This window comes from Stenella coeruleoalba (genome assembly GCF_951394435.1).
Source record: "Stenella coeruleoalba genome assembly, chromosome: 6".
In the NCBI taxonomy this organism is placed as follows: domain Eukaryota; kingdom Metazoa; phylum Chordata; class Mammalia; order Artiodactyla; family Delphinidae; genus Stenella; species Stenella coeruleoalba.
Window position 1 is genome coordinate 18,971,019 of NC_137151.1, and position 144,179 is coordinate 19,115,197.

Here is a 144,179-nt window from a genome sequence, read left to right on the forward strand (position 1 = left end):
TCACTGGCCCCGCTGGCAGCCCTGGGGTGTTGTTGTCTGAGTGAGATTCCCCTGGTGCCCCTGCTCTCCTTCCCTCCTCCTGCTGGTTGGGGAGGGAACTGCTTGCTGTGTGGTCTCTACTCCTGAGGCATGAAGGACCCTGCAGCATGGACCTGCAGAGTGTGGGTGTGGGCCCAAGAGCATGGGACCCACATAGGACACAGCATTGGGGTATGACAAGTGCTAGGGCTGCCTCATCACTGACAGGGAATGTTGCCAAGATCCTGCTCGGGAGGGCGTGGTGGGTGGCCTGGGACCCCAGAGGCCCATTCCTATCCTGGAGCTCGGACAGTACATCCCCATGGGCTCCAGATTCACCCCATATCTCAGCCATATCCCTCTGTCCTGTCTTTGAACTCAGGAAAACGACCTCTACTGATCATTGTCCACAACATAGGCCTGGTCCTGTCGGTATTAAGATTCGTTAATTTAGGCGTCCTGCGATAGCAGCTCTTTTTAGGCCTAAGAAGGAACAGCTCAGGAGTGTACAACAATTTCAGATGAAACTAATATTCAGTGACTATCTCTATACTGCTGGGTTGTTGACTTCTATTAGTCATTCTTCTGGTTTTAGCTGTGATGTGGGGATTACAGAGGATTCAACATTTAAGTCTTCATAATCTGTATTTGTAGCTTCAGTATCATTACTGACCCATAGTTTTTATGGTTTGGGAAGAGTTATTGATTTCATGTATCATGTAAAGGATTCACAATGACGATAGAGCAGCTAGGATTACAATAATGGCTGGTAAATTGTTCACATTTTCTCTACCTGTGCATCTATTGTACATATACGAGTTAGTTTAATTGTCAATATTAGTGAAATAATATAGAGGACTAGAGAACTTCTTTTAAAAACACTATTAATGTGTGTGATGAAAATGTAAAAGTTCTTCCATAATGGGTGATATTGTATCTTGAGAGCCTAGATGAAATTGATATGCCTTCGTGATATACACTATTTTAGCCTATAATTTAACTTTGAAAAATTTACATCAATTTTTACTTTTATCTCATTTATTGAGAAAGGCATAATTGTTATGCTTTTGGCTTCAAACTGCTTGAAAAGTCCTTCCTTATTTTACATTTACCTAAGTAGGATCTTGAAACATAGGATATGTGGAGGGCATCCGTGCAACCATTCTAGGTGAGGAGTAGCAGTTTCTACTGCTGAGACTTCTGGTTTGGACATAAATGTTTTTCACAGTATGAAGATTATTAGCATTACCGCTGCTACTGAGACGAATGAGCCTAAAGACAAAATATTTCATGTTATGTGTGCCTCAGGGTTCTCAGAGTAATGTAGTAACCTCCCTGAGAGGCCAAGGAATTGCTGCAGGAAGTCATATTTACTACTACAAATATACCTGTGAAGTGAGTTTTTGCTACTGCTGAGTTAACTGTATAACCTGAGAATAGTGGGAATCAGTGTAGGAAGCCTCCTCTAATAGTGAAGCCTGCTCCCATGGACGTTACGTCATGGAAGTGTGCTACTACATAGTATGTATCCTGGAGGACAATGTCTGGGGATAAGTTGGTTAAGATGACTCCTGTCAAACCACCTACTGTAAAAAGGAAAATAAAACCTAAAACTCATAATAGAGTGGGAGATCATATAATATTACCTCCGTGAAGAGTTGCTAATCAGGGACTTCCCTGGTGACGCAGTGGTTAAGAATTCGCCTGCAAATGCAGGGGAGATGGGTTCGATCCCCGGTCCCAGAAGATTCCACATGCCGCGGAGCAAAAAGCCCGTGTGCCACAACTATTGAGCCTGCCCTCTAGAGCCCGCGAGCCACAACTACTGAGCCCGTGTGCCAGAGCCTGTGCTCTGCAACAAGAGAAGCCACTGCAATGAAAAGGCCGTGCACTGCAACGAAGAGTAGCTGCCGCTCACCGCAAGCAGAGAAAGCCCACAACATGCAGCAACCGAGACACAACACAGCCAAAAAAAAAAAAAAAAAAAGAAAAGAAAAAGAAAAATTAAAGAGAGAGTTGCTAATCAGCTAGATACTTTTACTCCTGTAGGGATAGAAGTAATTACGGTAGCTGATGCAAAGTATGCTCCTGAGTTGACAGCTATCCCTATGGTAAACATATGATGGGCCCACAAGAGAAATCCTAAAAAGCCAGTGGACATGACTCACTATTCCCAAATAGCTGAAAGGCACTTTTCGTCCTACATAGTATGTAATGATATGTGAGTTTATAACAAACCCTGGTAGGCCATGAATACTGACTTCAGGGTGACCAAAGAATCAAAACAGGTGTTGGTATAGGATTCGGTCTCCTCCTGCAGGGTCAAAGAAAGTAGTGTTGAGATTTCTGTCTCTTAACAGTATGGCAATTCTGGCTGCTCGGACTGACATTGGTAATTATATTAAGATGGCTATAGTTGGGGAAGATTAAACAAATAGTGGTGTTTGGTATTGGGATGTGACTGCTGGTTTTGTATGAAAGACTATAGTAATAAAAGTAATAGCACCAAGAATTGAAGAGACACCTGCTAAATGTAAGGAGGAAATGGTTAGGTCGACAGAGGCTCCTGCGTGGGCCAGATCGCAAGCTAGAGCTGAATACACAGTTCCACTGGTACCAGAACCAGCTTCTACTATTGGTGATATGAGTAGAAGTAAGAATGATGGGGGAAGTAGTCAAAAGTTTATATGATTTATTCGGGGAAATGCTACCTCAGGTGTCCGAGTTATTAGCGGCCCAAGTCAGTTTTCAAACCCTGCAATCATAATGGGTACAACTATAAAGAAAATTATTACAAGTGCAGGGACTGTTATGACTACCTTGCAGATTTGGGCATCTCCAAGTAGCGCTCCAGGTTAGCATAGCTCAGCCTGGATTAATATACTTAAGGTGCTGCCTGCTACTCCAGGTCAAGCACCAAATAGTAAATATAAAATGCTGATGACTTTGTGATTTGTTGAAGTAATCAGCAGTGTATGAACAGAGATAAAAAGACTGAGCTAGCATTAGACTGTAAATGTAAAGACAGAGATTGAGCCCTCTTTCTCGCAAACTCTGTGGTGAATCAACAAATTGAATTGTAATTTCAAAGAAGCAGCTTCAATTCTGCCAGAGATTTTCCTGTGTTTCTCTCTTTTTTTCTTTCTCAAATGAAGGAGAAGCAGACTGAAGCCAGTTGACTAGAGGATTTGCCTGTTAACTAAAGTTTCCTGGGGTTAAAACTCATCAGTCTCGTAAAGATTTGGCTTAATTACAATGTTTGCTTTACATTCAATTGATGTAGGATGAAGTCTTGCAATCCTTATTTTTAGGAATTAAGTAAATTGTACTTGTTTAGGGTTATGAAAGCTCTTGGTCTGAACTAACCTAAATTCCTAGTGCAGCGCCGACAGAATGGGTGTTGTGTGTAGTAATCGTGTGGATATTATGATTGGTAATGATAGGAAGGTTATTTCTTTGTATGTTCAGATTGTTTTATTTTTGTGTTGTTTAATGAAGGGAACATAGTTAGTGATGTGGGGTATGTTAGCTGCAAGTAGAAATATATGCTGAGGACTGCTATGATGGCTATTAGTGTTGGTAGAATGATGTTATCATTTTTGTTATCTCTTGGATAATTACTCATTTGGGTAAAAACCCTGATAGTGATGGGTGATGTCCTAATGATACTATAATGGTGAGGAGAAGGATTGTGATGGGAGGTGTTTTATCTCATGTGTGTGATAATGATACTCTTGTAGTACAAGATCTGGGCATAAATAAGAAGAAGAGAGTGTTGTTATGATATAAATTAGTATGTTTAGGATTGTTATAATTGGAATATACTTTATAATAGCTGTTATTCATCCTATATGGGCAATTGAGGAGGAGGGTGTAATTTTTTCCAGGTGAGTATGGCTAAGTCTGCCTCAGCCTCCCACTATGATTTATAATATCACTATGATTAATAGTATATTTAGCTTGATGGATGGTGACATGTGATATTAAACTGATAGAGGAGCAATTTTGTCAGGCTGATAGCATCAGGCCTGTTGTTCATGGGATGCCTTGTGTGACTTCAGGCACTCAGAAGTGAAATGGGGAAAGTCCTACTTTTGTGTCAAGGGTGATTGTCATGAGGGTGGCTGCTGCTGGATTAAAGATTTTTATTATTCTTTGTGTTCTTTGACCAGAGTATATTAGATTAATGATAATAGCCATTATAAATAGTATTGATGTGGTGGATTGTTTTAGGAAATATTTGTTGGATGCTTCTGTAGCTTATGGGTTCGTGTTTTTTATTAGAATGGAGATACCATTAACCAGTGTGAGCGTGTTGTATAATTATATTTCCTGAGATAAGGGTCAGTAGAATGATAGTAAAAACAATGAGAGTTTATTAGTACAGGAAGGATATACGACAACATTTTGGGGGTATGGGCTTAAAGCTTACTTAGAGAACCTTACTATATAGCACGTGGTGTAAAGTGGTAGCATGGGGAATGTAAAATTCTTAGGAAGAATTCAATTCCAGGAATAAGAGCATTGAAACCTCTATGATTTACTCTATCAAAGTAACTCTTTTGTCAGACATATTTCTTAAGTTTGTGGTGGGTTGCCTGGTATGATGACAGGTAGTGAAAACTCTCATATACATAGGGCTAATGTTAGTACTAAAAAACTTTTTATAAGAGATGTATATGTTAATCATATCAAACTTCTGGGTAGGATGCTCAAATTCATAGAAAGGAGGTTGTTAGATGTGTTTTAATGATGACTTGGGCTGTATATAATTCTGGCACCTAGGGATTGTCCAATGCTCCTAAAAATAGATTGTTGTGGAAATGTTTATTATAAGGAAATTGACATATTCTCTAGGAAGGACTGGGTGAATGGGCCTGCTACATTTTCTACATTGAAGACATATACAGGCGTTGATCCTACTTCTGTTAAATCAAGTGGGGCTTCATTGGATTTCTGCTACTGTGGAGATAATCAAATTCTGGCTAGGGGTCAGGAGAAAATTAGTCATATGTGTTCTCGTGTAATAATTACTGTTGAAAGTGTAAATGATCCATTTATCAGTAAGACTGAGAATGGAATAACTGCTACATTACTTCATATGAGATTGTGTGCTACTGTCCCTAGGGCTCCAGTGAGCGAGTATTTTGAATGTGAAGCCCATCCAGATCTGAAGATGGAATAAATGGCTAGGTGTGATATGGCTAATATAAATAGTATGCCTACATTTATATTAATTAGTGTATAAGATATGGGAAGAGAAATTCATGTTGTGAGAGCCAGGGTTAAGGCTAGCATTGGGGCAATAATATATAAATTGATGATGTTGATGGACATAGTGGTTCTTTAATAAGTAATTTGAATGCCTCAGCAATGGGTTGTAATAATCCATGGGGGCTGATGATTTTTGGCCCTTTCTGGATTTGTATATAGCCTAGGATTTTCCACTTAGTTAATATGAGGAATGCTCTGGTCAATTAAATTGTGTAATTTGTGCAAGAATGTTGATTATAAACATATTCTTAGGAAGAGGACTTGAACCCATGCAGATAAAGGTTTCAGTTTTACATAATTACCGGGCTCTGCCACCGTAACAAACCCGGTTCTACAGTAGGGTATGTATAAATTAATTGAATGTAGATTATATCATCATTTAGTTTGAAGACATTTTGTAAAGTAAGCCGTATTGCTCTTGTCCTTTCATACTGGGAGAAATCTGCAATAGACAGAAACCAAGCAGGATGACTCCAGTCTGAACTCAGATCACGTGAGACTTTAATCGTTGCACAAACAGACAGTATATAGCAGTTATACCATTGAAATGTCCTGATCCAGCATCAACGTCATAAACCATACTGCCGATATGAACTCCAGAATACAATTACACTGTTATCCCTAGTAAAACTTGTTCCGTTGATCAGTGTTTTAGAAGAACAGGTGATAAAGCATTTTGACTAGCTGGTCTAAATTTTAATCACTCAGAGGTGGTTTTATTCTCCAAAAAATAAATGGCGCACGGACTCAAGGCACACCGGCTTCAGTAGTTGTGGTGCACAGGCTCAGTAGTTGTGGTCCCCTGGCTTAGTTGCTCCGTGGCACGTGGGATCTTCCCGGACCGGGGATCGAACCCGTGTCCCCTGCATTGGCAGGCAAATTCTTAACCACTGCATCACCAGGGAAGTCCCAGAATCGTAGTCTCCCTTTTAATATACCTTAAGCCCAAAGAATCCATGGAAAATTGTTACAGAAAATAAGACAATAAAATATTGTAAGGACAATAACAGAAGCAAATAGTACACAGTTCATATAGACACATCGCAAGCAGTTACAAAGTATATTAAAAGGGAGGCTGCAATTTTATTTTTTTTATTATTTTTTTAACATCTTTATTGGAGTATAATTGCTTTACAATGATGTGTTATTTTCTGCTTTATAACAAAGTGAATCAGTTATACATATGCATATGTTCCCATATTTCTTCTCTCTTGCATCTCCCTCCCTCCCACCCTCCCTATCCCACCCCTCTAGGTGGTCACAAAGCACCGAGCTGCTCTCCCTGTGCTATGCGGCTGAGGGAGGCTGCAATTTTAAAAGGATAAGATAAATTATACCCACAAACTCCCAATATTTCCTGAAACGCTGCAACCTGAAACCCTATTGTAGGAAGCAGAAGATTCCAGGAGACATTCTACAAATGAAGGACTCTAAACTCTGTGGTTGGATAAGGAATTCTGGAAGGAAGGTATCCTCACCCAAGGAGAGCAGATTCCTATACTTGTCTGACATCACATCCCTGCACAATTCCCACTGATCTTGGTCCAGGCATTCCCAGTCCTCTTGAGAGAAATCTATGGGCACATCCTGGAATGTCAGCAGTCCCTGAAATTAAAGGTACACATGCCATGTGGCCATGGGAAGAGTTCATAATGTGACCCAAGAAGAAACAGCAAGTTAAGAGAACTGGTTTTAATTTAGAAGAGTGTCTTGAAGTATCCACTAATATATATATATATATTATACATACATACATACACTAATATATATATATATTATATATACAAAGTAACTTTCTCTACCTTATTTCTAACTACAAGAAAAGAGTGTGGCATGTGATCCACAAAACCAGTATAGAGACTGTACTTATCTGGAAAAGAAATGATAAAATGATGGTTTCAACACAGGCATATGCATTTTTGAGTGTTTTATTTGTATCAAACTGGATAAAAATGTGTGTATTTCTCAGACAGAAAAGACATGTCGACGTAGAACTGAACCTTTCAACTATTCATGGGTACACAAGTACACTGGGGAGATTTTAAAAGTGCAGATTCTGATTCAGTAGTTCTGGGGGGCTTGAATTCCATTTTTTTAACAACCTCATTTTTTTTTGTTGTTGTTTTTTTGTTTTTGTTTTTTTGACAAGCTCATTTTTAACTAGTGATGCCACAGTCTATGATTCATTAACCACAGTTGGGAATAGCAGAGACAAAATAAGGACAGGTAAAAATTCATAGTTAACTTTGAACTTAAAGTGTTTTATGGATTTTACACGTTCCATAGAATAGTAAGCACAGCAGCAACAATCGTTTGTGAATATTTTCTATAGACCGTTCATCTTTTACCGTCTTTGTGTAGGATTCCAGGAAAAAGGCCTGGGCTGCGGTCATAGTGGGTGGGGCTCCCAGGCCGGACCGCCCCTCCAGGACCCCCGACGGGGCCCTGCGCACCTGGCGGCTCCCTCCCCCGGCGCCCCCCTCCCTCCCGGAAGGCCTCGGGGCAGAGCGGTCCCACCCACTAAGCCCAGAACGGAGCCCGCGTTTCCGCAGAGCTGGGACTCCCGCAGCTCGGGGTTTCTTCCCTCCGCCGTTACGGAAGTGCCCCGGATCCCGAGGAGAGGGCGGCCTCACTGAGGCTGCCGGCTCTGGAGGGGCCCCGGCGGCCGAAGCCGCGACAGTCGTGCGGACGGCGGGCCGGGTAAGTGGGCGCCGACGCTCCGCCTGGTCCGGTGCCCGGGCGGCAGCGCAAGACCAGCTTCTGAGGGGCAGGGGTTCGCTGCCACCCGCCGCAGCTGTGCAGAAAGAGCGGCCCCCAGCGCCTGGTCCCGGGGAACTGCGGTCCCTCCTCTCCCCCCTGCCCTTGGCCTGGCTCGCGGGGCCTGGGGGGCGTGGGGAGCGGGTGGGCCAGAGCGTCCTGAGGGGAAACGGGGCAAGGGAGGAACAGGGTCCGGCTGCAGCGTCAGCGCCCCTCCTCCCGACTGCGGGGAAAGCGGCTGAAAACTCCTCCCGAGGCTCGCAGGCCCCTTATTCAGCCGAGTCCCTCTGCGCTCCTTCCTCCCTGAGCTAAAGTACCGGGGGGAGGGGACAGGGCAGGCGACTGGCGCAGGTGATGGGGAACATTAAAAGGTGATTGTTAACTAAGGAAAACCAGCTCTCCCAAAGTGAGGAATGTAGCGCTTTTCTTTGTATACGAAGATGCTAGAGTTTGGGCTCACTGAAATCCGTCCTTTCATATGCACCTCAGCTCTCTGGGGCCTGCATTCTGTATTTGCATATCCTGAATTCCTCAGGGCCCGCGGCTCACACTGGAGGGCTGCAAGTGCTGAAGACTGTGACATCCTTTGTTTACTGAGCTGTCAAGAAATATTCCATTTCTCACAGGCTTGAGGGGCACAGAGTGAAAAGAGTAGGAGAATCTCACTCGGCATGTAATTTAGCATATATATATATATATAATATTTATATTTAACTGTGCTAATAGAGGCGCTCAAGTCCAATCAACTTGTACTACTGCCCCCTATGTATTCATTTCATCAATATCATGATAAATGCCTATAAAACTGACTTAATCCATTTAAACAGGATAATAATTTTTAAAGGAAACATAATAGAAATATAACAACAAAACGCTTACCACTAAAGGCTGTGTGCGGAACAACCTGAATAAATGTTCCGTTTTTAAAATATTGAAAGATGTATTCAGTACAAATATCAACAAAAATGAAAAATAGTAAGGGCAGCGGAATGCTGAAATGTTCTCTTTATCATTAAAGTGGCAGAAAATCATGTATTAGTAGGCACTGGGGGCAGAGGATGCCTGATATTATATCTTTTTCATATTTGTGCAGTTGTTTCAACAAGTAACGTAAAGACAAAATGGAAAAACGAGGTTTGTGCCTGAGATCATGTTGATGCGAAACCAGGGATGGCCACCTTGTGCCAGGTGAGTTAAGTTTACCTGGCAGGTAGATCGCAGAGCTCCTGAGAAGCAAGGGTTGGAATTTTTCTGCTGGGTGCCCCTTAGGTTCTGGGACTTGATTGATTGTGAGTCATGTTGGGGGAAAGACCTGATCGCAGGAAATGGGTGGAAATAGAGTGATTTGGGGAGCAGCTAACGACATTCATCACAGCTAACGGCCTGAATGAATTTTAAAGAAACAGGAAAACAGATGCTTCTTACGGAATCAGAGAATGTGAGGGCTGAACAATCCCACAAAATGAGAAACACCCGTCCCATTTTCCAGATGAGAAAACAGAGACCCAGCAAGGTGATATCCCTCACCCAAGTTGCACCCGTCTCTCCTCCCCACTACATGCTTCATGAAAGCTGGACTCTTCCTATCTTGATCACTGCTGAACCCCAAAAAGGACCAGGCATCTAGCAGCTGCTCCAAAAATTTTGGTTGACTGTAGGAACAATGCTAGTTCTTTCTTTCTCACTCTTATTCAGGATTATGCCAAGAAATCACCAGGTTGCAATGTAATTCGATAAATGTAAATATTGAGTTTTGTTGTGATGAGGGCTTAGGCTTTGAAGGTAACAGACTTGTTTCAGATCCTGGTTCTGCCACTCAATAGCTGTTTGGCTTTGGGAAAATTACTAAACCTCTCTGAGCTTATTTCCTCCTTTGTAAAAGTGGGGATAAAACTATCTGAGCCAGCAGAGCACCTGCCTCAGGGATGTGCACTAAGTTTTGGTCTTTCTCACTCTCCCACTCCTCCTCTCTGTTCTTCGCAGAGAACATGTACAGAAGGATATAGTACTTTTTTAAAAAATTAATTTATTTTTGGCTGCGTTTGTCTTCGTTGCTGCGCGTGGGCTTTCTCTAGTTGCAGCGAGCGGGGGCTACTCTTTGTTGCGGTGCGCGCGCGGGCTTCTCATTGCGGTGGCTTCTCCTGCTGTGCTTGTTGTGGAGCACAGGCTCTAGGTGCTCGGGCTTCAGTAGTTGTGGCCTGCAGGCTCAGTAGTTGTGGCGCATGGGCTTAGCTGATCCGTGGCATATGGGATCTTCCCTGACCAGGGCTCGAACCCATGTCCTCTGCATTGGCAGGCAGATTCTTAACCACTGCGCCACCAGGGATGTCCGATATAGTACTTTTTAAAAAGGCGTTTTAATTTATTTCAGAAAATATACATTTTTCTTGTAGAAAAGGTTATTCCACTATAGAAACATAAACACACAAAACCACTACAAATGCAGTATTCTATGGGTTAGATATTATCAGTCACATTTTTTAAGTAACTGGGCAAATGACAAAGCACTAGCAACTGGGGAGTAAGAAGACTCAAATCTGGGGTGCCCCCCACCCCAATTTCAAGAGCAGGATGTGTTTTTCAAATCCATGTTTCATATGGTCTTTGTTTCTCATCCATCCTCTGTGTCTGCCTTTCTCAAGAAGGCTCAGATCCTCCGCTTTCACACCCTCTCAGCTGGCTGTGCCCCAGCTCCCGCCCTGGAACCTCTGCATGCCTGGGTGTGCCTGCTCTCCCTGTGCCTCACCAGCTTCGCTAGGGAGCTGCTGTATCGTGCACTGCTAGCTGTACCCCAGAGTGCCTAGACCCTTCTGGCACATGAGGTACATCCTCATCACCATGTGTGCACGCCCATCCCCTTACCTTATATCCTGCCTCTAAGCCAGGCTTGGGGGTGACTACAGTGTGTATTCAGCTATGTTAGGTGCTGGGATCAAAGTGAAGTTCCCAACTTTTGAAGTTGCAGGCTTGAGGGGCACACAGTGATTTAAAGTCGGGTCACCTGACTTAAAGGGGGGCTGATTGATTTAAAGCCAGGACAGCTGACTTAAAGCCTGCGTCCCTCAGCTGCAGGACGAGACCAACTTTGGGGGTGCACGGGTTCGCTCCAAGCCAGCACTGCTGTTCAGGAAGAGCTTCCAGTAGCGCCTTAGTGCAGGGGGACTTGGTGAGTTGTCTTGCCGCTGCCCTCAGAGGGGGGCCGCCTGCTCTTCTGGAGGAGAATCAGGGAGGGGGAAGTGCAGAGTCCCGGCTGGAGTTGCGGCACCCCTTGTCTGATGGCAGGCAAGGAGGGGCGGGGCTGTGTGGTGTCCTGGGGCTGGACTCACCAGGTCGACTCAGCCTCTCAGCCTCCTAACCTCCCCACACACACCCCAGAAGAGTTTCCAATAATATGTAATCGCGCCTTAGGTTCTCGGTCTTCAAACTCATACCCAGGCTCCCAGGTCCCTTGATTCATGCAATTCCTCTGTGCTCTTTCTTCTATTAGATACAGTCCCAGAGGGAGGGGCTGGGGGATGGGACTGGAGGGACCCCGGCAGCACTGGCCTCAGCTGATTAAAGTGATCCGGGGCCTGTGCTCTCACATATGTCCGAGGACCCTTAAGGCGGAATCGAGGGGGCCAGTTAGAGGCAGTCCTTGCTGCCTCAAGTGAGTATGGATCACCGTCTGGTAGGGAGCACGCTGACCCCTGGGAAGTACTGTTAGGAGGATGTGTTCCACCCTCAGCTTCAAGGACGTGGTTGGGCTTCAGGGCTCCAGTACCCCTCCAGGCCTCCAGGTCCGACTGCTCCCCAGCGGCCTTGCAGACCTGCCTTCCTGTCCCAGAACTTGCCAGGCTCCAGGAAGAATGCAGACTGCAGAGATGGTGCCTGAGGGCTCCCGCTTAAGAAGTGCTGTCCCTGGGGACCCAACAGTGGAGGGAGGAAGGGTGAAGGGAGTAGGGGGGTAGAGTAGGGAGGGGTGGCTGCCCTGGGAGTTGTTGAGAGAGAAATATCGCCCCCCACACCCCCTGCCCCCTGCAACTGACCCATTGCTGCCATAGGATCTCAGGGCCTTTTAGTCAGAGATGCCTCTGCTTCTTTACTCCTGTGTTCACAACTATGCAAAACCAACTCTTCATCCTCTTGCTGCCTTGCCAGGACTTTTAAAGCACTGTTCTTTTGAAGCACTCGTTCCCTAAACCGCAGTTTGGAGCTGCCCAAGCTATTTAAAAGTGTTCTCCTTAAACTGAGACTAAATCCTACTCTTTTGGAGAAACAACCTTCACTTCAGAGGAGATAGTCTTTTCTGCCCATTCCTTCCTTCTACTGCCCTCTTAAGCCCTGTGCACAAAGAGCTTGGTGATTTATTTTTTGCTTCATGTCAAAAAAATAAATAAAACTTCTCCATGTACCTCAAAAAGCTTTCCTTGAACATAGGTGTTTCAAAACCATGACAGTGTTTTGCAGTTAGTATACACTGGGTAGACTGCCTAGCAATCCCTCCAAGAGCCAGAGGTGAGCGACACCTTTACTTATTTGATTGGATGCCCTTCAGATTTAGGAAGGTCGCATTCTTATGCCCCAGCAGATAAGACAGAGCCCTGGATGGCTGTGGCTGTGATTAGATAACTTCTGATGATTTTATTTCCCTTACTGAGCTGCTGCTTCTAGGTTAAATTCATTTTATTATCTGTCTATTTTTAAAGAAAGAGTGAAAACGTCACTCTAATAAGTCAGGGGTCTGAGCTCAGGGTTGGTCAAAGGTACTCACAGGGAGGAAGGTGGATAAAAATAGATGGGTAAAATAGGAGGGTTGGCAAGTACAGCCAGGACACCTGTGTTCATCGTGCATACTAATAAAGGCCAGGATCTCCTCATTTATCTCTGGTGGGAAGTTCTGATAGTTTCACAGGATCAAACTCAAATCATATTCAAACTAGGAGATATCCCCTGAGCATAAAAGGAAGTATCCACCCCTCACAGGAGTCGCTGCTGAGGAGTAAAGACGCAGACGTAGAGACTGGACTTGAGGACACTGGGAGGGGGAAGGGTAAGCTGGGGCGAAGTGAGAGAGTGGCATGGACATATATACACTACCAAATGTAAAATCGATAGCCAGTGGGAAGCAGCTGCATATAGCACAGGGAGATCAGCTCGGTGCTTTGTGAGCACCTAGAGGGGTGGGAGGGAGACACAAGAGGGAGGAGATATGGGGACATATGTATACGAATAGCTGATTCACTTTGTTATACAGCAGAAGCTAACACAACATGGTAAAGCAATTATACTCCAATAAAGATGTTAACAACAACAACGAAAAAAACTAGGTCAACCGTGCCAACGGAGACATTGTATGTGTTTACAGTTCAAGAAACCCAGAAGACAATCCTTTACTCTGTATGCAATGAATCGTCCATTCGAAAAGAAAAAAACTTTCTAAAATGTTGTTTTTCCATTTATTGTACAGAACATCATTTTTATACCTCTCCATTTCTTACTATTCAAAGCCAAGTCACGTGAGTTACAGGGAAGCAGCTGATTGATTTAAAGTTGGGTCATGTGATTTAAAAACCAGTGGCAGGGCTTCCCTGGTGGCGCAGTGGTTGAGAGTCCGCCTGCCGATGCAGGGGACACAGGTTCATGCCCCGGTCCGGGAAGATCCCACATGCTGCGGAGCGGCTGGGCCTGTGAGCCATGGCCGCTGAGCCTGTGTGTCCGGAGCCTGTGCTCTAAAATGGGAGAGGCCACAACAGTGAGAGGCCCGCCTACCGCAAAAAAAAACAAAAACAAAAAACAGTGGCAGCTGATTGATTTAAATCCAGTCATATGCCATGAGGAGGGGGTGCTAAAAACTGCTTTTTCATCTCTGGCTCAGAATATCATATTTACCTTGGTTTTTCTTATGATTTAGAAAACTTGAGCTGTCTCCCCTTGGAATCATCAGGACAAAAATACAGCATTTCTGGTTCATTCTTGAAAACAGCTTCTCACGGTTAAGGTGTATTGACTAAAAGATCTTCCTTCAAGAGATTCCAAACCTCTGTAGGACACTTCATTGTAATTGGAGAAAAAAGAAGAATGAAATCAGGCCAGCAGCTGCAGAGGGCAAGGCAGCCCCCAGGACTAGGGAAGGAGGAGGAGGAAGGGCTGAGAGTTGCCATTAGAGCAGACAGCCTCCAGAGGGCGCTGAAGCCCCGGCAGAGCCCACCTGCCACTCCCACTTTGGCACTCCAGGATCACAGTTGGGTTTGGAGATGGGGTTGTTGTAACCCCAAGGAGGTGAGCAGAGAGGAGGAGTTGATTACCGGTCTCCTCTGACTCTCTGGGCCAAATGGCCTGGCTTCACAGGGGGGACAGAGTTTTGCTTTCAGCAACTGATGGGGCACTTCCAGGCTGGTGGGGTTGCCCAGTGGCCCGACAGACTGACAGGCTGACTGCGGTGTGACCGCCCGTTGTTCCTCCAGAATCTGTACATCAGGAGGTGCATGGCTGCGGGAGCCCATTCACCGCCCCCCCCCAAGGGGGATGGCACCTTCCCTGGCTGTACCCTGTGATCACCAGGTACTTGAAATGAATGCAAGTTTTTTGACTTCAAGGAAAAGCTCACATAACCCCTTCTGCCTCATAATGTGTGGGATTTACTATAATGGAAGGACATTATAAAGAACAGGTAGAAAACTCATCTGTTGGTCTCCATGTAGGAGTTTATTTTGCATGAATCCCTCCTACATGAGTAGATAGCAGAGGTTTATTTTTGTTCCCGTGTGTGTAGTTGTGGCAGAGGATGTAGGTATGGTGATTTGAAGCCCTGAAAGAAATAGTCTCAGAACTCTCAAGACTTCTCTTGATTGGAACCGAAAAGACCTGGAAAAGGAGGAAAAGAAAAGGAAGGGGGAGAAAGAATGACTGTTTCTCAGTAAATTCACCTTCTTGGTTGATTGTTCTCTCTTCTCATTTCTTTTAACTTCTATGTATGTCTAATGGAATAATGTAGAAAGGCTGATTTTTATGCTGTAAAAGATTTTACATCGCAAAGAGACTAGAAGTGGCTAACAGAACTTATTCAACGTTGACAGAACTTATTCAAATCAATTTTAGATAGAGTCTTTGGTATTAAATTTCTACACTAAAATTGGTTAATCCAAGTTTTCTCTCTTTTTGAGTGAATATTTTTAACATATTTTTGTAGATAATAATTTACCCTAGATATACAAAATTGTGAGAATGAGTAACATTTATTACCACTTAAATGATTTCTTTTAAATGAATAGATTGTACACTTTAAGTGCCAATGTTATTTCTTACATGTTGTTTTTTATTTTCTTGATTTCCAAAACTTGTGTTTATTTAATTGATTTCTATCTAATAATCTCCTCTTTATTGTTTCTTACTTTATATTTTATTGATCTATACTTAATTTACATTATTATATCAGTTTCAGAGGTACAACATAGTGATTCATAAATGTTTAGGTTGTTCTCCATTTATACTTATTATAAAAGAGTGGCTCTATTCCCCATGCTATACAGTACGTCAATGTAGATTATTGGTTTTATACATAGTGGATTCTTCCTCAGAATCTCCTACCACTATTTTGCTCCTCCACCCTGTCTCTCCCTGCTGGTAACCACTAATCTGTTCTTTAATCTGTGAGTCTGTTTTGTTGTTGTTGTTGTTGTATTCAGTTGTTTAGATGTCACGTGTAAATGATATCATACCAGGCTTATTTTCTCTGTGACTTACTTTACTAAGCATGATACCCTCCAAGTCCATCCATGTTCTTGCAAATGGCAAAATTTCATTTTTTGTTGAAGTCATCATAATAAAACTTCTTTTATCCAGTAACATATTGACGAACATTTAGTTTCATTCTATATCTTGGCTATGGCAAATAACACTGTTATGAACATTGGTGTGCAGTTATTTCTTTTGAAATAGTGTTTTTGTTTTCTTCTGATACACCCGAGAGTGAAATTGCTGGATATTACGGTAGTTCTGTTTTTAGTTTTTTGTGGAACCTCCATTCTGCTTTCCACAGTAGCTGCACTAATTCACATTCACATCAAGAGTGTACAAGAGTTTCCCTTTCTCCACATCCTCACTAACCTTTGTTATTTGTGACCTTTTTGATGACAGCCATTCTGACAAGAGTGAGGTAATATATCTCACAGTTCTGATTTGCATTTTACTGTCAATTAGGTATGTTCAGCATCTTTGTGAGTTCTGGCTGCCTATCTGTATTTTTTCCTTGGGAAACATCTATTTAGGTCTTCTCACTTTTTTAAAAAAGATTTTGGGTGTTTATTTGATACTGAGTTGTATGTGCTGTTTCTATATTTTAGATATTAACCCTTGATTGGTCCTCTTTTTGTGTTAACTTCTTATCATGTGCAAATACTTTTGCTCTTTCAGCACGTTATCTTTTCATATTGTCTTTGGTTTCCTTTGCTGTGCAAAATCTTTTAAGTTTAGTGAAGTCCCATTTGTTTATTTTTGGCTTTGTTTCATTTGCCTTAATAGACTGAACCTAAAACTGTTGCTATCATGTATGTTAAAGAATGTTCTGTATTTTCCTCTAGGGGTTTTATGGTTTCTGTCTTACATTTAGGTCTTTATTCACTTTTGAGTTTATTTTATATATGGTGTGCTAAAATATTGTAATTTTATTCTTTTCCATGTAGCTGACCCATTTTCCCAGTACCACTTATTGAAGAGACAGTTTTTTCTCCATATTGCCTGCTTTGTCATAAATCAATTAAATATAAGTGTGTGGGTTTGTTTCTGAGATCTCTATTCTATTCCAGTGATCTTTATGTCTATTTTTGCTCCAGTACTATTCCCTTTGATTACTGTAGCTTTGTAGCATAGTCTGAAGTCAAGGTGCGTGACGCCTCCAGCTCTGTTCTTTCTCAAGATTGTTTTGGCTATTTAGGGTCTTTGTGCTTCTATACAAATTTTAAAATTACTTTTTCAAGTTCTGTGAAAATGCTTTGGTATTCTGATAGGGACTGCATTAAATCTGTAGATTGTCTTTGGTAGTATGGTTATTTTAACAGTATTAACTCTTCCAGTCCATGCACCTGCTATATTTTCCCATCTTTTTCTGTTGCCTTCAATTTCTTTCACCAATGGCTGATAGATTTCTGAGTACATGTCTTTTACCTGCTTAGGTGTGTTTGTTCCTAGGTATCTTATTCTTTTTGGTGTAATTGCATATGGTATTGTTTTCTTAATTTTTCTTTCTGACAGCTTTGAGTTTTGGTTTTTCTTCTTCTTCTAATTCCTTCAGGTGTAATGTTAGGTTGTTTAGTTGATATTTTTCTTGTTTCCTAAGAATAAGCTTGTATCACTATAACTTCCCCCTGTGAACTGCACTGGCTGTGTCCTATAGGTTTTGGATCATTGTGTGTTCATTTTTATTTCTCTCTGGGTATTTTTAGAATCCCTAATTAATTTCTTCAGTGTTCCTTTTTTCCCCTTTTATTCCCTTCATCTGTGATGTGAGGACTATCTTTAATATTATGTTTGGATTTCTTTCAGATTGTGTGTGTGTGTGTGTGTGTGTGTGAGATTATTTTAAGTTGCTGAGCTCTTAATTTCAAATGGACATTAACAACCCTGCATTTTTACTCTCCTCCCCCACAGTTGCTGAATTTGACCTTGTATTTTACATCCACTTGTTTTGTGTGTCCCTTAATTTCTTATTATGAATATAGGTTATTTTATTAATGTTTTCTTTCATCCTTCCCATTAGCTGTGTACACGGTTGATTTACTACCTTTATTGAATATTTGCCTTAACCAATGAGGTTTTTCCTTTAGTAAGTTTCCTTTCGTAATGATTATGATTCAGTCGAGGCCTTTTCTTTTTCACTGAGAATAGCCCCTTTAAGATTTCTCATAAAGCTGGTTTGGCAATGCTGAACTCTTAGTTTTGCTTTAGAAACTTTAGATCTCTCCATCAAATCTGAAGGAGAGCCTTTCTGGGTAGAGTATTTTTGGTTATACGATTTTCCCTTTCATGACTTTAAATATACCATGCCACTCCCTTCTGGCATGCAGAGGTATCCTGAGAAGTCAGCTGATAACTTTATGCAAGTTCCCATGTTTGTAACTTGTTGCTTTTCCTTTGCTCCTTTTAATATTGTCTTTTTATCTTTATTTCTTTGCCATTTTAATTACAGTGAGTCTTGGTGTGGTCCTCTTTGGGTTGATCCTGTTTTGGCCTTACTGTGTTTACTGGACATGGCTGTCTGTTTTCTTTCCCAGGTTATGGAAGTTTTCAGCTCTTATGTCTTCAGGTATGTTCTACACTGCTTTCTCTTTCCTTTTTCCTTCTGGGACCAGTATAATGCAAATGTTAGTACACTTGATGTTGTTCACAGGTCTGTTGAACTTTCCTCGTTTCATTTTATTCTATAGTTTTACCGTTCATCTTCAGTGATTGCCTGTACTCTGTCCTTCAGTTTTCTGATCCATTCCTCTGTATCATTGAGTCTACAGTAGTTTCCTTTTAGTGTAATTTTCATTTCATTTATTGTATTCCTCATCTCTGTTTGGTTGTTCTTAGGAGTCTAACTCTTTTAAAAAATTCTCATTTCTTGCTCTGGTCGTCCATTCTTCTCCTGAGTTCTTTGATCATCCTTATAGTCATTCCCTTGAACTCTTTGTTGAGGAGATTGGCTATCTCCACTTCACTTAGATCTTCTTCTGAGTTCTTATCTCGTTCTTTCCTTTGGATCGTGTTTCTGTGTCACCTCATTTTTCTTAAATTGCTGGTTTTATTGCGATGTATGTAGTAGGCTCGTTACATTTCCTGACCTTGGAGAAGTGGCCTTTGTAGGAGAGGTCCTATGTGTCCCAGCAGCCCACTGTCCCCTGGTCACTAGAACTATATGTTCTAGGTGTACCCCCTATGTGGGCTGCTTGGGCTCTTCTGTTGTGGTGGGCTGACTACTGTGGGTGGTCTGGTAGGCCTGGCTGCCCACAGACTGCTGGTTTTCCAGGCTCTGCCGTGTATGGAGGCTGTCTGTGCTGCTTGCTGGGACTAAATCATAAGGCAGCTGGCTGCACAACTCTGGGGGACACCAAATCTAGTGCTGGATCACTTATGGGTAGAATTGCAGTCCAAGTGATATCAGGGCCAGTGCCCAGTCGCTGGTCCTGGGGCTATGCTGGCTACTGGGAGGAAGACACAGGTCCTGAGCTCTGGCTGCAGGGCCCAGGAGTCGCAGAGTTGGTGTTGGATCACTGTCCCTGACACAGCTATCTGCAGGGTCTGGGGTATCCCTAATCTTGTGTTGGCATTCTGATGGGCAGGGTCAGGACCCAGCTGAGTCCATGGCTGCTTCTGGCCTGCAGGTGAGTGTTCTGGTCACACACCCTGCTGGACGGTGGTATTCCTGGAGCTGGTGTGTGCCTGTTGGTGTATGAGGCTGATCCCACTGCTAGAGCAGGTTTGCTGTTGGGTAGGTCCAAGCTCCATCCAGTCCCTGTGCAGTAATCACCTGCTGACAGGTGAGGCTGATTCCAAGGCCAGAGCAGGCTCACTTGTCGGAGTGGCCAGGGATTCTGAGGCTGGTGCCTGCCCACTGGTGGGTGGAGTTGGGATCCAGGGTCTCTGTGTGAGGGGTCCGGGGGCTCTTGGATTTAGTGCCTGTGCACTGACATGTGGAGGCTGGTCCTGGGGCTTCTGGTGGCTGGGCCACGTCCAGGGGCAGCTGTGTGTTGAGAGGGTCTGAAGGCACCTGTTGGCTGGTGGGTGTGGCTGTGCCCCTGCTCAGTTAGCTGCTTGGACTGAAGCCCCCTGGTGCTTGTGTCTGTAGTCTGGTGGAAATTGGTGGGGCTCGGTCCTGAGGCTGATAAGCTAGAGGGAGGATTCTGAAATTATGTTTGCTGGTACCTGTGGCCACGAGGTAGAAGGAGCTCCCCCAAATGGCTGCTGCCAGTGTCTGTGTCCCTGAGGCTGTGCTGTAGTTGCCTCTTGCCTCTCTGGGAGATTCTCCAAGATCAGGAGGTAGGTGTGACCCAGGATCCTTTCAAATTCCTGCTTGTGTTCTGATTCTCGGATCATGTGGGATTTTGTGAGCATCTATTTAGAGTGGAATCTCTATTTCCCGCAACCCTCTGGCTCTCTGGAAAATAAGCACTACTGGTCTTCAGAGCCCAACTTTCTAGGGACTGTTCTTCCCAGCACAGGATCCCTGGGCTTGGGAGCCTGATGTTCTGTTCATACCCCTTGCTACCCGGCAGCACCTCAGAAATTGTAATTATTCTCCCATTTGTGGGCCACGCACGTGGTGGTATGGGTCTTGAGTATATTGAGACTTTTCGCCTTCCTTCCTGTCTTGTCGTGGTACCTTCCTTATGTCTTTAGCTGTAAAACATCTTTTATGGTAGGTCCCGGCCTTTTTCATCAATTGCTGTTCTGTAAATATTTGTGACTCTGGTGTGCCCATGAGAGGCGTCAAGCTCTGGGTCTCTGAATGCTACCATCTAGGACCATCTCTCCACTTCATTCTTAAATCATATTATTTAACTCTTCTTAGTATCTTATTTGATTTGTGGCAGTTTGAAATTTATTTCACTCATGTTCACTTCGCCTGTTTTAAAAACTTAAATGTTTCATTCATTCATTTTGAAATGGAGATAGTGACCTGTGAATTTGCATACCTCAAAAATCAAGGAAAGGACAAAAGCCTTTTCTACCTATGTTCCCCTCAAACTCTGCTCCCCACCCCAGCCTGGGGATTAACCTCTTGCACCCACGCTCACCTTCTGTTTTGGGACCGTTAACCATCATTCCATCTGTATGTGTGTTGACAAGGTGAGCTACAGTCTTTCCAGTTTTTGTTTTATGGTTTTTTGTTTATGGAACAGTCCTACTATGAATATACATTTACTGGTCTGCTGAAGTTCATATATAAACCTGTCAAGCACATTACCAGAATTGGAATTGCTTGTATATACACTTTGATAAATTTTAGAGACAATGGTAGAACAGAAGTAAATTGTATTTCACATCCCACCATATTCTCACACCATGAAAACCCTTCCCTTTTTAATATATTTGTGTGTAGTTTATCTTTATGCCCATACTGTATTTCCCAGAGATGGGTAAGTGTTATGTTTCTTGCTAAAAATTTACTGTATCGTTCACTCAGGTTTTTAGTGGTTTTAGCATGATCAGATTTCCCTTAACTCGCAAATACAAGATCTTCTTTCACACTGTCTTTTACTCCCTACTTGTTTATATTGCCCTACTAATTCTCAGTCCTGGTTTTTCTTTATGTTCTTCATCAACCTGGATATGTTATACTATTTCCTCCCTTATTCAAGATCAATAGAATAGAATAGAGCACCCACAAATAAACCCTGATATATGGCCAAATGATTTTTGACAAGTTGCCAAGACTTTTCAAAGTAGGAAGGATAGTATATTCAACAAATGGTGCTGAGACGTCTCGTTGTCAACATGCAAAAGAAGGAAGATGGACCCTTACCTAACATCAGAGGCAAAAATTAATGAAAATGTATTAAGAAACTAAATATATGGCCTAATAAAATAAAAAGTCTTTGAAGAAGACACACGACCAGAGCTTCATGACATTGGAGTTGGCAGTGTTTCCTCAATATGAAACGAAGGAATAACAAAGGCACAGCTAACAAAAAAATAAACAATTTTCAGTACATAATTTTTTAAAAAACATGTGTTTCAAAGAAATGGAAACAGAGTAAAATGGCAACCCACAAGATGGGAGAAAATATTTGAAAGCCATCTATCTGACAAGAGATTTCTATTCAGCATATACAGAGAACTCCTACAACTCAACAAAAGCAAACACCCTGATTCAAAAATCGATAAAAGACTTGAATAGATGGTTCTTCAAAAATATGTACAAATGACTAAGCACTTGAATAGATGCTCCGTATCACTAAATGCATGTTTATATATTTGTGTGCATGCATACACACACAAGCACACACACACATACACAAGCAGAAAACAAGTATTGGTGAGGATGTGAGGGAGTTGGAAGCATTGTGCTATGTCAGTGGGAATGTAGAATGATACAGCTGCTTTGCAAAAGAGTATGGCAATGTTTCAGATATTGACAAATAGAATTACTACATGATCCAGGAATTTTACTATGAGGTATACCCAAAGGAATTGAAATCAGGGTCTTAAAGAAGTATTTGTACTCCAGTGTTTAGAGCAGTAATAATCACAGTAGCTAAAATATGAAAGGAACCTAAGTGATCATCCACTAGTTCCTGGATAAGCGAAGTGTGGTATACCCATATAATACAATATTATTCAGTGTTACGAAGGAAAAGATCTAGGAATATGCTACAACATGGAGGGATCTTGAGGAAATTTAGCTACCAAAATGCCATTTTTGTGACGTTTAATGAGTCATAACAATAGAACTACTTATTTCAATTATATGGGGTACTTAGTATAGTCAAAACCATAGAAATTGGGAGGGTAATGATGCTTTTCAGGGGGTTATGGAACAAAAAGGAAAGTTATATTTAAAGGATATACAGTTACAGTTTTAAAACGTAGAAAAGAATTAGAAAGTAAATGGTGATATTGGTTGCCCAATAATACGAATGTATTTAATATCACTGAACGGTGTACTTTATAATAATTAACATGTTATATTTTATGTTATTTGATTTTACCGACATAAAAAATTGAGAAAGAATGTAATATCAGGAAGGGGAGTGGCCTGGGATACAGCAGAGAGTAGTCAGAAGGGTGAGACACTGGATATTTTGAAGAAGAGGTGAGAGTGTTCATTGGCCAGAAGAGACTTTATAAAAAAATTAAAAATTACTCTGAGGGTGTATTAAATAGATATCTATGGGTGTACTCCTATCTCCCGTGAGTTATCTTAAAGAGTCTTTAATAAAGTCCAAAAGGTTTGCTGAGGCTTTTTTAAAACCTAGATTCCGTATGAGATAATTAGGGGCTGGTACTTAAGTCTATGTCTAGGTTGAGATTTTGGAGGGAAGATGAACCTGAGAACAGTGGAGGTCCAGAGAGTGTAAGTATGTGGAAATTAGAAAAAAAATAATACAGGGACTTAGGAAAACTTTGGACTCTGAAGGTCATGGATTACTGAGTCAGACCTGAGGTTTCTAAGGAGTTATATACACAGTTGCTCTTTGGATTACTTGTTGATAAAGATAAGTGGAAAAACTAGAGTCGTTTCCAAGTGTAGGTAAGATATATGAGAGGATGGAGGTGGACAGTAGGGAGACCTAGAGAAAAGTGGGAAGGTCATATTGGGCCACGATGGTGGTAATATCCCGCAGAACAGATGGTAGGGCAGACTATGGATTCATCTTTCTTATTTCGGCTCCCCACCTCATCCTTAATAATTCTTTGGGAATATTTCATTGCTCTGTGATGCAGGTACAGAATTCGAGTGAGGAGCCTACACCCTCAGTGTCCAGCTGTCTGAGTCCTCAGTGTGCTTCAAATGATGGAGAACTATTGCTTCTTTATGAGAAGAGTTAGTACCTCGTAGCTAAGCTTAAGCTGCAGCTTATGCAATATTGATTCCATTTTATATATACTGGTGTCATGGAGGTTCCTCCTCCTCTTTCCTTGACCATTATGAAATGAATCTATATTTCTCAATATTTGGGTATATCAGATAAATACATTAAGTAAAGGAATCTTATATATTGCTCCCTGCATAGTTTGCTCTTTCTTGTTTCTCTCTTACCTTTAGTAAATTAGCACAGGAGGAGACCTTGAAATGTTCTAATCAGGAGAGATTAGAACATCATATTTCTAGACAGGTTGGTTGGACAGAGCAGGGGTCCCAGTGAGAATCAAAGCTTCTGTTTCTACTTGGAAGTGTACCTGCATAGGGTAGATGGCTCCAGGAAACATCCTAGAATGTTCCAGTGTCCCTGCGGGAGATCATTAAGAGAGGCAGGATCTGGTACCAGATCAGTGTACTATGACATGTGTGTCAGTCATCTGATGTGAGATTCTCAGAACCAATCCCAGATGGTAGGGCTGCCTGAAGAGTGATGCAGAACCTGTGAAAGCCTTTGGTTGCATGTTAAAGATGAAGCTATGATTTCAGGGAGAATTTTCTTACCTGACTGAATGTCATCCTTCTGTGGGGTTGAGATTCTGTGCTTTTCCTCTCTTGATGACCACTGACTGAAAATCATTAGAGGATCATGTCTAGAAAGCATTCTTTATTTAATTTCTTAAAGAAGCAAACATAGAAAACTTTCAAATTGAGGATCAAGAGGAATGACATCAGTGAAAATGTCAGAGTAGGGAGCTCTGGCTTGTGTCCATACCCAGAAACACTGACATACGTCGTAAAACCTGTCAAAATGATCTTATCAACACATGTAAGTTTTCTTTTCTTTTTGTCATGTAGATTTATCTTCATTGAAACTTTACTTGCTGCAGGATGTGGAGAATAAACAGGGAAGTAGAAACTGTTTCCTGATGAGAGAATCACTAAGTCACATTAGCTGTTTTGAGCTAGGTCTTACTCACCATGACCGTAATTAAACAAACAAACAAACAAAACACTTTGTTTTTTTTGTAAGTCAGTTCCGACATTTCATAGTTAAAGACAAGGTAACAGATCCAGACTTAGATTTACCAGAATTGAGTATAATTTTGATTGTACCTGTGTTGAATATAAGAGCATGACCTGCTACAAAACTTCATTATACTTATTGCCACAGCTGACAAATTCCCTTTTTCCTCTCCTGATATGTTGCATGTAAGGAATGCATAGGTCACTAACCCCAGCTGGTCACAGGTAAACTCTGCCACATGGATTACTGCATGTTTTCCTGTTGAAAGACCCTACATTCTCGAGTATCATGCCTGCAGAGTATACGTGCTCTTCTGTTTTCTGGCTAAAGGTTTGATAATCACCTAATTTTATGAGAAATATACAAATTGTATTTGCGTATTCTTCAGGTTTTTATTTATCCATTCTCTTTCAAGTCCTAAGTGCAAATATTAAAGTGATTTCCAAGAGGGTGGTAAATAAGACAGCTACGTCTATGCTCCAAAGTTAGCAATAAAGCATAATACAATTGTAAGTGCACTAATGTGTGATTAATTTGTAGATACTTATGTAAATGTAATTTTAGTAATGCTTTGTGGAGAGCTTCAGAATGTAGGTGTTAGAAAAAAAAGAAGGAGTTCCTGAAACAATCAGGGAATTATAGAGAAGTCTTTGTGTCTATAATTATCTATCTGAAATAATGCATTTTCTCAGAAATAAACTAGGTATAAAATTGTAGGAAAAACTACATGAAATGAAACAACATGTGAGATGGCCATACAAGAAAAAGAATATTCTCAGAGAATAATGAACAGTGTGGAGTTCAGCAGAAGGGTAATACAGATTCAGAGAGTAAATCTTTGGAGAGCCTAATTATGAGTTCCTCATATTTCATCTTTGGAGAGACGGTAGTCATTTGAAATATGATGTTATATGGTGACATTAACATACTCAAATACTTTCGTTTAGAATGACCACTTAGAACCAGAATAAATGAAAGGGAACACAAAATTATGTTTTTGTTGATTTTTAAAGACCTCAGGTGAGTGTTGATAATTTAAAAATACATGATATCTTGAGTAAAGTTGCCTGGAATTTGAGATCTGTAAAAAAACATTTCTTTTCTGTAATGCTGGGATGCTAATTGGACATTTTTGCAAGAAAGAGATTTCAGGATGCAAATCTCACGTCTCTAAGGTGGGAAGTCAGTTCATGGCGGAACATTCTGTTAAACCTGTGTGAGCGGAGAAATATTTCTTTGGAAGGAAGAGGTCACGAATCCGTTTTTAATAAAGTTAGTGGTTTACAGTATACAGAATGAGCAAAATGACTACTTCTGAACTTTACGAAAAAAATAATATAGTTTTTCTGCATTTATATTATGAAGCTGATGTAAAATATCAAAAATGCTTTATTTTGAAAAACAATGTAATCGATTTGACATAATTTATATATTGAACCTGTGGTACACACACACAATAAAATTAATTTTAAACATATTTTGCATTTAAAAAATATTTTCAAGTGTAGTTGATTTACAATGTTGTGGGTTTTTTAAATACATGTTTATTGGAGTATAATTGCTTTATAACATTGTGTTAGTTTCTGCTTTAAAGCAAAGTGAATCAGCTCTATGTATACATATATTCCCCATATCCCCCACTGTTGAGCCTCCCTCCAGCTTCCCTATCCCACCCCTCTAGGGGGACACAAAGCACCGAGCTGATCTCCCCGTGCTATGCGGCAGCTTACCACTAGCTATTTTACGTTTGGCAGTGTATATATGTCAGTGCTACTCTCTCACTACGTCCCCGTCTCCCCTTGCCCCCCGTGTCCTTAAGTCCGTTCTCTACATCTGTGTCTTTATTCCTGCCCTGTCACTAGGTTCGTCAGTACCATTTTTCTAGATTCCATATATATGTGTTAGCATACAGTATTTGTTTTTCTCTTTCTGACTTACTTCACTCTGTATGACAGACTCTAGGTCCAACCACCTCATTACAAATAACTCAATTTTGTTCCTTTTTATGGCTGAGTAATACTCCATTGTATATATGTGCCACATCTTCTTTATATATTCATCTGTCGATGGACATTTAGGTTGCTTCTCTGTCCTGGCTATTGTAAATAGTGCTACAGTGAACATTGTGGTACATGTATCTTTTTGAATTATGGTTTTCTCAGGGTATATGCCCAGTAGTGCGATTGCTGTGTCATATGGTAGTTCTATTTGTAGATTTTAAGGAACCCCCATACTGTTCTCCATAGTGGTTGTGTCAGTTTACATTCCCTTCAACAGTGCAGGAGGGTTCCCTTTTCTCCACACCCCCTCCAGCATTTGTTAATTGTAGGTTTTTTTAATGATGGCCATTCTGATCTGTGTGAAGTGGTACCTCATTGTAATTTGGATTTGCATTTCTCTAATAATTAGTGATGATGAACATCTTTTCATGTGCCTATTGGCTAACTGTATGTCTTCTTTGGAGAAATGTTTATTTAGGTTTTCTACCCATTCTCCATTGAGTTATTTGTTATTTTGTTATTGAGTTGTATGAGCTGTTTGTATATTTTGGAAATTCAGCCCTTGTCAGTCTCATCATTTGCTAATATTTTCTCCCAGTCCATAGGTTGTATTTTCATTTTGATTATGGTTTCCTTTGCTGTGCAAATCTTATAAGTTTGATTGGCTCCTGTTTCTTTTTTGCTTTTACAGTAAGTCCCCTACATATGAACAAGTTCTGTTCCAAGAGCACATTTCTAAGTCCAATTTGTTTGTAAGTCCAACAAAGTTAGCCTAGGTACCCAACTTACACAGTCGGCTATATGTTACTGTACCGTAGTAGGTTCAGAATACTCTTCAAACAAACAATACATAAAAAACAAACACAAAAAGAAAGAAATCATTTTTAATCTTACAGTACAGTAGCTTGAAAAGTACAGTAATACAGTACAACAGCTGGGATACTCGGGCTGGCTCGAGGGAACAGGCGAGAAAAGTTGCTGATTGGAGGAGGGAGAGGACGTGGGAGATGGTAGAGGTGAAGGATTATCAGCAGTAGGAGACAGAGGGCAAGCTGCCATTTCACTCATGCCTGACGCTGATGGCACAGGTTCTGGTTCCTTGCTGGATTTAATTCTATCTACCCTCTTAAAAAAATGATCCATTGATGTCTGGGTCGTAGCTCTTTTTTTCTCATCATAGATGACAAGGTAGCACTGGATTTCATTCTGAATGGCTGCTGCAACTTTGGGTACAATTCTAGGTTCGGCTCCTTTACCTTAAAAACTAACAGTGCCTCCTCAAATAAAGAAAATCCCCTTGCCATTTTCTGTGTCGTGAATCTCTTCAGTTCTTCAGTTACTTCTTCTTCCTCCTGTCCCTCTTCATCCTTTCTCTGAGCCTCCAATTCCATCACGTCTTCATTAGTAAGCTCCTCATGTTGCACAGCAAGGAGTTCAATGAAATGGTCCTCTTGCAGATTTAACTCCAGCTTCTCGCTGAGGATCACTGTGTTGGGGAAGACCTCTTCGGACTTCTCATCTACCTTCTCAAATCCATAAAAATCATGAACAAACTGTGGGCAAGGTTCTTCCAAGCCCCATTCATGGTGACTGCCACACCCTCACACCAAGCAGTGTCAATGTTTTTTATGGCCTTGTAGATGTTATAGTTCTTCCAAAATTGTCCCTAGGTTGTTCCTGATTTGTCACTTACCTTTAGTGCCTGACAAAAAGTGTGACATAAATAATATTTCTTGAAAGTCGCTATAACTCCCTGGTCCATAGGTTGCACGAGCAACGTAGTATTCGGTGGCAGATGCACTACTTTGAAGTTGGGATGAAAGTCATCCTTGAATGGGGTGTGACCCAGAGCATTGTCGAGCAGCAAAAGAATGTTTTGATGGGACGTCCTTCTCCAAGCAGTATTTCTCTACCTCTGGGATAAAGTGGTGGAAAAACCAGTCCTGGGAAATGGCCTGTGTATTCCAGGCTTTGGGGTTACGCTTCCACACAACAGGAAGAGCGCCCTTGGCTATGTTTTTAAGGGTTCTTGGGTTCTCTGAATTATAAACTAAGAAAGGCTTCAGCTTCATATCATCAGAAGCATTGCCACCAAACAACAGTTAGCCTATCCTTTGCTGCTTTATAGCCCAGCATCAACTTTTCCTCCTTACTGATGTAACTTCGGTCCGGTATCCTCTTCCAGTACAGTTGTGTCTCATCGACATTAAAATCCTGCATTGGTAAATACACGCCACCATCAATAATTTCTCAAAGTGTTTCATGAAGTTCCCGGACAGCTACCCTATCTGCACTTGCTGCCTCTCCACTTACTTTTACATTGTGAAGGTTGGCTCTAGCCTTGAACCGATGAAATCAGCCATGGCTGGCATTAAAAGATGTGCCTTCTGATTCTTTGCCGTGTTTCTTCAAGTCTTCATGAAGGATTTTAGCTTTCTCTTGAATCAGCATTAAGCTGAGCAGGATGTTGATCCTACATCCATACACTGAGAAGTTTCTGCATCTCCATCACTTTTCCATGCTTCTTCAATATTTTGTCAACATCATCGGCACAGCAGACTTCACATGTTCCATGATCTTGTCCTTGTTCTTTAGAATCGTGCCAGTGGTCGAATGGTTCATGTTATAAGAATGAGCGATGTCTAACATCTTTTTGCCTCGCTCCACTCTCTCAATTATTTTCACTTTTGTTTCCATCATTATCGCTTGGCGCTTCTTAACAGTACCAGCTACATCACCACTGCTTTTACGCTTGCCTCCAGACATCTTGGGCTTGAAATAAAGGTACTGTACTACTGCACTCTATACAGTACTGTAAACTACACAAAAGCACAACCACTTATAGAGGATGCACACACATGACAATGTACGCCAGTCAGACACGTGAACTAACTTACATGATTGGACATGCGAATGGACGTTTGCCTCTTTGAACGTTTGCAACTTGAAGGTTCATATGTAGGTGACTTACTGTGTTTGTACTGCCCTAGGAGATCTACCTAGGAAAACTTTGGTATGATTTATGTCAGAGAATGTTTTGCTTATGTTCTCTTCTAGGAGTTTTAAGGTTTCCTATCTTATATTTAAGTATATAAGCCGTTTTGAGTTTATTGTTTTGTATGGTGTGAGGGTGTGTTCTGATTTCACTGATTTGCATACGGCTGTCCAACTTTTAAAACACCACTTGCTGAAGAGACTGTCTTTTCCCCATTGTATATTCTTGCCTCCTTTGTCGAACGGTAATCGACCATAGGTGTGTGGTTTTATTTCTGGGCTCTCTATTCTAGTCCATTGATCCATATATCTCCTTCTGTTCCAATACCTTACGGTTTTGCTTACTGTAACTTTGTAGTATTGTCTGAAATCAGGGAGGGTTATGCCTCCTGCTTTGTTCTTTTTCCTCAGGACTGTGTTGACAATTCTGGCTTTTCATGGTTCCATATACATTTTAGGATTATTTGTTCTAGTTCTGGGGAAAATGTCATGGGTAATTTGATAAGGATCACATTAAACCTGTAGATTGCCCTGGGTAGTATGGCCATTTTAACACTATTATATCTTACCATCCGAGAATGTGGGATGTCTTTCCATTTCTTTGAATCATCTTCAATTTCCTTTACTAATGTTTTGTAGTTCTCAGCATATAAGTCTTTCACCTCCTTGGTGAGGTTTACTCCTAAGTATTTTATTTTTTTGATGCCATTTTAAAAGAGATTGCTTGTTTACATTCGCTTCCTGATATTTCATTGTTAGCATAAAGAAATGCAACCAGGGACTTCCCTGGTGGCTCCATGGTTGAGAATCCGCCTGCCAATACGGGGGACATGGGTTCGAGCCCTGGTCCAGGAAGATTCCACATGCTGTGGAGCAACTAAACCTGTGCACCACAACTACTTAGCCTGCACTCTAGAGCCCGTGAGCCACAACTACTGAGCCCGTGTGTCACAACTACTGAAGCCCACCTGCCTAGAGCCTGTGCTCTGCAGCAAGAGAAGCCACTGCAATGAGAAGCCTGCGCACCACAAGGAAGAGTAACCCCCACTGGCCACAACTAGAGAAAGCCCGTGCACAGCAATGAAGACCCAATGCAGCCAAAATAAATTAAAAAAAAAAAAAAAGAAATGCAACCTATTTATGTGTGTTAATCTTGTATCCTGCTACTTTGCTGAATTTGTTTATCAGTTCTAGTTGTTTTTGTGTGGAATTCTTAGGGTTACCTTTATATGCATTATCATGTCATCTGCATGTAGTGTCAATTTTACCTCTTCCCTTTCAATTTGGTTAGAATTTATTTCTTTTTGTTGTCTGACTGTTGTGGCTAGGACTTCCAATGCTATGTTGAAGAGAAGAGGTGAGAGTGGGCATCCTGTCTCTTTCCAGATTTTAGCAGGATGGCTTTCAACTTATGAACATTGAGTATTATATTGGCTGTGGGTTTGTCATAAATAGCTTTTATTATATTGAGATATGTTTCCTCTATACCCCCTTTGGTAAGTGTTTTTATCATGAATGGCTGTTGAAGTTTTTCAAATGCTTTTCTCGGCATCTATTGAGATGATCATTTGTTTTTTGTTTTTCCTTTGTTGATGGGGTGTATCATGTTGATTGATTTGCATATGTTGAAACAACTTTGTGACTCTGGGGTGAATCAAATTTGCTCATGGTGTATGATCTTGTTATGTGTTGTCAGACTCAGTTTTCTAATATTCTGTTGAGAATTTTTGCATCTATATTTATCAAAGATATTGGCCTGTACTTTTCTTTTTTGGTAGTGTCTTTCTCTGTTTTTTTTTTAAGTCTTTATTGAATTTGTTACAATATTGCTTCTGTTTTATGTTTTGGATTCTTGTTTGTGAGGTATATAGGATCTTAGCTCCCCGACCAGGGATTGAACCCACACCCTCTGCACTGGAAGGTGAAATCTTAACTGCTGGACTGCCAGAAAAGTCCCCATCTTTTTTTGTTTGTTTGTTTGCTTGCTTTTTAATAAATTAATTAATTAATTTATTTTTGGCTGCATTGGGTGTTCATTGCTGTGCACAGTCTTTCTCTAGTTGCGGCGAGCGAGGGCTACTCTTCGTTGTGCATGGGCTTCTCATTTTGGTGGCTTCTCTTGTTGAAGAGCATGGGCTCTAGGCACATGGGCTTCAGAAGTTGTGGCTCTCAGGCTCAGTATTTGTGGCTCCTGACCTCAAGAGCATGGGCTCAGTAGTTGTGGTGCACAGGCTTCGTTGCTAACCAGCATATGGGATCTTCACAGACCAGGGCTCGAACACGTGTATTCTGCATTGGCAGGCAGATTCTTAACCACTGTGCCATCAGGGAAGTCCCCCCCCCCCAATATGGTTTTGATAGCAGGGTAATGGTGACTTCATAGAATGTCTTTGGAAGTATTCCTTACTCTTCAATCTTTTGGAAGAGTTTGAGAAGAATCAGTGTAAGTTCTCCTTTGTATATTTGGTAGAATTTGCCTGTGAAACCATCTGATCCCGGACTTTTGTTGGTAGGGAGTTTTTTAAAATTACAGATTCTGTTTCACTTTTAGTGATCAGTCTGTTCAAGTTATCTATTTCTTCTTGATTCAGTTTTTGTCGGCTGTAAAAAAAACAACATACATTTTGAGATTATGTTAGCACCTAAATATTTGCCATGTATTATACCACAAGAAAGCAAAGAAAAAAGTATTAAAATATTTTTTATCTAGAAAAAGTATTGAAATATTATTTAAGAAATTGGGATAATAATAATAATTATAATAATGACAAACTGTTCTGAACTTAAAGACTACTTTATCTAAGATGCATACTATATACTAATTGTTTTATTGTTTTTAAATCCATTGAATGTATTCTCCTTTTCAATTTAATTCTTTTATTTTACCTGTATATTGTTAAAAACAATTTAGTTGCACATAATATAAAAAATTACACTTTAACAGGAGATATTAATCCATTTACATTTAGTATAGTACTAAAATACTTAGGTTTAGAGTTACCATGTTATTGTGTGCTCTCTTTTATTTATTTATTTTTTAAAATGATTTAATTTTGGTTTTTTGAATAAATTATTTATTTATCTACTTTTAATGTCTTTATTGGAGTATAATTGCTTTACAACGGTGTGTTAGTTTCTGTTTTATAATAAAGTGAATCAGCTATACATATACAAATATCCTCATATCTCCTCCCTCTTGTGTCTCCCTCCCACCCTCCCTGGCCCATATCTGTAGGTGGTGACAAAGCACCAAGCTGATCTCCCTGTGCTATGCGGCTGTTTCCCACTAGCTATCTATTTTACATTTGGTAGTGTATATAAGTCCATGCCACTCTCTCACTTCATCGCAGCTTACCCTTCCCCCTCCCCGTGTCCTCAAGTCCATTCTCTACATCTGCGTCTTTATTCCTGTCCTGCCCCTAGGTTCTTCACAACCATTTTCTTTTCATTTTTTTTAGATTCTATAGATATGTGTTAGCATACAGTATTTGTTTTTCTCTTTCTGACTTAATTCACTCTGTATGACAGACTCTGGGTCCATCCACCTCACTACAAATAACTCAATTTAATTTCTTTTTATGGCTAAGTAATGTTCCATTGTATATTGAAGATGTGCAAGATCTTCTTTATCCATTCATCAGTTGATGGACACTTAGGTGGCTTCCATGTCTGGGCTATCGTAAATAGAGCTGCAATGAACATTGTGGAACATGACTCTTTTTGAATTATGGTTTCTCAACATATATGCCCAGTAGCGGGATTGCTGGGTCATATGGTAGTTCTATTTTTAGATTTCAGGGAACCTCCATACTGTTCTCCATAGTGGCTGTATCAATATACATTCCCACCAACAGTGCAAGAGGGTTCCCTTTTCTCCACACCTCTGCAGCATTTAGAGTTTGTAGATTTTTTTTGATGATAGCAATTCTTATCTGTGTAAGTTGATACCTCATTGTAGTTTTGATTTGCATTTCTCTAATGATTTGTGATGTTGAGCATTCTTTCATGCGTTTGTTGGCAATCTGTATATCTTCTTTGGAGAAACGTCTATTTAGTTCTTCTGCCCATTTATGGATTGAGTTGTTTTTTTTTTTTGATATTGAGCTGCATAAGCTGCTTGTAAAGTTTGGGGATTAATCCTTTGTCAGTTGCTTCATTGGCAAATACTTTCTCCTATTCTGAGTGTTGTCTTTCTGTCTTGTTTATGTTTTCCTTTTGCTGTGCAAAAGCTTTTAAGTTTCATTAGGTCCCATGTTTTTATTTTTGTTTTTCTTTCCATTTCTCTAGGAGGTGAGTCAAAAAGGATCTTGCTGTGATTGATGTCATAGAGTTTTCTGCTTATGTTTTCCTCTAAGACTTTTATAGTGTCTGGCCTTACATTTAGGTTTTAGTCTATTCTGTGTTTATATTTGTGTATGGTGTTACGGCACCTTCTAATTTCATTCTTTTTGTAGCTGCCCAGTTTTCCCAGTACCACTTATTGAAGAGGCTGTCTTTTCTCCATTGTATATTCTTGCCTCCTTTATCAAAAATAAGGTGACCATGTGTGCGTGGGTTTATCTCTGGGCTTTCTCTTCTGTTCCATTGATCTATATTTCTGTTTTTGTGCCAGTACCATACTGTCTTGATTACTACAGCTTTGTAGTATAGTCTGAAGTCGGGGAGCCTGATTCCTCCAGCTCTGTTTTTCTTCTCAAGATTGCTCTGTCTATTCGAGGTCTTCTGTGTTTCCATACAAATTGTGAAATTTTTTGTTCTATTTCTCTGAAAAATGCCATTGATTGTTTGATAGGGATTGCATTGAATCTGTAGATTGCTTTGTGTAGTATAGTCATTTTCACAATGTTGATTCTTCCAATCCAAGAACATGGTATATCTCTCCAGCTTTTTGTGTCATCTTTGATTTCTTCCATCAGTGTCTTATAGTTTTCTGAGTACAGGTCTTTTGTCTCCTTAGGTACGTTTATTCCTAGGTGTTTTATTCTTTTTGTTGCAGTGGTAAGTGGGAGTGTTTCTGTAATTTCTGTTTCAAAATTTTCTTCTTTAGTGTATAGGAATGAAAGAGATATGTGTGCATCAATGTTGTATCCTGCTACTTTACCAAATTCATTGATTAGCTCTAGTAGTTTTCTGGTAGCCTCTTCAGGATTCTATATATCTAGTATCATGTCATCTGCAAACAGTGAGAGCTTAACTTCTTCTTTTCCGATTTGGATTCCTTTTATTTCTTTTTCTTCTCTGATTCCTGTGGCTAAAACTTCCAAAACTGTGTTGAATAATAGTGGTGAGAGTGGGCAACCTTGTCTTCTTTCTGATCTTGGTGGAAATGGTTTCAGATTTTCACCATTGAGAATGATGTTGGCTGTGCATTTGTCATATATGGCCTGTATTGTATTGAGGAAAGTTCCCTCTATGCCTACTTTCTGGAGGGTTCTTATCATAAATGGGTGTTTAATTTTGTCAAAAGCTTTTTGTCAAGAACATTTAATCCAGTTACATTTAAGGTAATTATCGATATGTATATTCCTATTATCATTTTCTTAATTGTTTTGGGTTTGTTATTGTAGGTATTCTCCTTCTCTTGTGTTTTCTGCCTAGAGAAGCTCCTTTAGTATTTGTTGTATAACTGGTTTGTTGGTGCTGAATTCTCTTAGCTTTTGCTTGTCTGTAAAGTTTTTAATTTCTCCTTCAAATCTGAATGAGATCCTTGCTTGGTAGAGTAATCCTGATTGTAGCTTTTTCCCTTTCATCACTTTAAATATGTCCCGCCAGTCCCTTCTGGCTTGCAGAGTTTCTGCTGAAAGATCAACTGTTAGCCTTATGGGGATTCCCTTGTATGTTATTTGTTGTTTTTCCCTTGCTGCTTTTAATATTTTTTCTTTGTATGTAATTTTTGATAGTTTGATTAATATGTGTCTTGGCATGTTTCTCCTTGGATTTATCCTCTATGCGACTCCCTGAGTTTCCTGGACTTGATTAACTCTTTCCTTTCCCATATTAGGGAAGTTTTGAACTATAATCTCTTCAAATACTTTCTCAGTCCCTTTCTTATTCTTTTCTTCTTCTGGGACCCTATAATTCGAATGTTGTTGCATTTAATATTGTCCCAGAGGTGTCTCAGATTGTCCTCAATTCTCTTCATTCTTTTTTCTTCATTCTGCTCTGTGATAGTTATTTCCACTATTTTATCTTCTGGGTCATTTATCCATTCTTCTGCCTCAGTTATTCTGGTATTATTTCCTTCTGGAAAATTTTTAGTTCCACTTATTGTGTTGTTCATCATTGTTTGCTCTTTCGTTCTTCTAGGTCCTTGTTAAACGTTTCTTGTATCTTCTCCATTCTAGTTCCAAGATTTGGGATCATCTTTACTATCATTACTCCAAATTCTTTTTCAGGTAGACTGCCTATTTCCTCTTCATTTGTTTGCTATGGTGGGTTTTTACCGTGCTTCTTCATCTGCTGTGTGTTTCTCTGTCTTCCCATTTTGCTTAACTTACTGTGTTTGGGGCCTCCTTTTTGCAGGCTGCTGGTTCGTAGTGTCCCGTTGTTTTTGGTGTCTGCCCCCAGTGGCAAAGTTCAGTTCAGTGGGTTGCATAAGCTTCCTGGTGGAGGGTACTAGTGCCTGTGTTCTGGTGGGTTGGGCTGGATCTTGTCTTTCTGGTGGGCAGGTCCGCATCTGGTTGTGTGTTTTGGTGTGTCTGTGACCTTATTATGATTTTAGGCAGCCTCTCTGAGAATGAGTGGGGCTGTGTTCCTGTCTTGCTAGTTATTTGCTGTAGGGTGTCCACCACAGGAGCTTGCTGGTCTTTGAGGGGAGCTGGGTTTTAGCATTGAGATGGAGATCTCTGGGAGAACTTTTGGCTTTTGATATTTCATGGCACCGGAGGTCTCTAGTACACCAATGTCCTGAACTTGGTTCTCCCACCTCAGAGAAACAGGCCTGACCCCTGCCTGGAGCACCAAGACCCTTCAGCCACACAGCTGGAGGTGAGAGCAAGACGTAATTTTCTCACATCTCAAAGACCACCAATGGGATTCACTGACCATTTTCTCTCCAGATGTGAAGAAAACAAAATTCAGTCTTCGGCTAGTCAGCCACTTTGGTAGCCAGCCTCCAAGATGGCCCTAATCATCCCCTTATTATCTCCCAATCTTCATGCACTAGTGTGGCCCCTCGAACTTGAAAAGGGTTGAGTGTTTAACTATTAAGACATTGCAGAAATGACAAAGTGCAGCTTCCAAAGGTGGGTCATAAAAGACATTGCAGCTTCTGATTTGTTTTCTGCTAGATCACTGATCCTGGTGTAAGCCAGCTGCCATGTCATGAGGACACTCAAGCAGCCCTAAGGAGAGATCCATGTGGCAAGAAACTGAGGCCTCCAACTGCAGCCACGTTAGTAAGTCATCTCATAAGTCAAAGTATTTAATTTCATTTATTTTTGATTGTGTTGGGTCTTCGTTGCTGCACAATGTTTCCTCTAGTTGTGACAAATGGGGTCTATGCATCATTGTGGTACACGGGCTTCTCCTTGCGGTGGTTTCTCTTCTTGTGGAGTATGGGCTCTAGGTGCATGGGCTAGAGCTAGAGTATGGGCTCTAGGTGCATGGGCTAGAGCTAGAGCTCTAGTTGTGTCATACAGGCTCAGTAGTTGGGGCTCGCGGGCTCTAGAGCACAGGGTTAGTAGTTGTGGCACACAGGCTTAGTTGCTCCGCGGCATGTGGGATCTTCCCAGACCAGGGTTTGAACCCCTGTCCCCTGCATTGGCAGGCAAACTCTTATCCGCTGTGCCACCAGGGAAGTCCAGTGTGCTCCTTTTTAAACCTAGTCTGTTTTCTTTATTTTCTATCTTAACTATTCTGTATTAAATTTAAAAAAATACTCCTTTCTACCCCTCCTCTTTGAGTATTATATATGAAGTATGTCTTATTTATTAATCTCAAATTTTCAGCATACTTTTAAGAAGTAATCACAATGTCAAATGTTTAATATCTTTCACTTCCACCTTGAAAAGCATGGATATTAAAGCATGGATATTCCCTAGTCTATATTTTTTATTTTTTGTTATGTATAAAAAACAACTAAAAACATGCACAGTTTGTATGAAAATGACAAATTTCAGAAAATTCAGAATCTGAGTACACTCTATGCCTAGTTTCTAGATAAAGACACAGAAAATTTCCAGACACTCAGAGGCCCCCTGGTCCCATTCTAGTGGCTCCCCTTAAGGTTTACAATTGTTCTGGCATGTAACAAAAAGATCACTTTACCTGTATTTTGTATTTTATATAAATGTTATGACACAGTATAACCACTTTTGGACAGGGGTTTTTTATTCCTTATGTTGTTTGTGAATATACCTATATGGTTGCCTGTTGTGATCATGTATTGACACTGTTGCATAGGATTCCATAGTGTAAACATTTAACTACTAAGTAATTTTTTCCAATGTGTATTAAAATATGAGTGATTTTTAGTTTGTGTCTGTTGAGAATAGTACTGGCATATAAATTCTAGAACTTGAGCTTTGGTGGTGTGTGTATAAATTATTGTTCAGTATACATGTAGTAGTAAAATTTTTGAGTCATAGCTTTCATGTCTTTATCTGTTTAGATACTTCTAAATATTTTCAAAACATTTGTATGAATTTTCATGCTCAGCAGCAGTGAATGAGATTCAAGGATTACACACATTCTTATCAAACTTGATAATACCTGTCGTTTTCATTTGAACTTTGTGGTTCGTGAGTGATAATTCCAAGGATTGCTTTTGTTTCATTTAATTGACTACTGAGAAGCCAAGCATCTTTTGATATGTTTACTTAACATTCTGTACTCTCTTTTTTGAAATATCTTTTGGTATATTTTCCCCATTTTTGCTATTACATTATCTTCTTATTGAAGACTTTGTTTTTTTTAAACATCTGAAGACTTCTTATTTAGGAGTTTTTTATATATGCTTGATATGAGTTCTTCTCTCTTTCTGTCACTCCTTCTCTTTCTTTAGACGATTGTCAGTTTTTAATGTTAATAACATCTAATTTGTTATTTTCCTCTTTATTTACTTATTTAGTCATATTTCTTTTTTTTTTTTTTTTTTGCGGTACGCGGGCCTCTCATTGTTGTGGCCTCTCCCGCTGTGGAGCACAGGCTCCGGACACGCAGGCTCAATGGCCATGGCTCACGGGCCCAGCCGCTCTGCGGCATGTGGGATCCTCCCGGACCGGGGCACGAACCCGTGTCCCCTGCATCAGCAGGTGGACTCTCAACCACTGCGCCACCAGGGAAGCCCCTATTTAGTCATATTTCTATTTATTTATGTAGTCTTCTTATCTGTAGTAGAGCACATTATTTATTCTAAACCACAAAGATGTTTTGGTTTCCTCAATAAATCTAATTATTAAGCTTTAAATTTAAGTTAACTTTCTAAACTAAGTATGTTGTATCATAGTGAAAATTAATTTCTTCTAGGACAGCTGAAAGGTTACATTTATTCATAAAATGTTGTATTCAACTTTCTTTTCATTTGCTCCTACCTGTCATTGATTCACAGAGGTAAACATCACTTCATCTATGGATCTGACTTTTCTCTGATTTCTCATGGTCATTCTCACTAATTCGTCTGGCCTCCTGAAATCTTTAGCAATCCCATTACTCCACAAAAGCAAAAACCTTCCTTGGGCCTTTTTCCTCAGAAGATTGATTATTCCCACATTTTAAATGGGAGATTGCAATAAATTAGGAGAAAATGCCACAAGGGTCTCTCTCTTTTTTTTTTCACATCTTTGGTCAGCCTCTGCTTGCACTCTCTGTTCAAAGATTTTTGTACAACACATTGATGAAAGATGCCAGTTGTTTCTCTCCTTGGGGCAAAAGACAGATTAATTACCTGACAAAATAAAGACAGTGTCTTGCTCTGCTCAAATGTTGGACAGGATTGCTTGCATCCTAATTTAAAAGTTTCAGGTGACTGAAGCTTAAGATTCCTAAGCTTTAATCCATACTTGCACCAAGCACAGCACCCAACAGGACTGCTTTACATAACCCCATGAGAGTTTTGTGTGCAAGTGGAACAGATAAAAATATAAAACTATTGCTGTCTGTGTCATAAAAATGATTTTTTGTCTCATTTAAAATATATTTTTGTAAAATCAAAAAACGTGTCAGGCTAAAATACTGGAATTTCAAATATGGTAAAATCTAAGACCCTTCAAATTTCTTTCCAGTTTTGATGATGGGAGGCTGTCAGAGATATGACTTCATTAAACACAATAGGTAAGATTCCTTCATAGGCCTGATTGGGGAATATGAAAATAATCCCCGGAAAAATCTGCACATTTTCTAGTTCTCAAGTATTGGTTAAGATGGTAGAAAGGGCCCTTCATTGTCCTATATGTGAATGCAGATCAATTGAGAGAGGTGGGGATAAAACAAGCAGCCTAAATATCCTTTATGTTTGCTGTACTACTAGTAGAAAGAGGAGGGGTCAACATGTCACCATGGTTGATACAACACATAAGCTGCTTGAAACTACACAGAAACGTACCTGCTTGTATTTTCTGTGCAGTTACCCTCCCTTTTGGTGTGCCCTGATACCTCCCTCAACTTATGTACCAACTCCAGCAGTATTAAGCAGAAATCCAAAGAAATCTATTCTTTGGAATTATGAGGAAGGGAAGACTCGAAAATTTTATAGCATGCTCTATACAAGTATACACGTCACCATCCTTATCTACGTCATGCCATGCATGGAGGGTCAGTAGGTTCAGGGGATTCTGGCAGCAGCAAGGTCTGTGGGGTTCATCACGGGTGCATTCATGGGCAGTAAAAGAGAAGGGCCTTATCTTGGTCACTTTCTCAATGCTAGTAGCTACAAAAAGAAGCGGACAGCAGACATCTTAGGGAGAAGAGCCAACATAAGTAAAATGTCCTAATTACTCTAGGCAACCTCTCATGATAGCCTCCCATAACTCCTCGAATCCCTACATACTTGCACAAGGGATAGTGTTATATTAATGGAGCGTGTAACTGCAGATTAACATTATTTTTGTTGAGAAAAATAAAAACAGGTTCAAGTGACAGGGTTTGAAATGGGAGGGAAACTAATGTAACAATGTAGAGAGAACCCTTTGGATGGATTCATCATGGTTTTTCTTTTTGTTTTTTTGCTGCTTCAGAATCTGTAGTAGAGATTGGTGTGTTCCATGATGCATTCCCCTTCTTATAAATTTTAGGTGGAATACCCCATTAGGAAGAAGTGCACGTAAGGAAGGTTAGTGATTCAAACTCCTCTGCCCTCCGTCAGCAGTGAGTACAAAACGATAGAGACCAAGTGCTGTCATCCTTTGATGTACAAAGTTTTCACTATATGAATGATGTTTTTTTTGTTGTTTGCAGGTCAGGAGACTTGGTCTCAATATCCCTGTTTAAAAAGTGTTATCACAGGGCTTCCCTGGTGGCGCAGTGGTTGGGGGTCCGCCTGCTGATGCAGGGGACGCGGGTTCGTGCCCCGGTCTGGGAGGATCCCACATGCCGCAGAGAGGCTGGACCCATGAGCCATGGCCACTGGGCCTGCGCGTCCGGATCCTGTGCTCCGCAACGGGAGAGGCCACAGAGGTGAGAGGCCCGCGTACCGCAAAAAAAAAAAAAAAAAAAAAAAGTGTTATCACATATCTGCCAGAAATAATTGCTGATGACACTGGAAAAAATTGAAGGTTATCCTTAACAATTAAGGGTTTCTCAGCAACACGGATGGACTTAGAGATTGTTATACTGAGTGACGCAAGTCAGACACAGAAAGACAGATATCATATGATATTGCTGACATGAGGAATCTTAAAAAAAAAACGGTAGAAAAGAACTTATTTACAAAACAGAAATAGAGTCATTGATATAGAAAATAAACTTATGGTTACCAGGGGATAAGTGGGGGAGGGATAAATTGGGAGAATGGGACTGACATATACACACTACTGTATATAAAATAGATAAGTATTGGTATGGACCTGCTGTATAGGACAGGGAACTCTACTCAGTGCTCTGTACTGGCCTATATGGGAAAAGAATCTTAAAAAAAAACACAAGGCTTTCAGGATTATATAATAAATATATATGTGCAAAACATTTAACATGAAAGGAAAAATAAATTAACCATGTGGTCCCTGTTATAGTATCAACATTTTGTGCCTCTAGTTTTCAGATTTTGAAAACCAACTCCCTTGTTGATGGTATTAGGAGGTGGGGCTTTTGGGAGGTGATTAGGTCATGAGGCTAGAAACCTCAAATATGGGATTAGTGACCTAATAAATGTAGCACACAAAAGATCTTATGCCCATTACATCATTTAATTGCAGAACCAGAAGACCCACATTATGAACCAGAAATTTGGCCCTCACCAGGCACTAAGTCAGACGGCAACTTGTTTTCTTAAATTAATTAATTAATTAATTATTTGGCTGCGTTGGGTCTTGGTTGCGGTGCACAGGCTACTCATTGGGTGGCTTCTCTTGTTGCAGAACATGGGCGCCGGCATGCGGGCTTCAGTAGTTGTGGCACGTGGGCTCAGTAGTTGTGACTTGCCAGCTCGAGAATGCTGGCTCAGTATTTGTGGTGCACGGGCGTAGTGGCTCCGCGGCATGTGGGTTCTTTTCGGACCAGGGCTCGAACCTGTTTCCCCTGATCGGCTGGTGAATTCTTAACCACTGCGCCACCAGGGAAGCCCTAAATGTATGACTCCATTTCTCTTCTTAAATTAGTTTATGTGTAGCCATTTTTAGATTCCACCTCTAAGTGATATCTTATGATAAGCCTCTTTTTCTGTCTGACTTATGTCACTTAGAATGATCGTCCCTAAGTCCACCTGAGTTGCTGCAACTGGCCTTATTTCATTGATTTCATGGCTGATTAACATTCCACTGTACATAATTACCACATCTTCTTTATCCATTTTTCCTTCCAAGTACATTTAGGTTGTATCCAAGTCGAGGCTCTTGTAAACAGAGATGCACTAAAAGTTGGGTTCGCTGTGTCGTGTCGAATTTTGTTTTTACCAAGACATACGCCCCATGAGTGGAAGTGCCGTGTGCTCTGTAGCTCTGTTTTTTAGATTTTTTAGGAAACACAATACATTTCTCCAGAGTTGCCGTTGGCAATTTACGTTCCTAGCGTTAGCGAAACAGGGCTCCCTTTTCTCCACGCCCTGTCCTGCTTTTCTGGTTTTTACACTTTGTGATGAGGGCCGATCTGGCTGATGCGAAGTGTTGATATTCATTGCCCTGTTTGGTTGGCAAAAAAGGGAGTATGCATTTTTCCTGAATATATTCAGAAAAAAACGCATACGCCCTTTTTGGCCAAATGGATCATTGGCGTAGTTCAGCCGCTTTTCACGTGCTTTAACTGCGAGTCCAGTCTACCTCTTGAAATCCCTCTGTGCAATTCTGCCTTGCTTTCAAGTCCTTTTCGATGACTTACCTCACGACATTTTGCGATGATAGATATCCTTTACAACCCTGAAGGTTTGAAAATTGCAGGGCCCTGAGGTGGATTTTTCATATTTTGTGGGGAACACGCCACAAAACAGCAGCATTGCTTGAAACCCTATTCTGATTCCGGGGGCAAGGTAAGCCTTTGGTCAAATCCTCTTCCTTATTGGAAATTAGAGTGGCATGTGCCTGTTGAAAAACCTAGGGCTTGTCTCTTATTGGTTCCCCCCATTCGGCTTCATTCTCTGGACAAATTCCAAACTGTGCGAAACAGGATGCTGAAGGTGCTAATTTCCCCAAGTGGGGAGATTGTTAGGAAAGAGGCTCGAGGCGGGAAGCCGACCACCAAGAGATGAGGAGATGAGGTGACTTTTCCAAACTCTTCCCGGTCACACAGTGTACCATACTCTGGGTGTCCAACGCATCTTTTAGCTGTAGGACGAGTCCCCTGCCCCTGGAGATTTGGGACCTATGGAAGGGGGAACAAGCATATTACTGTAAAGGGGCTGCATTTGCTGACCCATCCTCACCAAGCCTCACAGCCCCACGAGTGTCTAGCCTTAGGTCCCATCAACTCTAGGTCTAGATGTGTTCAACTGAGGTTGCATCACAGCCCCTGAACGAATTCTGTAAAAATTTGTCTCTCACTCACTGTTTTTGTTTTTGGTTTTTTTTTTTTTTGAATTTATTTTTATAATGGGGTGTAGGTGATTTTCAGTGCTATGTTTCTTGCTGCTGTACATCCACTTGATTCACTTACAGAGAGACATCGATAAATTCTTTTTCTGATTCTGACCATTCGTATATAATCTTTTCCGGTGTGTAGTGTGCTGAGTCCAGTCCTTTGAGCTTTAGAGTAAGCCTTGTTGATTCCCTATTTGGTCTATGGAATGGTATCTGTGCTCATTTCAAACTCCTGGTTTATGCCTCACCTCAACCGACTTTTGCACTCTAGCAGTCATGAGTGTGTTTTCTAAATGTGGGATTCTGTGTCTCTTTTGACATTTAGTTCATGTGTCACTATTTTGATATTCCACCTATAACTGATACCTGATGATGTCTCATTTTTCTGTCTGACTTATGTCACTGAGAATGATCGTACCTAAGTACACCTGAGTTGCTGCAACTGGCCTTATTTCATTGACTTCATGGCTGAGTTATATTCCATTGTACATAAGTATCACATCTTCTTTATCCATGTTTTCCTTCCAAGGAGATTTCGGTTGTATCCAAGTCGTTGAAGAAGTTCTGCCCCCTTCCATGTGCTTTCGAGGTGAGACCAAACTCCCTCTTGAAATCCCATTCCTGCAATTCTGCCTTGCTTTCAAGTCCTTTTTCGTGACTTACCTCAAGGCATTTTTCCACATTAGGAATCTTTTACAGTGCTGCAGGATTGTGAATTGCAGTGCCCCTGAGCTCCATTTTTCAACTTGTTTCTTTGGGAACTGGCCACCAAACAGCAGGATTGCTTCAAGCCCTATTCTGGTTCTGAGGGCAAGCTGAGCCTTTGGTCAATTCCTCTTCCTCATTGGAAATCAGAGTGGCATGTGCCTGTCCAAACAGGCGTTGTCTGTCATTGTTCCCCCCATTCCAGTTCATCCTCCGGACAAATTCCAAAGTGTGCGAAAGAGGGTGTTGAAGGTGCTGACTTCCCCAAGTGGGTCGATTGCCAGGAAAGAGGCTGGAGGTGGGAACCTGACCGCTAGGAGATGAGGAGATGAGGTGGTTTTCTCAAACTCTTCCCTATCCGATGGTGTACCATCCTCTGGGTGTCCCATGCATGTTTTAGCTGTAGGAAGGGTGGCCTGCATCTGGAGATTTGGGACCCGTGGAATCAGGACCAGGCAGTATTACTCTAAAGGGGCTGCATTTGCTGACTCATGCTCACAAGCCTCTCAGCCCCACGAGTGTCCAGCCTTAGGTCCCATCCAGCTGTGTGTTTAGATATGCTCAATCCAGCTTGCATCCCAGCCCGTGAACGAATTCTGTAGGAATTTATCTCTTACTCAGTGTCTTTTTTTAAAATTTATTTTTATAAGGCGGTGTAGGTGATTTTCAGTGCTGTGTTTCTTGCTACTGTACATCCACTTGATTCACTTACAGAGAGACATGGATAAATTCTTTTTCAGATTCTTACCAGTCGTACATAATATTTTCCGGTGTGTAGATTGTGCTGAGTCCAGTCCTTTGAGCTTTAGAATAAGTCTTGTTGATTCCCTATTTGGTCTATGGAATGGTATCTGCTCATTTCAAACTCCTGGTTTATGCCTCACCTCAATTGATCTTTGCACTCTAGCAATCATAAGTGTGTTTTCTATATGTGTGACTCTGTGTCTCTTTTGTCATTTAGTTCATGTGTAGCAATGTTGATATTCCACCTATAACTGATATCTTATGATAAGTCTCTTTTTCTGTCTGACTTATGTCACTGAGAATGATCGTACCTAAGTACACCTGAGTTGCTGCAACTGGCCTTATTTCATTGATTTCATGGCTGAGTTATATTCCATTGTACATAAATATCACATCTTCTTTATCCACGTTTTCCTTCCAAGGAGATTTCGGTTGTATCCACGTCGAGGCTCTTGTAAACAGACCAGCACTAAACATTGTGGTGCCTGTGTCCTGTCGAGTGTTGCTTTTCCCAAGATAAACGCCCATGAGTGGAAGTGCAGTATGCTCTGTAGCTTTGTTTCTGAGATTTTTTTGGGAAACACAATACACTTCTCCAGAGTGCCATTGGCAATTTACCGTCCCACAATCACCGTGAAAAGGCTCCCTTTTCTCCATGCCCTACGCTGCATTTCCGGTTTTTACACTTTGTGAGGATGGCCTTTGGAGTGATGTGAAGTGATATCTCTTTGTAGTGTTGATTTGCACTGCGCGCCTCTTTGGTTGTCGAAAAGGCACATATGCGTTTTTCCTGAATATGTTCAGGAAAAATGTATACGCCCTTTTTGGCCAATGGCATCGTTGAAGAAGTTCTATCCCTTTCCATTTGCTTTCATGGCGAGTGCAATCTACCTCTTGAAAACCCCTTCCTACAATCCTGCCTTGTTTTCTTGTCCTTTTTCGTGACTTACCTCAAGGCATTTTTCCAGGATTGCTTCCTGCCCTATTCTGGTTTCGGTGGGGAGCTGAGCCTTTGGTCAATTCCTCTTCCTGATTGGAAATTAGAGTGGCATGTCCCTGTTCAGACACCTCGGGCTTGTCTCTCATGGTTCCCCCTCTTCCCCTTAATCCTCCAGACAAATTCCAAACTGTGCGAAACAGGGTGTTGAAGGTGCTGACTTCCCCTGGTGAGTAGATTGTTAGAAAAGAGGCTGGAGCACCCGAGCACCAGGAGATTAGGAGAGGAGGTGCCTTTTCCAAACTCTTCCCGATCAGACGGTGTACCATCCTCTGTGTGTCCCATGCATATTTCAGCTCTAGGAAGGTTCCCCTGCACCTGGAGATTTGGGACGCTTGGAATGGGACCAGGCAGTATTATTCTATAGGTGCTGCATTTGTTGGCCCATCCTCACCAATTTTCTCACTCCACGAGTATCCATCCTTAAGTCCCATCTATCTGTGGGTCTAGATGTGGTGAATCCAGGTTGCATCAGAGACCCTGAAGGAATTCTGTAGGAATTTCTCTCTCACTGTCTTTTTAAAATTATTTTTTGTAATTTATTTTTATAATGGGGTACAGCTGGTTTTCAATGTTGTGTTTCTTGCTGCTGTACATCTTCTTGATCCACTTACTGAGAGACCTCAATAAACTCATTTTTAGATCCTTACCAGTCGTATATATTCTTTTCTGGTGACTAGAGTGTTGTGAGTCCAGTTCTTTGAGCTATAGAGTAGGTCTTGTCGATTAGCTATTTGGTTTGGAACCGTATCTGTGCTAATTTCAACCTCATGGTTTGTGCCTCACCCCACCTCACCTTTCACCTTTAGCAGCCGTAAGTGTGGTTTCTAAATGTGTGACTCTTCTGTTTTGTCATTTAGTTCATGTGTAGCCAGTTCTAGATTCCACCTGTAAGTGATATCTCATGATAAGTCTCTTTTTCTGTCTGACTTATGTCACTTAGAATGATCGTACCTAAGTCCACACAAGTTGCTCCAACTGGCCATATTTCATTGATTACCTGGCTGAGGTATATTCCATTGTCTCTAAGTACCACTTCTTCTTTATCCATTTTTTTTCCCCAAGGACATTTATGTTATATCCAAGTCGAGGCTCTTGTAAACAGAGCAGCACTAAACTTTGGGGTGCTTGTGTCCTGTAGATTTTTGGTTTTCACAGGATATACGCCCATGAGTGCAAGTGTCATATGCTCTGTATCTCTGTTTTTTAAATTTTGTAGGAAACACAATACACTTCTGCAGCCTGGCCGTTGGCAATTTACATTCCCACCGTCAGTGTAGCAGGGTTCCATTTACTCCAAGCCCTGTCCTGCATTTCTGGTTTTTACATTTTGTGAGGATATCCCTTCTGACTGATTCGAATTGATACCTCTTTGTAGTGTTGATTTGCATTGCCAGCCTGTTTTGTTGGCCAAAAAGGGCGTATGCGTTTTTCCTGAATATATTCAGGAAAAACGCATACGCCCTTTTTGGCCAACTGCGTTATTGGTGAAGTTCAGTCACTTTTCATGTGCTTTAATGGCTAGTTCAATCTACCTCTTGAAATTCCTTTCCTGCAATTCTGCCTTTCGTTAAAATCCTTTTCCATGACTTACCTGAAGACATTTTTCGATGATAGCTTAAACCCTGCAGGTTTGTGAATTGCAGTGCTCCTGACCTCCATTTTTCAACTTGTTTCTTTGAGATCTAGCAACAAAACAGCAGAATTGCTTCAAGCCCTATTCTGGTTCCGGGGCAAGGTGAACCTTTGGTTAATTCCTCTTACTAAATGGAAATTAAAGTGGCATTTTCCTGTCCAAACACCTAGGGCTTGTCTCTCATGGTTCTCCCCCTTCCCCTTCATCCTCCGGACAAATTCCAAACTGTGCGAAACTGGATGTTGAAGCTGCTGACTTCATTAAGTGGGGAGATTGTTCGGAAAGCGGCTGGTGGGGGGGAACCTGAGCACCTGGAGATGAGGAGATGAGGTGCCTTTTCCAAACTCTTCCCGATCAGACGGTGTACCATCCTCTGGGTGTGACAGGCGTGTTTCAGCAGTAGGAAGGGTCCCCTGCAAGTAAGGGGCACACCAGGGATCTTTCCAAATCCGTGTCTCCCGGAACCCCAAAACTGGGGAAGTTTTAAGCTACGGGTACATGCATGTATGTTCATGAAGGGCCTTGGGCAGTAGGCAGAGTCCAAGCTTGAGATGATTGAGGGTCAGAAGCGGTCACCATTGGCCTCCCTTAAGTTACATTTTATCTGGCCTTGGTAGATGATGTAGATATAGGTATCTATTTTTTCAGATTCTTTCCCTTTATAGGTTATTACAAAATATTGAGTGTAGTTCCCTGTGCTATACAGTAGGCCCTCGTTGATTATCCATTTTATACATAGCATTGTGTATGTGTTAATATCAAAATCTTAAATTATCCCTCCCTACACCCTTCCCCTTTGGTAACAATAAGTTACAAGATTTTATATTCCTCAGAAATGGGGGAGCTGAAAGAATGGTATCATTTTCAATGGAAAAGCATTCAAAAGAAGATTGAAGCTTCAGCCAAGATCATTAGATGTACATCCTTGGAAAGCAATCACTTAATTTCTCTAAACTTGACCTGACAAATAAGACAAAAACCCCCCACTGAACTTGCTTATAATCAAGTGATGGAAATATCAAATGGAAGTGTTAGAAACATCTTATTTTACACGAGCCTTATACACTGCTCTCCGTTCATTACAGTTTGCTTCACACATCTGTTCACTGAAGTTACAATGTTCTCAAATTCTGTTACTGATCCTCCAGAGTGGGCCCCAACAAGGGTCCCCCTGACCAGTGTCATTGGAGTCAAGAGATCGAGACTGAGTTTGGTTCAGAAGCAAAGGAAACTTTATATTTTGATCAGAGAATCGAGAGGTGAGAACGTGCGCTCCCCCGCGGGTTGTGGGCCAGGCTGCTGTGTAGGGATCCCGGCAGCTTCAGCAGGAGGGAGGGGGCGGAGCTCTCGAGGGCCGATTGGCTGCAGCTCAGGCTCTATGTCGCAGAGTCTGCACGGGGCCCCAGGAGCTGAGGTGTCGACCCAGCCATCTGCGCTAGGAAATCAGGTCTGAAGTGCCGGGTGTGGGACCTCTGCATGCGGAACCCTAGGAGCACGTGAAATTAGACAAAGCACAAAGGAAAAAAGGTTAGACTTTATTTTATTGCCCAGATTCTATTTTTATCTCCCGGAAATTTTTCAAGGACTTTGCCGGTGACAAACCCCTCCTCTGCCTTTTGTCCCGTTCCTCATTCTTGGGGCACTGAGGGTGCAGACCCCTCTTATGTAACTGCTTCGTGCTGAGTTGGGAGTCCTCATCCCCGGGGGGGAGGGGCAGAACTTCTCCCCAGCAGCCTCCAGGTGAGGTTGATTGTCCCCAGACCCCTGCCTCCCTGCTCGTCCGCCTGAGCACCAGCACTGGAAGTGTTATAGATTCTAATGACCTTTAAGGATCCAGGAAAGAGAGACGCTGGGGGTTCCGGTTTTACCCCGCTCCACATTTGTTCGGCCACCTTAGGCTGACAGTTTTTGCCAGCCTAGAGGCTCTGACCAGTAGTCTGCGCTTTCTTCAGTTAGGCCCCTGAATTAACGTACAAACAGCACCAGGTGTCAGAGCCCTGCCTGCTCAACTCCCAGACAGTCCAGGGCCGGTGGTGATCCAGGACCATGATGGCCACTGAGTCAACAGCCTTTTGAAGTAGCAGGAGTCCAGCCGGTCTTATTGGCCGCCATCACCGCGGTGTCTGTAGGCTTTTCTATGGTGACAGCGTGATATACGGTTCCCCCGCCAAGCTTATTAGCTCCCCTCTGGGTGCAGTAAGTCCTGCAAGCAGTAGTCTGCTCCTTTGGGGCACACTCTTGTTGTTTTCCGGAAGAGAAGCTCCAGGTCACGTGATGGTCACACGAGTCGTCATGGGGGCCCGATGCCCCCGGTTGTCTCTCTGAAGGTTGTAGTTGGAGGGCCTCCTCACTCGAGGTCGGTGTGCCCACGGAGCGACCCCTGCAACTGCAGGGCATGGTTGGTGGTTAGGATCACCACGTGGGGTCCTTTTCCCTTAGGAGGGAGGTGGCCTTGCAGACTGCTGATTTCCAGGTTTTTAGATACCCCCAGTATCCTGGTCGGATGGGGCGGCGGGCCACGCCCTTGGTGACCTTAGTTTATCCTACCTGGAGGGCATTCTTGCGTTGTTCCATTTCAAGTGGTCTCAGTTTTTGCACTAATACTCCAAGGGCGATTCACCTTCTATGGGGATGTAAAGGTCAAAGGGTTTAGCTAAATTAGGGAGTTCCAGGGCAAGGGTCTGAATTGACTGCTCTTTCCATTCTTGAAAGGCCGCTTCTGGATTCTATTCAAAAGGATCATCATCTTTTCCTTTCAGTGTTTCATATAGAGACCCAGCTAGTAGACTGTAGTTAGGGATCCAGAAGCAGCAAACCCCGGCCTCCCCAGGAACCCCTAAGCTGTCTTCTAGTTTTAGAAGGGGTAAGGCTGCAAATGGCTTCTTCCCTTTCCTGGGATGGGCTTCTCCGACCTTCTGTGAGAATGAAGCCAGGCGGGTCACCTTAGTCTGTGATATTTGAGCCTTTTTCTTGGACACCTTCTATCCTTTATTGGCTTGGTAGTTCAGAGGCCTCCTTAGTAGGGCTGGCGATCAGAATGTCATCTGCATATTGAAGGAGGGTTCCATTCTCCAGAGTTCGATCTTTTAGGTTTTAGTTAATTTTCCCCAAAGGTCATGTGGGAATTTTTGAACCCTTGGGGCAGGACGGCCCCAGCAGTATTGTCTTCATTGTATGTTGAGTCCTGCCACTCAGAAGCCAAAATTTCTTGTGACTCTGGGACTAATGGAATACAGAAGAAGGCATCATTGAAGTAATAGAGAATACCATGTCCTGGTGGATGGTAGAATGACCAGCAGGGTGTAGGAATTAGGAACTACTGGATGTATATCCACGGTGGCTTCACTGACTGTCCTGACATCCATTACCAGGTCCCCAGCAGCCCACGGGGCTCTCGTAGTCAGGCCAATCCCAGGATATGGAGCTCACCTGGGCAAGTACCCAGCAGCCCATGGGGCTCTCGTGGTCAGGCCCCTCTCAGGATATGGAGCTCACCTGTGCAGCTGCCCAGCAGCCCATGGGGCTCTCGTGGTCAGGCCCCTCTCAGTATATGGAGCTCACCTGGGAAGCTACCCAGCAGCCCATGGGGCTCTCGTGGTCAGGCCCCTCTCAGGATATGGAGCTCACCTGTGCAGCTACCCAGCAGCCCATGGGGCTCTCGTGGTCAGGCCCCTCCCAGGATATGGAGCTCACCTGGGCAGGCACCCAGCAAGCCTGGGCACACAGGAACCGTGCACATAGCCCTCATTGCAGAGCACCCCCAGCTCACCTGTTGGTAAGAGCTGACACAGAGCACCTCAGAGCAGGACTTGAACTAACAAACAGCAGCTGCGACAGGTCTGTGACCCTGGGCATCACTCCGTGCGGCCTCCCTCCACCTGATCTTCTAGAGACTTCCACTGCAGCCGGGCCACCAGACCTCTGTCTCCACCCACCACCCCTCCTCTCCCTGACTCCTGGGTTCCTCTCATTAGGAGAGGGTCTCCTTGAAGTTGTCTCCCACTCATGGGCCAAATAAAATGATTAGAAAACAAGCCAGGGCTGGCAACCCCTTGTCTATCCTGACCCTCAGGATGCCACACCTGTTCCTTGGACCTGGCAGGTACAGCAAGGTCCATTTTCTGCTGCTGTGAGCCGCTGAGGGGCGAGGATTGGCTGACCTGGGCAGCCTGACCCTGCCGGCCAGCCCTCCCCAGGTGTGCCTGGTTTGAGGTCAATATAAACACCGCTCCAGGCAGCAAGAGCTCCTGCAGCTGTGCCTGACGCCATATTCTCTGCCCCGTCAGCAGTGTCGGGGCTGGGCTGGTGGGAGGGAGTGAGGGGCTACGGCTCTGTGGGTGGCCTGGTGTGAGTGGGGCTCTGCTGGACTTTCTGCAGGAGTTGCCAAGCTGCCACCTGCTAAAGAAGAGGATGTGTCACCCATACCTGCCGCTGGAATTTCTCCCCGGGCAGAGGTAAGGAAGGAAAAAAGCACTGGGGGCCGGGACAGGAGGGGTATCTTAGGCAGGGAAATGGAAAGCTTCCAGAAGAGCGCCCGGGGCCAGGACAATCCTGGCTGGCCTGTAGGCACCAGGTCGGCCTGTGTGCTGTAGCTGGTGTGGCTCCACGGCCCTTCCTCTAGGCTTCCAAGTCCTTGCACACATTCAGGTGTTTTACCTGGGACGGGTGGGAACAGTTCAGCAGCAACTGGTCTGGGGCTCAGCTCACGTTTACTCGCAGACGCCTCGGCACGGTCCCCCAGCTTTGCAATGAGGACGCTCCTTGCCGGGGGGCTGCTGGCTGCATGGGAGACAATTCCCCACCACTGACCAACTTCAGAATTGTTTACCACTGGAGCAAGTACCCTGATAGGGTTTTCCTCTGTATAACTGGTGGGTTCTGTTTTTTCTTCTTTTCTTCTTTTTTGGTTCAAGGTAGGTTTTATTCCTCTTTTTTGTATTTATAGATATAAGCATGGAAATAATTTATTCATATAAATACATCTATGCAAAGGGAAGAACTTTTTTTTCTGTTTTATTTTTTTAATTATAGAATTTTATTTTATTTATTTTTTTATACAGCAGGTTCTTATTGGTTATTTATTATATATATATAAGTGTATACATGTCAATCCCAATCTCCCAGTTCATCCCACCACCACTCCCCAACGGCTTTTCCCCCTCGGTGTCCATACATTTGTTCTCTACATCTGTGTCTCTGTTTCTGCCCTGCAAACCAGTTTTTCTGTACCATTTTTCTTGGTTCCACATATATGCATTAATATACAATATTTGTTTTTCTCTTTCTGACTTACTTCACTCTGTATGGCAGTCTCTAGATCCATCGACGTCTCTACAAATGACCCAATTTCATTCCTTTTTATGGCTGAGTAATATTCCATTTTATATATGTACCACATCTTTATCCATTCATCTGTCTGTGGGCATTTAGGTTGCTTCCATTACCTGGCTGTTGTAAATAGTGCTGCAATGAACATTATGGTGAATGTGTCTTTTTGAATTATGGTTTTCTCTGGGTATATGCCCAGTAATGAGATCGCTGGATCATATGGTAATTCTAATTTTAGTTTTTTTAAGGAACCTCCATACTTATCTCCATAGTGACTGTATGAATTTATATTCCCACCAATAGTGGAAGAGGCTTCCTTTTCTCCACACCCTCTCCAGCATTTGTTGTTTGTAGGTGATACCTCACTTTAGTTTTGAGGTGAGGTGATACCTCATTTTAGTTTTGATTTGCATTTCTCGAATAATTAGTGATGTTGAGCATCTTTTCGTGTGCTTCTTGGTCATCTCTATGTCTTCTTGGAAGAAATGTCTATTTAGATCTTCTGTCCATTTTTGTATTGGGTTTTTGTTTTTTTAAAATATTGAGCTGCATGAGCTGCTTATATATATTGGAGATTAATCCTTTGTTGATTCGTTTGCAAATATTTTCTCCCAGTCTGAGGTTTGTCTTTTTGTCTTATTTGTAGTTTCCTTTGCTTTGCAAAAGATTTTACATTTCATTAGGTCCCATTTGTTTAGTTTTCTTTTTTTTGCATTACTCTAGGAGGTGGATCAAAAAAGATCTTGCTGTGATTTATGTCAGAGTATTCTTCCTAAGTTTTCCTCTAAGAGTATTATACTGTCCGGTCTTACATTAAGGTCTCTAATCCGTTTTGAATTTATTTTTCTGTATGGTGTTAGGGAGTGTTCTAATTTCACTCTTTTACATGTAGATGGCCATTTTTCCCAGCACAACTCATTGAAGAGACTGTCTTTTCTCCATTGTATAGTCTTGCCTCCTTTGTCATAGATTAGTTGACCATAGGTGTGTAGGTTTATCTCTGGGCTTTTTTTTTTTTTCTCCTTTTACATCTTTATTGGAGTATAATTGCTTTACAATGGTGTGTTAGTTTCTGCTGTATAACAAAGTGAATCAGCTATACATATACATATATCACCATATCCCCTCCCTCTTGCATCTCCCTCCCACCCTCTGTATCCCACTCCTTTAGGTGGTCACAAAGCACTGAGCTGACCCCCCTGTGCTATGTGGCTGGCTCCCAGTAGCTATCGATGTTACATTTGGTAATGTATATATGTCCATGCCACTCTCACTTTGTCCCATCTTATCCTTCCCCCTCCCCGTGTCCTCAAGTCTTTTCTCTACGTCTGTGTCCTTAATCCTGTCCTCCCCCTAGGTTCTTCATAAACTTTTTTTTTTCTTTAGATTCCATATATCTGTGTTAGCATATGGTATTTGTTTTTCTCTTTCTGACTTACTTCCTGTGTAGGACAGACTCTACGTCCATCCACCTCACTACAAATAACTCAGTTTTGTTTCTTTTTATGACTGAGTAATATTCCATTGTATATATGTGCCAGATCTTCTTTATCAATTCATCTGTCGATGGACACTTAGGTTGTTTCCATGTCCTGGCTATTGTAAATAGAGCTGCAATGAACATTGTGGTACATGACTCTTTTTGAATTATGGTTTTCTCAGGGTATATGCCCAGTAGTTGGATTGCTGGGTCGTATGGGAGCTCTAATTTTAGTTTTTTAAGGAACCTCCATACTGTTCTCCATAGTGGCTGTATCAATTTACATTCCCACCAGCAGTGCAAGAGGGTTCCCTCATTTCTCCAATAAATGCCCCCAGCATTTATTGTTTGTAGATTTTTTGATGATGGCCATTCTGACTGCTGTGAGGTGATATCTCACTGTAGTTTTGATTTGCATTTCTCTAACGATTAGTGATGTTCAGCATCCTTTCATGTGTCTGTTGGCAACCTGTATATATTCTTTGGAGAAATGTCTATTTAGGTCTTCTACCCATTTTTGTATTGCGTTGTTTGTTTTTGTGATATTGAGCTACATGAGCTGCTTATAAATTTTGGAGATTAATCCTTTGTCATTTGCTTCATTTGAAAATATTTTCTCCCATTCTGCAGGTTGTCTTTTCGTCTTGTTTATGTTCTCCTTTGCTCTGCAAAAGCTTTTAAGTTTCATTAGGTCCCATTTATTTTTGTTTTTATTTCCATTTCTCTAGGAGGTGGGTCAAAAAGATTCTTGCTGTAATTTATGTCATAGAGTGTTCTGCCTATGTTTTCCTCTAAGAGTTTTATAGTGTCTGGTCTTACATTTAGGTCTCTAATCCATTTTGAGTTTATTTTTGTGTGTGGTGTTATGGAGTGTTCTAATTTCATTCTTTTGCGTGTAGCTGTCCAGTTTTCCCAGCACCACTTACTGAAGAGACTGTCTTTTCTCCATTGTATATCCTTGCCTCCTGTGTCATAGATGAGTTAGCCATAGGTACGTAGGTTTATCTCTGGGATTTCTATGCTGTTCCATTGATGTATATTTTTGTTTTTGTGCCACTACCATATAGTCTTGATTACTGTAGCTTTGTAGTATAGTCTGAAGTCAGGAAGTCTGATTCCTCTAGCTCTGATTTTTTCCCTCAAGATTGCTTTGGCTATTCGGGGTCTTTTGTGTCTCCATACAAATTTTAAGATTTTTTTGTTCTAGCTCTGTAGAAAATGCAACTGGTAATTTGATAGAGATTGCATTGAATCTGTAGATTGCTTTGGGTAGTACAGTCATTTTCACAATATTGATACTTCTAACACAAGAACATGGTTTATACCTCCATCTGTTTATATCATCTTTGATTTCTTTCAGCAGTGTCTTATAGTTTTCTGAGTACAGGTCTTTTACCTCCTTAGGTAGGTTCATTCCTACGTATTTTATTCTTTTTATTGCAGTGGTGAATGGGATTGTTTCCTTAATTTCTCTTTCTGATCTTTCATTGTTAGTGTATAGGAATGCAAGAGATTTCTGTGCATTAATTTTGTATCCTGCAACTTTACCAAATTCATTGATTAGCTCTAGTAGTTTTCTAGTGGCATCTTTAGGATTGACTATGTATAGTATCATGTCATTTGCAAACAGTGACAATTTTACTTCTTCTTTTCCAGTTTATATTCCTTTTATTTCTATTTCTTCTCTGATTGCTGTGTCTAGGACTTCGAAAACTATGTTGAATAATAGTGGTGACAGTGGACATCCTTGTCTTGTTCCTGATCTTAGAGGAAATGCTTTTAGTTTTTCACCATTGACAATGATGTTTGCTGTGGGTTTGTCATATATGGCCTTTATTATGTTGAAGTAGATTCCTTCTGTGCCCACTTTCTGGAGTCTTTTTTATCATAAATAGGTGTTGAATTTTTTCAAAAGGTTTTCCTGCATCTATTGAGATGATATTTTTATCTACAACTTGTTAATATGGTGTATCACATTGATTGATTTGTGTATATTGAAGAATCCTTGCATCCCTCGGATAAACCCCACCTGATCATGGTGTATGATCCTTTTAATGTGTTGTTCAATTCTGTTTGCTAGTATTTTGTTGAGAATTTTTACATCTATATTCATCAGTGATATTGGTCTATAATTTTCTTTTTTTGTAGTATCATTGTCTGGTTTTTGTATCAGGGTGATGGTGGCCTCATAGAATGGGTTTGGGAGTGTTCCTCCTCCAAATTTCTGAAGAGTTTGAGAAGGTTTGGTGTTAGCTCTTGTCTAAATGTTTGATAGAATTCACCTCTGATGCCATCTGCTTCTGGACTTTTGTTTGTTGGAAGATTTTTAATCACAGTTTCAATTTCATTACTTGTGATTGGTCTGTTCATATTTCTTCCTGGTTCAGTCTTGGAAGGTTATACCTTTCTAAGAATTTGTCCATTTCTTCCAGGTTGTCCATTTGATTGGCATAGAGTTGCTTGTAGAAGTCTCTTAGGATGCTTTGTATTTCTTTGGTGTCTGTTGCAACTTCTCCTTTTTCATTTCTAATTTTATTGATTTGAGTCCTCTCCCTCTTTTTCTTGAGTCTGGCTAAAGGTTTATCATTTTTGTTTATTTTCTCAAAGAACCAGCTTTTAGTTTTATTGATATTTGCTATTGTTTTCTTTGTTTCTATTTCATTTTTTTTTTTGCTCTGATCTTTATGATTTCTTTCCTTCTACTAACTTTGGGTTTTGTTCTTCTTTCTCTAGTTCCTTTATGTTTAAGGTTAGATTATTTAATTGAGATTTTTCTTGTTTCTTGAGATAGGCTTGTATTGCTATAAACTTCCTTCTTAGAACTGCTTTTGCTGCATCCCATAGGTTTTGCTACTGATCCCATCTAGAGTATTTTTCATTTCATTTATTGTGTTGTTCATCATTGTTTGTTTCATCTTTAGTTCTTCTAGGTCCTTGTTAAATGTTTCTTGCATTTTGACTATTTCTAAGATTTTGGATCGTGTTTACTATCATTATTCTGAATTCTTTTTCAGGTAGACTGCCTATTTCCTCTTCATTTGTTAGGTCTGGTGCGTTTTTATCTTGCTCCTTCATCTGCTGTGTGTTTTTCTGTCTTCTCATTTTGCTTATCTTACTGTGTTTGGGGTCTCCTTTTTGCAGGCTGCAGGTTCGTAGTTCCCGTTGGTTTTGATGTCTGTCCCCAGTGGCTAAGGTTGGTTCAGTGGGTTGTGTAGGCTTCCTGGTGGAGGGGACTAGTGCCTGTGTTCTAGTGGATGAGGCTGGATCTTGTCTCTCTGGTGGGCAGGTCCACGTCTGGTGGTGTGTTTTGGGGTGTCTGTGGACTTATTATGATTTTAGGCAGCCTCTCTGCTAATGGGTGGGGTTGTGTTCCTGTTTTGCTAGTTGTTTGGCATAGGGTGTCCAGCACTGTAGCTTGCTGGTCGTTGAGTGAAGCTGGGTGCTGGCGTTGAGATGGAGATCTCTGGCAGATTTTCGCCATTTGATATTATGTGGAGCTGGGAGGTTTCTTGTTGACCAGTGTCCTGAACTTGGCTCTCCCACCTCAGAGGCACAGCACTGACTCCTGGCTGCAGCACCAAGAGCGTTTCATCCACACGGCTCAGAATAAAAGGGAGAAAAAGTAGAGAGAAAGAATTAGTAGTGGTAGGAAGAAAGAAAGAAAGAAGGAAGGAAGGAAGGAGAAAAGGAAAGAAGGAAAGAAAGGAGGGAGGGAGGGAGGGAGGGACGGTGGGAGGAGGGAAGGAAGGAAATAAGAAAGAAGATAAAGTAAAATAAAAGTAAAATATAATAAAGTTATTAAATTAAAAGTATTAAGAAAAAAACGGACGGATAGAACCTTAGGACAAATGGTGGAAGCAAAGCTATACAGACAAAATCTCACACAGAAGCATACACATACACAGTCACAAAAAGGAAAAGGGGAAAAAATCATAAATCTTGCTCTCAGAGTCCACCTCCTCAATTTGGGATGATTCGTTGTCTAAAGGAGGGAAGGAAGGAAGATAAAGTAAAATAAAATAAAGTTATTAAAATTAATTAAGAAAAAAAAACAGACGGATAGAACCCTAGGACAAATGGTGGAAGCAAAGCTATACAGACAAAATCTCACACAGAAGCATACACATACACACTCACAAAAAGAGAAAAAGGGGAAAAAATAATAAATCTTGCTCTCAGAGACCACCTCCTCAATTTGGGATGATTCGTTGTCTATTCATGTATTCCACAGATGCAGGGTACATCAAGTTGATTGTGGAGCTTTAATCTGCTGCTTCTGATGGGAGAGATTTCCCTTTCTCTTCTGTGTGCTCACAGCACCCGGGGTTCAGCTTTGGATTTGGCCCCACCTCTGTGTGTAGGTCGCCGGAGGGCGTCTGTTCTTCGCTCAGACAGGATGGGGTTAAAGGAGCCGCTGATTCGGGGGCTCTGGTTCACTCAGGCCGGGGGGAGGGAGGGGTACGGAGTGTGGGGCGAGTGTGCGGCGGCAGAGGCCAGCGTGACGTTGCACCAGCCTGAGGCGCGCCGTGCGTTCTCCCGGGTAAGTTGTCCCTGGGTCACGGGACCCTGGCAGTGGCGGGCTGCACAGGCTCTCCGGAAGTGGGGTGTGGATAGTTACCTGTGCTCACACACAGGCTTCTTAGTGGTGGCAGCAGCAGCCTTAGCGTCTCATGCCCGTCTCTGGGGTCCGCGCTGTTAGCCGTGGCTCGCGCCCGCCTCTGGAGTTTCTTTAAGCAGCGCTCTTAATCCCCTCTCCTCGCACACCAGGAAACAAAGAGGGAAGAAAAAGTCTCTTGCCTCTTCGGCACCTCCAGACTTTTCCCTGGACTCCCTCCCGGCTAGCCATGGTGCACTAACGCTTTCAGGCTGTGTTCACGCAGCCAACCCCAGTCCTCTTCCTGCGCTCCGACCGAAGCCCGAGCCTCCGCTCACATCCCCGCCCGCCCCGGCGGGTGAGCAGACAAGCCTCTCGGGCTGGTGAGTGCCGGTCGGCACCAATCCTCTGTGCGGGAATCTCCCCGCTTTGCCCTCCGCACCCCTGTTGCTGCGCTCTCCTCCGCGGCTCCGAAGCTCCCCCCATCCGCCACCCACGAAGGGGCTCCTAGTGTGTGGAAACCTTTCCACCTTCACAGCTCCCTCCCACTGGTGCAGGTCCCGTCCCTATTCTTTTGTCTCTGTTTTTTCTTTTGCCCTACCCAGGTATGTGGGGAGTTTCTTGCCTTTTGGGAGGTTTGAGGTCTTCTGCCAGCCTTCAGTAGGTGTTCTGTAGGAGTTGCTCCACGTGTAGATGTATTTCTGGTGTATCTGTGGGGAGGAAGGTGATCTCCGTGTCTTACTCTTCCACCATCTTCCCCTCCGCCCCCCACCCCATAGGTTTTGGATCATCATGTTTTTGTTGTCATTTGTCTCTAGGTAGTATTTGATTTCCTCTTTTATTTCTTCAGTGATCTCTTGGTTATTTCGTAACGTATTGTTAAGCCTCCATGTGTTTGTGTTTTTTACGTTTTTCTCACTGTAATTGATTTCTAATCTCATAGCCTTGTGGTCAGAACAGCTGCTTGATATTTCAGTTTTCTTAAATTTACTGATGCTTTATTTGTGACCCAAGATGTGATCTATCCTGGAGAATGTTCTGTGTGCAGTTGAGAAGAATGTGTAATCTGCTGTTTTTGATGGAATGTCCTATAAATATCAATTAAATCTATTTGGTCTATTGTGTCATTTAAAGCTTGTGTTTCCTTATTAATTTTCTGTCTGGATGATCTCCATTGGTGTAAGTAAAGTGTTAAAGTCCGCTGCTATTATTGTGTTACTGTCGATTTCCTCTTTTACAGCTGTTAGCAGTTGCCTTATGTATTGAGGTGCTCCTATGTTGTGTGCATATATATTTATAATTGTTACACCTTCTTCTTGGATTGATCCCTTGATCATTATGTAGTGTCCTTCCTTGTCTCTTGTAACATTATTTTAAAGTCTATTTTATCTGATATGAGTATTGCTACTCCAGCTTTCTTTTGATTTTCATTTGCATGGAATATCCTTTTCTATCCCCTCACTTTCAGTCTGTATGTGTCCCTAGGTCTGAAATGGGTCTCTTATAGACAGCATATATATGGGTCTTGTTTTTGTATCCATTCAGCAAGCCTGTGTCTTTTGGTTGGAGCATTTAATCCATTCACATTTAAGGTAAATATTGATATGTATGTTCCTATTACTATTTTCTTAATTGTTTTGGGTTTGTTTTTGTAGGTCCTTTTCTTCTCTTGTGTTTCCCACTTAGAGAGTTTCCTTTAGCATTTGTTGTAGAGCTGGTTTGGTGGTGCTGAGTTCTCTTAGCTTTTGCTTGTCTGTAAAGCTTTTGATTTCTCCATCGAGTCTGAATGAGAACCTTGCTGGGTAGAGTTCTCTTGGTTGTAGGTTCTTCCCTTTCATCACTTTAAATATATCATGCCACTCCCTTCTGGTTTGTAGAGTTTCTGCTGAGAAATCAGCTGTTAACCTTATGGGAGTTCCCTTGTATGTTACTTGTCATTTTTCCCTTGTTGCTTTTAATTATATTTTCTTTGTCTTTAATTTTTGTCAGTTTGATTACTATGTGTCTTGGCATTTTTCTCCTTGGCTTTATCCTGCCTGGGAGTCTCTGTGCTTCCTGGACTTGGGTGGCTATTTCCTTTCGCATGCTAGGGAAGTTTTCGACTATAATCTCTTCAAGTATTTTCTCGTATCCTTTCTCTCTCTCTTCTCCTTCTGGGACCCCTATAATGCACATGTTGTTGTGTTTAATGTTATCCCAGAGGTCTCTTAGGCCGTCTTCATTTCTTTTCATTCTTTTTTCTTTATTCTGTTCTGCAGCAGTGAATTCCACCTTTCTGTCTTCCAGGTCACTTATACGTTCTTCTGCCTCAGTTATTCTGCTATTGATTCCTTCTAGTGTATTTTTCATTTCAGTTATTGTATTGTTCATCTCTGTTTGTTTGTTCTTTAATTCTTTTAGGTCTTTGTTAAACATTTCTTGCATCTTCTTGCTCTTTGCCTCCGTTCTTTTTCCAAGGTCTTGGATCATCTTCACTATCATTATTCTGAATTCTTTTTCTGGAAGGTTGCCTATCTCCACCTCATTTAGTTGTTTTTCTGGGGTTTTATCTTGTTCCTTCATCTGGTACAAATTCCTCTGCCTTTTCATTTTGTCTGTCTTTCTGAATGTTGCTTTCCTTCCATAGGCTGCAGAATTGTAGTTCTTCTTGCTTCTGCTGTCTGCCCTCTGGTGGATGAGTTTATCTTAGAGGCTTATGCAACCTTCCTGATGTGAGGGACTTGTGGTGGGCAGAGCTCAGTAAAACTTTAATCCACTTGTCTGCTGATGCATGGGGCTGTGTTCCCCCTCTTTTGGTTGTTTGGCCTGAGGCGACCCAGCACTGGAGCCTACCTGGCTCTTTGGTGGGGCTGATGGCAGACTCTGGGAGGGCTCAGGCCAAGGAGGACTTCCCAGAACTTCTGCTGCCAGTGTCCTTGTCCCCACGGTGAGCCACAGTCACCCCCACCTCTGCAGGAGACCCTCTAAAACTAGCAGGTAGGTCTGCTCAGTCTCCTATGGGGTCACTGCTCCTTCCTTTGGGTCCTGATGTGCACACTGTTGTGTGCCCTCCAAGAGTGGAGTCTCTGTTGCGACTCTACATCTCTGAGTGGAGTTGAGACTCTGAGACTGAGTGGAGTCTCACAGACTGGGTCCTGTGAGGCTTCAATGCTTTGTGGTTCTGGAAATCCTATAGGAGATGGTCCACAGCAGGTGAAGCTAATGCTGTCAGTGGAGGTGGTGAAGCCAAAGATCTGCAGTTCAAACTAAAGTTGCCGGTGTACGTACAGGACAAAACCATCTCATGTGAATGTAGTTCAGGCATGTTTAACATAAATATAGTCAGGTTAATGCCTAACATCTTCTATCTTGTGCCTCCCCTCAGGGACCCCTTCCTTAGTTCCTGAGGCTCCTGTAAGTCATGTACAGGGGAATGGAGAGTGGGCTCTGTCCAGTCTGATCCCTGAGTTACCCTGTGTGTATCTTAGGATACTTTGTATTTCTGTGGTGTCTGTTGTAACATCATCTCTTTCACTTCTGATTTATTTGGGCCCTCTCTTTTTTAAAAAAACATACTACTATTGTCTTTTATTCTTTACAGAAGCTTAATAAATGTTTGGTCTGCTACCCTTACTCTATGTATACTTTTTGCAGTGAGATTTTTACTTTTGTTTTCTTGTTACTATCAATAATTGTTGAGACTTTTTTAAGCTTAAGTAAATTCCTTCAATGTTGTGTACAAGGCTGGTTTATTAGTGATGAACTCTTTTAGCTTTTGCTAGTCTGGGAAACTCTTGATCTTTCCTTCTTTTTTTTCCCCATAAATTTATTTATTTTTGGCTGCGTTAGGTCTTCATTGCATTGCGTGGGCTTTTCTCTAGTTGTGGCAAGTGGAGGCTACTCTTTGTTGTGGTGCACGGGCTTCTCATTGCGGTGGCTCTTGTGGAACATGGATTCTAGGTGCTCAGGCTTCAGTAGTTGTGGCTCGCAGGCTCAGCAGTTGTGGCTCATGGGCTCTAGAGCACAGGCTCAGTAGTTGTGGCACACAGGCTTAGTTGCTCTGTGGCATGTGGGATCTTCCTGGATCAGGGCTCAAACCCGTGTCCCCTGCATTGGCAGATTCTCAACCACTGTGACATCAGGGAAGCCCTCTCCTGCAATTCTGAATCATAATCTTGCTGGTAGAGTATTCCTGTTGTAGACTTTTTCTTTTTAGCCCATTGAATATAACCTATCATTCTTTCCTCGTCTGCAAATTCTGCTGAGAAGTCATCTGACAGTCTTATGGAAATACCTTGAACATAACTCGACCATTTTATTTCACTGTTTCTGTGATCCCTCTTTAATTTTTTAAAGTTTTAAATTTTTGGCGCTTTATAATATGTCTTGGTGTGGACCTGTTTGTCTTCATCTTGTTTGGGACTCTGTGTTTCCTGGACCTGGATGTGTTTCGTTCCCCAGGTTAGGAAAGTTATCAGTTACTATATCCTCTAATAAGTTCTTTGCCCATTTCTCTCTTCTCCTCGTTCTGGGACCCCTGTAATGCTCATGTTAATAATCTTTTTTTTGTTTTTTGTTTGTTTTCTGCAGTACGTGGGCCTCGCATTGTTGTGGCCTCTCCCGTTGCGGAGCACAGGCTCCGGACGCGCAGGCTCAGCGGCCATGACTCACGGGCCCAGCCACTCTGTGGCATGTGGGATCCTCCCGTACCGGGGCACGAACCCGTGTCCCCTGCATCGGCAGGCGGACTCACAACCACTGTGCCACCAGGGAAGCCCCTCATGTTAATATTCTTGATGTTGTCTCAGAGGTCCCTTTACCTATAGTCTTAACTGTTTTTTCTTTGGGCTCTTCAGTTTGGGTGATTTTCACTACTTTGTTTTCCATTTCACTGATCTGTTCTTCTGTATTATATAATATAATGTGACTTCTCTCGTGTGTGTGTGTATGTGTGTTTTAAGCTCTTTTATTGTATTGTTCACTGTTTGGTTCTTTTTGACATGTTATTACGCTTTGTTGAAATTCTCACTATGTCCATCTATTCTTCTCCTGACTTGGGTGAGCATCTTATAATCATTACTGTGACAGTTTTTTTATCGGGTAGAATGCTTATCCCTGTTTTATTCAGTTCTTTTTCTGATGTCGTGTCGTTACTTCATTTGTAACATATTCCTCTATTTCCTTACGTTTCCTAATTCTCTGTGCATTTCTATTCATTAGGTTCAGGTTGTTACATTCCCGGGTCTCAGAGAAGTGGCCTTATATAGGAGATGACTGATAGGGCCCAGCAGCACATTGTCCTCTGGCCAGCAGAGCCACATGCTCCAGGGGTGTCCCCTGTGTGGGCTGCACACACCTTTCTCTTAGGGCAGGGCCAACTGCTGTAGACAAGCTGGTAGGTGGTGTTGGACGCTGGCCTTAATGGCTGTGAACCCTGCAGTATGTGATTGCTGTGGGTGTGCTGATAGCCAAGGCAGCCCTCCATTGTGGGTGGCTGTGTGGTGCTCCAGGTGCACAGGCAGACAGGGTAGGCCCCCAGTGGGACTGGTTGTGAGGCCTTCTGGTGCAGAAGTGCTATGGGCCTCGTGGTAGATGGGATAGGCCCCTGATTCTAATCAGTTCCAGGGAAGACTCTAAAATGTTGCTTGCCAATGTCTCAGTTCCTAGGGGGAGTCCCAGCTGCCTCTTGCCTTTCCAAGAAGTTCTCCGAGATTAGCAAGTGGGTCTGACACACGTGTCTTTCACTCTGTTGACTCTGCACAGGGACTGAGAACATGTGAGATTTGTGTGTGCCCTATGAGAGCAAATTCTCAGTTTCCTTTAGCCTCCAGCTTTCCTGAAAATAAGCCCTGCAAGTTTTCAAAGCCAGACCTGCTGTGGTCCTTTCTTCCAGTGCAGGAACCCTGGGCTGAGCAGCCTGATGCCAGGCTCAGACCCTTCCCTCCGTGGGGAGGACCGATGCGATTGTGATGTCTTCCAGCTGTGGGTCACTGTGCTCCATGTGTGGGTTCCAATTAGACTGTGTTTCCAGCCCTCCTACCTGCCTTGTGGTTTCTCCTTCCTTATATCTTTAGTTGTGGAAAACATTCCCTGCTAGTCTTCAGAGATAATTTCCGTGTAAGTTGTAATTTGGGTGTGTCTTTGGCAGCAGGGGAGCTCAGTATCTTCCTACTCCATCATCTTGATCCCCTCTCAAGAATTCTTTGAAAATATATGCATCTATTACTGTAAACATAACTCTTTGAATCGCAGTCTTGTTCCTGTATTCCATAAATTTAGGTACTTTGTGTTTCCAATTTTGTTTGCTTTAAGATTTCTTTTAAATTTCCGTTTTGATTTATTCCTGTATGCATTGGCTATTCAGGAGCTTATTGTTCAATTTCTAAGTGTTCTTGAATTTTCAATTATTCTTTTTAATATTGAATTTCAGTTTCATACCATTGTGGTTGGAAATGATCCTTGATATGATTTCAGTATTCTTGGATTTTTGAAGACTTGTCTTGTGGCTTAACATAGGATCTACCCTAGGCAATGTTCTATGTGTACTTGAGAACAATGGAAAGTTTGCTGCTGTTGAGTGGAATATACTGTAGATGTATGTTAGGTTCATTTGATATCAAGTGTGTGTTCAGGTTCAGTGTTTCCTGATTGATATTCTGTCCGGATGATCTATACAGTGTTGAAAGTTGGGTATCGATGTTTCTTACCATTATTTTATTTCTGCACATTTTCCCCTTCACGTGGGTTAATGTATTCTTTATATGTTGAGAGGCTCCAAAGCTGGATACATACATATTTATAATTGTCATGATTTCTTGATGAATTAATCCATTTATCATTATATGATAACCTTTTTTCCTTTGAGAGGTTTGACTTCAAGTCTTTTTTACCTCATAATAGACTACTCAGGCAAGTATCATTTCAAGGAGTATTTTATTCCCAATCATTCAATTTTATGCTATATATGGATTAGAAGTTAACATGAATCTTTTTTTTTTTTTTTGCGGTATGCGGGCCTCTCGCTGTTGTGGCCTCTCCTGTTGCGGAGCACAGGCTCCAGACGCGCAGGCTCAGCGTCCATGGCTCACGGGCCCAGCTGCTCCGCAGCATGTGGGATCTTCCCGGACCGGGGCATGAACCCACGTCCCCTGCATCAGCAGGCGGACTCTCAACTACTGCGCCACCAGGGAAGCCCTAACATGAATCTCTTGCACACAGTATAACTGAACTTTCTTTAATCCGTTCAGCTACCCTATGGATTATTTAAATTGAAGTATAGTTGATTTACAATATTACATTGGTCTCGGGTACAACATATGGATTGAATATTTTTATAGATCATGCTCCACTAAAGTGATTACAAAATAATGGCTGTATTTCCCTGTGTTGTACTATATATCCTTGTTTATTTCATACATAGGGGTACTGGATTTAGAGACACAAACTACTGTATTTCTCTCCCCCCTTCACTCGCCCCACCAGTAACCACTAAGTTGTTCTCTGTGAGTCTATTTCTGTTTTGTTATATACATTCTTTTCTTGCATTTTTAGATTCTACAGAGAAGTGAGAACATAGAGTATTTGTCTCTCTCTAACTTATTTAAGTAAGTATAAATATTCTAGGCCTCTCCATGTTGTTGCAAATGGCAGAATTTGATCCTTTTTAATGGCTGAGTAATAGTCTATTGTGTATACGTACCACCTCTTCTTTATCCACTCGTGTTGATGGACATTTAGTTTGCTTCCATATGTTGGCAATTGTAAATAATGGTGCTATGAACATTGGGATGCATGTATCTTGTCAAATTGGTGTCTTCATTTTCTTTGGACATATACCAAGCAGTGGAATTGTTGGCTAATATGATAGTTCTACTTGTAGCTTTTCTCAGGACCTCCATATTCTTTTTATAGTGGGTGTATCAATTTACAATCCCACCAACAGTGTACTAGCATTCCCTTCTCCATGTCATGAACAACATTTCATATTTGTGGACTTTGGAATAATAGCCACGTTGGGAGGTGTGACCTGACGTCTCATTATGGGTTTTCTTGTGGGTCATTCATTAAATTTAATTTACAAAAGAAGGTGATAGGCTGGATGTGATCTCCAGGTTTAGTTTGCTAATGCCTGGTATAGGTTAATTTGGGGAGAATTAATACCTTTACAATGTTATTTATTGCTTACATTTTTCAGGCTGACATTTAGTGATTGGAAACATTTAAAATTTTTTCTCCCTGAAGGATATCTGAAGTCTGTTGGTTTGTTTCTGTTTTATAAATTTGTTCATTTCTATCATTTTTTAGACTCCACTATAATTGATATCATATGATATTTGTCTTTTTCTATCTGACTTACTTCACTTAGAATGAAATAATGCCATTTGCAGCAACAGGAATGGACCTAGAGATGCTCATGCTTTTTCATTTCTGAGTAATATTTTATTGTGTTCATGTACCACTTCTTCATTATCCATTCATCTGTTGATGGACATTTTGGTTGCCTCCATGTCTTGGCTATTGTAAAGAGTGCTGCAGTGCATGTTTGGGTTTGGGTGCATTTGTCTTTTTGAATTCTGGCTTTGTGCAGATGTACACCCAGAAGTAGGACTGCTGGATGATAAAGTAGATCTATCTTTGCTTTTTAAAGCCACCTCCATACTGTACTTTATAGTGGCTGTTACCAGCTTACATCTCACCAACAGCATAGGAGGGTTTCCTCTTCTCCATGTCCTCTCCAGCATTTATGTTTGTAAACTGTTTGATGATGGCCATTCTGACTGTGTGAGGTGATACCTTGTTGTAGTTTTGATTTGCATGTGTCTAATAATTCGAGATTTTGAGCATCTTTGCATGTGTTTTTTTTAAACACTGTGAGAAAAAGTTACAGTTGACATTGGCTTTTTGAAAGTCTATTTTGAATTTTTGCTCAATAACTACCACAGGACATTTGTTAAGGGCAGGTGTCATTTACACCCTGGCAGTCCTTGTGAATATGAAGTGCCCATAAGCACATGTTTTAAAGTTGCTGTTGTGGAAATGGGCACAGATGGTAGGATTTCCTTCATGCCCCTCTCTGGTTACTTGGGTAACCAGACCCACTGTGGAAGACGGACTCCTGGATTGTAAATTAGTGTGGGCTGTGGCAGAACAAACACCCAAAATCTTCTGTTTTGTTACTTCTTGTTTTTGTTTTTTCTTTTTTATTGAAGTAAAGTTGATTTAAAGTATTCTGTTTGTGGTAGGCGTACAGAATCTTGTTCAGTTATGTATATTCATATGTCTTTTCATCTTCAGATTCTTTTCCCATATAGGTTATTAGAGAGTGTTGAGTAGACTTCCCTTTGTAATGCAGTAGGTCCTTGTTGATAATCTATTTTATATGTATTAGTGTGTAAATATTTTCCCCAGCCTCCTGATTTATTCCTTCCACCCACCTTTGTCATTGGGTAACCATAAGTGTGTTTTCTAAGTCTGTGAGTCTGTTTCTCTCTCTTATTTTATTTGTTTGGCTGTACTGTGAGGCATGTGTGATATTAGTTCTCCCAACACCAGGGATCGAACCCATGCCCCCTGAAGAGGAAGCTTGGATTCTTAACCATTGGACCACCTGGGAAGTCCCTGTTTCTCTCTTGTAAATTAGTTCATTGGTATCAATTTTTAAATTTCAGCTATAAGTAGTATCATATGATATTTGACTTTCTCTTTCTGACTTACTTCACTTAGTATGATTATCTGTAATTCTATCTATGATGCTGCAAATGTCATTCCTTCATTCTTTTCATTTCTGAGTAATATTTCACTGGGAACATGTACCGCTTCTTTATCCGTCCATCTGCTGATGGATATTTTGGTTGCTTCCACGTCTTAGACATTGTAAATTGTGCTGCGGTACACATGTGGGTGCATGTGTGTTTTCCAATTCTGGTTTTCTCCTGTTATACGCCTGGGAGTGGGACTGCTGGATCATATGGTACCTCTAATTTTACCTAGTAAAGGCACCTCCATACTGTTATTTATAGTGGCTGTTACCACATTAGATCCCAACAGCAGCATAGGAGGGTTCCCTTTTTTCTACAACCTCTCAAGCATTTACTGTTTGTAGACGTTTCAATGGTGGCTATTCTTACTCATGTGAAGTGATCCCTCATTGTAGTTTTGATTTCCATGACGCTAATAATACAGGAATTAGAGCATCTTTTCAAGTGCTTTTCTTTTAAACAGTGTAAAATTTACCTATTGAAATAGGATCTTGAAAGTCTGTTCCTTTGGAATTTATTTTGCTTACCTACCCGTGGACATTTCCTGATTGTGGGTGTCATTTACAGCCCAACAGTTCTTCTGAATAATAAGTACCCATAAGCATTGTTTTTAAAGTTGCAGTTGCAGGAAAGGGCAACAAGGCAGCGGAATTTATTCATACTCAATTCGATTGCTAGGGAAAACAGAGGCTTAGTGGAATTCCTCTTCCGAGGTTGTAAATTGGAGTGTAAAGTGCCAGGACAAATACCCAAAATCTTGTGTCACATTACTTCTTGTTGAATTTACTTTTTATTTCTAATCAGAGTAAATTTGATTACAATGTTGTGTTTGTTCTAGGTGTACAGAATCTGGTTCATTCACACATATACATATATCTAATCATGTTTAGATTCTTTCCCATGTTGGTCATTAGAGAGTTGAGTAGACCTCCCTTGGCATCCAGTAGGTCCTTCTTGATTATATATTTTATATGAATTATTAAATGCATGTTAACCCCAACATCCTCATTTTTCCATTCCTTTCACCTTTTTCAAAGTCTGTATGGGTCTTTCTCAGTGGAAATATGTTCATGGGTATCAATTTTTAGATAACACTAGTAAATGATGTCATCGGATATTTGTCTTTCTTTTTGTGACTTACTTTACGTAGTATGATTACCCCTAGGTTCATCAGTGGTGCTGCAAAAGACATTGTTTCATCTTTTCCATGGCTAATATTCGATTGTGTACATGTACCACTTCTTTGTCCATTCATCTGTACTTGGACATTTTGCTTGCATCCATTTCTGGTTATTGTTAAGTATCGCTGAAGAGCACATTTGGGTACCTGTGTCATTCTGAGTTCTGATGTTCTCGGGTTACAGGCCCATTAGTGGTTTGGTAGGATCACATAGTAGCTCAATTGTTACCTTTTAAAGGCACCTTCATTCTGTTCTGATTAGTGGCTGTTACCAGTTTACATCCCAGCAACAGCATAGGGGTGTATCCATTCTCGGAAACCCATTCAGCATTGTTTGCAGACTTTTTTTTTCTGATGGCCATTCAGACTATTGTGGGGTGATACCTTTTTGTAGCTTAAATTTGCATTGCCCTAATAATTTTTGATGTTGAACATTTTTTCATGTCCTTTAAAAAAAAAAAACACTGTGAGGAAATTTACCTCTTGAATTGTCTTCTCCAGATTTTCTACTGTTTTGCATATTAATGTTCATTCCTGACCTCAGGATATTTTTTGAGGGCAGGTGTCATTTAAAGCCCTGCAGTCCTTGTGAATATTAAATGACCAATAGCACTGGGATTAAAGCTGCTGTTGCAGGAATTGACCACAAGGCGGCAGATTTCTACATTCCCAACTTTGGTTACAAGGACAGGAGAGCCTTCCTGGAAGTTGTGTTCCTAGGTTGCAAATTGTAGTGGAATGTCCCAGGACAAACTCCCCAAAGCTTATGTCTCCTACTTATGTTTGTTTTTTAAATTTACTTTACGTTTTTTATCGGAGTAAATTTTTTTTAACTAGATCCTTACTCTATCTACAATTTCCCCATTCTTCTTTGCCTTTTATATTTATTTATTTATTTTATTTATTTATGGCTGTGTTGGGTCTTCGTTTCTGTGCGAGGGCGTTCTCTAGTTGCGGCAAGTGGGGGCCACTCTTCATCGCGGTGCGTGGGCCTCTCACTATCGCGGCCTCTCTTGCTGCGGAGCACAGCCTCCAGATGCACAGGCTCAGCAGTTGTGGCTCATGGGCCTAGTTGCTCCGTGGCATGTGGGATCCTCCCAGACCAGGGCTTGAACCCATGTCCCCTGCATTGGCAGGCAGCTTCTCAACCACTGGGCCACCAGGGAAGCCCCTATCAGAGGAAATTTTATTACAGTGTAGTGATTCTCTGGGTGTACTGATTCTGATCAATTTTTCATACATATATCTGTTCATCTTTGGATCCTGTTACCATGCAGGTTATTACAGAGTGTTGAGTAGACCTCCCTTGGTATTTGGTAGGTGTTTGGTGATTATATAATTTATATGTATTAGTGATTATATAATTTGTATATTTTATATGTTATAAGTTTATATACATATAACATACATTAGTGTATATATGTTAACCCCATAATCCTAATTTATACACCCTCCCACCTTTCATTTTAGTTAACCATTAGTTTGTTTTATACGTCTCTGTGTCCTTTCCTTTGGAAATATGTTCATTGGTAGGAATCTTAAGATAACATCTATAAATTATATTATAGGATATATACCATACACTTTTGACTTAACGTAATATGATTATTTTTAGACTCACCTGTAGTCATGAAAACGGCATTGTTCATTGTTTTCGAAAGCTAATCTTCCATTAGGTACCTGTGCCACTTATTCTTTATCCATTCATCTGTTGACTGACTCTTTGGCTGCTTCCATGTCTTGCCTATTTTGAATATTGTTGGAGGAGAGCTTTGTCAGCCTGTGTCTTCTTGATTCGGCTCTTCGGTGACAGGCCCAGTAGTGGGCATGCTGGTTCGAATGGCATCTGAATTTTTACTTTTAAACACAGCTCCTTTCTGTTCTCATTACTGGCTCGTAGCACTGTATATCTCACCAGCAGCTAGAGGGTACACAGTTCTCTAAAACCCCTTCAGGATTTATTGTTTGTAGACATTTTGCTGGTGGTCATTCGACTCATGTGACTTGAAAACTTTTCATAGATTAGATTTGCATGAGTCTAATAATTCCTAATGTTGAGCTTTTATCCATTTTCCTTTTTTGAAAAAGAGTTGTAAAACTTACCTCTTCATACTACCTTTTTGAAGAATTTGCCAGTTGTGAATTATTTTTGGCCATTCCCTACCTCAGGACATTTTTGAGGGCAGGTGTGCTTTACAGCCCTGAGTCCTTGTGAATGTTAAGTGACCGTTAGCTGTGGGTTTAAAGCCTCTCTTCCCGGAAACGGCCAAAGGCAGCAGCATTTCTACATTTCCAACTCTGGGTTTTTGGGCAACAGAGCCTTCCTGGAAATCGTGTTAGTAGGCTGCAAGTTAGAGTGGAATGTGCCAGGTCAAACACCCAAGAGCTTATATCTCCTTACTTCTTGTTTTTTAAATTTAATTTTTATTTATTATCAGAGCAAATTTGATAAAAATGTTGTTTGTTTTAGGTGTACAGAATCTGATTCATTATATCTATGTATCTAACTATTCATCTTTGGATCCTTTCCTGTGTAGCTTATTACAGAGTGTTCAGTAGACCTCTCTTGGTATTCCATAGGTATTCTGTGATATATATTTCATATGTATTAATACATGTCTGTTAACCCCCATATCCTAATTCATCCATGCCTTACACTTTTCCATTTGGTGAAACATAATTTTGTTTTCTTAATCCATGTGTCCTTCTCTTGGAAGTAATTTCATGGTATCAATTTTTAGGTAACACCTATAAGTGATATCACCGAACTGTTTTTCGGTTTCTTCCTTACTTCAAATTGGGTGTTTATCTGTAGGTCCTTCTATGGTGGTGCACACGGCACTGTTTCATTCTTTTCCATGGCTAATATTCCATGTGTACATGGACGAGTTATTCATTGTGCATTTTTCTGTTGATGGACATTTTGGTTTCTTCCAAGTCTTGGCTATGTTAAATGTTGCTGCAGAGCAGGATTGCCAGCCTGTGTCTTTTTGATTCTGGTGTGCTCAGGTGATAGGTGCATCAAAGGGCCTACCAGATAACATAGCAGCTCAATTTTTCCCGTTAAACGCACCTCCATTATGTTCTCACTACTGGCTGTTACCAGTTTACACCCCTCCAGAAGCTAGAGGGTACGCAGTTCTCTAAAACCCCTTCAGCATTTATTCTTTGTAGACTTTTTGCTGATGATCATTCTGACGGCTTGGAGGTGAACGTTTCTGTAGATTGGATTTGCATGGCTTTATTAATTCCTGATGTTCAGCATTTTTTCATACCCTCTTTTTTTAAAAAAATACAAAGGAAAAGACAAACTGTGCATAAAATATGCCTCTTGAAATTGTGTTCTTGCAATGTGGAGGCCTTTTGAATTTCTTGGTCGATTTACAACCCCAGATGTGTTTTGAGGGCAGGTTTCATTTACAGGCCTGCAACTGTTTTGAATATTAAGTGACCATTAGTGCTGGGTTTAAAGCTGCTGCTGTGTGAAACGGCCACAAGGCGGCAGCATTTCTCCTTAACAAATCTGGTTACGAGGGCAACAGAGCCTTAATGGAAGTCGAGTTCTAGGTTGTAAATTAGAATGGAATATGCCAGGAAAAAGCCCCTTAAGTTTATGTCTCACTACTTCTTCTTCGTTATATTAATTTTTATTTTTTATCACACCATGTTTGATTACAATGGTTTCTTTGTTCCGCCTGTGCAAGATGTGGTTCTTTTATACATATACATATTCTTCTTCAGATCCTTTTCCCATGTAGGTTATGACACAATGTTGAGTAGTCTTCTCTTGGTATTCCGTAGGTCTCTGGTGTTTATCTATTTCACCTGTGTTTGTATATCTCTGTTAACCCCAATATCCTAATGTATTAAAGCTTCACACTTTTCCATTGGTGAAACATAAGTTTTTTAATGAATCTGTGATTGCCTTTCTCTGTGGAAATATCTTCACTGGTATCAATTTTTAGGTAACACTTATAAGTGATACGATAGGATATGTGTCTTTCGCTTTCTCACTTACTGCAAGTTGCGTGATTACCTCTAGACTCATGTACGGTGCTGCAAATGGCATTGTGCTGTTTTTTTCCTTGGCTAATACTCCATCTGTACATGTACCACTTCTTCTTTGTCCACTCATCTGTTGATGGACTTTTTGGTTGCTTCCATGTCTTGGCTATTGTAATACTGCTGCAGTGCAGATTTGCCTGCCTGTGTCTTTCCAATTCTGTCTTCTTAGGTTATAGGCCCAGGAGTGGGCCTCCTGGATCATATCATAGCTCAATGTTTACCTTGTAACGGCACCTCCTTTCTGTTCTCATTAGTGGCTTTTACCAGGTTACGTCCCACTTAAAGTTGAGGGTGTGCACTTCTCCACAACCCCTTCAGCATTTACTGCTTTTAGTTTTTTTGCTGATGGGTATTCGGACTGGTGTAAGCTGATACCTCTTTGTGGTTGCATTTGCATGCGTCTCATAATCCCTTCAAATTGAGCTTTCAGGCATGTCCTTTGCTTTTCAGTGAGTAGAGCTTACCTCTCCAAATTGTTTTCTTGAAGTCTGTGCCACATTTGGAAGTATTTTGGCCATTACCTCCCTCAAGACATGTTGAGGGCAGGTTTCATTTACAGCCCTCCAGTACTTGTACATATGAAGCGACGATTAGCACAGGTTTTAAAGCTGCTGTTGCAGGTAATGGCCAGAGGGCGGCAGCATTTCTGCTTTCTCCACTCTGGTAACTATGGAAACAGATCTTCCTGCCAGTGGTGTTCCTCAGTTATAAATTACAGTGGAATGTGACCAGATAACCTCCCAAAAGCTGATATATCCTTACTTATGTTTTTTTAATTGAATTTATATTTTTTATTGGAGTAATATTCCATTGTGTACATGAACCCCTTCTTCTTTCTACATTCCTCTGTTGATGGACATTTTCATTGCTTCCAAGTGTTGGCTGTGGTAAATATTGCTGGAGTGCAGGATTGCCAACCTGTGTCCTTTTGATTCTCATCCTCTCAGGTGATATAGGCCCAGCAGTGGGTATGCTTGATTGAATGGTAGCTCAATGTTTACCTTTTCAAGGCACCTCCATTGTGTTTTCATTACTGGTTCTTACCACGTCCCACTTAGAACCAATGGTACGCATTTCTCCACAACACCTTCAGCCTTTATTGTTTGCAGAATTTTGCTGATGGCCATTCTAATTGGTGTGAGCTGATAGGTTTTTGTAATTTGGATTTGCATGTCTTTAATAATTCCTAATGTTCAGCATTTTTCCATGCTATTTTTTATTTCTGTTAAACAAAAAAAGAAAACTGTGAGTACAATAAACCTCTTGAAATTGTCTCCTTGGAAGGTTGCCCTCTTTGGAATTTTTTGGTCGATTTTCGACCCCAGGATTTTTTTTGAGGGCAATTGTCATTTACAGGCCTGCAATGAGTGAATATTTAGTGACCATTAGCAGTGGTTTTAAAGCTGCTGTTGTGGGAAAAGGCCACAAGGCGGCAGCACTTCTCCATTCCCAAATCTGGTTACTAGGGCAGCAGAGCCTTTCTGGAAGTCATGTTCCCAGGTTGTAAATTAGAATGGAATGTGGCAGGAAAAACCCCCATAAGTCTATGTCACATTACTTCTTGTTCGTTGTTTTAATTTTTTTAATCGGGGTAATGATTAGAATATTGCCTGTCTTAGGTGTACACAATCTGGTTCGTTTGTACATTTTATATATATAGAGAGAGAGAGATATAGATATAGATATAGATGTACAGATCCTCTTCCCATGTAAATTATAGCAGAGTGTTCTGTAGACCTCCCTTGCTATATGGTCAGTCTTTTTGATATATGTATTTAATATGTATTTGTACACGTATGGTAAACCTGATCTTAATTTATCCATTCCCCCATCTTTCCTTTTAGATAAGCACAGTTTTTTTCTAAGTCTGTGAGTGTCTTTCTCTGTGGAAATATGTTCATTTGTGTCAGTTGTTAGATAACGCCTATAAGTGATATCATAGTATATATGTCTTTGCTTTCCGATTTACCTCATGTTCTGTGATTATCTCTAGGCTCATTTATGGTGCCACAAATGCAGTGTTTCATTGTTTTCCATGGCTAATATTCCACTGTATACATGGACCACTTCTTTATCCATTCATCTGTTGATGGACATTTTGGTTGCTTCCGTGTCTTGGTTATTGTGAAAATGGCTGCAGTGCGGCTTTTACAGCCTGTGTCTTCTCGACTTTGGTCTTCTCAGGTGAGAGGCTCACCGGTGGGCCTGCTGGATGGAACGGTGGCTCAATTTGTACTTTTAAATGCAGCTCCTTTCTGTTCTCATTATTGGCTTTACCACATTACATCTTGCCAGCACCTAGAGGGTACACAGTCCTCTAAAATCCCTTCGGCAATTATTGTTTGTTGACTTTTTGCTGATGGTAGTTGACTTGTGGGAGTTGAAACCTTTTTGTAGATTAGATTTGCATGAGTGTAATAATTCCTGATGTTGAGCTTTTATCCATTTTCCTTTTTTTGAAAAACAGTGAGTAAAAGTTACTACTTCATACTATCTCCTTGAAACATTTGCCTATTTTGAATTTTTTTTGCCATTCCCTACCTCAGGACATTTTTTGAGGGCAGGTGTCCTTTACAGCGTTGGGTCCTTGTGAATGTTAAGTGAGCCTGAGCTGTGGGTTTAAAGCCGCTCTTGCGGGAAACGGCCACAAGGCGGCAGCGTTTCTACATTTCCAACTCTGGGTTTCGGGGCAACAGAGCCTTCTTGGAAATCGTGTTAGTAGGCTGCAAATTAGAGTGGAATGTGCCAGGGCAAACCCCCAAGAACTTATATCTCCTTACTTCTTGTTTGTTTTTTAAATGTAATTTTTATTATCACAGTAAATTTGATAAAAATATTGTGTTTGTTCTAGATGTACAGAATCTGGTTCATTATATCTATGTATCAATCTATTCATCTTTGGATCCTTTCCCGTGTAGGTTATTACAGAGTGTTGAGTAGACCTCTCTTGGTATTCCATAGGTATTTTGTGATTATATATTTCACATGTATTAGTACATGTCTGTTAACACCCATATCCTAATTCATATATTCCTTACACCTTTCCCTTTGGTTAAACATAAATGTGTTTCCTGAATCCATGCGTGTCCTTCTCTTGGCAATAATTTCATGGGTATCAATTTTTAGGTAATACGTATAAGTGATGTCATAGGGTGTCTGTCTTTTGATTTCTTTCTTACTTCAAGTTGGCTGATTATGTCTAGATCCTTGTATGGTGCTGCCAACGGCACTGTTTCATACTTTTCCATGGCTAGTATTCCATTGTGTACATCGACCACTTCTTCTTGGTGCATTTTTCTGTTGATGGACATTTTGGTTTCTTCCAAGTCTTGGCTATGGTACATGTTGCTAGAGTACAGGATTGCCAGCCTGTGTCTTTTTGACTCTGCTCTACTCAGGTGATACTCCCATCAGTGAGCCTACCAGATCACATGGTAGCTCAATTTTTACCTTTAAACGCACCTCTGTTCTGTTCTCATTACTGGCTGTTACCAGGTTACATCCCACCAGCAGCTAGAGGGTACGCAGTTCTCTAGAACCCCATCAGCATTATTCTTTGTAGAGATTTTTGCTGATGATCATTCTGACGGCTGTGAGGTGAACGTTTTTGTAGACTGGATTTGCATGGCTTTATTAATTCTGATGTTTAGCATTTTGCCATGCCCTTATTTTAACAGAATAAATGAAAGAAAGAGAAGACAAAATGTGTGTAAAATATGCCTCTTGAAATAGTCGTTTTGAAATGTGCATTTTTTTGAGTTTTTTGCTCGATTTATGACCCAAGGGTTTGTGTAGAAGGCAGGTGTCATTTACAGGGCTAGAATTATTTTCATTATCAAGTACCCATTAGCGCTGGGTTTATAGCAGCTGTTGTGTGAAATGGGCACCAGGCGGCAGCAGTTCTCCTTTTCCAAATCTGGTTACTAGGGTAACAGAGCCTCAATGGAAGTCGTGTTCTAGGTTGTAAATTAGAATGGAATATGCCAGGAAAAAGCCCCTTATGTCTCACTACTTCTTGTTCGTTTTTTTAATTTAATTTTTATGTTTTATCACAGCAACTTTGATTACAATGTTTTGCTTATTCTAGGAGTGCGAGATGTGGTTCCTTAACACATATAAATATATCGTTCTTCGGATCCTTTACCCATGTAGGTTATGACACAATGTTGAGTAGTCTTCTCTTGGTATTCCGTAGGTCTTTGGTGATTATATATTTCACCGGTGTTTGTATATCTGTGTTAACCCCAATATCCCTATGTGTCCAATCCTCACACCTTTCCATTTGGGGCAACCATAAGTTTAATGAATCTGTGATTGCCTTTCTCTGTGGAAATATCTTCACTGGTATCAATTTTTAGGTAACACTTATAAGTGATATGATAGGATATGTGTCTTTTGCTTTCTCACTTACTACAAGTTGCGTGATTACCTCTAGACTCATGTACGGTGCTGCAAATGGCATTGTGCTGTTTTTCTCCTTGGCTAATACTCCATCTGTACATGTACCACTTCTTCTTTGTCCACTCATCTGTTGATGGACTTTTTGGTTGCTTCCATGTCTCGGCTATTGTAATACTGCTGCAATGCACATTTGCCAGCCTGTGTCTTTCCAATTCTGTCATCTTCGGTTTTAGACCAAGTAGTGGGCCTGCTGGATCATATGGTAGCCAAATGTTTACCTTGTAAAGGCACCTCCATTCTGTTCCATTAGTGGCTCTTACCAGGTTACGTCCCATTTAAAGTTGAGGGTATGCACTTCTCCATAACCCCTTCAGCATTTATTGTTTGTAGTTTTTCTACTAATTTTTATTCTGACTGCTGTGAGCTGATACCTCTTTGTGGTTGGATTTGCATGTTTCTCATAATGCCTTGAAATTTAGCTTTCAGGCATGTCCTTTTTTTTCTTCAAACTGTGAGTACATCCTACCTCTTCAAATGGTTTTCTTGAAATATGTGCCACATTTTGAAATATTTTGGCCATTACCTCCCTGAAGACATTTTGAGGGCAGGTTTCATTTACAGCCCTCGAGTACTTGTGCATATGAAGTGCCGATTAGCACAGGTTGTAAAGCTGCTGTTGCAGGCAGCGGCCATTTGGCGGCAGCATTTCTGCTTTCCCCATTCTGGTAAGCAGGGAAACAGACCTTCCTGCCAGTGGTGTTCCTCTTTTATACACTAGAGGTGAATGTGCCTGGATAAACACCCAAAGGCTGATGTTGTCATACACTAAACTGTAACCAAAACCGTACCCGTTCCCTAACCCTAACCCTAAACCTTACACTGAGCTGTGCCATAATAATAACCCGTACACTAACACTAACACGTACCCTAACCCTAACCCTAAACCTTATACTTACCCAAGTCCTAATTGTAACACGTACACTAACAGTAACACTAACCCTAACAGGTACCCTAAACCGTTGTCGTACCCTAAACAGTGACCTAATCCGTACCCTTTCCCTAACGCTAAACCTAGCCCTAAACCGTCCCCTAACCCACAACCTAATCCTAACCCATATACTAACACTAACCCACACCCTAACATGGATTCTAACCAAACCCGTTGTCGTACACTAACTGGTACCATAAACTGTATCCATTCCCTAATGCTAATCCTAACCATAACCCTAACCCTAAATCATACCCTAACCCATACCCTAATCCTAACCCGTACCTTGGCGGGGGAACCGTATATCACACTGTCACCATAGAAAAACCTACAGACACTGCAGTGACGGTGGCCAGTAAGACTGGCTGGACTCCTCGCTACTTCAAAATTTCTTGTGACTCTGGGACTAATGGAATACAGAAGAAGACATCAGCTAAGTCTAATACAGAATACCATGTCCTGGTGGACGGTAGAATGACCATCAGTGTGTAGGAATTAGGAACTACTGGATGTATATTCTCAGTTGCTTCACTGACCTGACGTCCTTTACCAAGTACCCAGTAGCCCACAGGGCTCTCGTGGTCAGGCCCCTCCCAGGATTTGGAGCTCACCTGGGCAGGTACCCAGCAGGCCACGGGGCTCTCGTGGTCAGGCCCCTCCCAGGATATGGAGCTCACCTGGGCAGGCACCCAGCAAGCCTGGGCACACAGGAACCGTGCGCATAGCCCTCATTGCAGAGCACCCCCAGCTCACCTGTCGGTAAGAGCTGACACAGAGCACCTCAGAGCAGGACTTGAACTAACAAACAACAGCTCCAACAGGTCTGTGACCCTGGGCGTCACTCTGTGCAGCCTCCCTCCACCTGGTCTTCCAGAGACTTCCACTGCAGCCGGGGCACCAGGCCTCTGTCTCTACCCACCACCCCTCCTCTCCCTGACTCCTGGGTTCCTCTCATTAGGAGAGGGTCTTCTTGAAGTTGTCTCCCACTCATGGGCCAGATAAAATGATTAGAAAACAAGCCAGGGCTGGCAGCCTCTTGTCTATCCTGACCCTCAGGAGCCCACACCTTTTCCTTGGACCTGGTCGGTTCAGCAAGTTCCATTTTCTGCTGCTGTGAGCCCCAGAGGGGCGAGGATTGGCTGACCTGGGCAGCCTGACACTGCCGGCCAGCCCTCTCCAGGTGTGCCTGGTTTGAGGTCAATATAAACACCGCTCCAGGCAGCAAGAGCCCCTTCAGTTGTGTCTGACGCTATGTTCTCTGCCCCGTCAGCAGTGTCGGGGCTGGGCTGGTGGGAGGGAGTGAGGGGCCACGGCCTTGTGGGTGGCCCGGTGTGAGTGGGGCTCTGCTGGGCTTTCTGCAGGAGTTGCCAAGCTGCCACCTGCTAAAGAAGAGGATGTGTCACCCATATCTGCTGCTGGAATTTCTCCCGAGGCAGAGGTGAGTAAGGAAAAAAGCAGTGGGGGCCGGGACAGGAGGGGTATCTCAGGCAGGGAAATGGAAAGCTTCCAGAAGTGCACCTGGGGCCAGGACCATCCTGGTTGGCCTGTAGACACCAAGTCGGCCTGGGTGCTGTCACTCGTGTGGCTCTATGGCCCTTCCTCTAGGCTTTCAAGTCCTTGTATATATTCAGGTGTTTTACCTGGGAAGGGTGGGAACAGTTGAGCAGCAACTGGCCTGGGGCTCAGCTCACGTTTACTCACAGATGCCTCGGCACGGTGCCCCAGCTTTGCAATGAGGACGCTCCTTGCGGGGCGGGGCGGGGGGGGGGGGCTCCTGGCTGCATGGGAGACAATTACCCACCTCTGACCAACTTCAGGATTCTTTACCTTTGGAGCAAGTGTCCTGATAGGGTTTTCCTGTTTATAACTGGTGGGTTCTGCTTATTTTTTTTTTCTTTTTTGGTTCAATGTAGGTTTTATTCCTCTTTTTTGTATTTATAGATAGAAGCATGGAAATAATTCATTCATATAAATACATATATGGGAATGGAAGAACTTTTTTTTCTGTTTTACTTTTTGTATGTTTATTTATTTTTTTAATATTTAATTTTATTATTATACAGCAGGTTCTTTCTGGTTATCGATTTTATACATATGGGTGTATATAAGTCAATCCCAAACTCCCAATTCATCCCAGCACTACCCCCCCACGGCTTTCCCCCCTTGGTGTCCATACGTTTGTTCTCTACATCTGTGTCTCTATTTCTGCCCTGCAAACCAGTTCATCTGTTCCATTTTTCTTGGTTCCACATATATGCATTAATATACAATATTTCTTTTTCTCTTTCTGTCTTACTTCACTCTGTATGACAGTCTCTAGGTCCATCGACATCTCTACAAATGACCCAATTTCATTCCTTTTTATGGCTGAGTAACATGCCATTTTATATATGTACCACATCTTTATCCATTCGTCTGTCTGTGTGCATTTAGGTTGCTCCCATTACCCGGCTATTGTAAATAGTGCTGCAGTGAACATTGTGGTGAATGTGTCTTTTTGATTTATGTTTTTCTCTGGGTATATGCCCAGTAGTGGGATTGCTGGATCATATGGTAATTCTATTTTTAGTTTTTTAAGGAACCTCCGTATTGTTCTCCATAGTGACTGTATCCATTTACATTCCGACCAATAGCGGAAGAGGGTTCCTTTTCTCCACACCCTCCCCAGCATTTGTTGTTTGTAGATTTTCTGATGATGTCCATTCTAAGAGGTGTGAGGTGATACCTCATTGTAGTTTTGATTTGCATTTCTCTAATAATTAGTGATGTTGAGACTTTTCACGTGCTTCTTGGTCATCTCTCTCTCTTCTTGGAATAAATGTCTATTTAGATCTTCTGCCATTTTTGTATTGGGTTGTTTGGTTTTGTTAATATTGAGCTGCATGTGCTGTTTATATATTATTGGAGATTAATCCTTTGTCTGTTGATTCATTTGCAAATATATTCTCCCATTCTGAGGGTTGTCTTTTCGTCTTGTTTTTACTTTCCTTTGCTTTGCAAAAGCTTTTATGTTTCATTAGTTCCCATTTGTTTATTTTTCTTTTTTATTGCATTACTCTAGGAGGTGGATCAAAAAAGATCTTGTTGTGATTTATGTCAGAGTATTCTTCCTATTTTTTCCTCTACGAGTTTTATACTGTCCAGTCTTACATTAAGGTCTCTGATCCATTTTGAATTTATTTTTCTGTATGGTGTTAGGGAGTATTCTAATTTGATTCTTTTACATGTAGCTGCCCATTTTTCCCAGAACCACTGATTGAAGAGACTGTCTTTTCTCCATTGTATAGTCTTGCCTCCTGTGTCATAGATTATTGACCATTGGTATGTAGGTTTATCTCTGGGCTTTCTTTTTTTTGTTTTCATTTTACAACTTTATTGGAGTATAATTGCTTTACAATGATGTGTTAGTTTCTGCTGTATAACAAAGTGAATCAGCTATACATATACCACCATATCCCCTCCCTCTTGCATCTCTCTCTCACTGTCTCTATCCCACCACTTTAGGTGTTCACAAAGCACTGAGCTGATCTCCGTGTGCTATGTGGCTTCTTCCCAGTAGCTATCGATGTTACATTTGGTAATGTATATATGTCCATGCCACTCTCTCACTTTGTCCCAGCTTACCCTTCCCCCTCGCCGTGTGCTCAAGTCCTTTCTGTATGTCTGTGTCCTTAATCCTGTCCCGCCCCTAGGTTCTTCATAAACTTTTTTTTCTTTAGACTCCATATATCTGTGTTAGCACACACTATTTGTTTTTCTCTTTCTGACTTACTTTACTGTGTAGGACAGTCTCTACGTCCATCCATCTCACTACAAACAACTCAGTTTTGTTTCTTTTTATGGCTGAGTAATATTCCATTGTATATATGTGCCAGATCTTCTTTATCGATTCAGTCGATGGACACTTAGGTTGCTTCCATGTCCTGGCTATTGTAAATAGAGCTGCAATGAACATTGTTGAACATAACTCTTTTTGAATTATGGTTCTCTCAGGGTAAATGCCCAGGAGCTGGATTGCTGGGTCGTATGGTACTTCTATTTTTAGTTTTTTAAGGAACCTCCATACCGTTCTCCCTAATGGCTATATCAATTTACATTCCCACCAACACTGAAAGAGGGTTCCCTTTTCTCCAAGAAATGCCTCTCCAGCGTTTATTGTTTGTAGATTTTTTGATGATTGCCATTCTGACTGCTGTGAGTGATACCTCACTGTAGTTTTGATTTACATTTCTGTAATGATTAGTGATGTTCAGCATCCTTTCATGTGTTTGTTGGCAACCTGTATATCGTCTTTGGAGAAATGTCTATTTAGGTCTTCTGCCCATTCCTGGATTGGGTTGTTTGTTTTTGTGATATTGAGCTACATGAGCTGCTTGTAAATTTTGGAGATTAATCCTTTGTCATTTGCTTCATTTGAAAATATTTTCTCCCATTCTGAGGGTTGTCTTTTCGTCTTCTTTATGTGTTTCTTTGCTGTGCAAAAGCTTTTAAGTTTCATTAGGTCCCATTTGTTTATTTTTGTTTTTATTTCCATTTCTCTGGGAGGTGGGTCAAATAGGATCTTGCTGTGATTTATGTCATAGAGTGTTCTGCCTATGTTTTCTTCTAAGAGTTTAATAGCGTCTGGTCTTAACATTTAGATCTCTAATCTATTTGGAGTTTATTTTTGTGTATGGTGTTATGGATGTTCTGATTTCATTCTTCTATGTGTAACTGTCCAGTTTTCCCAGCACCACTTACTGAAGAGACTGTCTTTTCTCCATTGTTTATCCTTGCCTCCGTTGTCATAGATGAGTTAGCCATAGGTATGTAGGTTTATCTCTGGGCTTTCTATCCTGTTCCATTGATCTATATTTCTGTTTTGGTGCCAGTGCCATATAGTCTTGATTACTGTAGCTTTGTAGTATAGTCTGAAGTCAGGAAGTCTGATTCCTCCAGCTCTTTTAATTTCCCTCAAGACTGATTTGGCTATTCGGGGTGTTTTGTGTCTCCATACAAATTTTAAGGTTTTTTTGTTCTAGTTCTGTAGAAAATGCCACTGATAATTTGACAGGGATTGCATTGAATCTGTAGATTGCTTTGGGTAGTATAGTCATTTTCACAATATTGATTCTTCTAATCCAAGCATATGGTTAATACTCCCATCTGTTTATATAATCTTTGATTTCTTTCAGCAGTGTCTTATAGTTTTCTGAGTATAGGACTTTGACCTCCCTAGGTAGGTTCATTCCTACATATTTTATTCTTTTTGTTGCAATGGTGTATGGGATTGTTTCCTTAATTTCTCTTTCTCATCTTTCATTGTTAGTGTAGAGGAATGCAAGAGATTTCTGTGCATTAATTTTGTATCCTGCAACTTTACCAAATTCATTGATTAGCTCTAGTAATTTTCTAGTGTCATCTTTAAGATTCACTATGTGTAGTATCATGTCATTTGCAAACAGTGAAAATTTTACTTCTTTTCCAATTTGTGTTCCTTTTATTTCTTTTTTTCTCTGATTGCTGTGTCTAGGACTTCCAAAACTATGTTGAATAATAGTGGTGAGAGTGGACACCCTTGTTTTGTTCCTGATCTTAGAGGAAATTCTTGTAGTTTTTCACCATTGAGAATGATGTTTGTTGTGGGTTTGTCATATATGGCCTTTATTATGTTGAGGTAGATTCCCTCTATGTTCAATTTCTGGAGAATTTTTAATCATAAATGGGTGTTGAATTTTGTCAAAATTTTCTCCTGCTTCTACTGAGATGATATTTTTATTCTACAATTTGTTAATATGGTGTATCACATTGATTGATTTGTGTATATTGAAGAACCCTTGCGTTCCTGGGATAGACCCCACCTGATCATGGTGTGTGATCCTTTTAATGTGTTGTTCAATTCTGTTTGCTAGTATTTTGTTGAGGATTTTTACAGCTATATTCATCAGTGATATTGGTCTCTAATTTTCTTTTTCTGTAGTATCATTGTCTGGTTTTGGTATAAGTGTGATGGTGGCGTCATAGAATGAGTTTGGGAGTGTTCCTTTCCCTGCAAATTTCTGAAGAGTTTGAGAAAGTTGGGTGTTAGCTCTTGTCTGAATATTTGATAGAATTCACCTCTGATGCCATCTGGTTCTGGACTTTTGTTTGTTGGAAGATTTTTAATCACAGTTTCAATTTCATTACTTGTGATTGGTCTATTCATATTTTCTATTTATTCCTCTTTCAGTCTTGGAAGGTTATACCTTTCTAAGAATTTGTCCATTTCTTCCAGGTTGTCTATTTGATTGGCATAGAGTTGCTTGTAGAAGTGTCTTAGGATGCTTTGTATTTCTGTGGTGTCTGTTGCAACTTCTCCTTTTTCACTTCTAATTTTATTGAGTCCTCTCCCTCTTTGCCTTGAGTCTGGCTAACGGTTTATCATTTTTGTTTATCTTCTCAAAGAACCAGCTTTTAGTTTTATTGATCTTTGCTATTGTTTTCTTTGTTTCTATTTCATTTATTTCTGCTCTGATCTTTATGATTTCTTTCCTTCTACTAACTTTGGGTTTCTTTCTTATTTCTCTAATTCCTTTAGGTGTAAGGTTAGATTGTTTATTTGAGAGTTTTCTGGTTTCTTGAGGTAGGCTTGTATTGCTATAAACTTCCTTCTTAGAACTGCTTTTGCTGCATCCCATAGGTTTTGGATCATCATGTTTTTGTTGTCATTTGTCTCTAGGTTGTTTTTTTATTTCCTCTTTTCTTTCTTCAGTGATGTCTTGGTTATTTAGTGACGTATTGTGGAGCCTCCATGTGTTTGTTTTTTACATATTTTTTTCCCTGTAATTGATTTCTAATCTCATAACCTTGTGGTCAGAACAGATGCTTGATATGATTTCAGTTTTATTAAATTTCCTGAGGCTTTATTTGTGACCCAAGATGTGATCTATCCTGGAGAATGTTCTGCGTGAAGTTGAGAAGAACATGTAATCTGCTGTTTTTGGATGGAATGTCCTATAAATATCAATTAAATCTATTTGGTCTATTGTGTCATTTAAAGTTTGTGTTTCCTTATTAATTTTCTGTCCGGATGATCTCCATTGGTGTAAGTAAAGTGTTAAAGTCCCCTGCTATTATTGTGTTACTGTCCATTTTCTCTTTTATAGCTGTTAGCAGTTGCCTTATGTATTGAGGTGCTCCTATGTTGGGTACATATATATTTATAATTGTTATGTCTTCTTCTTGGATTGATCCCTTGATCATTATGTAGTGTCCTTCCTTGTCTCTTGTAACACTCTTTATTTTAAAGTCTATTGTATCTGATATGAGTATTGCTACTCCAGCTTTCTTTTGATTTTCATTTGCATGGAATATCCTTTTCCATCTCCTCACTTTCAGTCTGTAGGTTTCCTAGGTCTGAAATGGGTCTCTTATAGACTGCATATATATGGACCTTGTTTTTGTATCCATTCAGCAAGACTGTGTCTTTTGTTTGGAGCATTTAATCCACTCACATTTAAGGTAAATATTGATATGTATATTCCTATTACTGTTTTCTTAATTGTTATGTGTTTGTTTTTGTAGGTCCTTTTCTTCTCGTGTGTTTCCCACTTAGATAGGTTCCTTTAGCATTTGTTGTAGAGCTGGTTTGGTGGTGCTGAGTTCTCTTAGCTTTTGCTTGTCCGTAAAGCTTTTGATTTCTCCATTGAATCTGAATGAGATCTTGCTGGGTAGAGTTCTTTTGGTTGTAGGTTCTTCCCTTTCATCACTTTAAATATATCATGCCACTCCCTTCTGGTTTGTAGAGTTTCTGCTGAGAAATCAGCTGTTAACCTTATGGGAGTTCCCTTGTATGTTGTCATTTTTCCCTTGGGCTTTCAATAATTTGTCTTTGTCTTTAATTTTTGTCAGTTTGATTATTACGTGTCTCGGCATTTTTCTCCTTGGGTTTATCCTGCCTGGGACTCTCTGTGCTTTCTGGACTTGGGTGGCTACTATTTCCTTTCCCATGCTAGGGAAGTTTTCGACTATAATCTCTACAAATATTTTCTCGGGTCCTTTCTCTCTCTCTTTACCTTCTGGGATCCCTATAATGCAAATTTTGTTGCGTTTAATGTTATCCCAGAGGTCTCTTAGGCTGTCTTCATTTCTTTGCATTCTTTTCTCTTTATTCTTTTCTGCAGCAGTGAATTCCACCTTTCTGTCTCCAGGCCAGTTATCCGTTCTTCTGCCTCAGTTATTCTACTATTGATTCCTTCTAGTGTATTTTTTTTTTTTTTTTTTTTTTGCGGTACACGGGCCTCTCACTTTTGTGGCCTCTCCCATTGTGGAGCACAGGCTCTGGATATGCAGGCTCAGCGGCCATGGCTCACGGGCCCAGCCGCTCCGTGGCATGTGGGATCTTACCAGACCAGGGCACGAACCCATGTCCCCTGCATCGGCAGGTGGGCTCTCAACCACTGCGCCACCAGGGAAGCCCCCTTCTAGTGTATTTTTCATTTCACTTATTGTACTGTTCATCTCTGTTTGTTTGTTCTTTCATTCTTCTAGGTCTTTGTTAACTATGTCTTGCATCTTCTCGATCTTTGCCTGCATTCTTTTTCCAAGGTCTTGGATCATCTTCACTATCATTATTATGAATTCTTTTTCTGGAAGGTTGCCTATCTCCACCTCATTTAGTTGTTTTTCTGGGGTTTTATCTTGTTCCTTCATCTGGTACAAATTCCTCTGCCTTTTCTTTTTGTCTATCTTTCTGTGAATATGGTTTCCATCCACAGGCTGAAGAACTGTAGTTCTTCTTGCTTCTGCTGTCTGCTCTCTGCTGGGTGAGTCTATCTTAGAGGCTTGTGCAGCATTCCTGATGTGAGGGACTGGTGGTGGGTAGAGTTGGGTGTTGCTCTGGTGGGCAGAGCTCAATAAAACGTTAATCTGCTTGTCTGCTGATGCATGGGGCAGAATTCCCTCTCTGTTTGTTGTTTGGCCTGAGGTGACCCAGAACTATGGCCTACCTGGCTCTTTGGTGGGGCTACCTGCAGACTCTGGGAGGGCTCATGCTAAGGAGGACTTCCCAGAACTTCTGCTGCCAGTGTCCTTGTCCACACGGTGAGGCCCAGTCACCCCCCACCTCTGCAGGAGACCCTCTAAAACTAGCAAGTAGGTCTGCTCAGTCTCCTATAGGGTCACTGCTCCTTCCCTTGGGTCCTGATGTGCACACTACTGTGTGTGTCCTCCAAGAGTGGAGTCTCTGTTGTGACTCTATGTCTCTGAGTGGGGTTGAGACTCTGAGACTGAGTGGAGTCTCACAGACTCTGTGTCCTGTGAAACTTCGATGCTTTGTGGTTCTAGAAATCCTATAGGAGACGGTCCACAGCAGGTGAAGCTAATGCTGTCGGTGGAGGTGGTGAAGCCAAAGATCTGCAGTTCAGACTAAAGGTGCCAATGTACATTCAGGACAAAACAATCTCATGTGAATGTAGTTCAGTCAGGTTTAACATAAATACAGTCAGGTTAATGCCTAACATCTTCTATCTTGTGCCTCCCCTCAGGAACCCCCTCCTCAGTTCCTGAGGCTCCTGTAACTCATGTACAGTGGAAGGGAGACTGGGCTCTGTCCAGTCTGAACCCTGAGTTAGCCTGTGTGTATCTTAGGATACTTTGTATTTCTGTGGTGTCTGTTGTAACATCATCGCTTTCATTTCTGATTTATTTGGGCCCTCTCTTTTCTAAAAAAACATACTACTATTGTCTTTTATTCTTTACAGAAGCTAAAAAAATGTTTGATCTATTACCCTTACTCTATGTATAGGTTTTTCAGTGAGATTTTTACTTTTGTTTGTTTTCTTGTTACTATCAATACTTAGTGAGACTTCTTTTAAGCTTAAGTAAATTCCTTCAGCATTGCATATAAGGCTCGTTTATTAGTGATGAACTCTTTTAGCTTTTGCTAGTCTGGGAAACTCTTGATCTCTCCTTCAATTCTTTCTTTCCTCCATAAATTTATTTATTTATTTCTGGCTATATTAGGTCTTCATTGCAGTGCGTGGGCTTTTCTCTAGTTGTGGCAAGTGGAGGCTACTCTTCGTTGTGGTGCACGGGCCGTTGTGGTGCATGGGCTTCTCATTGCAGTGGCTCTCCTTGTTGTGCAACATGGGCTCTAGGTCCTCAGGCTTCAGTAGTTGTGGCTAGCAGGCTCAGTAGTTGTGTCTCATGGGCTCTAGAGCACAGGCTCAGTAGTTGTGGCACACAGGCTTAGTTGCTCTGTGGCATGTGGGATCTTCCTGGATCAGGGCCCGAACCCGTGTCCCCTGCATTGGCAGGCAGATTCTCAACCACTGTGACATCAGGGAAGCCCTCTCCTGCAATTCTGAATAATAATTTTGCTGGTAGAGTATTCCTGTTGTAGACTTTTTCTTTTTAGCCCATTGATTATATCCTATCATTCCTTCCTAGTTTGAAAATTGTGCTGAGAAGTCATCTGACAGTCTTATGGGAATACCTTGAACATAACTAGACCCTTTTATTTCACTGCCTCTGTGATCACTCTTTAAATTTTTAAATTTTTGGAGCTTTATAATATGTCTTGGTGTGGACCTTTTGTCTTCATCTTGTTTGGGACTCTGTGTTTCCTGGACCTGGATGTGTGTTTCCTTCCCCAGGTTAGGAAAGTTATCAGTTACTCTATCCTCCAGTAAGTTATCTGCCCGTTTCTCTCTTCTCCTCGTTCTGGGGCCCCTGTAATGCTCATGTTAATATTCTTGATGTTGTCTCAGAGGTCCCTTTACGTATACTCTTAATTGCTTTTACTTTGTGCTATTCAGTTTGGGTGATTTTCACTACTGTGTTCCATTTCACTGATCTGTTCTTCTGTATCATACAGTATAATGTGAATTCTCTCGTGTGTGTGTGTGTGTGTGTGTGTGTGTGTGTGTGTGTGTTTTAATCTCTTTTATTGTATTGTTCACTGTTTGGTTCTTTTTGACATGTTATTACTCTGTTGAAATTCTCACTATGTCCATCTATTCTTCTCCTGACTTGGGTGAGCATCTTTATAATCATTACTGTGACACTTTTTTTATCAGGTAGAACGCTTATCCCTGTTTTATTCAGTTCTTTTTCTGATGTCGTGTCTTGTTACTTCATTTGTAACATATTCCTCTGTTTCCTTATGTTTCCTAATTCTTTGTACATCTTTATTCATTCGGTTCAGGTTGTTACATTCCCGGGTCTCAGAGAAGTGGCCTTATATAGGAGATGACTGATACGGCCCAGCAGCACATTGTCCTCTGGCCAGCAGAGCCACATGCTCCAGGGGTGTCCCCTGTGTGGGCTGCACACGCCTTTCTCTTACGGCAGGGCCAACTGCTGTAGACAAGCTGGTAGGTGGTATTGGACCCTGGCCTAAATGGCTGTGAACCCTGCAGTATGTGATTGCCATGGGTGTGCTCATATCCAAGGCAGCCCTCTGTTATGGGTGGCTGTGTGGTGCTCCAGGTGCACAGGTGGACAGCCTAGGCCCCCAGTGTGTCTGGTTGTGAGGCCTTCTGGTGCGGGAGTGCTATGGGCATGGTGGTAAATGGGGCAGGCCCCTGATTCTAATCAGTTCCAGGGAAGATTCTAAAATGTTGCTTGCCCATGTCTCAGTTCCTAGTGGGAGTCCCAGCTGCCTCTTGCCTTTCCAAGAAGCTCTCCGAGATTAGCAAGTGGGTCTGGCACACGTGTCTTTCACTCCGTTGGCTCTGCACAGGGACTGAGAACATGTGAGATTTGTGTGTGCCCTATGAGAGCAGTCTCAGTTTCCTTTAGTCTCCAGATTTCCTGAAAATAAGCCCTGCAAGTTTTCAAAGCCAGACCTGCTGTGGTCTTTTCTTCCAGTGCAGGAACCCTGGGCTGAGCAGCCATTAATGCCAGGCTCATACCCTTCCCTCCATGTGGAGGACCTATGCAGTTGTGATATCTTCCAGCTGTGGGTCACTGTGCTGTATGTGTGGGTTCCAATTAGACTGTGTTTCCAGTCCTCCTACCTGCCTTGTGGTTTCTCCTTCCTTATATCTTTAGTTGTGGAAAACATTCCCTGCTAGTCTTCAGAGATACTTTCCGTATAAGTTGTTGTAATTTGGGTGTGTCCGTGGCAGGAGGGGAGCTCAGTATCTTCCCACTCTATCATCGTGATCCCCTCTCAAGAATTCTTTGAAAATATATGCATTTATTACTGTAAACATAACTCTTTGAATCACAGTCTTGTTCCTGTATTCCATAAATTTAGGTACTTTGTGTTTCCAATTTTGTTCGCTTTAAGATTTCTTTTAAATTTCCGTTTTGATTTATTCCTGTATGCATTGGCTATTCAGGAGCTTATTGTTCAATTTCTAAGTGTTCTTGAATTTTCAGTTTTTTAATATTGAATTTCAGTTTCATACCATTGTGGTTGGAAATGATCCTTGATATGATTTCAGTATTCTTGGATTTTTGAAGACTTGTGGCTTAACATGGGATCTACCCTAGGCAATGTTCTATGTGTACTTGAGAACAATGGAAAGTTTGCTGCTGTTGAGTGGAATATACTGTAGATGTATGTTAGGTTCATTTGATATCAAGTGTGTGTTCAGGTTCAGTGTTTCCTGATTGATATTCTGTCCGGATGATCTATACAGTGTTGAAAGTTGGGTATCGATGTTTCTTACCATTATTTTATTTCTGCACATTTTCCCCTTCACGTGGGTTAATATATTCTTTATATGTTGAGAGGCTCCAAAGCTGGATACATACATATTTATAATTGTCATGATTTCTTGATGAATTAATCCATTTATCATTATATGATAACCTTTTTTCCTTTGAGAGGTTTGACTTCAAGTCTTTTTTACCTCATAATAGACTACTCAGGCAAGTATAATTTCATGGAGTATTTTTTTCCCAATCATTCAATTTTATGGTATATATGGATTAGAAGTTAACATGATTTTTTTTTTTTTTTTTTGCGGTACGTGGGCCTCTCACTGTTGTAGCCTCTCCCGTTGTGGAGCACAGGCTCCGGACGCGCAGGCTCAGCGGCCATGGCTCACGGGCCCAGCCGCTCCACAGCATGTGGGATCTTCCCGGGCCGGGGCACGAACCCACGTCCCCTGCATCGGCAGGCGGACTCTCAACTACTGCGCCACCAGGGAAGCCCTAACATGAATCTCTTGCACACAGTATAACTGAACTTTCTTTAATCCATTCAGCCACCCTATGGATTATTTAAATTGAAGTATAGTTGATTTACAACATTACATTGGTCTCAGGGGTACAACATATGGATTGAATATTTTTATAGATCATGCTCCACTAAAGTGATTACAAAATAATGGCTGTATTTCCCTGTGTTGTACTATATATCCTTGTTTATTTCATACATAGGGGTACTGGATTTAGAGACACAAACTACTGTATTTCTCTCCCCCCTTCACTCGCCCCACCAGTAACCACTAAGTTGTTCTCTGTGAGTCTATTTCTGTATTGTTATATACATTCCTTTCTTGCATTTTTAGATTCTACAGAGAAGTGAGAACATAGAGTATTTGTCTCTCTCTAACTTATTTAAGTAGGTATAAATATTCTAGGCCTCTCCATGTTGTTGCAAATGGCAGAATTTGATCCTTTTTAATGGCTGAGTAATAGTCTATTGTGTATACGTACCACCTCTTCTTTATCCACTCATGTGTTGATGGACATTTAGTTTGCTTCCATATGTTGGCAATTGTAAATAATGGTGCTATGAACATTGGGATGCATGTATCTTGTCAAATTTGTGTCTTCATTTTCTTTGGACATATACCAAGCAGTGGAATTGTTGGCTAATATGATAGTTCTACTTGTAGCTTTTCTCAGGACCTCCATATTCTTTTTATAGTGGGTGTATCAATTTACAATCCCACCACCAGTGTACTAGGATTCCCTTCTCCATGTCATGAACAACATTTCATATTTGTAGACTTTGGAATAATAGCCACGTTGAGAGGTGTGACCTGACGTCTCATTATGGGTTTTCGTGTGGGTCATTCATTAAATTTAATTTACAAAAGAAGGTGATAGGCTGGATGTGATCTCCAGGTTTAGTTTGCTAATGCCTGGTATAGGTTAATTTGGGGAGGATTAATACCTTTACAATGTTATTTATTGCTTACATTTTTCAGGTTGACATTTAGTGATTGGAAACATTTAAAATTTTTTCTCCCTGAAGGATATCTGAAGTCTGTTGGTTTGTTTCTGTTTTATAAATTTGTTCATTTCTATCATTTTTTAGACTCCACTATAAGTGATACCATATGATATTTGTCTTTTTCTATCTGACTTACTTCACTTAGAATGAAATAATGCCATTTGCAGCAACAGGAATGGACCTAGAGATGATCGTGCTTTTTCATTTCTGAGTAATATTTGATTGTGTTCATGTACCACTTCTTCATTATCCATTCATCTGTTGATGGACATTTTGGTTGCCTCCATGTCTTGGCTATTGTAAATAGTGCTGCAGTGCATGTTTGGGTTTGGGTGCATTTGTCTTTTTGAATTCTGGCTTTCTGCAGATGTACACCCAGAAGTAGGACTGCTGGATGATAAGGTAGCTCTATTTTTGCTTTTTAAAGGCATCTCCACACTGTACTTTATAGTAGCTGTTACCAGCTTACATCTCACCAACAGCATAGGAGGGTTCCCTCTTCTCCATGTCCTCTCCAGCATTTATGGTTTGTAAACTGTGTGATGATGGCCATTCTGACTGTGTGAGGTGATACCTTGTTGTAGTTTTGATTTGCATGTGTCTAATAATTCGAGATTTTGAGCATCTTTGCATGTGTTTTTTTTAAACACTGTGTGAAAAAGTTACAGTTGACATTGGCTTTTTGAAAGTCTGACTATTTTGAATTTTTGCTCGATAACTACCACAGGACATTTGTTAAGGGCAGGTGTCATTTACACCCTGGCAGTCCTTGTGAATATGAAGTGCCCATAAGCACATGTTTTAAAGTTGCTGTTGTGGAAATGGGCACAGATGGTAGGATTTCCTTCATGCCCCTCTCTGGTTACTTGGGTAACCAGACCCACTGTGGAAGACAGGCTCCTGGATTGTAAATTAGTGTGGGCTGTGGCAGAACAAACACCCCAAATCTTCTGTTTTGTTACTTCTTGTTTTTGTTTTAATTTTTCTTTTTTATTGGAGTAAAGTTGATTTAAAGTTTTCTGTTTGTGGTAGGCGTACAGAATCTTGTTCAGTTACGTATATTCATATGTCTATTCATCTTCAGATTCTTTTCCCATATAGGTTATTAGAGAGTGTTGAGTAGACTTCCCTTTGTTATGCAGTAGGTCCTTGTTGATAATCTATTTTATATGTATTAGTGTGTAAATATTTTCCCCAGCCTCCTGATTTATTCCTTCCACCCACCTTTGTCATTGGGTAACCATAAGTGTGTTTTCTAAGTCTGTGAGTCTGTTTCTCTCTCTTATTTTATTTGTTTGGCTGTACTGTGAGGCATGTGTGATATTAGTTCTCCCAACACCAGGGATCGAACCCATGCCCCCTGAAGAGGAAGCTTGGATTCTTAACCATTGGACCACCTGGGAAGTCCCTGTTTCTCTCTTGTAAATTAGTTCATTGGTATCAATTTTTAAATTTCAGCTGTAAGTAGTATCTTATGATATTTGACTTTCTCTTTCTGACTTACTTCACTTAGTATGATTATCTCTAATTCTATGATGCTGCAAATGGCATTCCTTCATTCTTTTCATTTCTGAGTAATATTTCACTGGGAACATGTACCGCTTCTTTATCCGTCCATCTGCTGATGGATATTTTGGTTGCTTCCATGTCTTAGACATTGTAAATTGTGCTGCGGTACACATATGGGTGCATGTGTGTTTTCCAATTCTGGTTTTCTCCTGTTATACGCCTGGAAGTGGGACAGCTGGATCATACGGTACCTCTAATTTTACCTTGTAAAGGCACCTCCATACTCTTATTTGTAGTGGCTGTTACCACGTTAGATCCCAACAGCAGCATAGGAGGGTTCCCTTTTTTCTACAACCTCTCAAGCATTTACTGTTTGTAGACGTTTCAATGGTGGCTATTCTTACTCATGTGAAGTGATCCCTCATTGTAGTTTTGATTTCCATGACGCTAATAATACAGGAATTAGAGCATCTTTTCAAGTGCTTTTCTTTTAAACAGTGCAAAATTTACCTATTGAAATAGGATCTTGAAAGTCTGTTCCTTTGGAATTTATTTTGCTTACCTACCCGTGGACATTTCCTGATTGTGGGTGTCATTTACAGCCCAACAGTTCTTCTGAATATTAAGTACCCATAAGCATTGTTTTTAAAGTTGCAGTTGCAGGAAAGGGCAACAAGGCAGCAGAGTTTATTCATACTCAACTTGATTGCTAGGGAAAACAGAGGCTTAGTGGAATTCCTCTTCCGAGGTTGTAAATTGGAGTGTAAAGTGCCAGGACAAATACCCAAAATCTTGTGTCACATTACTTCTTGTTGAATTTACTTTTTATTTCTAATCAGAGTAAATTTGATTACAGTGTTGTGTTTGTTCTAGGTGTACAGAACCTGGTTCATTCACACATATACATATATCTAATCATGTTTAGATTCTTTCCCATGTTGGTTATTAGAGAGTTGAGTAGACCTCCCTTGGCATCCAGTAGGTCCTTCCTGATTATATATTTTATATGAATTATTAAATGCATGTTAACCCCAACATCCTAATTTTTCCATTCCTTTCACCTTTTTCAAAGTCTGTATGGTCTTTCTCAGTGGAAATATGTTCATGGGTATCAATTTTTAGATAACACTAGTAAATGATGTCATCGGATATTTGTCTTTCTTTTTGTGACTTACTTTACGTAGTATGATTACCCCTAGGTTCATCAGTGGTGATGGAAAAGACATTGTTTCATCTTTTCCATGGCTAATATTCAATTGTGTACATGTACCACTTCTTTGTCCATTCATCTGTACTTGGACATTTTGCTTGCATCCATTTCTGGTTATTGTAAGTACCGCTGAAGAGCACATTTGGGTACCTGTGTCTTTCTGAGTTCTGGTGTTCTCGGGTTACAGGCCCATTAGTGGTTTGGTAGGATCACATAGTAGCTCAATTGTTACCTTTTAAAGGCACCTTCATTCTGTTCTGATTAGTGGCTGTTACCAGTTTACATCCCAGCAACAGCATAGGGGTGTATCCATTCTCGGAAACCCATTCAGCATTGTTTGCAGACATTTTTTTTCTGATGGCCATTCAGACTATTGTGAGGTGATACCTTTTTGTAGTTTAAATTTGCATTGCCCTAATAATTTTTGATGTTCAACATTTTCTCATGTCCTTTAAAAAAAAAAAACACTGTGAGGAAATTTACCTCTTGAATTGTCTTCTCCAGATTTTCTACTGTTTTGCATATTAATGTTCATTCCTGACCTCAGGATATTTGTTGAGGGCAGGTGTCATTTAAAGCCCTGCAGTCCTTGTGAATATTAAGTGACCAATAGCACTGGGATTAAAGCTGCTGTTGCGGGAATTGGCCACAAGGCGGCAGATTTCTACATTCCCAGCTTTGGTTACAAGGGCAGGAGAGCCTTCCTGGAAGTTGTGTTCCTAGGTTGCAAATTGTAGTGGAATGTTCCAGGACAAACTCCCCAAAGCTTATGTCTCCTACTTATGTTTGTTTTTTAAATTTACTTTATGTTTTTTATCAGAGTAAATTTTTTTTAAACTAGATCCTTTATCTACAATTTCCCCATTCTTCTTTGCCTTTTATATTTATTTATTTAATTTATTTATGGCTGTGTTGGGTCTTCGTTTCTGTGCGAGGGCGTTCTCTAGTTGCAGCAAGTGGGGGCCACTCTTCTTCGCGGTGCGTGGGCCTCTCACTATCGCGGCCTCTCTTGCTGCAGAGCACAGACAGCCTCCAGATGCGCAGGCTCAGTAGTTGTGGCTCATGGGCCTAGTTGCTCCGTGGCATGTGGGATTCTCCCAGACCAGGTCTTGAACCCATGTCCCCTGCATTGGCAGGCAGATTCTCAACCACTGGGCCACCAGGGAAGCCCCTATCAGAGTAAATTTTATTACAGTGTAGTGATTCTCTCGGTATACTGATTCTGATCAGTTTTTCATACATATATCTGTTCATCTTTGGATCCTGTTACCATGCAGGTTATTACAGAGTGTTGAGTAGACCTCCCTTGGTATTTGGTAGGTGTTTGGTGATTATATAATTTATATGTATTAGTGATTATATAATTTGTATATTTTATATGTTATAAGTTTATATACATATAACATACATTAGTATATATATGTTAACCCCATAATCCTAATTTATCCACCCTCCCACCTTTCATTTTGGTTAACCATTCGTTTGTTTTATATGTCTCTGTGTCCTTTCCTTTGGAAATATGTTCATTGGTAGGAATCTTAAGATAACATCTATAAATTATATTATAGGATATATACCATACACTTTTGACTTAACATAATATGATTTCTAGACTCACCTGTAGTCATGAAAACGGCATTGTTCATTGTTTTCAACAGCTAATCTTCCATTAGGTACCTGTGCCACTTATTCTTTGTCCATTCATCTGTTGACTGACACTTTGGCTGCTTCCATGTCTTGCCTATTTTGAATATTGTTGGAGGACAGCTTTGTCAGCCTGTGTCTTCTTGATTCGGCTCTTCGGTGACAGGCCCAGTGGTGGGCGTGCTGGTTCGAATGGCATCTGAATTTTTACTTTTAAACACAGCTCCTTTCTGTTCTCATTACTGGCTCATAGCACTTTCTATCTCACCAGCAGCTAGAGGGTACACAGTTCTCTAAAACCCCTTCAGGATTTATCATTTGTAGACATTTTGCTGATGGTCATTCGACTCATGTGACTTGAAAACTTTTCATAGATTAGATTTGCATGAGTCTAATAATTCCTAATGTTGAGCTTTTATCCATTTTCCTTTTTTGAAAAAAAGAGTTGTAAAACTTACCTCTTCATACTATCTTTTTGAAGAATTTGCCAGTTGTGAATTATTTTTGGCCATTCCCTACCTCAGGACATTTTTGAGGGCAGGTGTGTTTTACAGCCCTGAGTCCTTGTGAATGTTAAGTGACCGTTAGCTGTGGGTTTAAAGCCTCTCTTCCCGGAAAGGGCCAAAGGCAGCAGCATTTCTACATTTCCAACTCTGGGTTTTTGGGCAACAAAGCCTTCCTGGAAATCGTGTTAGTAGGCTGCAAGTTAGAGTGGAATGTGCCAGGGAAAACACCCAAGAGCTTATATCTCCTTACTACTTGTTTGTTTTTTAAATTTAATTTTTATTTACTATCAGAGCAAATTTGATAAAAATGTTGTTTGTTTTAGGTGTACAGAATCTGATTCATTATATCTATGTATCTAACTATTCATCTTTGGATCCTTTCCTGTGTAGGTTATTACAGAGTGTTCAGTAGACCTCTCTTGGTATTCCATAGGTATTCTGTGATATATATTTCATATGTATTAATACATGTCTGTTAACCCCCATATCCTAATTCATCCATGCCTTACAATTTTCCATTTGGTTAAACATAATTTTGTTTTCTTAATCCATGTGTCCTTCTCTTGGAAATAATTTCATGGTATCAATTTTTAGGTAACACCTATAAGTGATATCACCGAACTGTTTTTCGGTTTCTTCCTTACTTCAAATTGGGTGTTTATCTGTAGGTCCTTCTATGGTGGTGCACACGGCACTGTTTCATTCTTTTCCATGGCTAATATTCCATGTGTACATGGATGAGTTATTCGTTGTACATTTTTCTGTTGATGGACATTTTGGTTTCTTCCAAGTCTTGGCTATGTTAAATGTTGCTGCAGAGCAGGATTGCCAGCCTGTGTCTTTTTGATTCTGGTGTGCTCAGGTGATAGGTGCATCAAAGGGCCTACCAGATAACATAGCAGCTCAATTTTTCCCGTTAAACGCACCTCCATTATGTTCTCACTACTGGCTGTTACCAGTTTACATCCCTCCAGAAGCTAGAGGATACGCAGTTCTCTAAAACCCCTTCAGCATTTATTCTTTGTAGACTTTTTGCTGATGATCATTCTGACGGCTTGGAGGTGAACGTTTCTGTAGATTGGATTTGCATGGCTTTATTAATTCCTGATGTTCATTTTTTCATACCCTCTTTTTTAAAAAAAATAAAAAAGAAAAGACAAACTGTGCATAAAATATGCCTCTTGAAATTGTGTTCTTGCAATGTGGAGGTCTTTTGAATTTCTTGGTCGATTTACAACCCCAGATGTGTTTTGAGGGCAGGTGTCATTTACAGGCCTGCAACTGTTTTGAATATTAAGCGACCATTAGTGCTGGGTTTAAAGCTGCTGTTGTGTGAAACGCCCACAAGGCGGCAGCATTTCTCCTTAACAAATCTGGTTACGAGGGCAACAGAGCCTTAATGGCAGTCGAGTTCTAGGTTGTAAATTAGAATGGAATATGCCAGGAAAAAGCCCTTTAAGTTTATGTCTCACTACTTCTTGTTCGTTATATTAATTTTTATTTTTTATCACACCATGTTTGATTACAATGGTTTCTTTGTTCCGCCTGTGCAAGATGTGGTTCTTTTACACATATACATATTCTTCTTCAGATCCTTTTCCCATGTAGGTTATGACACAATGTTGAGTAGTCTTCTCTTGGTATTCCGTAGGTCTCTGGTGATTATATATTTCACCTGTGTTTGTATATCTCTGTTAACCCCAATATCCTAATGTATTAATCCTCACACTTTTCCATTGGTGAAACATAAGTTTTTTAATGAATCTGTGATTGCCTTTCTCTGTGGAAATATCTTCACTGGTATCAATTTTTAGGTAACACTTATAAGTGATACGATAGGATATGTGTCTTTCGCTTTCTCACTTACTACAAGTTGCGTGATTACCTCTAGACTCATGTACGGTGCTGCAAATGGCATTGTGCTGTTTTTTTCCTTGGCTAATATTCCATCTGTACATGTACCAGTTCTTCTTTGTCCACTCATCTCTTGATGGACTTTTTGGTTGCTTCCATGTCTCGGCTATTGTAATACTGCTGCAGTGCAGATTTGCCTGCCTGTGTCTTTCCAATTCTGTCTTCTTAGGTTATAGGCCCAGGAGTGGGCCTCCTGGATCATATCATAGCTCAATGTTTACCTTGTAACGGCACCTCCATTCTGTTCTCATTAGTGGCTTTTACCAGGTTACGTCCCACTTAAAGTTGAGGGTATGCACTTCTCCACAACCCCTTCAGCATTTACTGCTTTTAGTTTTTTTGCTGACGGGTATTCGGACTGGTGTAAGCTGATACCTCTTTGTGGTTGCATTTGCATGCGTCTCATAATCCCTTCAAATTGAGCTTTCAGGCATGTCCTTTGCTTTTCAGTGAGTAGAGCTTACCTCTCCAAATTGTTTTCTTGAAGTCTGTGCCACATTTGGAAGTATTTTGGCCATTACCTCCCTCAAGACATGTTGAGGGCAGGTTTCATTTACAGCCCTCCAGTACTTGTACATATGAAGTGAGGATTAGCACAGGTTTTAAAGCTGCTGTTGCAGGTAATGGCCAGAGGGCAGCAGCATTTCTGCTTTCTCCACTCTGGTAACTATGGAAACAGATCTTCCTGCCAGTGGTGTTCCTCAGTTATAAATTACAGTGGAATGTGACCAGATAACCTCCCAAAAGCTGATATATCCTTACTTATGTTTTCTTAATTGAATTTATATTTTTTATTGGAGTAATATTCCATTGTGTACATGAACCCCTTCTTCTTTCTACATTCCTCTGTTGACGGACATTTTTGTTGCTTCCAAGTGTTGGCTATGGTAAATATTGCTGGAGTGCAGGATTGCCAGCCTGTCCTTTTGATTCTCATCCTCTCAGGCGATAGGCCCAGCAGTGGGTATGCTTGATTGAATGGCAGCTCAATGTTTACCTTTTCAAGGCACCTCCATTGTGTTTTCATTACTGGCTCTTACCACGTCCCACTTAGAACTGAGGGTATGCATTTCTGCACAACCCCTTCAGCATTTTTTGTTTGCAGAAATTTTGCTGATGGCCATTATGACTGGTGTGAGATGATAGGTTTTTGTAATTTGGATTTGCATGTCTTTAATAATTCCTAATGTTCACCATTTTTCCATGCTATTTTTTATTTCTGTTAAACAAACAAAAAAAAAACTGTGAGTACAATAAACCTCTTGAAATTGTCTCCTTGGAAGGTTGCCCTCTTTGGAAATTTTTGGTCGATTTTCGACCCCAGGATTTTTTTTGAGGGCAGTTGTCATTTACAGGCCTGCAATGAGTGTGAATATTTAGTGACCATTAGCAGTGGTTTTAAAGCTGCTCTTGTGGGAAACGGCCACAAGGCGGCAGCACTTCTCCATTCCCAAATCTGGTTACTAGGGCAGCAGAGCTTTTCTGGAAGTCATGTTCCCAGGTTGTAAATTAGAATGGAATGTGCCAGGAAAACCCCCCATAAGTCTATGTCACATTACTTCTTGTTTGTTGTTTTAATTTTTTTAATCGGTGTAATGATTACAATATTGTCTGTCTTAGGTGTACACAATCTGGTTCATTTGTACATTATATAGATATAGATATAGATATAGATGTACAGATCCTCTTCCCATGTAAATTATAGCAGAGTGTTCCGTAGACCTCCCTTGCTATATGGTCAGTCTTTTTGATATATGTATTTAATATGTATTTGTACACGTATGGTAAACCTCATCTTAATTTATCCATTCCCCCATCTTTCCTTTTAGATAATCACAGTTTTTTTCTAAGTCTGTGAGTGTCTTTCTCTGTGGAAATATGTTCATATGTGTCAGTTGTTAGATAACGCCTATAAGTGATATCATAGGATATATGTCTTTGCTTTCCGATTTACCTCATGTTCTGTGATTATCTCTAGGCTCATTTATGGTGCCACAAATGCAGTGTTTCATTGTTTTCCATGGCTAATATTCCATTGTGTACATGGACCACTTCTTCATCCATTCATCTGTTGATGGACATTTTGGTTGCTTCCGTGTCTTGGTTATTGTGAAAATGGCTGCAGTGCGGCTTTTACAGCCTGTGTCTTCTCGACTTTGGTCTTCTCAGGTGAGAGGCTCACCGGTGGGCCTGCTGGATGGAACGGTGGCTCAATTTGTACTTTTAAATGCAGCTCCTTTCTGTTCTCATTATTGGCTTTACCACATTACATCTTGCCAGCACCTAGAGGGTACACAGTCCTCTAAAATCCCTTCGGCAATTATTGTTTGTTGACTTTTTGCTAATGGTAGTTGACTTGTGGGAGTTGAAACCTTTTTGTAGATTAGATTTGCATGAGTGTAATAATTCCTGATGTTGAGCTTTTATCCATTTTCCTTTTTTTGAAAAACAGTGAGTAAAAGTTACTACTTCATACTATCTCCTTGAAACATTTGCCTATTTTGAATTTTTTTTTGCCATTCCCTACCTCAGGACATTTTTTGAGGGCAGGTGTCCTTTACAGCCTTGGGTCCTTGTGAATGTTAAGTGAGCCTGAGCTGTGGGTTTAAAGCCGCTCTTGCGGGAAACGGCCACAAGGCGGCAGCATTTCTACATTTCCAACTCTGGGTTTTGGGGCAACAGAGCCTTCTTGGAAATCGTGTTAGTAGGCTGCAAATTAGAGTGGAATGTGCCAGGGCAAACCCCCAAGAGCTTATATCTCCTTACTTCTTGTTTGTTTTTTAAATGTAATTTTTATTATCACAGTAAATTTGATAAAAATATTGTGTTTGTTCTAGGTGTACAGAATCTGGTTCAGTATATCTATGTATCAATCTATTCATCTTTGGATCCTTTCCCGTGTAGGTTATTACAGAGTGTTGAGTAGACCTCTCTTGGTATTCCATAGGTATTTTGTGATTATATATTTCACATGTATTAGTACATGTCTGTTAACCCCCATATCCTAATTCATATATTCCTTACACCTTTCCCTTTGGTTAAACATAAATGTGTTTCCTGAATCCATGCGTGTCCTTCTCTTGGCAATAATTTCATGGGTATCAATTTTTAGGTAACACGTATAAGTGATGTCATAGGGTGTCTGTCTTTTGGTTTCTTTCTTACTTCAAGTTGGCTGATTATGTCTAGATCCTTCTATGGTGGTGCCAACGGCACTGTTTCATACTTTTCCATGGCTAATATTCCATTGTGTACATCGACCACTTCTTCTTGGTGCATTTTTCTGTTGATGGACATTTTGGTTTCTTCCAAGTCTTGGCTATGGTACATGTTGCTAGAGTACAGGATTGCCAGCCTGTGTCTTTTTGATTCTGCTCTACTCAGGTGATACTCCCATCAGTGAGCCTACCAGATCGCATGGTAGCTCAATTTTTACCTTTAAACGCACCTCTGTTCTGTTCTCATTACTGGCTGTTACCAGGTTACATCCCACCAGCAGCTAGAGGGTACGCAGTTCTCTAGAACCCCATCAGCATTATTCTTTGTAGAGATTTTTGCTGATGATCATTCTGACGGCTGTGAGGTGAACATTTTTGTAGACTGGATTTGCATGGCTTTATTAATTCTGATGTTTAGCATTTTGCCATGCCCTTATTTTAACAGAATAAATGAAAGAAAGAGAAGACAAAATGTGTGTAAAATATGCCTCTTGAAATAGTCGTTTTGAAATGTGCATTTTTTTGAGTTTTTTGCTCGATTTATGACCCAAGGGTTTGTGTAGAAGGCAGGTGTCATTTACAGGGCTAGAATTATTTTCATTATCAAGTACCCATTAGCACTGGGTTTATAGCAGCTGTTGTGTGAAATGGGCACCAGGCGGCAGCAGTTCTCCTTTTCCAAATCTGGTTACTAGGGTAACAGAGCCTCAATGGAAGTCGTGTTCTAGGTTGTAAATTAGAATGGAATATGCCAGGAAAAAGCCCCTTATGTCTCACTACTTCTTGTTCGTTTTTTTAATTTAATTTTTATGTTTTATCACAGCAACTTTGATTACAATGTTTTGCTTATTCTAGGAGTGCGAGATGTGGTTCCTTAACACATATAAATATATCGTTCTTCGGATCCTTTACCCATGTAGGTTATGACACAATGTTGAGTAGTCTTCTCTTGGTATTCCGTAGGTCTTTGGTGATTATATATTTCACCGGTGTTTGTATATCTGTGTTAACCCCAATATCCCTATGTGTCCAATCCTCACACCTTTCCATTTGGGGCAACCATAAGTTTGTTTAATGAATCTGTGATTGCCTTTCTCTGTGGAAATATCTTCACTGGTATCAATTTTTAGGTAACACTTATAAGTGATATGATAGGATATGTGTCTTTTGCTTTCTCACTTACTACAAGTTGCGTGATTACCTCTAGACTCATGTACGGTGCTGCAAATGGCATTGTGCTGTTTTTCTCCTTGGCTAATACTCCATCTGTACATGTACCACTTCTTCTTTGTCCACTCATCTGTTGATGGACTTTTGGTTGCTTCCATGTCTCGGCTATTGTAATACTGCTGCAATGCACATTTGCCAGCCTGTGTCTTTCCAATTCTGTCATCTTCGGTTTTAGACCAAGTAGTGGGCCTGCTGGATCATATGGTAGCCAAATGTTTACCTTGTAAAGGCACCTCCATTCTGTTCCATTAGTGGCTCTTACCAGGTTACGTCCCATTTAAAGTTGAGGGTATGCACTTCTCCATAACCCCTTCAGCATTTATTGTTTGTAGTTTTTCTACTAATTTTTATTCTGACTGCTGTGAGCTGATACCTCTTTGTGGTTGGATTTGCATGTTTCTCATAATGCCTTGAAATTTAGCTTTCAGGCATGTCCTTTTTTTTCTTCAAACTGTGAGTACATCCTACCTCTTCAAATGGTTTTCTTGAAGTATGAGCCACATTTTGAAATATTTTGGCCATTACCTCCCTGAAGACATTTTGAGGGCAGGTTTCATTTACAGCCCTCGAGTACTTGTGCATATGAAGTGCCGATTAGCACAGGTTGTAAAGCTGCTGTTGCAGGCAGCGGCCATTTGGCGGCAGCATTTCTGCTTTCCCCATTCTGGTAAGCAGGGAAACAGACCTTCCTGCCAGTGGTGTTCCTCTTTTATACACTAGAGGTGAATGTGCCTGGATAAACGCCCAAAGGCTGATGTTGTCATACACTAAACTGTAACCAAAACCGTACCCGTTCCCTAACCCTAACCCTAAACCTTACACTGAGCTGTGCCATAATAATAACCCGTACACTAACACTAACACGTACCCTAACCCTAACCCTAACCCTTATACTTACCCAAGTCCTAATTGTAACACGTACACTAACAGTAACACTAACCCTAACAGGTACCCTAAACCGTTGTCGTACCCTAAACAGTGACCTAATCCGTACCCTTTCCCTAACGCTAAACCTAGCCCTAAACCGTCCCCTAACCCACAACCTAATCCTAACCCATATACTAACACTAACCCACACCCTAACATGGATTCTAACCAAACCCGTTGTCGTACACTAACTGGTACCATAAACTGTATCCATTCCCTAATGCTAATCCTAACCATAACCCTAACCCTAAATCATACCCTAACCCATACCCTAATCCTAACCCGTACCTTGGCGGGGGAACCGTATATCACACTGTCACCATAGAAAAACCTACAGACACTGCAGTGACGGTGGCCAGTAAGACTGGCTGGACTCCTCGCTACTTCAAAATTTCTTGTGACTCTGGGACTAATGGAATACAGAAGAAGACATCAGCTAAGTCTAATACAGAATACCATGTCCTGGTGGACGGTAGAATGACCATCAGTGTGTAGGAATTAGGAACTACTGGATGTATATTCTCAGTTGCTTCACTGACCTGACGTCCTTTACCAAGTACCCAGTAGCCCACAGGGCTCTCGTGGTCAGGCCCCTCCCAGGATTTGGAGCTCACCTGGGCAGGTACCCAGCAGGCCACGGGGCTCTCGTGGTCAGGCCCCTCCCAGGATATGGAGCTCACCTGGGCAGGCACCCAGCAAGCCTGGGCACACAGGAACCGTGCGCATAGCCCTCATTGCAGAGCACCCCCAGCTCACCTGTCGGTAAGAGCTGACACAGAGCACCTCAGAGCAGGACTTGAACTAACAAACAACAGCTCCAACAGGTCTGTGACCCTGGGCGTCACTCTGTGCAGCCTCCCTCCACCTGGTCTTCCAGAGACTTCCACTGCAGCCGGGGCACCAGGCCTCTGTCTCCACCCACCACCCCTCCTCTCCCTGACTCCTGGGTTCCTCTCATTAGGAGAGGGTCTTCTTGAAGTTGTCTCCCACTCATGGGCCAGATAAAATGATTAGAAAACAAGCCAGGGCTGGCAGCCTCTTGTCTATCCTGACCCTCAGGAGCCCACACCTTTTCCTTGGACCTGGTCGGTTCAGCAAGTTCCATTTTCTGCTGCTGTGAGCCCCAGAGGGGCGAGGATTGGCTGACCTGGGCAGCCTGACACTGCCGGCCAGCCCTCTCCAGGTGTGCCTGGTTTGAGGTCAATATAAACACCGCTCCAGGCAGCAAGAGCCCCTTCAGTTGTGTCTGACGCCATATTCTCTGTCCCGTCAGCAGTGTCGGGGCTGGGCTGGTGGGAGGGAGTGAGGGGCCACGGCCTTGTGGGTGGCCCGGTGTGAGTGGGGCTCTGCTGGGCTTTCTGCAGGAGTTGCCAAGCTGCCAACTGCTAAAGAAGAGGATGTGTCACCCATATCTGCTGCTGGAATTTCTCCCGAGGCAGAGGTGAGTAAGGAAAAAAGCAGTGGGGGCCGGGACAGGAGGGGTATCTCAGGCAGGGAAATGGAAAGCTTCCAGAAGTGCACCTGGGGCCAGGACCATCCTGGTTGGCCTGTAGACACCAAGTCGGCCTGGGTGCTGTCGCTGGTGTGGCTCCATGGCCCTTCCTCTAGGCTTTCAAGTCCTTGTATATATTCAGGTGTTTTACCTGGGAAGGGTGGGAACAGTTGAGCAGCAACTGGCCTGGGGCTCAGCTCACGTTTACTCACAGATGCCTCGGCACGGTGCCCCAGCTTTGCAATGAGGACGCTCCTTGCGGGGCGGGGCGGGGGGGGGGGGCTCCTGGCTGCATGGGAGACAATTACCCACCTCTGACCAACTTCAGGATTCTTTACCTTTGGAGCAAGTGTCCTGATAGGGTTTTCCTGTTTATAACTGGTGGGTTCTGCTTATTTTTTTTTTCTTTTTTGGTTCAATGTAGGTTTTATTCCTCTTTTTTGTATTTATAGATAGAAGCATGGAAATAATTCATTCATATAAATACATATATGGGAATGGAAGAACTTTTTTTTCTGTTTTACTTTTTGTATGTTTATTTATTTTTTTAATATTTAATTTTATTATTATACAGCAGGTTCTTTCTGGTTATCGATTTTATACATATGGGTGTATATAAGTCAATCCCAAACTCCCAATTCATCCCAGCACTACCCCCCCCACGGCTTTCCCCCCTTGGTGTCCATACGTTTGTTCTCTACATCTGTGTCTCTATTTCTGCCCTGCAAACCAGTTCATCTGTTCCATTTTTCTTGGTTCCACATATATGCATTAATATACAATATTTCTTTTTCTCTTTCTGTCTTACTTCACTCTGTATGACAGTCTCTAGGTCCATCGACGTCTCTACAAATGACCCAATTTCATTCCTTTTTATGGCTGAGTAACATGCCATTTTATATATGTACCACATCTTTATCCATTCGTCTGTCTGTGTGCATTTAGGTTGCTCCCATTACCCGGCTATTGTAAATAGTGCTGCAGTGAACATTGTGGTGAATGTGTCTTTTTGATTTATGTTTTTCTCTGGGTATATGCCCAGTAGTGGGATTGCTGGATCATATGGTAATTCTATTTTTAGTTTTTTAAGGAACCTCCGTATTGTTCTCCATAGTGACTGTATCCATTTACATTCCGACCAATAGCGGAAGAGGGTTCCTTTTCTCCACACCCTCCCCAGCATTTGTTGTTTGTAGATTTTCTGATGATGTCCATTCTAAGAGGTGTGAGGTGATACCTCATTGTAGTTTTGATTTGCATTTCTCTAATAATTAGTGATGTTGAGACTTTTCATGTGCTTCTTGGTCATCTCTCTCTCTTCTTGGAATAAATGTCTATTTAGATCTTCTGCCATTTTTGTATTGGGTTGTTTGGTTTTGTTAATATTGAGCTGCATGTGCTGTTTATATATTATTGGAGATTAATCCTTTGTCTGTTGATTCATTTGCAAATATATTCTCCCATTCTGAGGGTTGTCTTTTCGTCTTGTTTTTACTTTCCTTTGCTTTGCAAAAGCTTTTATGTTTCATTAGTACCCATTTGTTTATTTTTCTTTTTTATTGCATTACTCTAGGAGGTGGATCAAAAAAGATCTTGTTGTGATTTATGTCAGAGTATTCTTCCTATTTTTTCCTCTACGAGTTTTATACTGTCCAGTCTTACATTAAGGTCTCTAATCCATTTTGAATTTATTTTTCTGTATGGTGTTAGGGAGTATTCTAATTTGATTCTTTTACATGTAGCTGCCCATTTTTCCCAGAACCACTGATTGAAGAGACTGTCTTTTCTCCATTGTATAGTCTTGCCTCCTGTGTCATAGATTATTGACCATTGGTATGTAGGTTTATCTCTGGGCTTTCTTTTTTTTGTTTTCATTTTACAACTTTATTGGAGTATAATTGCTTTACAATGATGTGTTAGTTTCTGCTGTATAACAAAGTGAATCAGCTATACATATACCACCATATCCCCTCCCTCTTGCATCTCTCTCTCACTGTCTCTATCCCACCACTTTAGGTGTTCACAAAGCACTGAGCTGATCTCCGTGTGCTATGTGGCTGCTTCTCAGTAGCTATCGATGTTACATTTGGTAATGTATATATGTCCATGCCACTCTCTCACTTTGTCCCAGCTTACCCTTCCCCCTCACCGTGTGCTCAAGCCCTTTCTGTACGTCTGTGTCCTTAATCCTGTCCCGCCCCTAGGTTCTTCATAAACTTTTTTTTCTTTAGACTCCATATATCTGTGTTAGCACACACTATTTGTTTTTCTCTTTCTGACTTACTTTACTGTGTAGGACAGTCTCTACGTCCATCCATCTCACTACAAACAACTCAGTTTTGTTTCTTTTTATGGCTGAGTAATATTCCATTGTATATATGTGCCAGATCTTCTTTATCGATTCATCAGTCGATGGACACTTAGGTTGCTTCCATGTCCTGGCTATTGTAAATAGAGCTGCAATGAACATTGTTGAACATAACTCTTTTTGAATTATGGTTCTCTCAGGGTAAATGCCTAGGAGCTGGATTGCTGGGTCGTATGGTACTTCTATTTTTAGTTTTTTAAGGAACCTCCATACCGTTCTCCCTAATGGCCATATCAATTTACATTCCCACCAACACTGAAAGAGTGTTCCCTTTTCTCCAAGAAATGCCTCTCCAGCATTTATTTTTTGTAGATTTTTTTGATGATTGCCATTCTGACTGCTGTGAGTGATACCTCACTGTAGTTTTGATTTACATTTCTGTAATGATTAGTGATGTTCAGCATCCTTTCATGTGTTTGTTGGCAACCTGTATATCGTCTTTGGAGAAATGTCTGTTTAGGTCTTCTGCCCATTCCTGGATTGGGTTGTTTGTTTTTGTGATATTGAGCTACATGAGCTGCTTGTAAATTTTGGAGATTAATCCTTTGTCATTTGCTTCATTTGAAAATATTTTCTCCCATTCTGAGGGTTGTCTTTTCGTCTTCTTTATGTGTTTCTTTGCTGTGCAAAAGCTTTTCAGTTTCATTAGGTCCCATTTGTTTATTTTTGTTTTTATTTCCATTTCTCTAGGAGGTGGGTCAAATAGGATCTTGCTGTGATTTATGTCATACAGTGTTCTGCCTATGTTTTCTTCTAAGAGTTTAATAGCGTCTGGTCTTAACATTTAGATCTCTAATCTATTTGGAGTTTATTTTTGTGTATGGTGTTATGGATGTTCTGATTTCATTCTTCTATGTGTAACTGTCCAGTTTTCCCAGCACCACTTACTGAAGAGACTGTCTTTTCTCCATTGTTTATCCTTGCCTCCTTTGTCATAGATGAGTTAGCCATAGGTATGTAGGTTTATCTCTGGGCTTTCTATCCTGTTCCATTGATCTATATTTCTGTTTTTATGCCAGTACCATATAGTCTTGATTACTGTAGCTTTGTAGTATAGTCTGAAGTCAGGAAGTCTGATTCCTCCAGCTCTTTTAATTTCCCTCAAGACTGCTTTGGCTATTCGGGGTGTTTTGTGTCTCCATACAAATTTTAAGGTTTTTTTGTTCTGGTTCTGTAGAAAATGCCACTGATAATTTGACAGGGATTGCATTGAATCTGTAGATTGCTTTGGGTAGTATAGTCATTTTCACAATATTGATTCTTCTAATCCAAGCATATGGTTAATACTCCCATCTGTTTATATAATCTTTGATTTCTTTCAGCAGTGTCTTATAGTTTTCTGAGTATAGGACTTTGACCTCCTTAGGTAGGTTCATTCCTACATATTTTATTCTTTTTGTTGCAATGGTGTATGGGATTGTTTCCTTAATTTCTCTTTCTCATTTTTCATTGTTTGTGTAGAGGAATGCAAGAGATTTCTGTGCATTAATTTTGTATCCTGCAACTTTACCAAATTCATTGATTAGCTCTAGTAATTTTCTAGTGTCATCTTTAAGATTCACTATGTGTAGTATCGTGTCATTTGCAAACAGGGAAAATTTTACTTCTTTTCCAATTTGTGTTCCTTTTATTTCTTTTTTTCTCTGATTGCTGTGTCTAGGACTTCCAAAACTATGTTGAATAATACTGGTGAGGGTGGACATCCTTGTTTTGTTCCTGATCTTAGAGGAAATTCTTGTAGTTTTTCACCATTGAGAATGATGTTTGTTGTGGGTTTGTCATATATGGCCTTTATTATGTTGAGGTAGATTCCCTCTATGTTCACTTTCTGGAGAATTTTTAATCATAAATGGGTGTTGAATTTTGTCAAAATATTTTCCTGCTTCTATTGAGATGATATTTTTATTCTACAATTTGTTAATATGGTGTATCACATTGATTGATTTGTGTATATTGAAGAACCCTTGCGTTCCTGGGATAGACCCCACCTGATCATGGTGTGTGATCCTTTTAATGTGTTGTTCAATTCTGTTTGCTAGTATTTTGTTGAGGATTTTTACAGCTATATTCATCAGTGATATTGGTCTCTAATTTTCTTTTTCTGTAGTATCATTGTCTGGTTTTGGTATCAGTGTGATGGTGGCGTCATAGAATGAGTTTGGGAGTGTTCCTTTCCCTGCAAATTTCTGAAGAGTTTGAGAAGGTTGGGTGTTAGCTCTTGTCTAAATATTTGATAGAATTCACCTCTGATGCCATCTGGTTCTGGACTTTTGTTTGTTGGAAGATTTTTAATCACAGTTTCAATTTCATTACTTGTGATTGGTCTATTCCTATTTTCTATTTATTCCTCTTTCAGTCTTGGAAGGTTATACCTTTCTAAGAATTTGTCCATTTCTTCCAGGTTGTCCATTTGATTGGCATAGAGTTGCTTGTAGAAGTCTCTTAGGATGCTTTGTATTTCTGTGGTGTCTGTTGCAACTTCTCCTTTTTCACTTCTAATTTTATTGATTTGAGTCCTCTCCCTCTTTTCTTTGAGTCTGGCTAACGATTTATCATTTTTCTTTATCTTCTCAAAGAACCAGCTTTTAGTTTTATTGATCTTTGCTATTGTTTTCTTTGTTTCTATTTCATTTATTTCTGCTTTGATCTTTATGATTTCTTTCCTTCTACTAACTTTGGGTTTCTTTCTTCTTTCTCTAATTCCTTTAGGTGTAAGGTTAGATTGTTTATTTGAGAGTTTTCTGGTTTCTTGAGGTAGGCTTGTATTGCTATAAACTTCCCTCTTAGGACTGCTTTTGCTGCATCCCATAGGTTTTGGATCATCATGTTTTTGTTGTCATTTGTCTCTAGGTTGTTTTGGATTTCCTCTTTTCTTTCTTCAGTGATGTCTTGGTTATTTAGTGACGTATTGTTGAGCCTCCATGTGTTTCTGTTTTTTACATATTTTTTCCCTGTAATTGATTTCTAATCTCATAACCTTGTGGTCAGAACAGACGCTTGATATGATTTCAGTTTTATTAAATTTCCTGAGGCTTTATTTGTGACCCAAGATGTGATCTATCCTGGAGAATGTTCTGCGTGAAGTTGAGAAGAACCTGTAATCTGCTGTTTTTGGATGGAATGTCCTATAAATATCAATTAAATCTATTTGGTCTATTGTGTCATTTAAAGTTTGTGTTTCCTTATTAATTTTCTGTCCGGATGATCTCCATTGGTGTAAGTAAAGTGTTAAAGTCCCCTGCTATTATTGTGTTACTGTCGATTTTCTCTTTTATAGCTGTTAGCAGTTGCCTTATGTATTGAGGTGCTCCTATGTTGGGTACATATATATTTATAATTGTTATGTCTTCTTCTTGGATTGATCCCTTGATCATTATGTAGTGTCCTTCCTTGTCTCTTGTAACACTCTTTATTTTAAAGTCTATTGTATCTGATGTGAGTATTGCTACTCCAGCTTTCTTTTGATTTTCATTTGCATGGAATATCCTTTTCCATCCCCTCACTTTCCGTCTGTAGGTTTCCCTAGGTCTGAAATGGGTCTCTTATAGACTGCATATATATGGACCTTGTTTTTGTATCCATTCAGCAAGCCTGTGTCTTTTGTTTGGAGCATTTAATCCATTCACATTTAAGGTAAATACTGATATGTATATTCCTATTACTATTTTCTTAATTGTTATGTGTTTGTTTTTGTAGATTCTTTTCTTCTGTTGTGTTTCCCACTTAGATAGGTTCCTTTAGCATTTGTTGTAGAGCTGGTTTGGTGGTGCTGAGTTCTCTTAGCTTTTGCTTGTCCGTAAAGCTTTTGATTTCTCCATTGAATCTGAATGAGATCTTGCTGGGTAGAGTTCTTTTGGTTGTAGGTTCTTCCCTTTCATCACTTTAAATATATCATGCCACTCCCTTCTGGTTTGTAGAGTTTCTGCTGAGAAATCAGCTGTTAACCTTATGGGAGTTCCCTTGTATGTTGTCATTTTTCCCTTGGGCTTTCAATAATTTGTCTTTGTCTTTAATTTTTGTCAGTTTGATTATTACGTGTCTCGGCATTTTTCTCCTTGGGTTTATCCTGCCTGGGACTCTCTGTGCTTTCTGGACTTGGGTGGCTACTATTTCCTTTCCCATGCTAGGGAAGTTTTCGACTATAATCTCTTCAAATATTTTCTCGGGTCCTTTCTCTCTCTCTTTACCTTCTGGGATCCCTATAATGCAAATTTTGTTGCGTTTAATGTTATCCCAGAGGTCTCTTAGGCTGTCTTCATTTCTTTGCATTCTTTTCTCTTTATTCTTTTCTGCAGCAGTGAATTCCACCTTTCTGTCTCCAGGCCAGTTATCCGTTCTTCTGCCTCAGTTATTCTACTATTGATTCCTTCTAGTGTATTTTTTTTTTTTTTTTTGCGGTACGCGGCCTCTCACTTTTGTGGCCTCTCCCATTGTGGAGCACAGGCTCTGGATGTGCAGGCTCAGCGGCCATGGCTCACGGGCCCAGCCGCTCCGTGGCATGTGGGATCTTCCCGGACCGGGGCACGAACCCATGTCCCCTGCATCGGCAGGTGGGCTCTCAACCACTGCGCCACCAGGGAAGCCCCCTTCTAGTGTATTTTTCATTTCACTTATTGTACTGTTCATCTCTGTTTGTTTGTTCTTTCATTCTTCTAGGTCTTTGTTAACTATGTCTTGCATCTTCTCGATCTTTGCCTGCATTCTTTTTCCAAGGTCTTGGATCATCTTCACTATCATTATTATGAATTCTTTTTCTGGAAGGTTGCCTATCTCCACCTCATTTAGTTGTTTTTCTGGGGTTTTATCTTGTTCCTTCATCTGGTACAAATTCCTCTGCCTTTTCATTTTGTCTATCTTTCTGTGAATATGGTTTCCTTCCACAGGCTGAAGAACTGTAGTTCTTCTTGCTTCTGCTGTCTGCTCTCTGCTGGGTGAGTCTATCTTAGAGGCTTGTGCAACCTTCCTGATGTGAGGGACTGGTGGTGGGTAGAGCTGGGTGTTGCTCTGGTGGGCAGAGCTCAATAAAACGTTAATCTGCTTGTCTGCTGATGCATGGGGCAGAATTCCCTCTCTGTTTGTTGTTTGGCCTGAGGTGACCCAGAACTATGGCCTACCTGGCTCTTTGGTGGGGCTACCTGCAGACTCTGGGAGGGCTCATGCTAAGGAGGACTTCCCAGAACTTCTGCTGCCAGTGTCCTTGTCCACACGGTGAGGCCCAGTCACCCCCCACCTCTGCAGGAGACCCTCTAAAACTAGCAAGTAGGTCTGCTCAGTCTCCTATAGGGTCACTGCTCCTTCCCTTGGGTCCTGATGTGCACACTACTGTGTGTGTCCTCCAAGAGTGGAGTCTCTGTTGTGACTCTATGTCTCTGAGTGGGGTTGAGACTCTGAGACTGAGTGGAGTCTCACAGACTCTGTGTCCTGTGAAACTTCGATGCTTTGTGGTTCTAGAAATCCTATAGGAGACGGTCCACAGCAGGTGAAGCTAATGCTGTCGGTGGAGGTGGTGAAGCCAAAGATCTGCAGTTCAGACTAAAGGTGCCAATGTACATTCAGGACAAAACAATCTCATGTGAATGTAGTTCAGTCAGGTTTAACATAAATACAGTCAGGTTAATGCCTAACATCTTCTATCTTGTGCCTTCCCTCAGGAACCCCCTCCTCAGTTCCTGAGGCTCCTGTAACTCATGTACAGTGGAAGGGAGACTGGGCTCTGTCCAGTCTGAACCCTGAGTTAGCCTGTGTGTATCTTAGGATACTTTGTATTTCTGTGGTGTCTGTTGTAACATCATCGCTTTCATTTCTGATTTATTTGGGCCCTCTCTTTTCTAAAAAAACATACTACTATTGTCTTTTATTCTTTACAGAAGCTAAAAAAATATTTGATCTATTACCCTTACTCTATGTATAGGTTTTTCAGTGAGATTTTTACTTTTGTTTGTTTTCTTGTTACTATCAATACTTAGTGAGACTTCTTTTAAGCTAAGTAAATTCCTTCAGCATTGCATATAAGGCTCGTTTATTAGTGATGAACTCTTTTAGCTTTTGCTAGTCTGGGAAACTCTTGATCTCTCCTTCAATTCTTTCTTTCCTCCATAAATTTATTTATTTATTTCTGGCTATATTAGGTCTTCATTGCAGTGCGTGGGCTTTTCTCTAGTTGTGGCAAGTGGAGGCTACTCTTCGTTGTGGTGCACGGGCCGTTGTGGTGCATGGGCTTCTCATTGCAGTGGCTCTCCTTGTTGTGCAACATGGGCTCTAGGTCCTCAGGCTTCAGTAGTTGTGGCTCATGGGCTCTAGAGCACAGGCTCAGTAGTTGTGGCACACAGGCTCAGTTGCTCTGTGGCATGTGGGATCTTCCTGGATCAGGGCCCGAACCCGTGTTCCCTGCATTGGCAGGCAGATTCTCAACCACTGTGACATCAGGGAAGCCCTCTCCTGCAATTCTGAATAATAATTTTGCTGGTAGAGTATTCCTGTTGTAGACTTTTTCTTTTTAGCCCATTGATTATATCCTATCATTCCTTCCTAGTTTGAAAATTGTGCTGAGAAGTCATCTGACAGTCTTATGGGAATACCTTGAACATAACTAGACCCTTTTATTTCACTGCCTCTGTGATCACTCTTTAAATTTTTAAATTTTTGGCGCTTTATAATATGTCTTGGTGTGGACCTGTTTGTCTTCATCTTGTTTGGGACTCTGTGTTTCCTGGACCTGGATGTGTGTTTCCTTCCCCAGGTTAGGAAAGTTATCAGTTACTCTATCCTCCAATAAGTTATCTGCCCGTTTCTCTCTTCTCCTCGTTCTGGGGCCCCTGTAATGCTCATGTTAATATTCTTGATGTTGTCTCAGAGGTCCCTTTACGTATACTCTTAATTGCTTTTACTTTGTGCTATTCAGTTTGGGTGATTTTCACTACTGTGTTCCATTTCATTGATCTGTTCTTCTGTATCATACAGTATAATGTGACTTCTCTCGTGTGTGTGTGTGTGTGTGTGTGTGTGTGTGTGTGTGTGTGTGTGTTTTAATCTCTTTTATTGTATTGTTCACTGTTTGGTTCTTTTTGACATGTTATTACTCTGTTGAAATTCTCACTATGTCCATCTATTCTTCTCCTGACTTGGGTGAGCATCTTTATAATCATTACTGTGACACTTTTTTTATCAGGTAGAACGCTTATCCCTGTTTTATTCAGTTCTTTTTCTGATGTCGTGTCTTGTTACTTCATTTGTAACATATTCCTCTGTTTCCTTATGTTTCCTAATTCTCTGTGCATTTCTATTCGTTAGGTACAGGTTGTTACATTCCCGGGTCTCAGAGAAGTGGCCTTATATAGGAGATGACTGATAGGGCCCAGCAGCACATTGTCCTCTGACCAGCAGAGCCACATGCTCCAGGGGTGTCCCCTGTGTGGGCTGCACACACCTTTCTCTTACGGCAGGGCCAACTGCTGTAGACAAGCTGGTAGGTGGTATTGGACCCTGGCCTTAATGGCTGTGAACCCTGCAGTATGTGATTGCCATGGGTGTGCTCATATCCAAGGCAGCCCTCCATTATGGGTGGCTGTGTGGTGCTCCAGGTGCACAGGTGGACAGCCTAGGCCCCCAGTGTGTCTGGTTGTGAGGCCTTCTGGTGCGGGAGTGCTATGGGCATGGTGGTAAATGGGGCAGGCCCCTGATTCTAATCAGTTCCAGGGAAGATTCTAAAATGTTGCTTGCCCATGTCTCAGTTCCTAGTGGGAGTCCCAGTTGCCTCTTGCCTTTCCAAGAAGCTCTCCGAGATTAGCAAGTGGGTCTGGCACACGTGTCTTTCACTCTATTGGCTCTGCACAGGGACTGAGAACATGTGAGATTTGTGTGTGCCCTATGAGAGCAGTCTCAGTTTCCTTTAGTCTCCAGATTTCCTGAAAATAAGCCCTGCAAGTTTTCAAAGCCAGACCTGCTGTGGTCTTTTCTTCCAGTGCAGGAACCCTGGGCTGAGCAGCCATTAATGCCAGGCTCATACCCTTCCCTCCATGTGGAGGACCTATGCAGTTGTGATATCTTCCAGCTGTGGGTCACTGTGCTGTATGTGTGGGTTCCAATTAGACTGTGTTTCCAGTCCTCCTACCGCCTTGTGGTTTCTCCTTCCTTATATCTTTAGTTGTGGAAAACATTCCCTGCTAGTCTTCAGAGATACTTTCCGTATAAGTTGTTGTAATTTGGGTGTGTCCGTGGCAGGAGGGGAGCTCAGTATCTTCCCACTCTATCATCGTGATCCCCTCTCAAGAATTCTTTGAAAATATATGCATTTATTACTGTAAACATAACTCTTTGAATCGCAGTCTTGTTCCTGTATTCCATAAATTTAGGTACTTTGTGTTTCCAATTTTGTTTGCTTTAAGATTTCTTTTACATTTCCGTTTTGATTTATTCCTGTATGCATTGGCTATTCAGGAGCTTATTGTTCAATTTCTAAGTGTTCTTGAATTTTCAGTTTTTTAATATTGAATTTCAGTTTCATACCATTGTGGTTGGAAATGATCCTTGATATGATTTCAGTATTCTTGGATTTTTGAAGACTTGTGGCTTAACATGGGATCTACCCTAGGCAATGTTCTATGTGTACTTGAGAACAATGGAAAGTTTGCTGCTGTTGAGTGGAATATACTGTAGATGTATGTTAGGTTCATTTGATATCAAGTGTGTGTTCAGGTTCAGTGTTTCCTGATTGATATTCTGTCCGGATGATCTATACAGTGTTGAAAGTTGGGTATCGATGTTTCTTACCATTATTTTATTTCTGCACATTTTCCCCTTCACGTGGGTTAATATATTCTTTATATGTTGAGAGGCTCCAAAGCTGGATACATACATATTTATAATTGTCATGATTTCTTGATGAATTAATCCATTTATCATTATATGATAACCTTTTTTCCTTTGAGAGGTTTGACTTCAAGTCTTTTTTACCTCATAATAGACTACTCAGGCAAGTATCATTTCATGGAGTATTTTTTTCCCAATCATTCAATTTTATGCTATATATGGATTAGAAGTTAACATGTTTTTTTTTTTTTTTTTTGCGGTACGTGGGCCTCTCACTGTTGTAGCCTCTCCCGTTGTGGAGCACAGGCTCCGGACTCGCAGGCTCAGCGGCCATGGCTCACGGGCCCAGCCGCTCCACGGCATGTGGGATCTTCCCGGACCGGGGCATGAACCCACGTCCCCTGCATCGGCAGGCGGACTCTCAACTACTGCGCCACCAGGGAAACCCTAACATGAATCTCTTGCACACAGTATAACTGAACTTTCTTTAATCCATTCAGCCACCCTATGGATTATTTAAATTGAAGTATAGTTGATTTACAACATTACATTGGTCTCAGGGGTACAACATATGGATTGAATATTTTTATAGATCATGCTCCACTAAAGTGATTACAAAATAATGGCTGTATTTCCCTGTGTTGTACTATATATCCTTGTTTATTTCATACATAGGGGTACTGGATTTAGAGACACAAACTACTGTATTTCTCTCCCCCCTTCACTCGCCCCACCAGTAACCACTAAGTTGTTCTCTGTGAGTCTATTTCTGTATTGTTATATACATTCCTTTCTTGCATTTTTAGATTCTACAGAGAAGTGAGAACATAGAGTATTTGTCTCTCTCTAACTTATTTAAGTAGGTATAAATATTCTAGGCCTCTCCATGTTGTTGCAAATGGCAGAATTTGATCCTTTTTAATGGCTGAGTAATAGTCTATTGTGTATACATACCACCTCTTCTTTATCCACTCATGTGTTGGTGAACATTTAGTTTGCTTCCATATGTTGGCAATTGTAAATAATGGTGCTATGAACATTGGGATGCATGTATCTTGTCAAATTTGTGTTTTCATTTTCTTTGGACATATACCAAGCAATGGAATTGTTGGCTAATATGATAGTTCTACTTGTAGCTTTTCTTAGGACCTCCATATTCTTTTTATAGTGGGTGTATCAATTTACAATCCCACCAACAGTGTACTAGCATTCCCTTCTCCATGTCATGAACAACATTTCATATTTGTAGACTTTGGAATAATAGCCACGTTGAGAGGTGTGACCTGACGTCTCATTATGGGTTTTCGTGTGGGTCACTCATTAAATTTAATTTACAAAAGAAGGTGATAGGCTGGATGTGATCTCCAGGTTTAGTTTGCTAATGCCTGGTATAGGTTAATTTGGGGAGGATTAATACCTTTACAATGTTATTTATTGCTTACATTTTTCAGGTTGACATTTAGTGATTGGAAACATTTAAAATTTTTTCTCCCTGAAGGATATCTGAAGTCTGTTGGTTTGTTTCTGTTTTATAAATTTGTTCATTTCTATCATTTTTTAGACTCCACTATAAGTGATACCATATGATATTTGTCTTTTTCTATCTGACTTACTTCACTTAGAATGAAATAATGCCATTTGCAGCAACAGGAATGGACCTAGAGATGATCGTGCTTTTTCATTTCTGAGTAATATTTGATTGTGTTCATGTACCACTTCTTCATTATCCATTCATCTGTTGATGGACATTTTGGTTGCCTCCATGTCTTGGCTATTGTAAATAGTGCTGCAGTGCATGTTTGGGTTTGGGTGCATTTGTCTTTTTGAATTCTGGCTTTCTGCAGATGTACACCCAGAAGTAGGACTGCTGGATGATAAGGTAGCTCTATTTTTGCTTTTTAAAGGCATCTCCACACTGTACTTTATAGTAGCTGTTACCAGCTTACATCTCACCAACAGCATAGGAGGGTTCCCTCTTCTCCATGTCCTCTCCAGCATTTATGGTTTGTAAACTGTGTGATGATGGCCATTCTGACTGTGTGAGGTGATACCTTGTTGTAGTTTTGATTTGCATGTGTCTAATAATTCGAGATTTTGAGCATCTTTGCATGTGTTTTTTTTAAACACTGAGAAAAAGTTACAGTTGACATTGGCTTTTTGAAAGTCTGACTATTTTGAATTTTTGCTCGATAACTACCACAGGACATTTGTTAAGGGCAGGTGTCATTTACACCCTGGCAGTCCTTGTGAATATGAAGTGCCCATAAGCACATGTTTTAAAGTTGCTGTTGTGGAAATGGGCACAAATAGTAGGATTTCCTTCATGCCCCTCTCTGGTTCCTTGGGTAACCAGACCCACTGTGGAAGACGGGCTCCTGGATTGTAAATTAGTGTGGGCTGTGGCAGAACAAACACCCCAAATCTTCTGTTTTGTTACTTCTTGTTTTTGTTTTTTCTTTTTTATTGAAGTAAAGTTGATTTAAAGTATTCTGTTTGTGGTAGGCGTACAGAATCTTGTTCAGTTACGTATATTCATATGTCTATTCATCTTCAGATTCTTTTCCCATATCGGTTATTAGAGAGTGTCGAGTAGACTTCCCTTTGTTATGCAGTAGGTCCTTGTTGATAATCTATTCTATATGTATTAGTGTGTAAATATTTTCCCCAGCCTCCTGATTTATTCCTTCCACCCACCTTTGTCATTGGGTAACCATAAGTGTGTTTTCTAAGTCTGTGAGTCTGTTTCTCTCTCTTTTATTTGTTTGGCTGTACTGTGAGGCATGTGTGATATTAGTTCTCCCAACACCAGGGATCGAACCCATGCCCCCTGAAGAGGAAGCTTGGATTCTTAACCATTGGACCACCTGGGAAGTCCCTGTTTCTCTCTTGTAAATTAGTTCATTGGTATCAATTTTTAAATTTCAGCTATAAGTAGTATCATATGATATTTGACTTTCTCTTTCTGACTTACTTCACTTAGTATGATTATCTCTAATTCTATGATGTTGCAAATGGCATTCCTTCATTCTTTTCATTTCTGAGTAATATTTCACTGGGAACATGTACCGCTTCTTTATCCGTCCATCTGCTGATGGATATTTTGGTTGCTTCCACGTCTTAGACATTGTAAATTGTGCTGCGGTACACATATGGGTGCATGTGTGTTTTCCAATTCTGGTTTTCTCCTGTTATACGCCTGGGAGTGGGACTGCTGGATCATATGGTACCTCTAAATTTACCTTGTAAAGGCACCTCCATACTCTTATTTATAGTGGCTGTTACCACGTTAGATCCCAACAGCAGCATAGGAGGGTTCCCTTTTTTCTACAACCTCTCAAGCATTTACTGTTTGTAGATGTTTCAATGGTGGCTATTCTTACTCATGTGAAGTGATCCCTCATTGTAGTTTTGATTTCCATGACGCTAATAATACAGGAATTAGAGCATCTTTTCAAGTGCTTTTCTTTTAAACAGTGTAAAATTTACCTATTGAAATAGGATCTTGAAAGTCTGTTCCTTTGGAATTTATTTTGCTTACCTACCCGTGGACATTTCCTGATTGTGGGTGTCATTTACAGCCCAACAGTTCTTCTGAATATTAAGTACCCATAAGCATTGTTTTTAAAGTTGCAGTTGCAGGAAAGGGCAACAAGGCAGCGGAATTTATTCATACTCAACTTGATTGCTAGGGAAAACAGAGGCTTAGTGGAATTCCTCTTCCGAGGTTGTAAATTGGAGTGTAAAGTGCCAGGACAAATACCCAAAATCTTGTGTCACATTACTTCTTGTTGAATTTACTTTTTATTTCTAATCAGAGTAAATTTGATTACAATGTTGTGTTTGTTCTAGGTGTACAGAACCTGGTTCATTCACACATATACATATATCTAATCATGTTTAGATTCTTTCCCATGTTGGTCATTAGAGAGTTGAGTAGACCTCCCTTGGCATCCAGTAGGTCCTTCTTGATTATATATTTTATATGAATTATTAAATGCATGTTAACCCCAACATCCTCATTTTTCCATTCCTTTCACCTTTTTCAAAGTCTGTATGGGTCTTTCTCAGTGGAAATATGTTCATGGGTATCAATTTTTAGATAACACTAGTAAATGATGTCATCGGATATTTGTCTTTCTTTTTGTGACTTACTTTACGTAGTATGATTACCCCTAGGTTCATCAGTGGTGATGGAAAAGGCATTGTTTCATCTTTTCCATGGCTAATATTCAATTGTGTACATGTACCACTTCTTTGTCCATTCATCTGTACTTGGACATTTTGCTTGCATCCATTTCTGGTTATTGTAAGTACCGCTGAAGAGCACATTTGGGTACCTGTGTCTTTCTGAGTTCTGGTGTTCTCGGGTTACAGGCCCATTAGTGGTTTGGTAAGATCACATAGTAGCTCAATTGTTACCTTTTAAAGGCACCTTCATTCTGTTCTGATTAGTGGCTGTTACCAGTTTACATCCCAGCAACAGCATAGGGGTGTATCCATTCTCGGAAACCCATTCAGCATTGTTTGCAGACATTTTTTTTCTGATGGCCATTCAGACTATTGTGAGGTGATACCTTTTTGTAGTTTAAATTTGCATTGCCCTAATAATTTTTGATGTTCAACATTTTTTCATGTCCTTTAAAAAAAAAAAACACTGTGAGGAAATTTACCTCTTGAATTGTCTTCTCCAGATTTTCTACTGTTTTGCATATTAATGTTCATTCCTGACCTCAGGATATTTGTTGAGGGCAGGTGTCATTTAAAGCCCTGCAGTCCTTGTGACTATTAAGTGACCAATAGCACTGGGATTAAAGCTGCTGTTGCGGGAATTGGCCACAAGGCGGCAGATTTCTACATTCCCAGCTTTGGTTACAAGGGCAGGAGAGCCTTCCTGGAAGTTGTGTTCCTAGGTTGCAAATTGTAGTGGAATGTTCCAGGACAAACTCCCCAAAGCTTATGTCTCCTACTTATGTTTGTTTTTTAAATTTTCTTTATGTTTTTTATAGGAGTAAATTTTTTTTAAACTAGATCCTTACTCTATCTACAATTTCCCCATTCTTCTTTGCCTTTTATATTTATTTATTTATTTTATTTATTTATGGCTGTGTTAGGTCTTCGTTTCTGTGCGAGGGCATTCTCTAGTTGCGGCAAGTGGGGGCCACTCTTCATCGCGGTGCGTGGTCCTCTCTCTATCGCGGCCTCTCTTGCTGCGGAGCACAGCCTCCAGATGCACAGGCTCAGTAGTTGTGGCTCATGGGCCTACTTGCTCCGTGGCATGTGGGATCCTCCCAGACCAGGGCTTGAACCCATGTCCCCTGCATTGGCAGGCAGATTCTCAACCACTGGGCCACCAGGGAAGCCCCTATCAGAGGAAATTTTATTACAGTGTAGTGATTCTCTGGGTGTACTGATTCTGATCAATTTTTCATACATATATCTGTTCATCTTTGGATCCTGTTACCATGCAGGTTATTACAGAGTGTTGAGTAGACCTCCCTTGGTATTTGGTAGGTGTTTGGTGATTATATAATTTATATGTATTAGTGATTATATAATTTGTATATTTTATATGTTATAAGTTTATATACATATAACATACATTAGTGTATATATGTTAACCCCATAATCCTAATTTATACACCCTCCCACCTTTCATTTTAGTTAACCATTAGTTTGTTTTATACGTCTCTGTGTCCTTTCCTTTGGAAATATGTTCATTGGTAGGAATCTTAAGATAACATCTATAAATTATATTATAGGATATATACCATACACTTTTGACTTAACGTAATATGATTATTTTTAGACTCACCTGTAGTCATGAAAACGGCATTGTTCATTGTTTTCGAAAGCTAATCTTCCATTAGGTACCTGTGCCACTTATTCTTTATCCATTCATCTGTTGACTGACTCTTTGGCTGCTTCCATGTCTTGCCTATTTTGAATATTGTTGGAGGAGAGCTTTGTCAGCCTGTGTCTTCTTGATTCGGCTCTTCGGTGACAGGCCCAGTAGTGGGCATGCTGGTTCGAATGGCATCTGAATTTTTACTTTTAAACACAGCTCCTTTCTGTTCTCATTACTGGCTCATAGCACTTTACATCTCACCAGCAGCTAGAGGGTACACAGTTCTCTAAAACCCCTTCAGGATTTATCATTTGTAGACATTTTGCTGATGGTCATTCGACTCATGTGACTTGAAAACTTTTCATAGATTAGATTTGCATGAGTCTAATAATTCCTAATGTTGAGCTTTTATCGATTTTCCTTTTTTGAAAAAAAGAGTTGTAAAACTTACCTCTTCATACTATCTTTTTGAAGAATTTGCCAGTTGTGAATTATTTTTGGCCATTCCCTACCTCAGGACATTTTTGAGGGCAGGTGTGTTTTACAGCCCTGAGTCCTTGTGAATGTTAAGTGACCGTTAGCTGTGGGTTTAAAGCCTCTCTTCCCGGAAAGGGCCAAAGGCAGCAGCATTTCTACATTTCCAACTCTGGGTTTTTGGGCAACAAAGCCTTCCTGGAAATCGTGTTAGTAGGCTGCAAGTTAGAGTGGAATGTGCCAGGGAAAACACCCAAGAGCTTATATCTCCTTACTACTTGTTTGTTTTTTAAATTTAATTTTTATTTACTATCAGAGCAAATTTGATAAAAATGTTGTTTGTTTTAGGTGTACAGAATCTGATTCATTATATCTATGTATCTAACTATTCATCTTTGGATCCTTTCCTGTGTAGGTTATTACAGAGTGTTGAGTAGACCTCTCTTGGTATTCCATAGGTATTCTGTGATATATATTTCATATGTATTAATACATGTCTGTTAACCCCCATATCCTAATTCATCCATTCCTTACACTTTTCCATTTGGTGAAACATAATTTTGTTTTCTTAATCCATGTGTCCTTCTCTTGGAAATAATTTCATGGTATCAGTTTTTAGGTAACACCTATACGTGATATCACCGAACTGTTTTTTGGTTTCTTCCTTACTTCAAATTGGGTGTTTATCTGTAGGTCCTTCTATGGTGGTGCACACGGCACTGTTTCATTCTTTTCCATGGCTAATATTCCATGTGTACATGGATGAGTTATTCGTTGTGCATTTTTCTGTTGATGGACATTTTGGTTTCTTCCAAGTCTTGGCTATGTTAAATGTTGCTGCAGAGCAGGATTGCCAGCCTGTGTCTTTTTGATTCTGGTGTGCTCAGGTGATAGGTGCATCAAAGGGCCTACCAGATAACATAGCAGCTCAATTTTTCCCGTTAAACGCACCTCCATTATGTTCTCACTACTGGCTGTTACCAGTTTACATCCCTCCAGAAGCTAGAGGATACGCAGTTCTCTAAAACCCCTTCAGCATTTATTCTTTGTAGACTTTTTGCTGATGATCATTCTGACGGCTTGGAGGTGAACGTTTCTGTAGATTGGATTTGCATGGCTTTATTAATTCCTGATGTTCATTTTTTCATACCCTCTTTTTTAAAAAAAATAAAAAAGAAAAGACAAACTGTGCATAAAATATGCCTCTTGAAATTGTGTTCTTGCAATGTGGAGGTATTTTGAATTTCTTGGTCGATTTACAACCCCAGATGTGTTTTGAGGGCAGGTGTCATTTACAGGCCTGCAACTGTTTTGAATATTAAGTGACCATTAGTGCTGGGTTTAAAGCTGCTGTTGTGTGAAACGCCCACAAGGCGGCAGCATTTCTCCTTAACAAATCTGGTTACGAGGGCAACAGAGCCTTAATGGCAGTCGAGTTCTAGGTTGTAAATTAGAATGGAATATGCCAGGAAAAAGCCCTTTAAGTTTATGTCTCACTACTTCTTGTTCGTTATATTAATTTTTATTTTTTATCACACCATGTTTGATTACAATGGTTTCTTTGTTCCGCCTGTGCAAGATGTGGTTCTTTTACACATATACATATTCTTCTTCAGATCCTTTTCCCATGTAGGTTATGACACAATGTTGAGTAGTCTTCTCTTGGTATTCCGTAGGTCTTTGGTGTTTATCTATTTCACCTGTGTTTGTATATCTCTGTTAACCCCAATATCCTAATGTATTAATCCTCACACTTTTCCATTGGTGAAACATAAGTTTTTTAATGAATCTGTGATTGCCTTTCTCTGTGGAAATATCTTCACTGGTATCAATTTTTAGGTAACACTTATAAGTGATACGATAGGATATGTGTCTTTCGCTTTCTCACTTACTACAAGTTGCGTGATTACCTCTAGACTCATGTACGGTGCTGCAAATGGCATTGTGCTATTTTTTTCCTTGGCTAATATTCCATCTGTACATGGACCACTTCTTCTTTGTCCACTCATCTCTTGATGGACTTTTTGGTTGCTTCCATGTCTCGGCTATTGTAATACTGCTGCAGTGCAGATTTGCCTGCCTGTGTCTTTCCAATTCTGTCTTCTTAGGTTATAGGCCCAGGAGTGGGCCTCCTGGATCATATCATAGCTCAATGTTTACCTTGTAACGGCACCTCCATTCTGTTCTCATTAGTGGCTTTTACCAGGTTACGTCCCACTTAAAGTTGAGGGTGTGCACTTCTCCACAACCCCTTCAGCATTTACTGCTTTTAGTTTTTTTGCTGATGGGTATTCGGACTGGTGTAAGCTGACACCTCTTTGTGGTTGCATTTGCATGCGTCTCATAATCCCTTCAAATTGAGCTTTCAGGCATGTCCTTTGTTTTTCAGTGAGTAGAGCTTACCTCTCCAAATTGTTTTCTTGAAGTCTGTGCCACATTTGGAAGTATTTTGGCCATTACCTCCCTCAAGACTTGTTGAGGGCAGGTTTCATTTACAGCCCTCCAGTACTTGTACATATGAAGTGACGATTAGCACAGGTTTTAAAGCTGCTGTTGCAGGTAATGGCCAGAGGGCGGCAGCATTTCTGCTTTCTCCACTCTGGTAACTATGGAAACAGATCTTCCTGCCAGTGGTGTTCCTCAGTTATAAATTACAGTGGAATGTGACCAGATAACCTCCCAAAAGCTGATATATCCTTACTTATGTTTTTTTAATTGAATTTATATTTTTTATTGGAGTAATATTCCATTGTGTACATGAACCCCTTCTTCTCTCTGCATTCCTCTGTTGATGGACATTTTCATTGCTTCCAAGTGTTGGCTGTGGTAAATATTGCTGGAGTGCAGGATTGCCAACCTGTGTCCTTTTGATTCTCATCCTCTCAGGTGATATAGGCCCAGCAGTGGGTATGCTTGATTGAATGGTAGCTCAATGTTTACCTTTTCAAGGCACCTCCATTGTGTTTTCATTACTGGTTCTTACCACGTCCCACTTAGAACCAATGGTACGCATTTCTCCACAACACCTTCAGCCTTTATTGTTTGCAGAATTTTGCTGATGGCCATTCTAATTGGTGTGAGCTGATAGGTTTTTGTAATTTGGATTTGCATGTCTTTAATAATTCCTAATGTTCAGCATTTTTCCATGCTATTTTTTATTTCTGTTAAACAAAAAAAGAAAACTGTGAGTACAATAAACCTCTTGAAATTGTCTCCTTGGAAGGTTGCCCTCTTTGGAATTTTTTGGTCGATTTTCGACCCCAGGATTTTTTTTGAGGGCAATTGTCATTTACAGGCCTGCAATGAGTGAATATTTAGTGACCATTAGCAGTGGTTTTAAAGCTGCTGTTGTGGGAAAAGGCCACAAGGCGGCAGCACTTCTCCATTCCCAAATCTGGTTACTAGGGCAGCAGAGCCTTTCTGGAAGTCATGTTCCCAGGTTGTAAATTAGAATGGAATGTGCCAGGAAAAACCCCCATAAGTCTATGTCACATTACTTCTTGTTCGTTGTTTTAATTTTTTTAATCGGGGTAATGATTAGAATATTGCCTGTCTTAGGTGTACACAATCTGGTTCGTTTGTACATTATATATATATAGAGAGAGAGAGATATAGATATAGATGTACAGATCCTCTTCCCATGTAAATTATAGCAGAGTGTTCTGTAGACCTCCCTTGCTATATGGTCAGTCTTTTTGATATATGTATTTAATATGTATTTGTACACGTATGGTAAACCTGATCTTAATTTATCCATTCCCCCATCTTTCCTTTTAGATAAGCACAGTTTTTTTCTAAGTCTGTGAGTGTCTTTCTCTGTGGAAATATGTTCATTTGTGTCAGTTGTTAGATAACGCCTATAAGTGATATCATAGTATATATGTCTTTGCTTTCCGATTTACCTCATGTTCTGTGATTATCCCTAGGCTCATCTATGGTGCCACAAATGCAGTGTTTCATTGTTTTCCATGGCTAATATTCCACTGTGTACATGGACCACTTCTTCATCCATTCATCTGTTGATGGACATTTTGGTTGCTTCCGTGTCTTGGTTATTGTGAAAATGGCTGCAGTGCGGCTTTTACAGCCTGTGTCTTCTCGACTTTGGTCTTCTCAGGTGAGAGGCTCACCGGTGGGCCTGCTGGATGGAACGGTGGCTCAATTTTTACTTTTAAATGCAGCTCCTTTCTGTTCTCATTATTGGCTTTACCACATTACATCTTGCCAGCACCTAGAGGGTACACAGTCCTCTAAAATCCCTTCGGCAATTATTGTTTGTTGACTTTTTGCTGATGGTAGTTGACTTGTGGGAGTTGAAACCTTTTTGTAGATTAGATTTGCATGAGTGTAATAATTCCTGATGTTGAGCTTTTATCCATTTTCCTTTTTTTGAAAAACAGTGAGTAAAAGTTACTACTTCATACTATCTCCTTGAAACATTTGCCTATTTTGAATTTTTTTTTGCCATTCCCTACCTCAGGACATTTTTTGAGGGCAGGTGTCCTTTACAGCCTTGGGTCCTTGTGAATGTTAAGTGAGCCTGAGCTGTGGGTTTAAAGCCGCTCTTGCGGGAAACGGCCACAAGGCGGCAGCATTTCTACATTTCCAACTCTGGGTTTTGGGGCAACAGAGCCTTCTTGGAAATCGTGTTAGTAGGCTGCAAATTAGAGTGGAATGTGCCAGGGCAAACCCCCAAGAGCTTATATCTCCTTACTTCTTGTTTGTTTTTTAAATGTAATTTTTATTATCACAGTAAATTTGATAAAAATATTGTGTTTGTTCTAGGTGTACAGAATCTGGTTCATTATATCTATGTATCAATCTATTCATCTTTGGATCCTTTCCCGTGTAGGTTATTACAGAGTGTTGAGTAGACCTCTCTTGGTATTCCATAGGTATTTTGTGATTATATATTTCACATGTATTAGTACATGTCGGTTAACACCCATATCCTAATTCATATATTCCTTACACCTTTCCCTTTGGTTAAACATAAATGTGTTTCCTGAATCCATGCGTGTCCTTCTCTTGGCAATAATTTCATGGGTATCAATTTTTAGGTAACACGTATAAGTGATGTCATAGGGTGTCTGTCTTTTGGTTTCTTTCTTACTTCAAGTTGGCTGATTATGTCTAGATCCTTGTATGGTGCTGCCAACGGCACTGTTTCATACTTTTCCATGGCTAATATTCCATTGTGTACATCGACCACTTCTTCTTGGTGCATTTTTCTGTTGATGGACATTTTGGTTTCTTCCAAGTCTTGGCTATGGTACATGTTGCTAGAGTACAGGATTGCCACCCTGTGTCTTTTTGATTCTGCTCTACTCAGGTGATACTCCCATCAGTGAGCCTACCAGATCACATGGTAGCTCAATTTTTACCTTTAAACGCACCTCTGTCCTGTTCTCATTACTGGCTGTTACCAGGTTACATCCCACCAGCAGCTAGAGGGTACGCAGTTCTCTAGAACCCCATCAGCATTATTCTTTGTAGAGATTTTTGCTGATGATCATTCTGACGGCTGTGAGGTGAACGTTTTTGTAGACTGGATTTGCATGGCTTTATTAATTCTGATGTTTAGCATTTTGCCATGCCCTTATTTTAACAGAATAAATGAAAGAAAGAGAAGACAAAATGTGTGTAAAATATGCCTCTTGAAATAGTCGTTTTGAAATGTGCATTTTTTTGAGTTTTTTGCTCGATTTATGACCCAAAGGTTTGTTTAGAAGGCAGGTGTCATTTACAGGGCTAGAATTATTTTGATTATCAAGTACCCATTAGCGCTAGGTTTAGAGCTGCTGTTGTGTGAAATGGGCACCAGGCGGCAGCAGTTCTCCTTTTCCAAATCTGGTTACTAGGGTAACAGAGCCTCAATGGAAGTCGTGTTCTAGGTTGTAAATTAGAATGGAATATGCCAGGAAAAAGCCCCTTAAGCTTATGTCTCACTACTTCTTGTTCGTTTTTTTAATTTAATTTTTATGTTTTATCACAGCAACTTTGATTACAATGTTTTGCTTGTTCTAGGTGTGCGAGATGTGGTTCCTTAACACATATAAATATATCGTTCTTCGGATCCTTTACCCATGTAGGTTATGACACAATGTTGAGTAGTCTTCCCTTGGTATTCCGTAGGTCTTCGGTGATTATATATTTCACCTGTGTTTGTATATCTGTGTTAACCCCAATATCCCTATGTGTCCAATCCTCACACCTTTCCATTGGTGAACCATAAGTTTGTTTAATGAATCTGTGATTGCCTTTCTCTGTGGAAATATCTTCATTGGTATCAATTTTTAGGTAACACTTATAAGTGATATGATAGGATATGTGCCTTTTGCTTTCTCACTTACTACAAGTTGCATGATTACCTCTAGACTCATGTACAGTGCTGCAAATGGCATTGCGTCATTTTTTTCCTTGGCTAATATTCCATCTGTACATGTACCAGTTCTTCTTTGTGCACTCATCTGTTGATGGACTTTTTGGTTGCTTCCATGTCTCGGCTATTGTAATACTGCTGCAGTGCAGATTTGCCTGCCTGTGTCTTTCCAATTCTGTCTTCTTAGGTTATAGGCCCAGGAGTGGGCCTCCTGGATCATATCATAGCTCAATGTTTACCTTGTAACGGCACCTCCATTCTGTTCTCATTAGTGGCTTTTACCAGGTTACGTCCCACTTAAAGTTGAGGGTGTGCACTTCTCCACAACCCCTTCAGCATTTACTGCTTTTAGTTTTTTTGCTGATGGGTATTCGGACTGGTGTAAGCTGACACCTCTTTGTGGTTGCATTTGCATGCGTCTCATAATCCCTTCAAATTGAGCTTTCAGGCATGTCCTTTGTTTTTCAGTGAGTAGAGCTTACCTCTCCAAATTGTTTTCTTGAAGTCTGTGCCACATTTGGAAGTATTTTGGCCATTACCTCCCTCAAGACTTGTTGAGGGCAGGTTTCATTTACAGCCCTCCAGTACTTGTACATATGAAGTGACGATTAGCACAGGTTTTAAAGCTGCTGTTGCAGGTAATGGCCAGAGGGCGGCAGCATTTCTGCTTTCTCCACTCTGGTAACTATGGAAACAGATCTTCCTGCCAGTGGTGTTCCTCAGTTATAAATTACAGTGGAATGTGACCAGATAACCTCCCAAAAGCTGATATATCCTTACTTATGTTTTTTTAATTGAATTTATATTTTTTATTGGAGTAATATTCCATTGTGTACATGAACCCCTTCTTCTCTCTGCATTCCTCTGTTGATGGACATTTTCATTGCTTCCAAGTGTTGGCTGTGGTAAATATTGCTGGAGTGCAGGATTGCCAACCTGTGTCCTTTTGATTCTCATCCTCTCAGGTGATATAGGCCCAGCAGTGGGTATGCTTGATTGAATGGTAGCTCAATGTTTACCTTTTCAAGGCACCTCCATTGTGTTTTCATTACTGGTTCTTACCACGTCCCACTTAGAACCAATGGTACGCATTTCTCCACAACACCTTCAGCCTTTATTGTTTGCAGAATTTTGCTGATGGCCATTCTAATTGGTGTGAGCTGATAGGTTTTTGTAATTTGGATTTGCATGTCTTTAATAATTCCTAATGTTCAGCATTTTTCCATGCTATTTTTTATTTCTGTTAAACAAAAAAAGAAAACTGTGAGTACAATAAACCTCTTGAAATTGTCTCCTTGGAAGGTTGCCCTCTTTGGAATTTTTTGGTCGATTTTCGACCCCAGGATTTTTTTTGAGGGCAATTGTCATTTACAGGCCTGCAATGAGTGAATATTTAGTGACCATTAGCAGTGGTTTTAAAGCTGCTGTTGTGGGAAAAGGCCACAAGGCGGCAGCACTTCTCCATTCCCAAATCTGGTTACTAGGGCAGCAGAGCCTTTCTGGAAGTCATGTTCCCAGGTTGTAAATTAGAATGGAATGTGCCAGGAAAAACCCCCATAAGTCTATGTCACATTACTTCTTGTTCGTTGTTTTAATTTTTTTAATCGGGGTAATGATTAGAATATTGCCTGTCTTAGGTGTACACAATCTGGTTCGTTTGTACATTATATATATATAGAGAGAGAGAGATATAGATATAGATGTACAGATCCTCTTCCCATGTAAATTATAGCAGAGTGTTCTGTAGACCTCCCTTGCTATATGGTCAGTCTTTTTGATATATGTATTTAATATGTATTTGTACACGTATGGTAAACCTGATCTTAATTTATCCATTCCCCCATCTTTCCTTTTAGATAAGCACAGTTTTTTTCTAAGTCTGTGAGTGTCTTTCTCTGTGGAAATATGTTCATTTGTGTCAGTTGTTAGATAACGCCTATAAGTGATATCATAGTATATATGTCTTTGCTTTCCGATTTACCTCATGTTCTGTGATTATCCCTAGGCTCATCTATGGTGCCACAAATGCAGTGTTTCATTGTTTTCCATGGCTAATATTCCACTGTGTACATGGACCACTTCTTCATCCATTCATCTGTTGATGGACATTTTGGTTGCTTCCGTGTCTTGGTTATTGTGAAAATGGCTGCAGTGCGGCTTTTACAGCCTGTGTCTTCTCGACTTTGGTCTTCTCAGGTGAGAGGCTCACCGGTGGGCCTGCTGGATGGAACGGTGGCTCAATTTTTACTTTTAAATGCAGCTCCTTTCTGTTCTCATTATTGGCTTTACCACATTACATCTTGCCAGCACCTAGAGGGTACACAGTCCTCTAAAATCCCTTCGGCAATTATTGTTTGTTGACTTTTTGCTGATGGTAGTTGACTTGTGGGAGTTGAAACCTTTTTGTAGATTAGATTTGCATGAGTGTAATAATTCCTGATGTTGAGCTTTTATCCATTTTCCTTTTTTTGAAAAACAGTGAGTAAAAGTTACTACTTCATACTATCTCCTTGAAACATTTGCCTATTTTGAATTTTTTTTTGCCATTCCCTACCTCAGGACATTTTTTGAGGGCAGGTGTCCTTTACAGCCTTGGGTCCTTGTGAATGTTAAGTGAGCCTGAGCTGTGGGTTTAAAGCCGCTCTTGCGGGAAACGGCCACAAGGCGGCAGCATTTCTACATTTCCAACTCTGGGTTTTGGGGCAACAGAGCCTTCTTGGAAATCGTGTTAGTAGGCTGCAAATTAGAGTGGAATGTGCCAGGGCAAACCCCCAAGAGCTTATATCTCCTTACTTCTTGTTTGTTTTTTAAATGTAATTTTTATTATCACAGTAAATTTGATAAAAATATTGTGTTTGTTCTAGGTGTACAGAATCTGGTTCATTATATCTATGTATCAATCTATTCATCTTTGGATCCTTTCCCGTGTAGGTTATTACAGAGTGTTGAGTAGACCTCTCTTGGTATTCCATAGGTATTTTGTGATTATATATTTCACATGTATTAGTACATGTCGGTTAACACCCATATCCTAATTCATATATTCCTTACACCTTTCCCTTTGGTTAAACATAAATGTGTTTCCTGAATCCATGCGTGTCCTTCTCTTGGCAATAATTTCATGGGTATCAATTTTTAGGTAACACGTATAAGTGATGTCATAGGGTGTCTGTCTTTTGGTTTCTTTCTTACTTCAAGTTGGCTGATTATGTCTAGATCCTTGTATGGTGCTGCCAACGGCACTGTTTCATACTTTTCCATGGCTAATATTCCATTGTGTACATCGACCACTTCTTCTTGGTGCATTTTTCTGTTGATGGACATTTTGGTTTCTTCCAAGTCTTGGCTATGGTACATGTTGCTAGAGTACAGGATTGCCACCCTGTGTCTTTTTGATTCTGCTCTACTCAGGTGATACTCCCATCAGTGAGCCTACCAGATCACATGGTAGCTCAATTTTTACCTTTAAACGCACCTCTGTCCTGTTCTCATTACTGGCTGTTACCAGGTTACATCCCACCAGCAGCTAGAGGGTACGCAGTTCTCTAGAACCCCATCAGCATTATTCTTTGTAGAGATTTTTGCTGATGATCATTCTGACGGCTGTGAGGTGAACGTTTTTGTAGACTGGATTTGCATGGCTTTATTAATTCTGATGTTTAGCATTTTGCCATGCCCTTATTTTAACAGAATAAATGAAAGAAAGAGAAGACAAAATGTGTGTAAAATATGCCTCTTGAAATAGTCGTTTTGAAATGTGCATTTTTTTGAGTTTTTTGCTCGATTTATGACCCAAAGGTTTGTTTAGAAGGCAGGTGTCATTTACAGGGCTAGAATTATTTTGATTATCAAGTACCCATTAGCGCTAGGTTTAGAGCTGCTGTTGTGTGAAATGGGCACCAGGCGGCAGCAGTTCTCCTTTTCCAAATCTGGTTACTAGGGTAACAGAGCCTCAATGGAAGTCGTGTTCTAGGTTGTAAATTAGAATGGAATATGCCAGGAAAAAGCCCCTTAAGCTTATGTCTCACTACTTCTTGTTCGTTTTTTTAATTTAATTTTTATGTTTTATCACAGCAACTTTGATTACAATGTTTTGCTTGTTCTAGGTGTGCGAGATGTGGTTCCTTAACACATATAAATATATCGTTCTTCGGATCCTTTACCCATGTAGGTTATGACACAATGTTGAGTAGTCTTCCCTTGGTATTCCGTAGGTCTTCGGTGATTATATATTTCACCTGTGTTTGTATATCTGTGTTAACCCCAATATCCCTATGTGTCCAATCCTCACACCTTTCCATTGGTGAACCATAAGTTTGTTTAATGAATCTGTGATTGCCTTTCTCTGTGGAAATATCTTCATTGGTATCAATTTTTAGGTAACACTTATAAGTGATATGATAGGATATGTGCCTTTTGCTTTCTCACTTACTACAAGTTGCATGATTACCTCTAGACTCATGTACAGTGCTGCAAATGGCATTGCGTCATTTTTTTCCTTGGCTAATATTCCATCTGTACATGTACCAGTTCTTCTTTGTGCACTCATCTGTTGATGGACTTTTTGGTTGCTTCCATGTCTCGGCTATTGTAATACTGCTGCAGTGCAGATTTGCCTGCCTGTGTCTTTCCAATTCTGTCTTCTTAGGTTATAGGCCCAGGAGTGGGTCTGCTGGATCACATTGTAGCTCAGTGTTTACCTTGTAAAGGCACCCACATTCTGTTCTCATTAGTGACTCTTAGCGGGTATGCACTTCTCCACAACCCCTTCGGCATTTATTGTTTGTATTTTTGCTAATGTTTATTCTGCCTTGTGTGAGCTGATACCTCTTTGTGGTTGGATTTGCCTGCGTCTCATAATCCCTTGAAATTGAGCTTTCAGGCATGTCCTTTTTTTTCAAGCTGCGAGTAGAGCTTACCTCTCCAAATTGTTTTCTTGAAGTATGTGCCATATTTTCAAATATTTTGGCCATTACCTCCCTCAAGACGTGTTGAGGGCAGGTTTCATATACAGCCCTCCAGTACTTGTGCATATGAAGTGACGATTAGCACAGGTTTTTAAAGCTGCTGTTGCAGGTAATGGCCAGAGGGCGGCAGCATTTCTGCTTTCCCCACTCTGGTAACGATGGAGACAGACCTTCCTGCCAGTGTTGTTCCTTGGTTATAAATTAGTGTGGAATGTACCTAGATGAACCCCCAAAAGCTGATGTCTCCCTACTTATGTTTATTTTTTTAATTGAATTTATATTTTTTAGTGGAGTAATATTCCATTCTGTACATGAACCACTTCCTTGTGCATTTCTCTGTTGATGGACATTTTCGTAGCTTCCAAGTGTTGGCTGTGGTAAATATTGCTGGAGTGCAGAATTGCCAGCCTGTGTCCTTTTGATTCTCATCCTCTCAGGCGATAGGCCCAGCACTGGGTATGCTTGATTGCATGGTAGCTCAATGTTTACCTTTTCAAGGCACCTCCATTGTGTTTTCATTACTGGCTCTAACCACGTCCCACTTAGAACCGAGGGTATGCATTTCTGCACAACCCCTTCAGCATTTTTTGTTTGCAGAAATTTTGCTGATGGCCATTATGACTGGTGTGAGATGACAGGTTTTTGTAATTTGCATTTGCATGTCTTTAATAATTCCTAATGTTCAGCATTTTTCCAGGCATTTTTTGATTTCTGTTAAACAAAAACAGAAAAAAAAAACTGAGTACAATAAATCTCTTGAAATTGTCTCCTTGGAAGGTTGCCCTCTTTTGAAATTTTTGGTCGATTTTCGACCCCAGGATTTTTTTTTAGGGCAGTTGTCATTTACAGGCCTGCAATGAGTGTGAATATTTAGTGACCATTAGCACTGGTTTTAAAGCTGCTGTTGTGGGAAACGGCCACAAGGCGGCAGCATTTCTCCATTCCCAAATCTGGTTACTAGGGCAGCAGAGCCTTTCTGGAAGTCATGTTCCCAGGTTGTAAATTAGAATGAAATGTGCCAGGAAAACCCCCCATAAGTCTATGTCACATTACTTCTTGTTCGTTTTAATTTTTTTAATCGGGGTAATGATTACAATATTGTTTGTCTTAGGTGTACACAGTCAGGTTCGTTTGTACATTTTATATACACACACACACATACAGATCCTCTTCCCATGTAAATTATTGAAGTGTTCCGTATACCTCCCTTGCTATATGGTCGGTCTTTTTGATATATGTATATAATATGTATTTGTACACATATGGTAACCATGATGTTAATTTATCCATTTCCCCCACCTTTCATTTTAGATAAGCATAGTTTGTTTTCTAAGTCTGTGAGTGTCTTTCTCTGTGTAAATATATTCATTTTTGTCACTTGTTAGGTAACATCTATAAGAGGTATCATAGGATATATGTCTTTTGCTTTCCGACTTACCTCATGTTCTGTGATTATCCCTAGGCTCATCTATGGTGCCTCAAAGAGCAGTGTTTCATTGTTTTCCATGGCTAATATTCCATTGTGTACATGGACCACTTCTTTATCCATTCATCTGTTGATGGACATTTTGGTTGCTTCCGTGTCTTGGCTATTGTGAAAATGGCTGCAGTGCAGCTGTTGCAGCCTGTGTCTTCTCGATTCTGGTCTTCTCAGGTGAGAGGCTCAGCTTTGGGCATGCTGGATGGAATGGTGGCTCAGTTGTTTTTGTTTATGGTGGGTTTTTTTTTGCGGTACGCAGGCCTCTCATTGTTGCGGCCTCTCCCGTTGTGGAGTACAGGCTCCAGAAGCTCAGGCTCAGCAGCCATGGCTCACAGGCCCAGCCGTTCCGCAGCATGTGTGATCTTCCCGTACCGGGGCGCGAACCCGTGTTCCTGCATCGGCAGTTATACTGTCAACCACTGCGCCACCAGGGATGCTCCAGTTTTTACTTTTAAATGCAGCTCCTTTCTGTTCTCATTATTGGCTGTTACCACTTTACATCTCTCCAGCAGCTAGAGAGTATACAGTTCTCTAAAATCCCTTCAGCATGTATTGTTTGTAGACTTTTTGCTGATGGTAGTTGACTTGTGTGAGTTGAAACCTTTTTGTAGATTAGATTTGCATGAGTGTAATAATTCCTGATGTTGAGCTTTTATCCATTTTCCTTTCTTTTGAAAAAGAGTAAAACTTACCTCTTCATACCTCTTCTTACCTCTTCATCCTTGAAATATTTGCCTGTTTTGAATTTTTTGGCCATTCCCTAGCTCAGGACATTTCTTGAGGGCAGGTGTCCTTTGCAGCTCTGAGTTCTTGTGAATGTTAAGTGAGCCTTAGCTGTGGGTTTAAAGCCGCTCTTGTGGGAAACAGCCACAAGGCGGCAGCATTTCTACATTTCCAACTCTGGGTTTTTGGGCAACAGAGCCTTCCTAGAAATCATATTAGAAGGCTGCAAATTAGAATGGAATGTGCCAGGGGAAACCCCCAAGAGCTTATATCTCCTTACTTTGTTTGTTTTTTAAATGTAATTTTTATTTATTATCACAGTAAATTTGATAAAAATATTGTGTTTGTTCTAGGTGTACAGAATCTGGTTCATTATATCTATGTATCAATCTATTCATCTTTGGATCCTTTCCCGTGTAGGTTATTACAGAGTGTTGAGTAGACCTCTCTTGGTATTCCATAGGTATTTTGTGATTATATATTTCACATGTATTAGTACATGTCGGTTAACACCCATATCCTAATTCATATATTCCTTACACCTTTCCCTTTGGTTAAACATAAATGTGTTTCCTGAATCCATGCGTGTCCTTCTCTTGGCAATAATTTCATGGGTATCAATTTTTAGGTAACACGTATAAGTGATGTCATAGGATGTCTGTCTTTTGGTTTCTTTCTTACTTCAAGTTGGCTGATTATGTCTAGATCCTTGTATGGTGCTGCCAACGGCACTGTTTCATACTTTTCCATGGCTAATATTCCATTGTGTACATCGACCACTTCTTCTTGGTGCATTTTTCTGTTGATGGACATTTTGGTTTCTTCCAAGTCTTGGCTATGGTACATGTTGCTAGAGTACAGGATTGCCAGCCTGTGTCTTTTTGATTCTGCTCTACTCAGGTGATACTCCCATCAGTGAGCCTACCAGATCACATGGTAGCTAAATCTCTACCTTTAAATGCTCCTCCATTCTGTTCTCACTACTGGCTGTTACCAGGTTACATCCCACCAGCAGCTAGAGGGTACGCAGTTCTCTAAAACCCCTTCAGAATTTATTCTTTGTAGAGATTTTTGCTGATGATCATTCTGACGGCTGTGAGGTGAACATTTTTGTAGACTGGATTTGCATGGCTTTATTAATTCCTAATGTTGAGCATTTTTCCATGCCTTTTTTTTTTTTTTTCCAGTATGCGGGACACAGGCTCAGGACGCGCAGGTTCAGCGGCCAAGGCTCACAGGCCCATCCGTTCCATGGCATGTGGGATCCTCCTGTACCGGGGCAAGAACCTGTGTGCCCTGCCTCGGCAGGCAGACTCTCAACCAGTGTGCCACCAGTGAAGCCCCATAACCTTTTTTTTAACCAAAAAAAAGGAGACAGAAGACAAAAGGTGCAAAAAATATGCCTGTTGAAACTGTCCTTTTAAAATCTGCATGTCTTTTGAGTATTTTATTCGATTTACGACCCAAGGATTTGTTTTGAGGGCAGGTGTCATTTACAGGGCTGGAATTATTTTGATTATCAAGTGACCATTAGCGCAGTTTTTAAAGCTGCTGTTTTGAGAAACACCCACAAGGTGGCAACACTTCTTCTTTACCAAATATGGTTACGAGGGCAACAGAGCCTCAATGGAAGTCGTGTTCTAGGTTGTAAATTAGAATGGAATATGCCAGGAAAAAGCCCCTTAAGTTTATGTCTCACTACTTGTTTTTTTAGTTTAATTTTTATTTTTTATCACAGCAACTTTGATTACAATGTTTTGCTTGTTGTAGGTGTGCAAGATGTGGTCCTTCTACACATATACATATATCTATCCTTTTTTGGATCCTTTTCCTGTGTAGGTTATGACATAATGTTGAGTAGTCTTCTCTTGGTATTCCGTAGGTCTTTGGTGATTATATATTTCACCTGTGTTTGTATATCTCTGTTAAACCCAATATCCTAATGTATATAATCCTCATACCTTTCCATTGGTGAACCATAAGTTTGTTTAATGAATCTGTGATTGTCTTTCTCTGTGAAAATATCTCCATTGGTATCAATTTTTAGGTAACACCCATAAGTGATATCATAGGATATGTGTCTTTCTCTTTTGACTTACTACAAGTTGCGTGATTACCTCTAGACTCATGTACAGTGCTGCAAATGGCATTGTGCTATTTTTTTCCTTGGCTAATACTCCATCTGTACATGTACCAGTTCTTCTTTGTCCACTCATCTGTTGATGGACTTTTGGTTGCTTCCATGTCTTGGCTATTGTAATACTGCTGCAGTGCAGATTTGCCTGCCTGTGTCTTTCCAATTCTGTCTTCTTAGGTTATAGGCCCAGGAGTGGGCCTCCTGGATCATATCGTAGCTCAGTGTTTACCTTGTAAAGACACCTCCATTCTGTTCTCATTAGTGGCTCTTACCAGGTTGAGTCCCACTTAAAGTTGAGGGTATGCTCTTCTCCACAACCCCTTCAGCATTTATTGTTTGTAGACTTTCGCTGAAGGTTATTCTGAATGGTGTGAGCTGATACCTCTTTGTGGCTGGATTTGCATGCATCTCATAATCCCTTGAAATTGAGCTTTCAGTCATGTCCTTTTTTCCTTCAAACTGTGAGTACAGCTTACCTCTTTAAATTGTTTTCTTGAAACATGTGCCAGATTTGGAAGTATTTTGGCCATTACCTCCCTCAAGACAATTTGAGGGCAGGTTTCATTTACAGCCCTCCAGTACTTGTGCATATAAAGTGACCATTAGTACAGGTTTTAAAGCTGCTGTTGCAGGTAATGGCGAGAGGGCGGCAGCATTTCTGCTTTCCCCACTCTGGTAACTTGGGAAACAGACCTTCCTGCCAGTGGTGTTCCTTGATAATACATGAGGGTGGAATGTGCCTGGATAAACCCCCAAAAGCTGATGTTTTCTTACTTATATTTGTTTTTTAAATTGAAACTGTAATCCTTACGCCTAACTTAATTTTCTTTTTTTTTTTTGGATTTTAAAAAATATTTTCCTGGGGTTAAAACAAATTAGAAGAACAACAAAATAAAACAAAGTAACCTGAGTGTCCCTCAAAAATCTAAGTCTGAAATACTTGGTACTTCTGTTCTATGGATTGTTATGTAGTCTATAAAAAGTTTGAGAGCTAAATCTGTTTTTCTACAGTGAGAAACATGATGTTCCAGATGTAAGGAACACCTGGATAAAATAAGAAAGCTACACATTATGCTGGTTGTTTGAGGGAGTGGGAAAGGATGGCAAGTAGTAAAATATCTTTTCCTTTACTCTTTTTAAATTTCTCTTGTTACAAAGAACTTGAACTATAATTGCACTTTTAAAAAGTAACAATGGAAATTTAACAGAAAAAAAATATATTGTGTTTAATTACAGTTCATAGAATTATTATCCCTGAATCATAATTCTGTTAGTACACCAGTATAAGAACTATTTCTTAATATTTAGTTGAGAACCAATTCCTTCTGTTTTTGAGAATAATTCTCTAAAATCATTTCCAGTAATGGCACTTTTCCCCCAATCAAAGGTTTAACAAGGGAGACGCAAGCAGACTAATCATGAAAGCACAAAGCAATACAACAGCAACAAAAAAATGTCTTACTTCCAATAACAGCTCAATTTAGAAGAGGTTTTATATATTCAGAACAAAAGCATTCCTCCTTGACTTTCTAACCAGTCAAAATCTGTGTATTCTACAGAAAATCTGTGATGTTATTCCCACAAAAGTACCCTGTACTGCTTCTGCCTCCATTAGATTTCCTAAACAGTAGTGTTTTAATGTACAGGTTAAAAACAAAATCCTAATATGATTTATTTATAATGTGTGTGTTGTCTTATCCTAGTGTGTAAAGTCTTCTCCATGGCTGGACCCCAAATAATATTCCTTTACATGCTAAGTGATATCTGGAGACTGGAAGAGGTTTAATAAATACCCTAACCCTAAAGCATACCCTAACCCTAATCCTAACACTTACCCTAACCCTTACACTAACCCTAACCCGTATCCTAACCTATACCCCAACCCTAACCAGTATCCGTACCTTAATCTGTATCCTAACCCGCACCCTAACCCTAACGTAACATGTACCCTAATCTTAAACTGTAAGCTAACGCTAACCCATAACCTAACCCTAACCTGTACCCTAACCCTAACCCAGACTCCAACCCTAACCCGGAACCTAACTCTTAACACATACCCATAGCCATACCCTAAACTGTACCTTAACCCTAAACCATACACTAACCTGTACCCTAACCCATACCCTAACACTAACCTGTAGCTGTACCCTAACGTGTACCCTAAACCGTAACCTAATCGTAACCCTAACCCATGCCCTAACCCATTCCCTAACATTAATACGTACCATAACCTGTATCCTAACCCTAACCCGTAGCCGTACCCTCACCTGTACACTAAGGCATAGCCTAACACTAACCCTAACCCATACCAACCCGTACCCTAACCCTAAACTGTACGCAAACCCTACACTAACCCATACCCTAACCCTAACCTGTAGCTGTACCCTAACCCGTACTCTAAGCCCTAATCCTTACCCTTAATTTTTTTTTAATATTTGAAAAAATATTTTTCTGGCATTAAAACAAATTAGCTAGCAGAACAACAAAATAACAAAGAAAGCAACTTGAGTGTCCTTCAAAAAGCTAAGTCTGAAATACTTGGTACTTCTCTTCTATGGACTGTTATGTAGCCTATAAAAAGTGTGAGAGCTAAATCTGTTTTTCTACAGTGAGAAACATGATGTTCCAGATGTAAGGAACACCTGAATAAAATAAGAAAGCTACACATTATGCTGGTCGTTTCAGGGAGTGGGAAAGGATGGTAAGTGGTAAAATATTATCTTTTCCTTTAATTTTTTAAAATTTCTCTTGTTACAAAAAACTTGAACTATAATTGTACTTTAAAAAAGTAACAATGAATATTTAAAAGAAAATATATAGTGTTTAATTACATTTCATAGAATTATTATTCCTAAATCATAATTCTGTTAGTACACCAGTAAAAGCATTATTTCTTAAAATTTAGTTGAGAACCATTTCCTTCTGTTTTTGAGAATAATCCTCTAATCTCATTTTCAGAAATGGCACTCTTCCCCAAATCAGAGGTTTAACAGGGGAGATGCAAGCAGAATAATCATGAAAACACAAAGCAATACAACAGCAACAAAAACTTTCTACCTTCCAAAAACAGCTCAGTTTACAAAAGAATTTATATCTTCAAAACAATAGCATTCCTCCTTGACTTTCTAACCAGTCAAAATCTGTGTATTCTACAGAAAATCTGTGATGTTAAAATCACAAAACTGCCCTTTACTGTTTGTGCCTCCATTAGATTTCCGAAGCAGTAGCGTTTTAATGTACAGGTTAAAAACAAAACCATAATGTGATTTATTTATAATGTGTGTGTTCTTTGTTTTATCCTAGCGTCTAAAGTTTTCTCCATGGCTAAACCCCAGATAATATTCCTTTACATGCTAAGTGATATCTGGAGAGTGGGAGAGGTTTAATAAATACCCTAACCCTAAAGCGTACCCTAAACCTAAGCCGTACTCTAACCCTAACCCATAACCTAACCCTAAACCATACCCTAACCCTAACCTGTACCCTAATCTTAACCTGTACCCTAATCCTAACCTGTAGCCATACCCTAACCCATACCCTAATCCTAATGCTATCCCTAAGC

General features: G+C 40.7%; 2 long non-coding RNA genes across 3 annotated transcripts; both read left to right on the forward strand.

Annotated features, from left to right (window-relative positions):
* The first annotated feature begins 7,719 nt into the window (after positions 1 to 7,719).
* LOC307188042 lies at positions 7,720 to 37,283 on the forward strand. Its single transcript, XR_013828793.1, has 3 exons — positions 7,720 to 7,992; positions 9,143 to 9,237; positions 36,901 to 37,283. It is a non-coding gene; the product is annotated as an uncharacterized lncRNA (long non-coding RNA).
* An 11,583-nt stretch (positions 37,284 to 48,866) lies between these two features.
* LOC307188108 lies at positions 48,867 to 107,338 on the forward strand. 2 transcript variants are annotated; one of them, XR_013828805.1, is made up of 4 exons: positions 48,867 to 49,114; positions 49,243 to 49,382; positions 52,233 to 52,309; positions 107,306 to 107,338. It is a non-coding gene; the product is annotated as an uncharacterized lncRNA (long non-coding RNA). The 2 variants fall into 2 exon arrangements; XR_013828806.1 differs by lacking the exon at positions 107,306 to 107,338 and having other exon boundaries at positions 52,233 to 52,414.
* The last annotated feature ends 36,841 nt before the right edge of the window (positions 107,339 to 144,179 follow it).